General features: G+C 46.7%; 1 pseudogene; it reads left to right on the top strand.

The window, feature by feature from the left end:
* The first annotated feature begins 49,924 nt into the window (after positions 1–49,924).
* LOC147990330 (uncharacterized) lies at positions 49,925–130,084 on the top strand (annotated as a pseudogene).
* Positions 130,085–144,179: the final 14,095 nt, after the last annotated feature.

Genomic DNA, 144,179 nt, shown 5'->3' with positions numbered 1-144,179 from the left:
GGCGCAATCCTAATGACCCTCTGCGCCTCTCCCTGGCTCATAAAGGTCCTTCGGGACACCGCCCCAGCGTCGTCCGTAGCTTTGGGAGAGGTGGCTGTCGGCAGCGAATCGCTGTCCATAGCCTTTGGATCCAGCGAACCTCTCGATGAGGATCACTGGGAGCTGTCGTGGGCCAGACTGCAGCACGTGATTCAACACTTTAGAATTACGAAGTAAGAGAGTCAGGCATATAAGTGCGTCAGAGCCTTTGAATACTTACGATCCGGCCATGGGCTTCTCCCTGGGGCGCCACTCCGAGCTGCTGTCGGTGTCTGACGCGGTGTCGTCTGCAAGGGAGGTTTTCCCCCTCTTGGACGCTTCGGCATCCAGGCATGTGGAGGCCGCCCTTTTATTCCTTCCCCTCGCGGGGGAGGGGGAGTTGCTTTCTTCTTCTTCCTCCTCCTCGTCGTCGGAGGCGGGTGAGGACTGGGTCTCGACGTCTTCGGACATCATGTCCGAAGTGCCCTTGTGACGGAGGCCTCCTCTGGCCCCTTTGGCCTTCTTCTCCGGCGCATGGTAGGGCGCCGGAACCATCATCTTCGTCAGAAGAGGAATTGCAGGGTCTTCGCGCAGCGGAGCTGGACTCTTTATCAGCTCCACCTTCTTCGTCGATCTCTAATAATAATAATAACGGGGAAGCTTAGACATGTCCCTTGAATATGTGAGTACAGGATACACCTTGAAAACATGAGAAAACTTACCGGACTGGCGGGGTGGGTCAGGTTGTACCCACGGTCTTCGGTCTCCTTCGGCCATGTTTTGTCGGCCTTGAAGAGCACCTTCCAAATACCATCATGGGTAACGCCGAAGAAGTGTTGTAGGGTCTGGTGCCGGATCACAGGTTCAGCTTTGGCATGGAAGGATCCGGTGAAAGAGCATCACCTGGATCACATTGACAAGCTTGATGTTCTCGTCGACCATGCTCTTTATGCGCGTTTGCAGCACTGTCAGCTCGTCCGACGAGGCCCAGTCTAGGCCCTTCTCTAGCCAGGAGGTGAGCTGCATTGGGGCCTCAGACCTGAACTCGGGGGCTTCGGCCCAGGTGGTGTCGCGGGGCTGTGTGACATAGAACCACTGTTTTTGCCACCCTTTGATAGTATCCACGAAAGTGCCTTTGGGCCACACAACATTGGGCATCTTGCTCACCATGGCGCCTCTGCACTCGGTGTGTTGGCCGTCTACCACCTTCGGCTTCACATTGAAGATCTTCAGCCACAATCCAAAGTTGGGTGAGATGCGGAGGAAGGCCTCGCACACGACAATAAATGCCGAGATGTTGAGGAAGGAGTTGGGGGCCAGATCATGGAAATCCACCCCATAATACAACATAAGTCCACGGACGAATGGGTGGAGTGGAAACCCCAGCCCACGGACAAAGTGGGGGATGAAGACTACCCTCTCGTGGGGCTCCAGGGTAGGGACAATCTGTCCCTCAGTCGGAAGCCGATGGGCGACTTCCTTGGCCAAATATCCGGCCTCCCGGAGCTATGTGATGTCTTTCTCCTTGACAGAGGACACCATCCACTTGCCTTGCGCTCCAGATCTGGACATGACTGGAGTGCTGTTTGGAGGCGGGAAGGATGGGAGCTTGGGCGCTGGAGCTCGAGAACTTATGGTCAGAGAGAGAGAGAAGGCGTCGGTGAAAGGGGGTGAGTCCTTATCCCTTTATAAAGGCAGCGAATATCAAGCGCCTCCCCACTATCCTTAAAACTCTCCTGTTTCCCAATGGCCATGCAGGTGGCACGGTTGGATTAACCACGCCCGTATTGATGAGAATCCCGTAATAAGGGGACACGATCATGGCTTTGACAAGACGTGCCAATAAAACCGCATCTCGAAATATGAAGCGGCAGGCCGAAAAATGGTTCAAAATAATGACCGGGTGGTGATGTGGTGTCACGCTACAAAAAGATGTCAGCGGATTGAACTCGTGGAATATTATACTCTCTGCGGTTGTGTGTGGTACTTGTTTTGCAGAGTCGGACGCGTTCATTGTGTTCAAAAGCTGTTTTGAAGTATTCGGAGGAGGAACCCGCCTTGCAATGCCGAAGACAGTCTGCGTGCCGGACACCTCGTCATTGAAGCCTGGTTCAGGGGCTACTGACGGAGTCCTGGACTAAGGGGCCCTCAGGCGTCCGACCTGTTGGACATGGGCCGGACTGTTGGGCCGGGAAGATACGAGACTAAAGATTCTCTCACCCGTGTCTGGATGGGACTCTCCTTGGCGTGGATGGCAAGCTTGGCGTTCGGATATGAAGATTCCTTTGTCTGCAACCAACTTTGTACAACCCTAGTCCCCTCCGGTGTCTATATAAACCGGAGGGTTTAGTCCGTAGAGGTAATCACAATCATAATCATATAGGCTATACTTCTAGGATTTTAGCCATTACGATCTCGTGGTAGATCAACTCTCGTAACCCCCATACTCATCAATATTAATCAAGCAGGACGTATGGTATTACCTCCATCAAGAGGGCCTGAACCTAGGTAAAACTTCATGCCCCCTGTCTCCTGTTACCATCAACCTTAGAAGCACAGTTCGGGACCCCCTACCCGAGATCCGCCGGTTTTGACACCGACAGCCACCTATTGAAACCATGCTGAAAATGATCGTGTCTTCATTATGTTTGATCTTCCAACTCCACCCCTTACTTTCTGTACAATTGCATGATTTACTATTTTCCGCTGCTCTATCCTTGGATATGCATGTATAGAAAATATTGGTGTTATCTTAACTTGTGCCAAAATCTTCCTAAGTTTCAAGAAAACTGAAAACTACACCTTTGGTTGGCTATGTCTATTCATCCCCCTCTAGACGTATCTTCTCCCGATCCTACAATTGTGCGAGGGTGTGAGGATAATACAGTGGCCCTAGTGACTTCTTGGGGAGCATTTGATAACCCACAAGTATAGGGGATCAATTGTAGCCTCTTTCGATAAGTAAGAATGTCGAACCCAACGAGGAGCTAAAGGTAGAACAAATATTCCCTCAAGTTCTATCGACCACCGATACAAATCTACGCACGCTTAACGTTCGCTTTACCTAGAACAAGTATGAAACTAGAAGTACTTTGTAGTTGTTGTTGGATAGGTTTGCAAGATAATAAAGAGCGCGTAAATAAAAAGTAGGGGCTGTTTAGATGAAGACACAACTAAGTTAGTTTTAGTAGAGAGCTTTTTTTACGAGAAAGTTATTTGTCCCTAGGCAATCGATAACTAGACCGGTAATCATTATTGCAATTTTATTTCAGGTAGAGGCATAAGCTAACATACTTTCTCTTCTTGGATCATATGCACTTATGATTGGAACTCTAGCAAGCATCCGCAAATACTAAAGATCATTAAGGTAAACCCAAACATAGCATTATAAGGCATCAAGTCCTCTTTACTCCCATACGCAAACAACCTACTTACTTGGGTTTGTGCTTCTGTCACTCACACCACCCACCATAAGAAAATCATGAACATATTGCAAACCCTACAGCGGGGATCCCTCACGCTTGCGCGACACGGAGAGAACCATAGGAAAGCACCAATAATAAAACATGCAACTCAAACCAATCACGATCATCAATTAACCCATAGGACAAAACGGATCTACTCAAATATCATAGGATAGCCATACATCATTGGGAAATAATATATAGCGTTGAGCACCATGTTTAAGTAGAGATTACAGCGGGTAAAAGAGGGGTTACACCGCGGCATAGAGGGGGGGGGGTTGGTGATGAGGGCGGTGAAGTTGTTTGTGTAGATTGCGGCGATGATGATGGCCTCGGCGGCGTTCCGGTGCCACCGGGAGAGAGGGGGAGAGAGCCCCCCTTCTTATTCTTATCCCTTGACCTTCTCCCTAGATGGGAGAAGGGTTTCCCCTCTGGTCCATGGCCTCCATGGCGGCGGAGGGGCGAGAGCCCCTCCGAGATTGGATCTGTCTCTCTGTCTCTCTCTGTTTCTGCGTTCCCTTATTCTTCCCTTTCACCGTTTCTTAAATTCCCGGAGATCCGTAACTCCGATTATGCTGAATTTTGGATACGATTTTTATCCGGATATTAGCTTTCTTGTGGCGAAAGAAGGGCACCAACCGCCTTACGGGGTGGCCACGAGGGCCCAGGGCACGCCTGACCCCTGGGCGCGCCCCCTGCCTCGTGGCCCCCTCGGGCATCGTCTTGCGTTGATTCTTCTTCCCCAAAATCACATATATTCCAAAAAAAAAATCTCCGTCAGTTTTTATCCCGTTTGGACTCCGTTTGATATGGATTTTCTGCGAAACAAAAAACATGCCACAAACAGGAACTGGCATTGGGCACTGGATCAATATGTTAGTCCCAAAAATAGTATAAAAAGTTGCCAAAAGTATATGAAAGTTGTAGAATATTGGCATGGAACAATAAAAAATTATAGATATGGCGGAGACGTATCAACATTGTGCCTCTAGATCGCTCCAACGGAGATGCACCTCCCCCTAAGGGGAGGAAACTTCAGTAACACATCCGCACCTTCATCGACACCACTCGTTATTAATTCTAATCTTTGTTGGGAAACATTGCATGGAAAACAAAAAAAATTCTACGCACACACAAGATCTATCCATGGAGATGCATAGCTACGAGAGGGGGAAAGCATCTACACACCATTGTAGATCGCTAAGAGGAAGCGTTTATCAACACGGTTGATGTAGTCGTACACCTTCATGATCCATTCTGATCAAGCACCGAACGTACGCCACCTCCACGTTCAGCTCGATGACATCCTCGCCTTCTTGACCTAGCAAGAGGGACAAAGTAGTAGATGAGTTCCAGTAGCACGACGGCATGGTGACGGTGGTGGTGAAACTATTTTTGCAGGGCTTCACCAAGCACTACAGATTCAGGGCAGAGGAGGAACTAGAGGGAGAGGGGGCGCCGGCACACGTCTTGGGGACTCGTGGTGTGTTCTACTTCTTGAGCTTGCGTTGGTTTTCCCTTAAAGAGGAAAGGGTGATGCAGCAAAGTAGAGATAAGTATTTCTCTCAGTTTGAGAACCAAGGTATCAATCCAGTAGGAGAAGAATGCACAAATCACCTAATACCTGCACAAACAATCAAACACTTGCATACAACGCGATAAAGGGGTTGTCAATCCCTTCACGGTCACTTGCAAAGGTGAGACCTAATAGAGATAGATAAATAAAACTAAACAAAATACAAAATATTTTTGGGTTTTTTGTTGTATAGATCTGAAAGTAAAGATTGTAAAATAGTAGATCAGAAACTAATATGATGGAAAATAGAAGATCGGAAACTAGTATGATGGAAAATGGACCCGGGGGCCATAGGTTTCACTAGAGGCTTCTCTCTTGAAGGCAAATAATATGATGGGTGAACAAATTACTGTTGAGCAATTGATAGAAAAGCGCAAAGTTATGACAATATCCAAGGCAATGATTATGTAATAGAGGCATCACGTCCGTGTCAAGTAGACCGACTCTTGCCTGCATCTACTACTATTACTCCACACATCGACCGACTCCTGCCTGCATCTAGAGTACTAAGTTCATGAAGAAAAGATTAACACTTTAAGTAAGATGACATGATGTAGAGGAATAAACTCAAGCAATATGATGTAAACCCCATCTTTTTATCCTCAATGGCAACAATATAATACGTGCCTCGCTACCCCTACTGTCACTGGGTGAGGACACCGCAAGATTGAACCCAAAGCTAAGCACTTCTCCCATTGCAAGAAAAACCAATCTAGTTGGCCAAACTAAACCGATAGTTCGAACAGAATTACAAAGATATCAAATCATGCATATAAGAATTCAGTGAAGATACAAATAACATTCATAGATAAGCTGATCATAAATCCACAATTCATCATATCTCAACAAACACACCGCAAAAGAAGATTACATCAGATAGATCTCCAAGAACATCGAGGAGAACATGGTATTGAGAATCAAAGAGAGAGAAGAACCAATCTAGCTACTAGCTATGGTCCCGTAGGTCTGAGGTAAACTACTCACGCTTCATCGGAAGGGCAATGGAGTTGATGTAGATGCCCTCCATGATCGAAACCCCCTCCAACAGGATGCCGGAAAAGGCCCCAAGATGGGATCTCACGAGAATAGAAGATTGCGATGGTGGAAAAGTGTTTTCGTGGATGCTTCTGGAGGTTTAGGAATATATGTGAATATATAGGAGGCAGAACTAGGTCAGGGGGTTGACCAAGGGGCCCGCAAGGTAGGGGGCTCGTCCTCCACCCTTGTGTCTGCCTCGTGGCTCTTCTGACTTGATCACAAAGTATCCTGAGTGTCTCCTAGTCCATGAAAAATCATCGCGAAGGTTTTATTCCGTTTGGACTCCGTTTGGTATTCCTTCCGCGAAGCTAAAAAACAAGGAAAAAACATAAACTAGCACTGGGCTCTAGCTTAATAGGTTAGTCCCAAAAATAATATAAAATAGCATATTAACGCATATAAAACATCCAAAACAAATAATACAATAACATGGATCAATCAAAAATTATGGATACATTGGAGACATATCAAACTTCCCCACGCTTAATTCCTGGTCGTCCTCGAGTAGGTAAATGATAAAAATATAATTTTTGATGTGAAATTCTGATGTCTCCTACATAGCCTTCTTCTTGTAGATGTTGTTGGGCCTCCAAGTGTAGAGGTTTGTAGGACAGTAGCAAATTTCCCTCAAGTCGATGACCTAAGGTTTATCAATCCGTGGGAGGCGTAGGATGAAGATGGTATCTCTCAAACAACCCGGCAACCAAATAAGAAAGAGTCTCTTGTGTCCCCAACACACCCAATACAATGGTAAATTGTATAGGTGCACCAGTTCGGCGAAGAGATGGTGATACAAGTGCAATATGGATGGTAGATATAGGTTTTTGTAATCTGAAAATATAAAAACAGCAAGGTAACTAATGATAAAAGAGAGCGAAAACGGTATTGCAATGCTTGGAAAAAAGGCCTAGGGTTCATACTTTCACTAGTGCAAGTTCTCTCAACAATAATAGCATAATTGGATCATATAACTATCCCTCAACGTGCAACAAAGATTCACTCCAAAGTCACTAATAGCGGAGAACAAACGAAGATATTATTGTAGGGTACGAAACCACCTCAAAGTTATTCTTTCCGATCAATCTATTCAAGAGTCCGTAGTAAAATAACACGAAGTTATTCTTTCCGTTCGATCTATCCTAGAGTTCGTACTAGAATAACACCTTAAGACACAAATCAACCAAAACCCTAATGTCACCTAGATACTCCAATGTCACCTCAAGTATCCGTGGGTACGATTATACGACATGCATCACACAATCTCAGATTCATCTATTCAACCAACACAAAGAACTTCAAAGAGTGCCCCAAAGTTTCTACCGGAGAGTCAAGACGAAAACGTGTGCCAACCCCTGTGCATAAGTTCACGAGGTCACGGAACTCGCAAGTTGATCACCAAAACATACATCAAGTGGATCACGTGAATATCCCATTGTCACCTTAGATAAGCACATGCAAGACTTAAATTAAGTGTTCTCAAATCCTTAAAGACTCAATCCGATAAGATAACTTCAAAGGGAAAACTCAATCCATTACAAGAGAGTAGAGGGGGAGAAACATCATAAGATCCAACTATAATAGCAAAGCTCACGATACATCAAGATCGTGCCGAATCAAGAACACGAGAGAGAGAGATCAAACACATAGCTACTGGTACATACCCTCAGCCCCGAGGGAGAACTACTCCCTCCTTGTCATGGAGAGCGCCGGGATGATGACGATGGCCACCGGAGAGGGATCCCCCCTCCGGCAGGGTGCCGGAACGGGTCTAGATTGGTTTTGGGTGGCTACAAAGGCTTGCAGCGGCGAAACTCCTGATCTAGGTTATCTTCTGGAAGTTTGGGTATATATAAGAGGTTTTGGCGTCGGGAACAAGTCAGGAGGGTCCCTGAGGCGGCCACGAGATAGGGGGGCGCGCCCAGGGGGTAGGGCATGCCCCCACCCTCATGGCGGCCTCGAGACTCCTCTCGTCCACTCCGGTACTCAGTGGGCTTCTTTTGGTCCAAAAATTATCTCCGTGAATTTTCAGGTCAATTGGACTCCGTTTGGTTTTCCTTTTCTACAATACTCAAAAACAAGGAAAATCGGAAACTGGCACTGGGCTCTAGGTTAATAGGTTAGTCCCAAAAATCATATAAAATAGCATACAAATGCATATAAAACATCCTAGATGGATAATATAATAGCATGGAACAATCAAAAATTATAGATACGTTGGAGACGTATCAAGCATCCCCAAGCTTAATTCCTGCTCGTCCCCGAGTAGGTAAATGATAAAAACATAATTTTTGATGTGGAATGCTACCTAACATAATTTTCAATGTAATTTTCTTTATTGTGGCATGAATATTCAGATCCAAAAGTTTAATATTGACATTAAAATAATAATACTTCCAGCATACTAACAAAGTAATCATGTCTTCTCAAAATAACATGGCCAAAGAAAGCTATCCCTACAAAATCATATAGTCTGGCTATGCTCAATCTTCATCACACAAAATATTTAAATCATGCACAACCCCGATGACAAGCCAAGCAATTGTTTCATACTTTTGATGTTCTCAAACTTTTTCAATCTTCATGCAATACATGAGCGTGAGCCATGGACATAGCACTATAGGTGGAATAGAATGGTGTTTGTGGAGAAGACAAAAAGGAGAAGATAGTCTCAAATCAACTAGGCTTATCAACGGGCTATGGAGATGCCCATCAATAGATATCAATGTGAGTGAGTAGGGATTGCCATGCAACGGATGTACTAGAGCTATAAGTGTATGAAAGCTCCAAAAGAAACTAAGTGGGTGTGCATCCAACTCGCTTGCTCACGAAGACCTAGGGCATTTTGAGGAAGCCCATCATTGGAATATACAAGCCAAGTTCTATAATGAAAGATTCCCACTAGTATATGAAAGTGACAAAATAAGAAACTCTCTATCATGAAGATCATGGTGCTACTTTGAAGCACAAGTGTGGTAAAAGGATAGTAGCATTGCCCCTTCTCTCTTTTTCTCTCTTTTTTTGTTTTTTGGGCATTCTCTTTTTTTATGGCCTCTTTTTTTATTTTTTTATTTTTCGTCCGGAGTCTCATCCCTGACTTGTGGGGGAATCATAGTCTCCATCATCCTTTCCTCACATGGGACAATGCTCTAATAATGATGACCATGACACTTTTATTCACTTACAACTCAAGAATTACAACTCAATACTTAGAACAAAATATGACCCTATGTGAATGCCTCCGGCGGTGTACTGGGATATGTGATGAATCAAGAGTGACATGTGTGATCGGTGGCTTTTACACAAATAGATGTCAACTACATGATCATGCAAAGCAATATGGAAATGATGAAGCGTGTCATAATAAACGGAACAGTGGAAAGTTGCATGGCAATATATCTCGGAATGGCTATGGAAATGCCATAATAGGTAGGTATGGTGGCCGTTTTGAGGAAGGTATATGGTGGGTTTATGGTACCGGCGAAAGTTGCGCGGTACTAGAGAGGCTAGCAATGGTGGAAGGGTGAGAGTGCGTATAATCCATGGACTCAACATTAGTCATAAAGGACTCACAAACTTATTGCAAAAATCTATTAGTTATCGAAACAAAGTACTACACACATGCTCCTTGGGGGATAGATTGGTAGGTAAAGACCATCACTCGTCCCCGACCGCCACTCATAAGGAAGACAATCAATAAATAAACCATGCTCTGACTTCATCACATAACGGTTCACCATACGTGCATGCTATGGGAATCACAAACTTTAACACAAGTATCTCTCAAATTCACAACTAATCAACTAGCATTACTCTAATATCACCATCTTCATATCTCAAAACAATCATCAAGTATCAAAATTCTCATAGTATTCAATGCACTCTATATGAAAGTTTTTATTATACCAATCTTGAATGCCCATCATAGTAGGACTAATTTTATAACCCAAGGAAATTACCATGCTGTTCTAAAGACTCTCAAAATAATATAATTTAAGCATGAGAGTTCATCTATTTCTTCAAAATAAAACCACCACCGTGCTCTAAAAAGATGTACGTGAAGCACTAGAGCAAATGAAAAACTACTACAAAAGATATAAGTGAAGATCAATGAGTAGTTGAATAATTATGAAACTATGTGAAGAATCTCTAATGTTTAAGAATTTCAGATCTTGGTATTTTATTCAAATAGCAAGCAAATAAAATGACGCTCCAAGAAAAACACATATCATGTCGTGAATAAAAATATAGCTCCAAGTAAAGTTACCGATGAACGAAGACGAAAGAGGGGATGCCATCCGGGGCATCCCCAAGCTTAGGCTCTTCGTTGTCCTTGAATATTACCTTGTGGCACCTTGGGCATCCCCAATCTTAGGCTCTTGCCACTCCTTATTCCATAGTCCATCGAATCTTTACCCAAAACTTGAAAACTTCACAACACAAAACTCAACAGAAAACTCGTAAGCTCCGTTAGTATAAAAAAATAAATCACCACTTAGGTACTGTTGTGAACTCATTCTAAATTCATATTGGTGTAATATCTAATGTATTAAAACTTCTCTATGGTTCATATCCTCCGATACTACTCATAGATTCATCAAAATAAGCAAACAACACAATGAAAATAGAATATGTCAAAAACAGAACAGTCTGTAGTAATCTGTATCATTAGAATACTTATGTCACTCCAAAAATTCTGAAATAAATTGGTGGACCTGAGGAATTTGTCTATTAATCATATGAAAAAATAATCAACCTAAATGCATTCTCCAGTAAAAAATGACAGCTAATCTCGTGAGCGCAAAAGTTTCTGTTTTTTACAGCAAGATCGCAAAGACTTCACCCAAGTCTTCCCAAAGGTTCTACTTGGAACAAACACTAATTAAAACATAAAACCAGATCTAAATAGAGGCTAGATGAATTTTTTCTTACTAAACAGGAACAAAAATAAAATTGGGTTGCCTCCCAACAAGCGCTATCGTTTAACGCCCCTAGCTAGGCATGATGATTTCAATGATGCTCACATAAAAGATAAGAATTGAAACATAAAATGAGCATCATGAAGAATATGAATAGAAAATTTAAGTCTAACCCACTTCCTATGCATAGGGATTTTATGAGCAAACAATTTATGGGAACAATAATCAACTAGCATAGGAAAGCAAAACAAGCATAACTTTAAAACTTTAAGCACATAGAAAGGAAACTTGATATTATTGCAATTCCTACAAGCACATATCCCTCCCTCATAATAATTTTCAGTAGCATCATGAATGAATTCAACAATATAACCATCACATAAAGCATTCTTTTCATGATCTACAAGCATAGAATTTTATTACTCTCCACATAAGCAAATTTCTTCTCATGAATAGTAGTGGGAGCAAACTCAACAAAATAACTATCATGTGAGGCATAATCCAATTGAAAATTAAAATCAAGATGACAAGTTTCATGGTTATCATTGTTCTTTATAGCATACATGTCAACACAATAATCATCATAGATAGCAACTTTGTTTTCATAATCAATTGGAACCTCTGCCGAAATAGTGGATTCATCACTATATAAAGTCATGACCTCTCCAAATCCACTTTCATAATTATCACAATAAGATTCAACACCCTCCAAAATAGTGGGATCATTACTTCCTAAAGTTGACACTCTTCCAAACCCACTTTAATCAATATAATCATCATAAATAGGAGGCATGCTATCATCATAATAAATTTGCTCATCAAAACTTGGGGGACAAAAAATATCATCTTCGTCAAACAAAGAATCCCCAATCTTGTGGCTTTGCATATCATTAGCATCATCGACATTCAAATAATTCATACTAGCAACATTGCAATCACTCTCATCATCCAAAGATTTAGTGCCAAACATTTTAATGCATTCTTCTTCTAACACTTTGGCACAATTATCGGAATCCTTATTTTCACGAAAGACATTAAAAAGATGAAGCATATGAGGCAACCTTAATTCCATTTTTTGTAGTTTTCTTTTATAGACTAAACTATTGATAAAACAAGAAACTAAAAGATTCGATCGCAAGATCTAAAGATATACCATCAAGCTCTAACCTCCCCGGCAACGGCGCCAAAAAAGAGCTTGATGTCTACTACACAACCTTATTCTTGTAGATGTTGTTGGGCCTCCAAGTCCGGAGGTTTCTAGGACAGTAGAAAATTTCCCTAAAGTGGATGACCTAAGGTTTATCAGTCCGTGGGAGGCATAGTATGAAGATGGTCTCTCTCAAACAACCCGTCAACCAAATAGCAAAGAGTCTCTTGTGTCCCCAACACACCCAATACAATGGTAAATTGTATAATGCACTAGTTTGGCGATGAATCTGTGGATGATTATACACAAATTGTATACAGATTGAATTTTGCTTCTAGAAATCTTTTAGATTCGGCCGCGGGAGCCACTTTTATGGAAATCACTTTTGGAGAAGCTACTAAACTCCTAGATAATATTATGGTTAATTATTCTCAATGGCACACTGAAAGATCTACTAATAAGAAAGTGCATGCGATAGAAGAAATTAATGTTTTGAGTGGTAAGATGGATGAACTTATGAAATTATTTGCTAATAAAAGTGTTTCTTCTAATCCTAAGGTATGCCTTTATCTACTTTGATTGAGAATAATAATGAATCTATGGATGTGAATTTTGTTGGTAGGAATAATTTTGGTAACAACGCGTATAGAGGAAACTTTAATCCTAGGCCGTATCCTAGTAATTCCTCTAATAATTATGGTAATTCCTACAACAATTGTTATGGAAATTTTAATAAGATACCCTATGATTTTGAATCTAATATTAAAGAATTTATTACCTCGCAAAAGAATTTCAATGCTTTGATTGAAGAAAAATTGCTTAAGATTGATGAGTTGGCTAGGAACATTGATAGAATTTCTCTTGATGTTGATTCTTTGAAACTTATATCTATTCCTCCTAATCATGGTATCAATGAGTCTCTCAAAGCCATGAGAATTTCCATTGATGAGTGCAAATAAAGAACCGCTAGGATGCGTGCTAAGAAAGATTGCTTTAGTAAAGCGTGTTCTTCTAGTTTCCATGATAATAAAGATGAAGATCTAAAAGTTATTGATGAGTCCCCTATTAAATATTTGTTTTGCAATATGAATCTTGATAATTATGGGACTGAATATGATCCACCTTTACCTAGAACACGTTCAAAAATTCGGAGTCTTTAGATCTTGATGCCAAAATTGTTAAAAGTGGGATTGAAGAAGTCAAAACTTTAAATATTAATGAACCCACTATTTTGGATTTCATGGAATTTAATTATGATAATTGCACTTTGATAGATTGTATTTCCTTGTTGCAATCCGTGCTAAATTCCCCTCATGCTTATAGTCAAAATAGAGCCTTCACCAAACATATCGTTGATGCTTTGATGCAATCTTATGAAGAAAAACTTGAGTTGGAAGTTTCTATCCCTGGAAAACTTTATGATGAGTGGGAACCTAATATTAAAATTAAAATTAAAGATCATGAATGCTATGCTTTATGTGATTTGGCTGCTAGTGTTTCCACGATTCCAAAGACTTTGTGTGATTTGCTAGGTTTCCGTGATTTTGACGATTGCTCTTTAAACTTGCACTTTGCGGATTACACTATTAAGAAACATATGGGAAGAATTAATGATGTTCTTATTTTTGCAAATAGGAATTATGTGCCATAGATTTTATTGTTCTTGACATAGATTGCAATCCTTCATGTCCTATTATTCTTGGTAGACCTTTCCTTAGAACGATTGGTGCAATTATTGATATGAAGGAAGGGAATATTAGATTCCAATTTATGTTAAGGAAAGGCATGGAAAACTTCCCTAGAAATAAAATTAAATTACCATATGAATCTATTATGAGAGCCACTTATGGATTGCCTACCAAAGATGGCAATACCTAGATCTATCCTTGCTTTTATGCCTAGCTAGGGGCGTTAAACGATAGCGCTTGTTGGGAGGCAACCCAATTATATTTTTATTCATTGCTTTTTGCTCCTGTTTAGTAATTAATAATTTATCTAGCCTCTGTTTTGGTTGTGTTTTGTGTGTTTAATTAGTGTTTGTGCCAAGTAGAACCGTTGGGAAGACTTGGGGAAAGTCTTTTTAATCTTGCTGTAAAAAACAGAAACTTTAGCGCTCACGAGAACTGCTGCCATTTTTATGTGAAAAGTGAGATTTAGTCAATTATTTTTGCAGATGATTAAAGATAAATTACTCATGTCCAGCAATTTATTTTAGAATATTTGAGGTTCTAGAACTTGCGTTAGATGCAGATTACTAAAGACTGTTCTGTTTTTGACAGATTCTGTTTTCCGTGTGTTGTTTGCTTATTTTGATGAATCTATGGCTAGTAAAATAGTTTATAAACCATAGAGAAGTTGGAATGCAGTAGGTTTAACACCAATATAAATAAAGAATGATTTCATTACAGTACCTTGAAGTGGTGTTTTGTTTTCTTTCGCTAACGGAGCTCACGAGATTTTCTACTTTAAGTTTTGTGTTGTGAAGTTTTCAAGTTTTGGGTAAAGATTTGATGGATTATGGAACAAGGAATGGCCAGAGCCTAAGATTGGGGATGCCCATGGAACCCCAATATAATATAAGGACACCTAAAATCCAAAGCTTGGGGATGCCCCGGAAGGCATCCCCTCTTTCGTCTACTTCTATCGGTAACTTTACTTGGAGCTATATTTTTATTTACCACATGATATGTGTTTTGCTTGGAGCGTCTTCTATTATTTGAGTCTTTATTTGCTAGTTTTCCACAATCATCCTTGCTGCACACACCTTTTTGAGAGAGACACACTTGATTCGGAAATTGTTAGAATACTCTATGTGCTCTAGTGCTTCACTTATATCTTTTAGAGCACGATGGTAGATTTGTTTTATTGAAACTATTGTTCTCTCATGCTTCACTTAAATTATTTTGTGAGTCCTACAAAACAACATGGTAATTTGCTTTAATTATGATTAATAAAAGATTTTCTAATGAGTGTGTTGAATACTATGAGAAGTTTGATACTTGATAATTGCTTTGAGATATGGAGATGGTGATATTAGAGTCGTGCTAGTTGAGTAGTTGTGTATTTGAGAAATTCCTGTGTTGAAGTTTGTGATTCCCGTAGCATGCACATATGGTGAACCATTATGTTAAGAAGTCGGAGCATGATGTATTTATTGATTGTCCTCCTTATGAGTGGCGGCCGGGGACGAGCGATGGTCTTTTACTACCAATCTATCCCCCTAGGAGCATGCGCGTAGTACTTTGCTTCGATGACTAATAGATTTTTGCGATAAGTATGTGAGTTCTTCATGACTAATGTTGAGTCCATGGATTATACGCACTCTCACCCTTCCACCATTGCTAGCCCCTCTAATACCGCGCACCTTTCGCCGGTATCATACACCCACCATATACCTTCCTCAAAACAGCCACCATACCTACCTATCATGGCATTTCCAGAGCCATTCCGAGATATATTGCCATGCAACTTTCCACCGTTCCGCTTACTATGACACGCTCCATCATTGTCATATTACTTTGCATGATCATGTAGTTGACATTTTAGTTGTGGCAAAGCCACCATTCATAATTCTTTCATATAAATCACTCATGCATCATTGCTATCTCGGTATACCGCCGGAGGCTTTCATATAGAGTCATACTTTGTTCTAGTATCGAGTTGTAATCATTGAGTTGTAAATAAATAGAAGTGTGATGATCATCATTCATAGAGTATTGTCCCAAATTAAAAAAAGGAAAGGCCAAATAAAAAAAGGAAGGCAAAAAATATAAATAAAAAGGGACAATACTACTATCCTTTTTCCACACTTGTGCGTCAAAGTAGCACCATGATCTTCATGATAGAGAGTCTCCTATGTTATCACTTTCATATACTAGTGGGAATTTTTCATTATAGAACTTGGCTTGTATATTCCAATGATGGGCTTCAGCAAAATACCCTAGGTCTTCGTGAGCAAGCAAGTTGGATGCACACCCACTTAGTTTCTTTTGTTGAGCTTTCATATATTTATAGCTCTAGTGCATCCGTTGCATGGCAATCCCTACTCACTCACATTGATATCTACTAATGGGCATCTCCATAGCCCATTGATACGCCTAGTTGATGTGAGACTATCTTATCCTTTTTTGTCTCCTCCACAACCACCATTCTATTCCACATATAGTGTTATGTCCATGGCTCACGCTCATGTATTGCGTGAAGATTGAAAAAGTTTGAGAACACCAAAAGTATGAAAAAATTGCTTGGCTTGTCATTGGTGTTGCGCATGATTTAAGTATTTTGTGTGGTGAAGATGGAGCATAGCCAGACTATATGATTTTGTAGGGACAACTTTCTTTGGCCATGTTATTTTAAAGAGACATAATTGCTTAGTTAGTATGCTCGACATATTATTATTTCTATGTCAATATTGAACTTTGTCTTGAATCTTTTGGATCTAAATATTCATACCACAATTAAGAGAATTACATTGAAATTATGCCAAGTAGCATTCCACATCAAAAATTTTGTTTTTTATCATTTACCTACTCGAGGACGAGCATGAATTAAGCTTGGGGATGCTTGATACGTCTCCAATGTATGTATAATTTTTGATTGTTCCATGCTATATTATATCCTGTTTTGGACATTATTGGGCTTTATTATACACTTTTATATTATTTTTGGGACTAACCTATTAACCGGAGGCCCAGCCCAAAATTGCTGTTTTTTGCCTATTTCAGAGTTTCGTAGAAAATGAATATCAAACGGAGTCCAAACGGAATGAAACCTTCGGGAACGTGATTTTCGGAACAAACATGATCCGGAGGACTTGGACCCTACGTCAAGACATCAACCAGGAAGGCACGAGGTAGGGGGCGCGCCTACCCCCCCAGGCACGCCCTCCACCCTCGTGGGGCCCACGTTGCTCCACCGACGTACTCCTTCCTCCTATATATACATACGTACCCCCGAACTACCAGATACGGAGCCAAAACCCTAATTCCACCGCCGTAACTTTCTGTATCCATGAGATCCCATCTTGGGGCCTTTTTCGAAGCTCCGCCGGAGGGGGCATCGTTCACGGAGGGCTTCTACATCAACATCAGAGTCCCTCCGATGAAGTGTGAGTAGTTTACCTCAGATCTACGGGTTCATAGTTATTAGCTAGATGGCTTCTTCTCTCTTTTTGGATCTCAATACAAAGTTCCCCCCTCTCTTGTGGAGATCTATTCGATGTAATCTTCTTTTGCGGTGTGTTTGTTGAGATCGATGAATTGTGGGTTTATGATCAAGTTTATCTATGAAAAATATTTGAATCTTCTCTGAATTCTTTTATGTATGATTGGTTATCTTTGCAAGTCTCTTCGAATTATCAGTTTGGTTTGGCCTACTAGATTGATCTTTCTTGCAATGGGATAAGTGCTTAGCTTTGGGTTCCATCTTGCGGTGTCCTTTCCCAGTGACAGTAGGGGAAGCAAGGCACATATTGTATTGTTGCCATCGAGGATAACAAGATGGGGTTTATGTCATATTGCATAAGTTTATCCCTCTACATCATGTCATCTTGCTTAAAGCATTAATCTGTTCTCTTGAACTTAATACTCTAGATGCATGCTGGATAGCGGTCGATGTGTGGAGTAATATTAGTAGATGCAGGCAGGAGTCGGTTTACTTGTCTTGGACGTGATTCCTATATACATGATCATACCTAGATATTCTCATAACTATGCTCAATTTTGTCAATTGCTCAACAGTAGTTTGTTTACCCACCGTAATACTTATGCTCTCGAGAGAATCCTCTAGTGAAACCTATGGCCCCCGGGTCTATTTTCCATCATATTAATCTTCCATCAACAAGTTATTTCCTTTTCCATTTATTTTGCTTTCTTTACTTTGCATCTTTATCATAAAAATACCAAAAACATTATCTTATCATATCTATCATATATCACTTTCGTAAGTGACTGTGAAGGGATTGACAACCCCTTTATTGCGTTAGTTGCGAGGATTTTATTTCTTTGTGTAGGTGCGAGGGACTCGTGCGTGGTCTCCTATTGCGTTGATACCTTGGTTCTCAAAACTGAGGGAAATACTTACGCTACCTTGCTGCATCACCCTTTCCTCTTCAAGGGAAAACCAACGCAGTGCTCAAGAGGTAGCAAGAAGGATTTCTGGCGCCGTTGCCGGGGATTCTACGCAAAAGTCAACATACCAAGTACCCATCACAAACCCTTATCTCCTGCATTACATTATTTGCCATTTGCCTCTCGTTTTCCTCTCCCCCACTTCACCCTTGCCATTTTATTCGCCCTCTCTCTCTCCCTCTATCCTCCCTCTCTTTCTCTATTTGCCTCTTTTGCCCGTCTCTTGTTTGCTTGTGTGTTGGATTGCTTGCTTGTCACGATGGCTCAAGATAATACCAAATTGTGTGACTTTACCAATACCAACAACAATGATTTTATTAGCACTCCGATTGCTCCTCTTACCGCTGCTGAATATTGTGAAATTAATGCTGCTTTGCTGAATCTTGTCATGAAAGATCTGTTTTCCGGCCTTCCTAGTGAAGATGCCGCTACCCATCTAAACAACTTTGTTGATCTATGTGATATGAAAAGAAGAAAGATGTGAACAATGATATTGTTAAATTGAAGCTATTTCCTTTTTCACTTAGAGATCGTCCTAAAGCTTGGTTTTCGTCTTTCCCTAAAAATAGTATTGATTCATGGAATAAGTGCAGAGATGCTTTTATCTCTAAGTATTTTCCTCCCGCTAAGATCATCTCTGTTAGAAACGATATCATGAATTTTAAGCAACTTGATCATGAACATGTTGCACAAGCTTTGGAGAGGATGAAATTAATGATACGTAATTGCCCTACACATGGTTTGAATCTGTGGATGATTATACAAAAATTGTATACGGATTGAATTTTGCTTCTAGAAATCTTTTAGATTCGGCCGCGGGAGCCACTTTTATGGAAATCACTTTTGGAGAAGCTACTAAACTCCTAGATAATATTATGGTTAATTATTCTCAATGGCACACTGAAAGATCTACTAATAAGAAAGTGCATGCGATAGAAGAAATTAATGTTTTGAGTGGTAAGATGGATGAACTTATGAAATTATTTGCTAATAAAAGTGTTTCTTCTGATCCTAAGGTATGCCTTTGTCTACTTTGATTGAGAATAATAATGAATCTATGGATGTGAATTTTGTTGGTAGGAATAATTTTGGTAACAACGCGTATAGAGGAAACTTTAATCCTAGGCCGTATCCTAGTAATTCCTCTAATAATTATGGTAATTCCTACAACAATTATTATGGAAATTTTAATAAGATACCCTATGATTTTGAATCTAATATTAAAGAATTTATTACCTCGCAAAAGAATTTCAATGCTTTGATTGAAGAAAAATTGCTTAAGATTGATGAGTTGGCTAGGAACATTGATAGAATTTCTCTTGATGTTGATTCTTTGAAACTTATATCTATTCCTCCTAATCATGGTATCATTGAGTCTCTCAAAGCCATGAGAATTTCCATTGATGAGTGCAAAGAAAGAACCGCTAGGATGCGTGCTAAGAAAGATTGCTTTAGTAAAGCGTGTTCTTCTAGTTTCCATGATAATAAAGATGAAGATCTAAAAGTTATTGATGTGTCCCCTATTAAATATTTGTTTTGCAATATGAATCTTGATAATTATGGGACTGAATATGATCCACCTTTACCTAGAACACGTTCAAAAATTCGGAGTCTTTACATCTTGATGCCAAAATTGTTAAAAGTGGGATTGAAGAAGTCAAAACTTTAAATATTAATGAACCCACTATTTTGGATTTAATGGAATTTAATTATGATAATTGCACTTTGATAGATTGTATTTCCTTGTTGCAATCCGTGCTAAATTCCCCTCATTCTTATAGTCAAAATAGAGCCTTCACCAAACATATCGTTGATGCTTTGATGCAATCTTATGAAGAAAAACTTGAGTTGGAAGTTTCTATCCCTGGAAAACTTTATGATGAGTGGGAACCTAATATTAAAATTAAAATTAAAGATCATGAATGCTATGCTTTATGTGATTTGTCTGCTAGTGTTTCCACGATTCCAAAGACTTTGTGTGATTTGCTAGGTTTCCGTGATTTTGACGATTGCTCTCTAAACTTGCACTTTGCGGATTACACTATTAAGAAACCTATGGGAAGAATTAATGATGTTCTTATTTTTGCAAATAGGAATTATGTGCCGTAGATTTTATTGTTCTTGACATAGATTGCAATCCTTCATGTCCTATTATTCTTGGTAGACCTTTCCTTAGAACGATTGGTGCAATTATTGATATGAAGGAAGGGAATATTAGATTCCAATTTCTGTTAAGGAAAGGCATGGAAAACTTCCCTAGAAATAAAATTAAATTACCATATGAATCTATTATGAGAGCCACTTATGGATTGCCTACCAAAGATGGCAATACCTAGATCTATCCTTGCTTTTATGCCTAGCTAGGGGCGTTAAACGATAGCGCTTGTTGGGAGGCAACCCAATTATATTTTTATTCATTGCTTTTTGCTCCTGTTTAGTAATTAATAATTTATCTAGCCTCTGTTTTGGTTGTGTTTTGTGTGTTTAATTAGTGTTTGTGCCAAGTAGAACCGTTGGGAAGACTTGGGGAAAGTCTTTTTAATCTTGCTGTAAAAAACAGAAACTTTAGCGCTCACGAGAACTGCTGCCATTTTTATGTGAAAAGTGAGATTTAGTTAATTATTTTTGCAGATGATTAAAGATAAATTCCTCACGTCCAGCAATTTATTTTAGAATATTTGAGGTTCTAGAACTTGCGTTAGATGCAGATTACTACAGACTGTTCTGTTTTTGACAGATTCTGTTTTCCGTGTGTTGTTTGCTTATTTTGATGAATCTATGGCTAGTAAAATAGTTTATAAACCATAGAGAAGTTGGAATGCAGTAGGTTTAACACAAATATAAATAAAGAATGATTTCATTACAGTACCTTGAAGTGGTGTTTTGTTTTCTTTCGCTAACGGAGCTCACGAGATTTTCTACTTTAAGTTTTGTGTTGTGAAGTTTTCAAGTTTTGGGTAAAGATTTGATGGATTATGGAACAAGGAATGGCCAGAGCCTAAGATTGGGGATGCCCATGGAACCCCAATATAATATAAGGACACCTAAAATCCAAAGCTTGGCGATGCCCCGGAAGGCATCCCCTCTTTCGTCTACTTCTATCGGTAACTTTACTTGGAGCTATATTTTTATTTACCACATGATATGTGTTTTGCTTGGAGCGTCTTCTATTATTTGAGTCTTTATTTGCTAGTTTTCCACAATCATCCTTGCTGCACACACCTTTTTGAGAGAGACACACTTGATTCGGAAATTGTTAGAATACTCTATGTGCTCTAGTGCTTCACTTATATCTTTTAGAGCACGATGGTAGATTTGTTTTATTGAAACTATTGTTCTCTCATGCTTCACTTAAATTATTTTGTGAGTCCTACAAAACAACATGGTAATTTGCTTTAATTATGATTAATAAAAGATTTTCTAATGAGTGTGTTGAATACTATGAGAAGTTTGATACTTGATAATTGCTTTGAGATATGGAGATGGTGATATTAGAGTCGTGCTAGTTGAGTAGTTGTGTATTTGAGAAATTCCTGTGTTGAAGTTTGTGATTCCCGTAGCATGCACATATGGTGAACCATTATGTTAAGAAGTCGGAGCATGATGTATTTATCGATTGTCCTCCTTATGAGTGGCGGCCGGGGACGAGCGATGGTCTTTTACTACCAATCTATCCCCCTAGGAGCATGCGCGTAGTACTTTGCTTCGATGACTAATAGATTTTTGCAATAAGTATGTGAGTTCTTCATGACTAATGTTGAGTCCATGGATTATACGCACTCTCACCCTTCCACCATTGCTAGCCCCTCTAATACCGCGCACCTTTCGCCGGTATCATACACCCACCATATACCTTCCTCAAAACAGCCACCATACCTACCTATCATGGCATTTCCAGAGCCATTCCGAGATATATTGCCATGCAACTTTCCACCGTTCCGCTTACTATGACACGCTCCATCATTGTCATATTACTTTGCATGATCATGTAGTTGACATTTTAGTTGTGGCAAAGCCACCATTCATAATTCTTTCATATAAATCACTCATGCATCATTGCTATCTCGGTATACCGCCGGAGGCTTTCATATAGAGTCATACTTTGTTCTAGTATCGAGTTGTAATCATTGAGTTGTAAATAAATAGAAGTGTGATGATCATCATTCATAGAGTATTGTCCCAAATTAAAAAAAGGAAAGGCCAAATAAAAAAAGGAAGGCAAAAAATATAAATAAAAAGGGACAATACTACTATCCTTTTTCCACACTTGTGCGTCAAAGTAGCACCATGATCTTCATGATAGAGAGTCTCCTATGTTATCACTTTCATATACTAGTGGGAATTTTTCATTATAGAACTTGGCTTGTATATTCCAATGATGGGCTTCCTCAAAATACCCTAGGTCTTCGTGAGCAAGCAATTTGGATGCACACCCACTTAGTTTCTTTTGTTGAGCTTTCATATATTTATAGCTCTAGTGCATCCGTTGCATGGCAATCCCTACTCACTCACATTGATATCTACTAATGGGCATCTCCATAGCCCGTTGATACGCCTAGTTGATGTGAGACTATCTTCTCCTTTTTTGTCTCCTCCACAACCACCATTCTATTCCACATATAGTGTTATGTCCATGGCTCACGCTCATGTATTGCGTGAAGATTGAAAAAGTTTGAGAACACCAAAAGTATGAAAAAATTTCTTGGCTTGTCATCGGGGTTGCGCATGATTTAAGTATTTTGTGTGGTGAAGATGGAGCAAAGCCAGACTATATGATTTTGTAGGGACAACTTTCTTTGGCCATGTTATTTTAAAGAGACATAATTGCTTAGTTAGTATGCTCGACATGTTATTATTTCTATGTCAATATTGAACTTTGTCTTGAATCTTTTGGATCTAAATATTCATACCACAATTAAGAGAATTACATTGAAATTATGCCAAGTAGCATTCCACATCAAAAATTCTGTTTTTTATCATTTACCTACTCGAGGACGAGCATGAATTAAGCTTGGGGATGCTTGATACGTCTCCAACGTATCTATAATTTTTGATTGTTCCATGCTATATTATATCCTGTTTTGGACATTATTGGGCTTTATTATACACTTTTATATTATTTTTGGGACTAACCTATTAACCGGAGGCCCAGCCCAAAATTGCTGTTTTTTGCCTATTTCAGAGTTTCGTAGAAAATGAATATAAAACGGAGTCCAAACGGAATGAAACCTTCGGGAACGTGATTTTCGGAACAAACATGATCCGGAGGACTTGGACCCTACGTCAAGACATCAACCAGGAAGGCATGAGGTAGGGGGCGCGCCTACCCCCCCAGGCACGCCCTCCACCCTCGTGGGGCCCACGTTGCTCCACCGACGTACTCCTTCCTCCTATATATACATACGTACCCCCGAACTACCAGATACGGAGCCAAAACCCTAATTCCACCGCCGTAACTTTCTGTATCCATGAGATCCCATCTTGGGGCCTTTTTCGAAGCTCCGCCGGAGGGGGCATCGTTCACGGAGGGCTTCTACATCAACATCAGAGTCCCTCCGATGAAGTGTGAGTAGTTTACCTCAGACCTACGGGTCCATAGTTATTAGCTAGATGGCTTCTTCTCTCTTTTTGGATCTCAATACAAAGTTCCCCCCCTCTCTTGTGGAGATCTATTCGATGTAATCTTCTTTTGCGGTGTGTTTGTTGAGATCGATGAATTGTGGGTTTATGATCAAGTTTATCTATGAAAAATATTTGAATCTTCTCTGAATTCTTTTATGTATGATTGGTTATCTTTGCAAGTCTCTTCGAATTATCAGTTTGGTTTGGCCTACTAGATTGATCTTTCTTGCAATGGGATAAGTGCTTAGCTTTGGGTTCCATCTTGCGGTGTCCTTTCCCAGTGACAGTAGGGGAAGCAAGGCACATATTGTATTGTTGCCATCGAGGATAACAAGATGGGGTTTATGTCATATTGCATAAGTTTATCCCTCTACATCATGTCATCTTGCTTAAAGCATTACTCTGTTCTCTTGAACTTAATACTCTAGATGCATGCTGGATAGCGGTCGATGTGTGGAGTAATATTAGTAGATGCAGGCAGGAGTCGGTTTACTTGTCTTGGACGTGATTGCTATATACATGATCATACCTAGATATTCTCATAACTATGCTCAATTTTGTCAATTGCTCAACAGTAGTTTGTTTACCCACCGTAATACTTATGCTCTCGAGAGAATCCTCTAGTGAAACCTATGGCCCCCGGGTCTATTTTCCATCATATTAATCTTCCATGAACAAGTTATTTCCTTTTCCATTTATTTTGCTTTCTTTACGTTGCATCTTTATCATAAAAATACCAAAAACATTATCTTATCATATCTATCATATATCACTTTCGTAAGTGACTGTGAAGGGATTGACAACCCCTTTATTGCGTTAGTTGCGAGGATTTTATTTCTTTGTGTAGGTGCGAGGGACTCGTGCGTGGTCTCCTATTGCATTGATACCTTGGTTCTCAAAACTGAGGGAAATACTTACGCTACTTTGCTGCATCACCCTTTCCTCTTCAAGGGAAAACCAACGCAGTGCTCAAGAGGTAGCAAGAAGGATTTCTGGCGCCGTTGCCGGGGATTCTACGCAAAAGTCAACATACCAAGTACCCATCACAAACCCTTATCTCCTGCATTACATTATTTGCCATTTGCCTCTCGTTTTCCTCTCCCCCACTTCACCCTTGCCATTTTATTCGCCCTCTCTCTCTCTCCCTCTATCCTCCCTCTCTTTCTCTATTTGCCTCTTTTGCCCGTCTCTTGTTTGCTTGTGTGTTGGATTGCTTGCTTGTCACGATGGCTCAAGATAATACCAAATTGTGTGACTTTACCAATACCAACAACAATGATTTTATTAGCACTCCGATTGCTCCTCTTACCGCTGCTGAATATTGTGAAATTAATGCTGCTTTGCTGAATCTTGTCATGAAAGATCTGTTTTCCGGCCTTCCTAGTGAAGATGCCGCTACCCATCTAAACAACTTTGTTGATCTATGTGATATGCAAAAGAAGAAAGATGTGAACAATGATATTGTTAAATTGAAGCTATTTCCTTTTTCACTTAGAGATCGTCCTAAAGCTTGGTTTTCGTCTTTGCCTAAAAATAGTATTGATTCATGGAATAAGTGCAGAGATGCTTTTATCTCTAATTATTTTCCTCCCGCTAAGATCATCTCTCTTAGAAACGATATCATGAATTTTAAGCAACTTGATCATGAACATGTTGCACAAGCTTGGGAGAGGATGAAATTAATGATACGTAATTGCCCTACACATGGTTTGAATCTGTGGATGATTATACAAAAATTGTATACGGATTGAATTTTGCTTCTAGAAATCTTTTAGATTCGGCCGCGGGAGGCACTGTTATGGAAATCACTTTTGGAGAAGCTACTAAACTCCTAGATAATATTATGGTTAATTATTCTCAATGGCACACTGAAAGATCTACTAATAAGAAAGTGCATGCGACAGAAGAAATTAATGTTTTGAGTGGTAAGATGGATGAACTTATGAAATTATTTGCTAATAAATGTGTTTCTTCTGATCCTAAGGTATGCCTTTGTCTACTTTGATATAGAGTCATACTTTGTTCTAGTATCGAGTTGTAATCATTGAGTTGTAAATATATAGAAGTGTGATGATTATCATTCATAGAGTATTGTCCCCAATAAAAAAGGAAAGGCCAAATAAAAAAAGGAAGGAAAAAAATATAAATAAAAAGGGACAATACTACTATCCTTTTTCCACACTTGTGCGTCAAAGTAGCACCATGATCTTCATGATAGAGAGTCTCCTATGTTATCACTTTCATATACTGGTGGGAATTTTTCATTATAGAACTTGGCTTGTATATTCCAACGATGGGCTTCCTCAAAATGCCCTTGGTCTTCGTGAGCAAGAAAGTTGGATGCACACCCAATTAGTTTCTTTTGTTGAGCTTTCATATATTTATAGCTCTAGTGCATCCGTTGCATGGCAATCCCTACTCACTCACATTGATATCTATTAACGGGCATCTCCATAGCCCGTTGATACGCCTAGTTGATGTGAGACTATCTTCTCCTTTTTTGTCTCCTCCACAACCACCATTCTATTCCACATATAGTGCTATGTCCATGGCTCACGCTCATGTATTGCGTGAAGATTGAAAAAGTTTGAGAACACCAAAAGTATGAAACAATTTCTTGGCTTGTCATCGGGGTTGTGCATGATTTAAGTATTTTGTGTTGTGAAGATGGAGCATAGCGATACTATATGATTTTGTAGGGATAACTTTCTTTGGCCATGTTATTTTCAAGAGACATAATTGCTTAGTTAGTATGCTCGAAGTATTATTATTTCTATGTCAATATTGAAGTTTTGTCTTGAATCTTTCGGATCTGAATATTCATACCACAATTAAGATAATTACATTGAAATTATGCCAAGCATCATTCCACATCAAAAATTCTGTTTTTTATCATTTACCTACTCGAGGACGAGCAGGAATTAAGCTTGGGGATGCTTGATACGTCTCCAACGTATCTATAATTTTTTATTGTTCCATGCTATATTATATCCTGTTTTGGACATTATTGGGCTTTATTATACACTTTTATATTATTTTTGGGACTAACCTATTAACCGGAGGCCCAGCCCAGAATTGCTGTTTTTTTGCCTATTTCAGAGTTCCGCATAAAAAGAATATCAAATGAAGTCCAAATGGAATGAAACCTTCGGGAACGTGATTTTCGGAACAAACGTGATCCAGAGGACTTGGACCCTGCATCAAGACATCAACCAGGAAGGCATGAGGTAGGGGGCGCGCCTACCCCCCAGGCGCGCCTTCCACCCTTGTGGGGCCCACATTTCTCCACCGACGTACTCCTTCCTCCTATATATACATACGTACCCCCAAACTACCTGATACGAAGCCAAAACCCTAATTCCACTGCCGTAAATTTTTGTATCCACGAGATCCCATGATGGGGCCTTTTCCGGAGCTCCTCCGGAGGGGGCATCGATCACGGAGGGCTTCTACATCAACACCATAGCCCCTCCGATGAAGTGTGAGTAGTTTACCTCAGACCTACGGGTCCATAGTTACTAGCTAGATGGCTTCTTCTCGCTTTTTGGATCTCAATACAAAGTTCTCCCCCTCTCTTGTGCACATCTATTCGATGTAATCTTCTTTTGCGGTGTGTTTGTTGAGATCGATGAATTGTGGGTTTATGATCAAGTTTATCTATGAACAATATTTGAATCTTCTCTGAATTCTTTTATGTATAATTGGTTATCTTTGCAAGTCTCTTTGAATTATCAGTTTGGTTTGGCCTACTAGATTGATCTTTCTTGCAATGGGAGAAGTGCTTAGCTTTGGGTTCCATCTTGCGGTGTCCTTTCCCAGTGACAGTAGGGGCAGCAAGGAACGTATTGTATATATTTTGGTTGCAGTGTCCTTTCACGCAATACATGAGCACGAGCCATGGACATAGCACTATAGGTGGAATAGAATATAGTGGTTGTGGAGAAGACAAAAAGGAGATAGTCTCACATCAACTGGGCGTATCAACGGGCTATGGAGATGCCCATCAATAGATATCAATGTGAGTGAGTAGGGATTGCCATGCAACAGATGCACTAGAGCTATATGTGTATGAAAGCTCAAAAAAGAAACTAAGTGGGTGTGCATCCAACTCGTTTGCTCACGAAGACCTAGGGCAATTTGAGGAAGCCCATCATTGGAATATACAAGCCAAGTTCTATAATGAAAAATTCCCACTAGTATATGAAAGTGATAACATGGGAGACTCTCTATCATGAAGATCATGGTGCTACTTTGAAGCACAAGTGTGGAAAAGGGATAGTAGCATTGCCCCTTCTCTCTTTTTCTCCCCTTTTTTTCTGGGCTTCTTTGGCCTCTTTTATTTTTTGTAAAGTCCGGAGACTCATCCCGAGTGTGAGGGAATCATAGATTCCATCATCCTTTCCACACATGGGACAATGCTCTAGTAATGATGATCATCACACTTTTATTTAGTTACAACTCAAGAATTACAACTCGATACTTGGAACAAAATATGACTCTATATGAATGCCTCCGGTGGTGTACCGGGATGTGCAATGATTCAAGAGCGACATGTATGAAAAATGATGAATGGTGGATTTGCCACAAATACGATGTCAACTACATGATCATGCAAAGCAATATGACAATGATGAAGTGTGTCATAATAAACGGAACGGTGGAAAGTTGCATGGCAATATATCTCGGAATGGCTATGGAAATGCCACAATAGGTAGGTATGTAGGCTATTTTGAGGAAGGTATATGGTGTGTTTAATGCACCGGCGAAAGTTGCGCGGTACTAGAGAGGCTAGCAATGGTGGAAGGGTGAGAGTGTGTATAATCCATGGACTCAACATTAGTCATAAAGGACTCACAAACTTATTGCAAAAATCTATTAGTTATCGAAACAAAGTACTACACACATGCTCCTTGGGGGACAGATTGGTAGGTAAAGACCATTGCTCATCCCCGGCCGCTACTCATAAGGAAGACAATCAATAAATAAATCATGCTCCAACTTCATCACATAACGGTTCACCATACGTGCATGCTATGTGAATCACAAAATTTAACACAAGTATTTCTACAATCCACAATTACTCACTAGGATTACTCTAATATCACCATCTTCATATCTCAAAACAATCATAAAGAATCAAATTTCTCTTAGTATTCAATGCACTTTATATGAAAGTTTTTATTATATCCCTCTTGGATGTTTATCATATTAGGACTAAATTCAGGACCAAAGCAAATTACCATGTTGTTTAAAGAGACTCTCAAAATAATATAAGTGAAGCATGAGTGTTCAACAATTTCTATAAAATAAAACCACCACCGTGCTCTAAAAAGATATAAGTGAAGTACTAGAGCAAAATTGCCTAGCTCAAAAGATATAAGTGAAGCACATAGAGTATTCTAATAAATCACGATTCATGCGTGTCCCTCTCAAAAGGTGTGTACAACAAGGATGATTGTGGAAAACTAAAAGGCAAAGACTCATATCATACAAGACTCTCCAAGCAAAACACACACCATGTGTTGAATAAAAATATAGCCTCAAGTAAAGTTACCGATAGACAAAGACGAAAGAGGGGATGCCTTCCGGGGCATCCCCAAGCTTAGGATCTTGGTTATCCTTGAATATTACCTTGGGGTGCCTTGGGCATCCCCAAGCTTAGTTTCTTGCCACTCCTTATTCCATAGTCCATCAAATCCTTACCCAAAACTTGAAAATTTCACAACGCAAAACTCAACAGAAAATCTCATGAGATCCGTTAGTATAAGAAAATAAATCACCACTTATGGTAATGTTGTGAACTCATTATTTATTTATATTGGTGAAATATCTATTGTATTCCAACTTCTCTATGGTTCATACCCCCCGATACTACCCATAGATTCATCAAAATAAGCAAAACAATACAAAGAAAACAGAATCTATCAAAAACAGAACAATCTGTAGTAATCTGTAACTCTCGAATACTTTTGTAACTCCAAACATTCTTAAAGACTAGGACAACACAGGAAATTTGTATATTAATCTTCTGCAAAAAAATAATCAGTATTTTATCACGCGTCTGTTAAAAATGAGAATTATTTTCCTGAGCGCAAAAGTCTCTATTTCTTCAGCAAGATCGAATCAACTATCACCGTAAGCTATCCCAAAGGTCTTACTTGGCAAAAACACTAATTAAAACACCCAAACACAATTACTACAGAGGTAATAATGTGTAATTTATTCAAGAACAGTAGCAAAACAAAAAACACAAAAATAAAATCAGGTTGCCTCCCAACAAGCACTATTGTTTAACGCCCCTAGCTAGGCATAAAATATAGATCTAGGTATTGTCATCTTTGGTATGAAATTCTTTAATTGCACATTTATAATCCTTAGGAGATTCCTTGGTTTTATCAATAATCAAAATCCTAGGCAACAATTCCAGAAATTCACTTGTAGCAATTGGTTCCTCAATAATATCGAAAAGATTAGAGTGATCACTTATTTTGAGATCTTCGTTACCCTTACTAGAAGAATCACCCTTATTCTTAGGAACATAAACAAACTTTGTAGCTTTAGTAGGAGGAAAATCTTGATTGGTTTTAGTGGAGGAAAACGCGGAACCCAAGTTGGTAATAATATCTTCTAATTTGCCAATTCTAGTAGAATCTTGATCTATATTTTCATTAACTATGGGTTCCTTTTCTCTAAGATTCTTTGAAGTAACTCCTACCTTAGATCCATATTGAGAATCTGATTATGAATCTTTTTATCCAAATTTTCAATCAACTCTAGGGTAGCAATTTTATTCTCAATAATATCAAGCCTTTGCATCACATGTTCCATGGTTAAAATAGTTCCATTGACCATAAGAGATGGTGGGCCTAACAAATCTATCATGGCATTATAAGAATCAAAACTATGGCACCCCAAGAAATTTCTCCAGTAATGGTATCTAGAATGTATCTATTCCAAGGAGTAATGCCCACATAATAATTGCGAAGAAGAATGACAGTAGATTGCTTTTGAGTATATCTATTCCGAGCATTGCAAATTCTATACCAAGCATCTTTCAAATTTTCTCCCTCCCTTTGCTTAAAATTAAGGACCTCATTATCGGGAGTGCTAACAATGATGGGGGTACTAGCCATGAAAGCAAGACAAGCGATCTAACCCACGAGCAAACAAAAACGCAAACGAAAAGACGAACGGAAGACGGGGGAACAAAAGGGCAAATATTTTTGAAAATTGTTTTAGAAGTGGGGGAGAGGAAAACGAGAGGCAAATGGCGAATAATGTAATGCGATATATATGAGTTTATGATGGGTACTTGGTGGGCTTGACTTGGCGTTGATCTCCCCAGCAACGACGCAAGAAATTCTTCCTGCTACTTCTTGAGCTTGCGTTGGTTTTTCCCTTGAAGAGGAAAGGGTGATGCATCAAAGTAGAGATAAGTATTTCCCTCAATTTTAGAACCAAGGTATCAATCCAGTAGGAGAAGAATGCACAAATCACCTAATACCTGCACAAACAATCAAACACTTGCACCCGACGCGATAAAGGGGTTGTCAATCCCTTCACAGTCACTTGCAAAGGTGAGATCTGACGGAAATAGATAAATAAACTAAACAAAAGATAAAATATTTTTGGGTTTTTTGTTGTATACACTACAAAAAAGACACATCCGTGACATTTTGGGCCGAACAAAGTTTTTTCTGTCATACTTATGACACTTCTATGACGATAATTGTGACAAAACTCGGTATCATCATCGATGTGGTAAGGTCCTACTTCTATGAAAAAAATTCATGATAGAAAATGGGCTTTTCGTCCTGGGAGGGCCGGAAACGCAGCTGCATGACATTCTTTGGGGGCATCCATGACGGAAACAATCGTGGTAGAAGCGAGGGCAAGGAAAATATCCTGGAGTTCCTGGTTATGGTGGGTGGTCGGGGGCCGAGCGATGCGTGTTTCTCTCGTACGTACGCGCGTGTGTGCGAGGCGTTGCGCTCTAACTGAACCTGAGCGAGGCATTGGGCTCTAACTGAACCCGGGCGATTGCACTGCAGGCTACACGTTACTGAACCCGAGCGATAGATCGATCCCTTGCTGTTAACTGAACCCGAGTGATTCCTTCGCTACTGCTGCTAACTGAAGCTGATCGATACTGCCTCTGGATGAACAATGAGTGTTGTTGGGGGGTTTGGATGAACAATTCCCGGTGGGGGTTGGATGAACAAGACCCCGTGGTAGTAGAGGCCGTTGCCGCTGGATGAACAGTACCCCGATCGATCGGGCCAGTGGATGAACAGGACCCCGTGGAGGGCTGGATGAACATGACTCCGTGGAGGGCTGGACGAATAGTAGCCGGTGGAGGGCTGGTTGAACAGTAGTCGATGGAGGGCTGGATGAACAGTACCCATGGAGGGGTGGTTGAACAGGACCCCGTGGAGAGGGCTGGTTGAACAGTAGCCGGTGGAGGAGCGCGCGGTGGAGGCTGGATGAACAGTCACAGGTGGAGGCTATAGGAGGTCGACGGTGGATGAACAGTAGGCCGTGGAGGCAGTTGACGGTGGAGATGAATAGTATCCCGTGGGGTCGTGTTTTGCGGTACACCACACCCCTCCCGATGAACAGGACCCCCATTTCGACCGTAGCGCTCCAGCACAAGTCCGCTTCCTCTATTTTGCGGTACGCCACACCCCTCCCGATCAACAGGACCCCGTTTCCACCGTAGGAGGTCTATTTCCTCCGTTTTGCGGTATGCCAGACCCCTCTCGATGAACAGGATCCCCTTTCGACCGTGGCTGGTCGAACACAAGGCCGTTTCCTCCGTTCTGCTGTACGCAATGCCTTGTTTCCATCGGTTGTTCCATCCAAGCCGGTTGGCTCCCGATGAATACGACGACGCATTTCGTTCTGACCCAGCCGGTTGCCTCCCCATGAACACAACGATGGCGCAGCTTCTTCGTTCCGACCCAGCCATGTACACGAGCCCTGGCCGTACGTATGTGTGAGTAGGCGCTTGGGACCCTGCTGTATGTACGTATATGGCCGTATTTTCTTTCTTGCACCCTGGCCGTTGTACGTAAGTGTACATGCTATGTGTGCGCCTCTACTATGACACGTGCGCGCCTCTACTACGACACGTGCGCGCCTCTACATCGAGCAGTATGTACGTACACGTTCGCGACCAGAATGACAACGCTACGTATGCTTCGACCAGGTGGGTCCCGACTGTCATGCACTTCCTTGCATGCGAAGATGTAGCTGGTGGGTCCCAACGGTTTGGGGGGAACTTTTTTTACGAAATACGGTGGCCCGTCTGGTGGGTCCCTGCTGTCAGGTGGAGGAATCATTATTTTCTGCGTAGTAAGGAGGCACTTCCTTGCTGCGGGCATGGACCCAGCTGTCAGCCTCTCCACGTATAGTACTCTTTCGATGGAAGTCATTCCTTGACCATGTTGACCACGCCGCGCCGAGAGCACCAGGGCGGTGGATGACGGCGAGGCCTAGTAAGGGGACGACGCGGAGCCGGGGAAGACGCGCTAGTGGTTGCCCATGCGAAGAGGAGTACGAGGGTTCACTGGTTCGGTTGCGGTGTGAGGCTGCCGTCGCTGCCGAATAACAGGGGGTGTGCGTGAGTAGAAGGATGCATGGCAGGCCAGCAGTGGGAGTAGTAGGGGGTGGTGAGGCCTCCACGGCATCACAGCCGGCCACGGGAGGCAGGAGCATGCGGCACGACCGATGCTGGTTTGGGTGGCTGGAGCAAGAAGACCAGAGGTTGAAGAAGCACTAGGGCCATTGAATGGACATCGTACGGTCACTAGATTTAGAATCGTTCATATTGACAAAGTTGAAAAAGCCCTCCGTCCCCGTCAACTTGGTAGGCCCACAAGTCAGCCTCCCACTATGGTGGGTCCCAGCTAGCAGGGGTATTCGTTTTTTTGTGCGTAATAAGGAGGCACTTCCTTGCGTGCGAAGATATAACTGGTGGGTCCGACCTGTCAGCGAGGGGAACGTTTTTTTCGTGAAATACAAAGGCCCTTCCGGTGGGTCCCAGCTGTCAGGTGGAGGAATCATTATTTTGCACGTAATAAGAAGGCATTTCCTTGCGTACGGCCATGGACCTAGCTATCATCCTCTCCACGCACAGTCTACTTCCGTTGGATGTCGTTCGTTGACCACTCCGCGCCGAGCGCATCCAAGGTGGTGGATGAAGGCGAGGCCCCGGACAGCAACGAGCTGGAGATGGGAAGACGCGGGAGTAGAGTCGCAGACGGAGAGGTGTACGAGGGTTAACTGGTTCTGGTGCGGTGTGGTTCGGCAGTCAGTGGAGAAGAACAGGAGGTATGGAACGGTGGAGGGATGGCCTGGCCAACGGTGGGGGTAGCGCTTCACAGCGAAGCGTGCTAAGCAGAGCTGCTAACAACAGGAGGAGGGTGCAGGTGGTCTCGGTGGCACTAGAGGAAGAAGACGAGAGATTGAAGATGGATGTCGGTCGTTGGATGTAAATCCAACGGCTAACGATGTCAGAATCATTTGTTGACTAAGTTGGCAACAACTTGCGTTGGCTTCAACCTATTGGCCCACATTCCAGCCTCCAATAACGTGGCACGTATTCAACCCATTTTTTCAAAATTTACAGTCAATTTGATCTCTTTTATTAGAATTACAGTCCTTTGCTGGGCTGGGTGAACATATAATGTAGCGTCCATTGCAGCCCATTTATTTTTTCCTAAAAAATTACAGTTCATTTGCACTTTCTCGAAATACATGATTTTGCTGGGCTGATTCTAATTATAATGTTGGGTTGGGCGCAGCAATGTTATCAAAAAATAAATAGGGGCTGAGCATTTTGTTATAAATATATTTAACTAATAAGTGATTTATTATTACATTGGTCCTTAAATCTTACCAAGCTTTTGTACGCAATCACCAGGATTTTCGTTGCCAAAAAAATCCAGAATTTTATTGTTAAGAAATTATTTTTATAAGTTAATAAGATGTGGGATATTGTTTTCTTACATATGTAAGTATTTGTTAAATATATGATGACAATAACAATAATATATAATAACATATAAAATAATTTAAATATATATAATATAGTAGAAGGGAAACATAAGTTAGACCAGGCGTTCCTATTCTTATATAGAAAAATAGAATAGACCTCTACGTTTTCTTCAAAAGAATACATAAATTGGGCTGCCGATGTTTCAGGAAAATTAAAACCTCGGATGGGAGGTCCATAGGCCGGTCGATACATGACGGCCCTCAACAAAATACAAATCGGCATGTCGTGGGTTGCACATGTTAAAAAGGAAAGCCTAGACGGGGCAGCCCAAAACCAAGCTGAAACTTGCTGCCCCAGTGATAATAAATGATACCTGCCAGCTCCCCGGCTTCGTTGTGAATTTATCTCCTATAGTAACTACGTTGAAGCACCTAAAAATGTAACTATGTTGACAAACCCGTGGGCCCCAACGTTAGTATAGCATTAGGAGGAAGTATTTTTCGATGAGGCACTTGCTTGCGTATTGCCATAGACCTGGTGGGTCCCGACTGTCCGCCTCTCCACGTACAGTCCTCTCCCGATTCCTCTCGTTTGTTCACCATGTTCACAACGGCAAACAGCGGCGCCGCGGCGAGCACACAAAGGCACAGGAGGAGATCAGACCACCCGAGACAATTCCTTATTTGTAACGAAAGTACTGAACTAGCCCAGTGGCCAAGTGACACTACCCGACAGCTGTTCCGCCCGGGTTCGATTCCACCTGATGCAGGGAAAATATGTCCAATTTTTTTGCCTCTGCCATTATTGACAAGTGGGTCACCATTGTCATCTACGCACACCACGTCCAACACTTACCAAAACTTCGTCCCTCATTTTCTCTGTTTTTCGCACACTCCACATTGTGTGGGCATTTTCAAAATAGCATACCTTTTTGACTGTGCATCATATGAAGATGTGCTATGCATGAATGTTGATCAACATGATGTTAACTGGTTGGTAGTTCCATTTTCGACCATGGATAAAACTTCCAACATGATGTTAACCCTGTTTGAAAAGGCCGTGTTGATATAAATGCTCTGCCTCTGAAAGTTGCAGTTTCTTATCTGAAACTGAACTTGCAGTTTCTTATCTGAAACTGAAACTTGCAGTTTCTTCTCTAAGAATCACATTGTCTGCACTTTTATACTCCTATGAAACTACATTTTTAAGTGCTAAAATAGATCTCTAGAATTCATAAAATACTTCATATGCTCAATAGCGCAAATCAGAAATTCAAAAGACATTCATATCTAAAAGTACTCTCAAAATACACAACACAAAACAAAATTCACAACCTGCAAATACTGACAACCCTAAGCTCATCTCCCTCCTCTCCATTGCAAAACCACCTCCTCTCCTCTCCATCATCTCCATTCCAAAACCACCGCCTCGTCTCTCCCTCTTCCCCATTGTAAAAACACCTCCTCTCCTCCTCGGACGAGGATCCCCTAACGTAGCCCATCCTGGCATTGATACATTGACACATGGGTCCCAGCAAGCGCGGGGCCCACCTGTCAGCGACCGAAAGGCAGGGAAACCTCTCCTCTCCATCATCTCCATTCCAAAACTACTGTCTCGCCTCTCCTTCCGCCATTGCAAAACCACCCCCTCTTCTCTCCATCATCTCCATTCCAAAACCACCGTCTCGCCTCTCCCTCTTCTCTATTGCAAGACCACCGTCTCTCCTCCCATCTTCCAAAGCTAGCACCGGACCACTCAGAAGGACATCTATGGAGAGGATGCAGCAGCGAATCAGGCAGATCGTCATCGGTGACCAGGAAAAGTTAGCTAGGTTGAAGGAAATCCTTACTTGGTTTGACAATGAGTAGGAGATTTCGAGGATGTTGAGGGCCATGTGGCAATGTATGCAAAAGAGCGAGATGGCGGCGATGTAATCCTCGGCGGCAGTCACACCGAAGTCCTTTGAGTTCATTGAGTATCTCCTCTGCGTGATGGAGCAAACAGATTCACCCGAGGCGAAAGTCAGGCGTAGGTGGTGGGCGTACAGGTCAAAGGTCAAGCACCCAGAGGATAACGAATCGATCGAGTATGGTGTGTTGTTCGTGAGGGTGCAGAGCCAGCCGGAGCCGCATGAGTATTCGTTCTACCACCGCAAGAGGAGGCCGGATGGCGCGACGTCGCTTACCCGCCGTTCTCAACGGTTCCCTCGACGCTCGCCTCATTTCAATGGTCGATAGGGTTTAAGGTAAGCTTCGCACTAACCTAATCTTCCATCTGCTCATGCTTACAATCAGTGTGACAATTAATAAAAATCATGCTTACAATCAGTCTCCGAGTACTACGCCAATCACCCTAAAATAGCTCTGGACCTTTGGGTCAAATTTGTGACACTGTGTACAAATAAAGAAAAATAGATTGGTGCTTCTTTCAGAAAAGAGTACTCCCTAGAAAATTGCCAATATAAGCTACTAGTATTTTTTTTGAATTCTAAACTACTAGTATTTGGTTAGAGGATTTGCTGCCGAGAAAGACCCGTCCACAGTGAGCGCCACACATCCCACTGGTCGTGGTGGATGCCAATGCTTAGATGGAGCAGGGTTGGTGTCGGTAATTTTTACTTGGCACCTCGCACTCTGCATATATGCTGGTTCCATCCGTACAGTTGTGTAGTTCCACCAAAATGCAGCTAAATAACCCTGTTTGCACAGATAATGAAAAAGCGTGATTACATTATAGTGGAACTAGTTGATGAAACATACACTAATAAATAGAAGAAAATATTGCGATAGTATCATAGTATGCCATGCTGTGAGGGCGAGATGGGCCCTACGATGCCTCATACGGTACGCCTCATATTGGAAATCGACCCAAGTCTCCCCGATACACCTTCTGCTAGCGATGAACATCAGTGTACAACGGTAGTACAAGGAGGGGCCTTGAGACATTCCAATCTTTATTTTTGTGCAGATCAAATAAAATTAAGCACCCCAGTTTGCAAAAACGCTTAAACATTAACAATGGGACTACTTGATGAAACATATACTAACAAAGAGAAGCACTTTCTTTATCTACATTGGAAATTAAATGATAGAGAGGACACTCGCTCTATTTTAACTGTATTATTACTTCATTTTATCAGTGGCACTAGGGTCGAGTAGGTGGCAAATGAGGTGTACCGTGCGTCGCAAGGATGGAGGCCGGGAGTGCTTAGACTGGGATGCTGAAGCTGGCTCTATCTCCCCCCTGATGTTTTTGTGGTAGCATTTGGGTTGTAATCCAAACTTGGTCGAGCTGGTGCTTCGTCCCCCTACCTGCCTAGCTTATGTGGCGAACTTCTCTCCTGCTAGTACTCAGTCCGGTCTAGTAGTAGTTGCATAACTGCCCGTTTACACAGACGTGTTGTCGGATAATGGTTCTCTATGGTAGGGTTTCCTTAATGAAATCGGAGGAAACCCCCTCTTTCGATATATAAAAAAATCAGTGGCACTAGCGGTGCCAAAACATTGCCTCAAACTAATAGTGCCACTAGATTAAGGTGCAAAATAATAACATTACTGCCTTATCATGGCAGTGCCAAAACAGCAGCACAAGAGCAGACTCAACATGCAGGATCTTTGGCAAACGGTCAGACCAAAAATCCACATACCTCGTGATGGGAACCATATCTGCAGTCAACGCCATCGTAGAAGGGATGACACCAGTCACCAACATGGATGATTCAATTCATGGAACCTTTTGGTGCAGTTCACCTAAAATGAAGCAAAGTCCCATGAGCTAGCAGCTTCTTCATTTTTTAAGAAAAGGGCTTCAACCCCGATTCCATTTCCATGAGAAAAAGAAACCCACAGAGCTTCTTCTTCATTAGTTGCAATAAAATTGAGCAACATCAAGGTTGGTTGTTAAGCTCCTAGAATGTTCAACTATAATTTGGATATCATTCGTGCAGTTCAACTAAGATCAAGCGTGAAATGTATGTGTCTGTTTGCACAAAAAAGGTGGAAAGGAGGGTGAAAAACAAGTGATGAAACATACATCAAATGAAAAGAAGCATGTTCCTTATCTGAATGGCAATCCTACAAGGACAGTAGCAATTTCTAAAGCAGCAACGTTGCTAGATATTAGTGTGGGCATTTGGATTAACTATGACAGCCCTTAATACGACATTACTTTAATGGTGCCATTGCTTCATTTTACCAGCAACATTTCATTAACAGCTGCTACACAGTCGGTACTTGGGCACGGGAGAGTAGGTGGACCAGGATAGTTGCATTTCTAATGAAAAGAAGCAACTTATCTTAATGGGAAATTTAGCAGGACATGAAAAAAGTGCCATTGATTCATATTACTGGAGGCATTACATTGAAAACAACAATGGTTTAACGTGTCCTTACTTTTAATAGTGTGACTGCTACATTTTACCAGTGGCATTACATAAGAGTGTCTCGGGGCAACAAACATCAGAACATGGTATCTGGGTTGGTCCCATTTTTGTCAGGTATAGCCACCTTATACTGTGTGAGGCTAGCAAATCTAGTGCTGGACTTACTCTGTTGATTTGTCCCCCAATCCCCACTTTCTTTCCTTTTTCAACCAATAGATCGGGTTTATATTGAGTTTGTACTGCGTTTCCCTTTATTTCCCTATTAGACCAAGAGACCAGTTGGATAGCCAGTCTCTACTACTTTTCGGTCCCATTATTTCCTCTTTCGACCAAGTCCTAGATTCAGGTAAGAGATCTTCCCCCACCCCACCCCCTTTCTTCCTTGTTTGAACCAAGTAGTACTAGATTCGAGTGCATGAACTACTTTTCCCTCTTAACAGTTAAAATTTAGGTGGCTTTCGAACAGCCGATGGATCCTATCTATGAGGGGGCCTGGGAAATAGTAAAAGATACAAATGCAGCGACGTCAGGAGCTCGGTAAGTAGAGCAAGGCCGGTTTCGAAGGAAGTTATTCCTGAGGGTCGCCAGGATGTCGCTAGGTGGGCGGCGGGAGGCCGGATCTGCCCACACTACGGCAGCAAGGAAGAAGGGGTCGGAGGCCCTCCCTAGCCAGCGGTGCTTGGGAGAGAACGGCAAGGCACGCTAATCGGGACGCGTCGGCAGTGCGTAAGAGCCATCGCCGAGGACGACCGCGTGAACGTTGCACCTTCTCACCTTCCTCGGCGGAGAGGGTCCGGCTGGATCTGTGACCAACGATGTGCAGAGAGAGAGAGAGAGAGTGTGGCCACCGCTGTCATGTTTAGATCTGGAGAGGACGAGATAGTGTGAAGTGAGAAACACTAGCAAGGAAGCGTGGAGGCTCTTGCCTATATAGTGGAGTCCTAGTTTTCTTTTGTCTAGCGGAGCCGGCTTGACCTCGTCAATGACTGTCGAGAAGTCTTCATGTATGTGCCCCAGAGGCGCAGTTGTCATCATTTTGATCTGAAGCACCAGATTATAACATATAACACGAAAAAATGACACATGACAAGAAACCATAACCTCATTGCCCAAAGGAGACAACATGAATCCCGACAGACAAACTATACGAGGATCAAAGCTCAAATTAAAGATAAACTCGTAGAAAAGGGGTCCATCGATAGATGTCCTAATTAACATAGCCGGCTTGACCTAGATGGCAGCCGAGTAGTCTTCGTGCATGTGCCCCCAATGACCAATGCCTTGGAGTAACTCAGTTGTCGCTGTTTAACCCTGGCAGTGATCCGAAGCACATGACACCTAATATTGCGAAATGACAATAAACCTTTTTTTAGATTTCTCATCGGAACTACAGCCATGTACAACACAGCCTGCACGATATGTAGACAATAGAGAATCCAAGCGTGTCTGCTGCAGTCTGGTCACATGCATGGACGAACTGATCTTCCGTGTCATGCAGGGATCGTCCAGGCACCAACGTCTATACAACACTTCTCTAGTACTATCACTCGTCTCTCTCTTCTATTAACTCACCCGACTTGCGGGGCCGGGGAGTGTGCCTATGGTCGGTTCTCGGTTGCGGTCCCACATGTGTGTGCAAACGCAATATGACGCGTGTTCCATTCAGAGAGCGACGTGCCAGACCAATCGACCGTCTGGGGTGGACGCGAATGCGACGGATGTGATGTCTACTCCGTACATGTGTACCTTCGTTTTCTTGAGGCTTTGCTCCATGGCGCAATCCATGGATACAAAATTAGTATACTGTACTATTTAAAAGTCGAGGGCGGGGCAGTTCCGCCTAGTCGGTTCAACAGAGACGCGAGAAGATGAGGGACTAGGCTGCTGCAAACGTAGGGTTGTGTGATTTGACAGCGAGTTACTACTGGACAGGTGGGGCCCCGTGATTTGACTTGCCATTTATCATTTTAACTGCGGCGCTACGACCGGCATGAGTCTCCTGATTCCTGACCACCTCCATGGTATACAGGTACCTCTCCCAATGCTCCACCATGTAGAGGCTGGCTCTTGCATGAGAGCCCACTCCTCCACTTTTTCCTTGCCTCTTTCCTCCACATATGCAAAAATGCCATGTAAGCGGGCTTATAGCCCACTATTGTAATTGCTCGTACAGGTGCTAAGCCTGTCACATAGGCATAAAGTTTGATGTGGCAAGTTAATTACTCCCTCTGTCTAGGTGTGCAAGTCATCTTACGAAAACCAAATAATCCCAAAACACTTAGGCGGGTGCATACATCGTTTCTTGTTTCTTGACATATCAACCAATAAGAGATGTGGGTGTGCATGCTTTTAATGACTTGAGACTACCATTTCATTTGAAGAGGTCACTCCTTGGCAAATGCAACAAATACAAATACGAAGAAAGAGATAGAGAGAAGTAAAAAAATACTCTTATAGCCAACCTTATAGCTAACCTTGTTGTATGAGTGACTAAGTGATGACTATGTATGACATGCCAACATCAGATAGCCTAACGCGCCATGTTAAATCTCCAAGGGCGCGACCGCGCAAGCGAGGTGACGGTCGTGGTAGGCGCGACCATGATATGGGCTGCTGGCGGCCCTTGGATCTGAGATCGAACGGTCGCATGAAAATTTGCAGAATGACCCTCCAGGATAGGATATTCACCCATAGGTCTAGAATCACTCCATGCAACCATTCGATCTCAGATCTAAGGGCTCTCGGAAGACCGTATCATGGGAGAATGGAAAGCTTCGTATCACCTGTAATTTTCCCTACGCTTGACATGACATCGAAAGCCATTTAATTGGGCGTCGAGTAGACCTGACATCTAATTGGGCCCCCCACAGTACTGTGAATGAATCCATTTATCCACCAGGCAAGCCACTACCCTACCGTTCGCACGCCCCACTCAACATTTTTACAAAAACCGCTGGCAGTTCGCTCCTACTCGTCCCCGGATGTCCTTTAACATTACGGCAGTTCACTCCTAGTCATCCCATCCTTTCACATTACGACAGTTCCACTAATCCTAACCCTCCTCTCAAATCCATGGCGTCCCCAATCTCCATGATCGGCAGTGAGTACAAGGTTAGAACCATCACCGGCGATGAGTTCGATGTCATCTACACCCGTTCTTCTGCGACGGTGAAATGATGCCTTGCTTGCTTCAGATGCATGTCCGAAAACTCAAAGGGTGAGTGGATCGCTGGGCTAGGTGTTGAGTACACCACGGTCCTGCAAAGCGAGAAGAATCTAAAGGAGGCAGAGAAGAAGAAGCCCGTCGTGATCCAGGTTTGCGTGCATGACTTATGCTTGGTCTACCACATACGCCATGCTGACATTGAGTGCCAGGATTTTAAGAACTTCCTCAAGGACGACCGAGTCAACTTCGTTACTATAGACTTTAGGAATGACAAGGAAATCCTGGTTCGGATAGGCCTCATTGTAGGCAACCCCTTCGACCTCCAGAAGAAAGGGCTAGTGCCCTCCTGTGATCAGCCTTCAATGCTGACCCTGGCAGGAGCCATGGTTCATCCTTCGTACGGTACACTGAAGAAACCTCCGTTCAAGTTTCATCATGCATGGGAGTGGAATGTACTAGATATAGACCACATCCACTATGCTACAATGGATGGCTACCTCTGTTTCAATATCTACAAGGGTTGGATGAAGAGCAAGAGCCAGGTGTGCGGTTCATGTTGGGGATCGTAGCAGAAATTTAAAATTTTCTACACATCACCAAGATCAATCTATGGAGTAATCTAGAAACGAGGGGAAGGAGAGTGCATCTGCATACCCTTGTAGATCGCTAAGCGGAAGCGTTGCAAGAACGCGGATGAAGGAGTCGTACTCGCAGCGATTCAGATCGCGGTTGATTCTGATCTAGCGCCGAACGGACGGCGCCTTCGCGTTCAATGCACGTACAGCCCGGGGACGTCTTCTCCTTCTTGATCCAGCAAGGGGAGAGGAGAAGTTGAGGGAGAACTCCAGCAGCACGACGGCATGGTGGCAATGGAGTTCGTGGTTCTCCACCAGGGCTTCGCCAAGCACTATGGAGGAGGAGGAGGTGTAGGAGGAGGGAGGGCTGCGCCGGGGAAGAGGTCACGGCTGCCCTCCCACCCCTCCACTATATATAGGGGCAAGGGGAGAGGGGGAGGCACCCTAGGGTTTCCCCTAGGGGGCGGCGGCTAGGCAGATTGGATCTCCCTAGGGAAAATCCTAGGGAGACTTGCCCCCCAAGCCAAGTAGGTGGAGGCTTGCCTCCCAAGCCAGGTGGAGGCGCCCCAACCCCCCAAGTAAAGTGGGAAAGGGTGTGGGGGGCGCACCACCCCTTAGTGGGCTGGTTTGCCCCTTCCCCTTTGGCCCATGAGGCCCTACCACACTTGCCGGGGCTCCCGAAACACCTTTCGGTTATGCTGGCCATAGCCTGATACCCACGGAACACTTCTGGACTCCAATACCCTTCGTCCAATATACCGATCTTCACCTCCAGACCATTCCGGAGCTCCTCGTCATGTCCGGGATCTCATCCGGGACTCCGAACAACCTTCGGTAACCACATACTATTTCCCATAACAACTCTAGCGTCACCGAACCTTAAGTGTGTAGACCCTACGGGTTCGTGAACCATGCAGACATGACCGAGACAACTCTCCGGCCAATAACCAACAGCGGGATCTAGATACCCATGTTGGCTCCCACATGTTCCACGATGATCTCATCGGATGAACCACGATGTCAAGGATTCAATCAATCCCGTATACAATTCCCTTTGTCCAGCGGTATTGTACTTGCCCGAGATTCGGTCGTCGGTATCCCGATACCTTGTTCAATCTCGTTACCGCAAGTCTCTTTACTCGTTCCGTAACACATCATCCCATGATCAACTCCTTGGTCACATTGTGCACATTATGATGATGTCCTACCGAGTGGGCCCAGAGATACCTCTTCGTTTACACGGAGTGACAAATCCCAGTCTCGATTCGTGCCAACCCAACAGACACTTTCAGAGATACCTGTAGTGTACCTTTATAGCCACCCAGTTACGTTGTGACGTTTGGCACACCCAAAGCACTCCTACGGTATCCGGGAGTTGCACAATCTCATGGTCTAAGGAAATGATACTTGACATTATAAAAGCTTTAGCAAACGAACTACACGATCTTGTGCTAGGCTTAGGATTGGGTCTTGTCCATCACATCATTCTCCTAATGATGTGATCCTGGTATCAATGACATCCAATGTCCATGGTCAGGAAACAGTAACCATCTATTGATCAACGAGCTAGTCAACTAGAGGCTTACTAGGGACATGGTGTTGTCTATGTATCCACACATGTAACTGAGTTTCCTATCAATACAATTCTAGCATGGATAATAAACGATTATCATGAACAAGGAAATATAATAATAACCAATTTATTATTGCCTCTAGGGCATATTTCCAACAGTTCAAGCAAAGAAGTATCGGCCAAGAGGAAGAGGGACAAGGATGAAGTCGAGCATGTGGACGAGGAGTCCGAGTAAGGTGGCAGTGTCATTGCTCATGGTGGTTCTAATGCAGTGTCTATCGGATTAGTTGCTTAGTTTAATTTCAGGTGTGCTTAGTTTTATTTGAGGGGTGTGTTGTGCTGAGCCCCCAGCAAAACTATGTTATGTTCCTTCTCGTTACTTTAACTCTTCAGTACGTACATACTAGTATTTCTTACAGTTCATCTTTTAGTTGGTATAGTACTACCACTGGTTTTTCGCATTATATACGTACAATATATACGTCCAACATCATATAGCCAGCAGTTTAGTTGTCAAAGAATTTCAGGGTGCTTAGTTTTATTTGAGGGGTGTGTTGTGCTGGACACCATTATTGTGACTCAAATATCTTTGGCCATGTTATAATGACATAAATACCGATGACCAACATGCCAGCTCTCCCTCTATCTCACTACAGTAAAAATAAAGTGTGGGGCCTACTTGACCCCAACAGCGTTCTTATTTTCCTGTAAAATTATTCGCTTGATTACTCCTGACAAGCGGGGCCACACTTATCATTGTGAGAATCGGCTTATTTTTGTCATACGTATAACATGGTCAACGGGTTTGACGTGAAAATAACAATGTCTAATGGCATTTTTTAGCAAACATCTAACTTAACGATGGCATTTTTTAGATATCTAATTGCATTTTTGAGCAGGCATCTCATGGATCGATGGCACTTTTGAGTACTTGTAACTTCTAATGGCAAAACTGAGTAGTGATACACAACTAGTGGCATAAATAATAAGAACCCAAGAATTAAATAGGTATGTTAATTTCGTTAATATAATTTAGCACCCCATTTAAGCACGTACTAGCTTTTTTACTAGTACTATATGCATAATTTGGCGACAAGCGCTCTCTATGTATCACCTTTTTTCTTTAATTCCATCTTGTTAGTTTTGCTCCATGGCGCAATCCATCGATACTACTTGTGGGAGTCCTGGATTAGGGGGTCTCCGGACAGCCGGACTATCTCCATTGGCCGGACTGTTAGACTATGAAGATACAAGATTGAAGACTTCGTCTCGTGTCCGGATGGGACTCTACTTGGCGTGGAAGCAAGCTAGGCAATATGAATATGGATATATCCTCCTTTGTAACCGACCTTGTGTAACCCTAACCCTCTCCGGTGTCTATATAAACCGAAGGGTTTTAGTTCGTAGGACAACAATCACAACATACAATCATACCGTAGGCTAGCTTTTAGGGTTTAGCCTCTCTGATCTCGTGGTAGATCTACTCTTGTACTACCCATATCATCAATATTAATCAAGCAGGACGTAGGGTTTTACCTCCATCAAGAGGGCCCGAACCTGGGTAAAACTTCGTGTCCCCTGCCTCCTATTACCATCCGGCCTAGACGCATAGTTCGGGACCCCCTACCCGAGATCCACCAGTTTTGACACCGACATTGGTGCTTTCATTGAGAGTTCCTCTGTGTCGTTGCCGTTAGGCTTGATGGCTCTGCCGGGGTACTGATCCACGAACACCTATGGGACCGGCGGACCGGGTCCCTTTCGGTTAGGCGGGGACGGAGATCGTGTAAAGAGCAAATCGAGGCGATGCACGCGAGCGATTTACCCAGGTTCGGGCCGCACGGATGCGTAAAACCCTACTCCTGCTTTGTGGTTTGTATTGATTTCTTGCTCGGGAGCGCGAACTGCTATAGTACACTTCAGCAGCTAACGAGACCGAGCGTGAGTGTCTTTCGAACCCCCCTCTACGTTGCACACGGGCCTCCTTTTATATGCTCAAGGGGTCACCGACAGGTGGCAACGGAGGTAAAGGGTAAAAATGGAAAGGTGCTGCAGTAGGTACAGCTACCTGCTACAGTGTATCATACCTAACCCTGACGGCAGGGGACAAGGGCCTTAAATGCCCGTCTGTGTCGCCTAAACAGTGCAAAAAGGGACCGTCAGGGGCGCCACCGCTCGCCACGATGGCAAATTTGTCAGCCCCGCTTGCCACCGTGCACCGCAAGCTGCACAGCCTCTCGCCACGTACTCCTGGAAGGGTCCCAGAGCGACACGTTGGTGGATGTGCTGGAGCGCGGGCACAGTGGTGTCTTGCCGCGGCAAGCGCCTTGCCGCGGTTGTTGTCTTGTCACGTCCGGGAGCTTGTCGCTCACCGGGCCTTGCTAGGACGCGTGGTGCGCCGCGGCAAGTTCCTTGAAGTGCCTTGGTTGGCCTTCCCGGCAAGCTCCTCTTGCCGGGGTCTTGAGATGCCTTTGTTAGCCTTCCCGGCAAGCTCCTCTTGCCGGGGTCTTGTCTTCTTGACTTGGACACTTTGTTCTTGAATGGCTCCAAAGGAACCACGGAGGACCTTGGCGGTCACCCGGCAAGCCTTGCCGCGGGATGCTACGACTGCCCGTGCACAAGTTCGGGATACTAGGGTACCCCTACTCTAGTACACCGACAGGAGCCCCCGGGCCTGGGCCATACGCGGTGCCGAGCGCTGTTGGGCCAGGCCCAAAACAGGGCACGGGCACGCGCGGCCTAGGTTACGCCGTATCTCACTCCGTATCCACCGCGCCCTCCCCGAATGGCACGCGTTGAATGCGGCATCGTGGGAGAGGACGTGGGTGGTTTCTTTATTCAGAAATGCGGAACGTCCGCCCCCTCCCTCTTTATAAGCAGGGGAAACAGGGGCAGTTCGCCCACTTGCCCGTTGCTGTTCCAATCTCAGAAATCTCCGCCGCTCCCTCGCCTTCCCAAAGCTGAGAGAGAGAGAGCAGCGCTCCGCCCTCACATCGCCACCAGCACCACCAACGCCGTCGACCTCCTCCACTGCTTCCGCCATTGCTCCGAAAGCCGACAAGGGGAAGGCCGTGAAGTCGACCAAGGCGCAGCGGCTCGCGGTGCTGCGGAAGGAGCGGGTTGTCTTCCCCCCAAGCTTGGCGCGAAGGAGCTGAGGGAGAACTACTACCTTTTCTGGTCGGCGGAGACGCGCGCGCATCCGCACACAAAGGTACTCCCCGCCGCCGCTTGGAAGAAGGCTCCGAATGGATACCCCTTTTTTCCTCTGTTCTTCTACTGCGGACTCTGCCCGCCTTTCTCTGAGTTCTTCTGCGATATCATGAATACCTACGGATTCCACCTCCTTGACTTCACCCCCAATGCCGTTCTGACCATGTCAGTTTTCCAACATCTCTGCAAAAACTTTGTCGGAGTCCTTCCCAACGTAGCTCTCTTCCGCCACTTCTTCATACCCCTAGTAGAGAGAGGAGAATCTCTATCCGGTGGAATCGCCTGGATCTCAAGGGCCGGCAAGAAGGAAACGTATCTGGAGGGAGAATACCGCGGCAAGTGGGAGGAGTGGAGGGCAGATTGGTGCTGGATTGACGAGGAGAGCCCGCAGCCATTCACCACCTGGCGCCGAACCCCAGTAGCACGCGGCAGCGATTGGAGTGACGTGGCCCCGGAAGATGACAGGCTAAAGATTGCCGTCACCAGGATCCTGCGCCTCAGGCTTGCCGGGCTTACTGTTGGTGTTGTTGGCGCAGACTTCCTTCTCCACCGCATCGCCCCCTGCAGGAACGGGGGAGGCCCACTTGGGAGTTCAAGAATGCGGCAGATATCATGAGGCTGCGGCCGGGCCTCAATTACAACTTCACAGTTCTGGAGCTCAACGCGATGCTGCAGGAGCTCTTCAAGTATGACCCCCAACATCCCGAGGTTTTCAGGTTGCCGGGGGGCGTCGTTCCGCTGTGCAACAATTCCTCGCTCGACCGCATCCGTGCAATGATGCCGGAGTGCGACTCACATGGAATTGTGCCAACTTGGCAGGAGCCTGCAGACGACGTCGTGCAGCAGTTCTTCGACGACTTGGTAGAAGTGCCAATCTGCTCCGACGAGAAGGATGGCCTCACCCGCGACACCACCGACGCAAAGATGGCGCTCATCGCCACTAGGCTGGAGGAGGCAGCGGCAGCCGCAGCCGCGGGCGAGTTTGGGTTCACTGTGGAGGAGGCAGATGCAGCAGAGGCGGCAAGCCGTGCCGAGCGAGGGGAGCCCACCGGCAAGAAGGATCTTGCCGGGCGTGACGCTGAGCCGAGCGAGCCCGCCAAGGACACGAGCGGCTCGTTGGAAATCAACTCCTCTTCCACCTCGTCTTCAGACAGCCCACCACGAGCAGAGCCTCCATCCCCACCAAGAAGGCGTCTCCGCAAGGCCGGTGACGTGGCGGAGCGGCAAGCGGGTCAACAGTCACCACGCCGCGTGACGCGCTCCACCGCGGCAAACACCGTTGCCACGGGAGCGCCTCATGCTGCGACGATGACTGGAGCGGAGTCTAGCCGGACCACCGCTTCAGTTCCTGCCGCTGCTCACGCCGCGCCGGTAGCCGGGGCGGGGTCGTCTCAGACCGCCGCCACTGCTCCCGCCAAGCGGCCAAGGGAAGCTTCTCCTCCGCCTCCTCGCGCCGGGCGCGCGCCGGACTTCGACTTCTTCGCGTTCAGCTCCGACGAGGAAGAAGAAGAAGAGTAAGCTTCTCTTGCTGTTCTTGTAGTTCTTCAGTTCTTGCTGTTTGTCTTGTTCCCCACTTGCTTTCCTCTGAACTTGTTTCTCTTTAGGACTCTAGCCCAGAGAGTGGCAAAGAGAGCTAAGGTCCCGGTGATCGTCATCGAGGACGAGCCCACTCCAACAGCAGGTGGCGCGCCCGAGACAACCTTGCCGGACCTGGCGACTTTCCTCCAGGGCAGCCCCCAGCGTAAGTGTATAATTTACTTTCCGCTGCGAGGTGCGCATGGGTACTTGTCTTTGCTGATATCTGCTTGTTGACTTGTTCAGGAGCCGAGCAGCCCCACCAGGAGCCAAGGGAGAATCCCCCGACAAGGGAGAATTCTCCGGCAAGGGAGGGCTTCCTGGTAAGGGAGAAGTTTGCGGCAAGGGAGGGTTCTCCGGCAAGGGACAGCACCAGCGGCCCCCCGACGACGGAGACCACGACTGCAGAACCTGGTGCAGGTACTCCTCTTGCTTCGAAACTTCCCTTGGGTTCTTCTTCTTTGGTTTTCTTTTTGTTGGATTTTGCTTGACTCTTCTCCCCTTGCCGGCTGTCAGATCCATCTGCTGCGGAGCGAATGGAGACCGAGGTCGCCGCCGAGGACGTAGCCGGCGCTGGTGATGCCGCTGGCGCAGAGGCCGCCAAGGCTGGTGCCGCGGCGACTGGCGAGGGATCTGGCGATCGTACTGACGGCCCAGAGGCCGCAGGAGCGCCAGGCGCTACACCGACCGCCGACCCGTCCGCCGAAGCCGCAGCGCCAAGCACCGAGGAGCCCCAGCCGGGCGTCTACTTGAAGGCCGGCGAAGGCGTCTTCATCAACCTCCCCTGGGCGTCAAGCTCCAGGGTGCCGGTCGAGGGGGAGATCTTCGACGGAGAAGTGCTTGATTCCGCGGGGTTGACGCTGGTCGACGCGCCAAGCAGCAGCAGCAACGAGCCCGAAGAAGAGCGGCTGCTGTGGAAGTTGATGTCGCTCTACCGCGCGCGGCAAGCCAAGCTGGAATCCCGCAAGGCGCTTGTCGCGTAGGCGGGAGCAGACATTGAAAAGCGTGCGGAAGAGCTCGGGGGTTTCCACCGGGAAGCCGTCCGATCCCTGGCGGAGGAGCGGGAGCAGCTCGCTGAAGCGCAGAAGGCCTTCCTCCTCGAGAAGGCCGAAGTCGAAGAGCGGCAGCGACTTGCCGCTGTGAAGCTAGCCACGGAGGAGGGCGAGCTGGCGCAGCGGAAGGTCAATCTCGACGCCCACGAGGAGGAGCTTGCCGTGCGCGAGGAGAAACTTGGCGGAGCCCTCAAGCAAGAAGAGGACGCTGCCACCGCCGCCGAGGCCGCCAAGAAGTAGTTGGAGACGAAGGTGGCGCGGCTAGAAGCCGATCTTGCCGAGAAGGGCAAAGTGCTCAACGCCGCCAAGGTCTCCAACGTGGATCTTGAGTTGAAGCTAACCACTTTGACCAAGACTCTGGACAGCGCCAAGAAGCGGGAGGCGGCCTTGAAGGAGGAAATCAAGGCCAACAAGGCGCTGCTGGAGAGTGCTGCCGCCACCCAGAACGCTTTCAGGGAGACCGTGACGCACTGGATGGAGAGTCTTGTGAACGCCACCACAGATATCGACAAGGAGCTGGCGCAGCTGGGGATGGAGGATCTCGGGTATCCCTCCGAAGACAACCTCCAACCCAGCGCCAAGCTCGTCCTGTTCTACAAGGGCGTGGCGACGGCCCTTCAGCGGCTCCGGGAAAGGATCCCCAAGCAGCTGGCCGACGAGTCGCGCAAGATCTGCGCGGGAGCTCTTCAGAAAGTGTTGATGAAGGTGGCCTTCCGCAATCCGGGCCTCTGCCTCACCAACATCCTCAGGACCTTGCCGCCGGAAGCTGACCTGGAGGAGCTCAAGGCCCTTGTCGCACCCATTGTGGACAAGGTGAGCGGGATCAAGAGGGTCGAAGGCGATCGCGTAGATTAGGCCGCCCATTTCTTCTTTCCTTGTCGCTGTTTATCATGTCATGAGAACAATCTATTAGAGCTGCGAAAGCTGTTTTTGTAATATAGCTTTGTTCTATGGAATGATTGCAATGTTACTCCCTTTACTTGATCCCTCCCTTTGTATGTCTTTTTACCCTACGCTTTTAGGGAACTTGCCGGTGCAGGCACCTGAGCCGCGAGCGCTGAGTGCGGAACGTCAGCAGCCTGCTGGCGGTGCCGCTACCGGCAAGAAACCTTGTCTCAACTAGTTGCAGCTCACTTAAGTTGCTGAGCGGACTCGAAACAAAGTAAGGGCGCTAGCGGCTCACTTAAGTTGCTGAGCGGACTCGAAACAAAGTAAGGGCGCTAGCAGCTCACTTAAGTTGTTGAGCGGACTCGAAACAAAGTAAGGGCGCAACTAGCTACGAGTTGGTTCCTCCGCGCACAGGTTTTCCATACAAAGTGCGGTCGTTCAAGGGAGATAACTTAAAATTTAAAAAATCTGATTGCTCAAACTTTGGCAACTTAGCTTTTCTGTTGTTTGCTTCCCGGCAAGGTGAAACTTTCTTGAACGACGCCTGGTCCATACCATCGTCTTCTCCTTTCCCCCCCGGCAAACTTGTGGGCGAGGGGAACCTTGCTTTCAAAAGAAAGAAGAGACAATACAGATATGGGCCTTTAGGGCTCGTTATTCCTTACCGTGGGGTAGGTGCTGCACAAAGTGTCAGATCATATATGCCAAAAAATAAGAAGCATGAAATCGACAAAATGTGCAGAGCACATGAGCTTTACTTATGCACGGGGTCTGCGCCCGGCTTTGTACAAAGCATTACATGCAACAGCGGCAAGACTTGTACAAAAGGTGGTTGCCGGAACAGGTTCCGACAACCGCGCCTTACGGGTAAAACTTACGAAGATGCTCAATGTTCCAGGAGTTGCTCACCGGAATGCCATCTTCGGTCTCAAGGCGGACAGCGCCAGGCTTAGTGACTCGTTTCACCCGGTAAGGGCCTTCCCACTTCGGCGTCAACTTGTTGGAATTCTTGGCGGACTGAACTCGCCGAAGAACAAGGTCACCTTCCTCGAGACTTCTGGCGTTAACTTTGCGGCTATGGTAGCGGCGCAAAGCTTGCTGGTAGCAAGCAGCTCGCACAGCAGCCTAAAGACGATCTTCCTCAAGGAGCAGCGCGTCATCTTGTCGCAGCTGCTCTTGCTCAAGCTCATCATAAGCGAGCACTCGAGGTGACCCGTATACGAGTTCCGTGGGGATAACTGCCTCTGCTCCATAGACTAGAGCGAAAGGTGTCTGTCCAGTGGCTCGATTTGGCGTCGTTCTGATCGACCAAAGAACCACCGGCAGCTCCTCAATCCAGTTTCTTCCGCACTTGTGCATCCTGTCGAAAGTTCTGGTCTTGAGCCCGCGCAGCACTTCAGCATTTGCCCTCTCCGCTTGACCGTTGCTTCTCGGGTGAGCAACGGAAGCGAAGCAAACCTTGGCGCCAAGATCTTGGACGTACTGCATGAAGGTGCGGCTCGTGAATTGTGTACCATTGTCGGTGATTATCCTGTTAGGGATCCCGAAGCGGCAAACAATCGACCTGAAGAACTTGACTACTGACTGTGCTGTCACCTTCCTCACTGGTTCCACTTTCGGCCACTTTGTGAACTTGTCGATTGCAACGTACAAGTACTCAAAGCCCCCGACAGCTCAGGGAAAGGGGCCGAGAATGTCGAGCCCCCAGACCGAAAATGGCCAGGATAAAGGGATCGTCTGGAGAGCTTGAGCTGGTTGGTGTATCTGCTTGGAATGGAACTGGCACGCTTCACACTTGGTTACTTGTGCAGTTGCATCCTGGAGGGCTGTTGGCCAGAAGAAACCTTGCCGGAATGCTTTGCCGACAAGTGCTCTTGCGCCAATGTGGTGACCACATATGCCTCCATGTATCTCTGCCAACAGCTTTTGTCCGTCTTCCCGGTGAATACACTTCAATTTCACACCGTTGAGTCTTCTTCTGTACAGTGTCTTGTCGACAAACTGGTACATACTTGACTGCCGGGCTACTCTTTCCGCTTCTTCTTGCTCTTCGGGAAGTTCTCCTGTCTGAAGGAAACGGACAATCTGCTGCGCCCATGCTGGAGCTTGTGGCTCGACAACAAGGACTAAAGGAAAATCTGCGGCTGCGGGAACGTTCGCTTCTACGGCAAGAACCTGTGGGTCTGCCGGAGCGTGACGTTCCCCGGCAAGCTTGCCGGAGCAAAACTTGTCGGGAGCTTCTGCTTCAACGGAACAAACCCTGGGGTTTGCCGGAGCAGACTGCTCCTCAGCGCTCTTGGCGTTGATCTTGGGGACTGTTGCGGGAACATCCGCTTCTACGGCGAGAACCTGCGGTTCTGCCGGAGCGTGTCATTCCCCGGCAAGCTTGCCGGAGCAAAACTTGTCAGGATCTTTTGTTTCAACGGAACAAACCCTAGGGCTTGCCGGAGCAGATTGCTCCGCAGCGCTCTTGGCGTTGATCTTGGGGACCTTCTTGGCGCGGCTTCGGGAAGCTCTGCCGGCAAATAGTCACCAGAAACCAACTTCCTCTTCTTGCTCTGTCCAGTTGATGGCGTCACGGACGGTTGAGTCAGCTTGAGCACAAAGATCCCTGGTTCCACAGGTAACTTAAGTGCGGCGCACTTTGACAGGCCATCTGCAATGGCGTTCTGAGCTCTTGGAACATGTTCCATTTGTAGGCCGTCAAAGTGTTCTTCTAGCTTTCTCACTTCATCGACGTAAGCTTCCATCAACGGACTCTGATAGTTCTTGTTTACTTGACGGACGACAAGTTGCGAGTCACCCCTGACAATGAGCTTCTTGATCCCAAGGTCTGCCGCGATCCTGAGACCGGCAAGCAAGCCCTCATACTCTGCAGTATTGTTTGTTGCTTGCTCCTTGGGAAAGTGCATCTGGACTACGTACTTGAGGTGCTCTCTGATGGGTGCGACAAGCAGCACGCCAGTGCCGGCGCCTTGCAGCGAAAAGGCACCATCAAAGTACATCAGCCACTCTTTGCTTGCTTCCTTGACGGGGATGCTCATTTCTGGAATCTCTTCATCTGGTGTTGGCGTCCATTCCGCTATGAATTCTGCCAATGCTCTGCTCTGGATAGTTGAAGTACTTTCAAACTTGAGGCCAAAGCTTGACAGTTCTAGTGCCCACTCAACAATCCTGCCTGTCGCTTCTGGATTTTGCAGTATCCTTTTCAGCGGAAAGCGAGTGACAACTGTGATCTCATGTGCTTGGAAGTAATGGCGCATCTTTCTCGAGGCCATGAGAAGGCCGAAAAGCAACTTCTGCACGCCAGAGTACCTTGACCTAGCCCCCTGCAGAAGGGAACTGACAAAGTAAACTGGGCGCTGCACCATTTTCTTCTGTATCTCCTCGTGCATCTGTGCAGATTCATCTTTGTCGGGACCAGAGCTTGCCGGGGAAGCCTCCTGCTTGTCGCTGGATGTGCTTGCCGTGGTTGCTGGCTCATCATCTGCCTCCCTCTCTGCTACTAACGCAGCACTAACCACTTGATTGGTTGCCGCTATATACAGCAGCAACTTCTCTTGTGGCTTAGGTGCGACAAGTATTGGAGGGGAGGACAGGTATCTCTTCAAGTCTTGCAGCGCAGCCTCCGCTTCCGGAGTCCATTTCATTGGACCTGCCTTTTTCAATAATTTGAAAAACGGCAGGGCGCGCTCAACAGACCTAGAGATAAACCTGCTGAGAGCAGCCACGCAACCGGCAAGTCTTTGTACATCTTTGACGCGCTTGGGTGCTTCGATCTGCTCAATGGCCTTGATATTGTCGGGATTGGCTTCAATTCCCCGTTGAGATACGAAGAACCCGAGAAGCTTGCCGGAGGGGACTCCAAACACACACTTCTCTAGGTTGAGCTTGAGGCTGATCTTGCGCAGATTTGCAAAGGTCTCGTCTAAATCTTGAATCAGAGTCGCTCTGTCCTTGCTCTTGACCACTATGTCATCCATGTAGGCCTCCACATTTCTATGTATTTGCGGCTCAAGAGCGACATGGAGTACTCTTGCAAACGTTGAACCAGCATTTTTTAATCTGAAAGGCATCCGTATGAAACAGTACGTGCCACATGGAGTAATAAATGCGGTCTTCTCTTCATCCTCTTCTGCTATGAAGATCTGATGATATCCTGAGTATGCGTCAAGAAATGAAAGCAAATCACATCCGGCTATGGAGTCAACAATCTGGTCAATGGGCGGCAAAGGAAATGGGTCTTTGGGACAAGCTTTGTTAACATCGGTAAAATCGATACAAAGTCTCCATTTCCCGTTCGCCTTGCGCACGACTACAGGATTGGCCAGCCACGTAGGATGGAGCACTCCTCTGACAAGGCCTGCTGCTTCCAGTTTCTTGATTTCTTCTGCAATGAATTCTTGGCGCTCCACTGCCTGCTTCCTGACCTTCTGCTTGACGGGCCGCGCATGAGGACAAACGGCAAGGTGGTGCTCAATCACTTTCCTGGGAACGCCGGGGATGTCAGACGGCTGCCATGCAAACACGTCGACATTCGCCCGCAGGAAAGCAACGAGCGCGCTTTCCTATTTAGGGTCGAGAGTGGCACTGATGGTGAAGGTACCACCAGTGCCGTCCTCCTTGGCGGACCCCTTTTTCGTCTCTGGCGGAGCTGCCATCATCTTCTTACACTTGCCGGTGGAGCTCGATGGTGCGTCCTCGACGGCAGCGCAGCACTCCGAAGAGGTGCGCTTACCGGAGTGGGCATCAGAACTCTTGCTGGACTTGGTCTTCTTCCCCCCGGGAGCTTCAGCGGCAAGTGACTCGCGATCTTCTGCGGCTGCTGCTTCCCGGTAGATCTTGTCGGCACAGATAAGAGCATCCTTCTTGTCGCCGGGGACAGAGATGACGCTTATCGGGCCTGGCATCTTCAGCATGTTGTATGCATAGTGAGAGGCTGCCATGAACTTGGCGAGTGCTGGACGGCCAAGTATCCCATTGTAAGGCAATGGAATATCGGCAACGTCAAATGTGACCCTCAGTCCTGAAGTTCAGCTCGCTGCCAAATGTTACCGGCAGCGTGACCTTCCCCTTCGGCTTGCTCCTTCCCGGATTGATTCCTTGGAATGTGCCGGTCTCTTCGAGCTCGCTGTCGGGGATCTCGAGTTTCTAGAGTACAGCGGAGGAGATCAGGTTCAAGCCGGCCCCGCCGTCAACTAGCATCTTGGTGACCTTGAGGTTGCGGATAGTTGGTGAAACCAACATCGGCAAGCACCCGACCGCAGTTGTGCGATCAGGGTGGTCCTCAATGTCAAAGATGATAGGCGTGCTGGACCATTTCAGAAGTTTGCCCGATTCGACAGGTGGTTCTGCTGCGTTGACTTCCCGCACCCACTGCTTGAGTTGGCGGTGTGAAGTATGCAGAGAAGCACCGCCGTCAACGCACAAGACCTCTGTGGCTTTCTGAAACTCCTGCTCACTAGTCTCAACATCATCCATGTCTTCGTCGTCGTCGTCGTCTTCATCGTTGTCGCGGCCGCGGGGAGGTCTGTCTCCTTGCCGCTGCTTGGCCTTGCCGCGGCGTCCTCCCCGGCCGGCGCGCTTCTTGCCGGATTCTCCAGCACCTCCTTGGGCCCTCTCCTTGTCGCGTCGCTCGTACTCAGCCTTTTGCTGCTGAACAAGCTGCTCGACTTTCTTGCAACTCTGGAGGTCGTGGCCCTTGGTGCGGTGAATCTTGCAGTATTGCTTGTCGGAGCTGTCCTGCTTGTCGGCGACCGCCACAGCCTGGCAGTTGGCGCACGTGGCAGTCTCCTTGCCGGAGCTACCAACCTTGGCTTTGTTGGCGCCACCTTCGTTGCCGGACTACTCAACGATTAGCACCTCTTTGCCTTTCTTCTTCCTGTTCCGCCGCCGGTTCTTCTTTGCCGGGGCAGCATCTTCGCTGTCAGATCCTCCCGCTCCTGCATTCTCTCCGGGGAGTCTCCTCCCTTCCTTAGCACGTGCACACTTGTCGGCCAGGGCATATAGCTCACTGACGTCTCTGATCCTGCACATCGCCATCTCCTCCCGCATCCTGCGGTTACGCACATTCTGATGAAAAGCGCTGATGACCGCGGCGGGGTGGACATCTGGGATGTTGTACTGTACACGGCTAAACCTCTAAATGTACTTGCGCAGGGGCTCTCCTTCCTTCTGGACGAGCAGATGAAGATCACTCTCTTGGCCATGAGGTTTGTGGCCGCCTGTAAAGGCGCCGACAAACTGATGGCATAGGTCTACCCAGGAGGATATGGAGTTGTCCGGCAAGTGCATGAGCCAGGACCTGACATTGGGCTTGAGCACTAACGGGAAGTAGTTGGCAAGGATCTTGACGTCCGGCCCCCAGCAGCCTGCACCGCGATGGTGTAGATGCTGAGGAACTCCGACGGATGCGACTTGCCCTCGTACTTCTCTGGCACATCTGGTTTGAAATTCTTCGTGCTGGGCCACTGGACTTGCCGCAGCTCACGAGTGAACGCGGGGCAACCTACCGCGTACGGCAAGTCGCCTGGTTCCCCTGGCGCATGCATGTCGACAGAGGGCCCAGCGCGCTGGTCTGATTGACGCCACGCTTCTCTTCGGCATTTGATGCGAGTACGAGCGTCCTCTTGTTGTCGTTCTTGAACAACTTGGCGCTGATCGCGACGAGCTCGCGGATCTGATGACGCGGTGGAGTCGCTGTCAAGGTGGATCCGGCGAGTCGGCGATCTTGGCCTTCGGGGCGGAGAGTGCACAGAGGTTGCACCCCCACCGGTTTTGTCGCCACCTGCTCGTGCCTGGCAGACTTGCCGCGGCTGCGACGTGCTCGGCTGCCGTGGAGTGTCGCCGTTGGCAAAGCCGATGAGACTCTGGATGGTAGCCCTCCAGTCATCGATTTTGTCCGCCGTTGGAGGGTAATCTAGGAGCAGCTGAGCTCGCGCCAAAGCCTCTGCTGCAGTGGCGGGTGGCGGTGGCGAACGGTGCGAGGAGCGGGATATGCTCGGACTTCTAACCACGTTAGAAGGAGCGGTATCCCGTCCAGGCGACTGTGTCTCGCTCGCGCCAGCATGTTGGCGTGCATGGTGGTCCTGAGCGCTCCGAGATCCACCAGCTCGATCTTGATCTAGCAAACGCATGGTACCGTGAGTACCATGACGCTGCCGGTCCCGCGTCTCCTGAGACGGGCGCGGTGCATGTACGGACGCCGAGGTCTTGGAGTGCGCCCGGTCGTTGTGGGAGCCGGCTACGCCGCCGATGGGCAGCGCAGGATTGTCCTTGGACCTGGCAGCACCGTGAGCTCCCTCGTCGACGCCCGTTCTTCCACCGGCGCCCGCCCCATCAGCCATTTGCTCCGGTGATGGTGGGTTCGGCGCGGACGGAGCAGCCGCCTCCGAAACCTTCTTCTTCGGCGGCATGTTGATGAAGATGATGAAGATCTAGCTCGCGAGAACGCCGGATCTGGTTCACACAACCTCGACGCCCACCACCTGGCACGCCAAAGATGCCGGGGTACTGATCCACGAACACCTATGGGACCGGCGGACCGGGTCCCTTTCGGTTCGGTGGCGGCGGAGATCGTGTAAAGAGCAAATCGAGGCGATGCACGCGAGCGATTTACCCAGGTTCGGGCCGCACGGATGCGTAAAACCCTACTCCTGCTTTGTGGTTTGTATTGATTTCTTGCTCGGGAGCGCGAAGTGCTACAGTACACTTCAGCAGCAAACGAGACCGAGCGTGAGTGTCTTTCGAACCCCCCTCTACGTTGCACACGGGCCTCCTTTTATATGCTCAAGGGGTCACCGACAGGTGGCAATGGAGGTAAAGGGTAAAAATGGAAAGGTGCTGCGGTAGGTACAGCTACCTACTACAGTGTATCATACCTAACCCTGACGGCAGGGGACAAGGGCCTTAAATGCCCGTCTGTGTCGCCTAAACAGTGCAAAAAGGGACCGTCAGGGGCGCCACCGCTCGCCATGATGGAAAATTTGTCAGCGCCGCTTGCCACCGCGCACCGCAAGCTGCACAGCCTCTCGCCACGTACGCTTGGAAGGGTCCCAGAGCGACACGTTGGTGGATGTGCTGGAGCGCAGGCACAGTGGTGTCTTGCCAGGGCAAGCGCCTTGCCGCGGTTGTTGTCTTGTCGCGTCCGGGAGCTTGTCGCTCACCGGGCCTTGCTGGGACGCGTGGTGCGCCGCGGCAAGTTCCTTGAAGTGCCTTGGTTGGCCTTCCCGGCAAGCTCCTCTTGCCGGGGTCTTGAGATGCCTTTGTTAGCCTTCCCGGCAAGCTCCTCTTGCCGGGGTCTTGTCTTCTTGACTTGGACACTTTGTTCTTGAATGGCTCCAAAGGAACCACGGAGGACCTTGGAGGTCACCTGGCAAGCCTTGCCGCGGGATGCTGCGACTGCCCGTGCACAAGTTCGGGATACTAGGGTACCCCTACTCTAGTACACCGACAGGCTCCTACTATCATCGATAGCGATGCGGTCCAAGGTGAGACTTTTCTCCCCGGATAGATCTTCGTATTCGGCGGCTTAACACTGCGGGCCAATTCGCTTGGCCATCTGGAGCAGATTGAAAGCTACGCCCCTGGCCATCAGGTCAGATTTGGAAGTTTGAACTACACGACCGACATCCGCGGAGACTTGATCTTCGACGGATTCGAGCCATAGCCGGGCATGCCACACTTTCATGATGGGTATGACCTAGCTCTACCACCAAACAGAACCCAAGAGGCCGCGCCCGCATCTGCTCCGACCCTTAGCTCGGAGCCAACTGCGCCAATCAAGGACGGGTGGTTAGACACCGCCTCAGGGGCTGCAGTCTCAACGGCAATCGAGCCAAACACCAGCATAATCGTCTGCGCAGCCCGTGACACCAAGGTGCCGGACCCTTTTTCTGACTCCGAACCACCCGCGCCCCTGCCAATCGAATCCAATTGGGCGCCGATTATGGAATTCACCGCCGCAGATATCTTTCAGCACTCGCCCTTTGGCGACATTCTGAATTCACTAAGGTCTCTCTGTTTGTCAGGAGAACCCTGGCCGGATTATGGCCAACGGGATTGGGATGCGGACGACGAAGAAATTCGACGCCCACCCACCACCCACTATGTAGCCACTGTCGATGATTTAACCGACATGCTCGACTTCGACTCCGAAGACATCGACGGTATGGACGGCGATGTAGGAGACGAACATGAACCAGCACCTATAGGGCACTGGAAAGCCACCTCGTCATATGACATATACATGGTGGATACACCCAATGATGGCAATGGCGACGAGATAGCGGAGGATGACCCCTCCAAGAAGCAACCCAAGCGCCGACGTCAGTGGCGCCGCTCTAAGTCCCGCCAAAGCAAAAGTGGTGATACCGGCACAGGAGATAATAATACTCCGCACAGTGCCGAAGACAACAACAATCCCCTCTAGCAAGACTTAGAGCAGGAGGATGAAGGAGCCAGCTCTCCTGAGAGAGCCACAGATGGAGAGGAGGAGGATGACAATTACACCCCCCACCTCTGAAGACGAGGCAAGCCTCGGCGACGATGAATTCGCCGTCCCAGAGGATCCCGTCGAACAAGAGCGCTTCAAGCGCCGGCTTATGGCCACGGCAAATAGCCTGAAGAAAAAGCAGCGGCAGCTTCAAGCTGATCGAGATCTGCTAGCTGACAAATGGACTGAAGTCCTCGCGACCGAGGAATATAAACTCGAGCGCCCCTCCAAGAGTTACCCAAGGCGCAGGTTACTACCCCGACTGGAGGAAGAAGCATACGACACGACTGATCGGCCACCTCGTGGCCGCGATAGAGAGGCATTCCAGCCAAAAACTCAGCCTCCACCCCAACGCCATTCAAATAAAAAAGCATCGGGAGATACGCTAGACCTGCGAGACATGCTGGAGAACAAGGAAAAACATTCAAGATAGATCTACGGATCACGAGGGCGCACCACTCTACGAGACGACAAATGTCACGCCGGATACAGTAAAAGCAAACCCGGCCGGGCCAAAAACAGCGGGCAAGACCCATTCGAGCTGCGTCAAGATATAGCCCAATACAGAGGCGCCGCACACCCCTTATGCTTCACAGATGAAGTAATGGAACATCAATTCCCAGAAGGTTTCAAACCTGTAAACATTGAATCATACGACGGCACAACAGATCCTGCAGTATGGATAGAGGATTTCCTCCTCCACATCCACATGGCCCGCGGTGATGACTTACACGCCGTCAAATACCTCCCACTAAAGCTCAAAGGACCAGCGCGACACTGGCTTAATAGCTTGCCAGCGGACTCCATTAGCTGTTGGGAAGATCTGGAAGCCGCATTCCTCGACAACTTTTAGGGCACTTATGTGCGACCACCAGACGCCGATGATTTGAGCCACATAATTCAGCGGCTAGAAGAGTCGGCCAGGCAGTTCTGGACTCGGTTCCTTACAAAGAATAATCAAATCGTCGACTGTCCGGATGCGGAGGCCTTAGCGGCTTTCAAGCACAACAGCCGAGACGAGTAGCTAGCCCGGCGCCTTGGTTAGGAAAAGCCGAAATCTATGGCAGCTCTCACGACGCTCATGACCCGCTTTTGTGTGGGAGAAGACAGTTGGCTGGCTCGCAGTAATAACATATCAAAAAACCATGGTACCTTAGATACCAAGGACGACAACAGTAGGTCATGTTGCAACAAGCATAAGCGCCGCATTAACAGCGAAAATACTGAGGATACGGCAGTCAATGCCGGATTCAAAGGCTCTAAACCCGGTCAGCGGAAAAAGCCATTCAAACAAAGTACGCCGGGTCTATCCAGCTTGGACCGTATACTCGATCGCTCGTGTCAAATACACGGCACCCCAGACAAGCCAGCCAATCACACCAACAGGGATTGTTGGGTGTTCAAGCAGGCCGGCAAGTTAATTACCGAAAACAAGGACAAGGGGCTGCATAGCGATGATGAGGAGGAACCCCGGCAGCCACACACCGGAGGACAGAAGAGGTTTCCCCCGCAAGTGCGGACGGTGAACGTGATATACGCAACCCACATTCCCAAGAGGGAGCGGAAGCATGCGCTCAGGGACGTATATGCGTTGGAGCCAGTCGCCCCAAAGTTCAACCCTTGGTCCTCCTGCCCGATCACCTTCGATCGCAGGGACCACCCCACTAGTATCCGTCATGGTGGATTCGCCGCACTGGTCCTAGACCCAATCATCGACGGATTTCACCTCACTCGACTCCTTATGGACGGCAGCAGCAGCCTGAACCTGCTTTATCAGGACACAATGCGCAAAATGGGTATAGACCCCTCAAGGATCAAACCCACAAAAACGACCTTTAAGGGTGTTATTCCAGGCGTAGAGGCCCATTGCACAGGCTCAATTACACTGGAAGTGGTCTTCGGATCCCTGGATAACTTCCGAAGCGAAGAGTTAATCTTCGATATAGTCCCGTTCTGCAGTGGTTATCATGCATTACTCGGGCGAACCGCATTTGCTAGATTCAATGCGGTACCACATTATGCATACCTCAAGCTCAAGATGCCAGGACCCCGCGGAGTTATTACAGTCAATGGAAACACAGAGCGCTCCCTCCGAACATAGGAGCACACAGCGGCCCTCGCAGCAGAAGCGCAAAGCAGCCTCTCAAGGCAATCAACCAGTTTGGCATTTCAAAGCCCGCACACCTTCAAGCGCGCTCGAGGCAATCGGCAAATAGATCGCCTGGCGCGATCTGAGCTCGCGTAGCAATACGACGGTCACCCCAATCCCAGCCCAACGGCGATATTCGTGTCGCGCGTACATAATTACGCTTTAAAAATACCATGGGCACAGGTGGGGAGGGGGGCACAACTGCGGCACACCCCAAAACGTGGCCTAAACCACACTAGGGGCTTCCCGTTTGGTTATTTTTTCTTTTTTCAGGACCTTAATCTCTGGAAACACTGTCCGGCAGCACTATTGCCAAACACATGATGCAGCAACCAAGAAGGCAGACAGCTACGTTATACAACGGAATTCCCAGGTTGATCTCAGATCTCATATCATCCCTCAGCTCGCCCTTGGAAGGGACTTAGTCCTACCTTTTGCTTATCGCACTATCTGTATCACTCTGCTTTAACGCAACTTTTAAATAAACAATGCATTACATTACGGCCATTATTGCATTATATATATGTATATATATGTGTTCATTAACGACGCCTTGCAGCCATACACTTTGGTATGGCCAATACACCAGGGGCTCACGTACCCCACAATGCGGTGTGAAAAGTCCGAACACTTTCACAAGTGCGACACCCCGAACTTATAGCATTATATGCATCAGCTCCGAATCATGTCTTTGGTCAAATGTTGGGTTTGCCCGGCTCCTATGTTTTGGTACCTTACGTTCCGCTCTATCGGCTAAGGTAGTGCTAGGAGAACTACTGCGATTGTGCCCCGGTTCTGCCGGGCTGAGCACCTCAGTAGAGAAAGCTAAAACTGACTGTCATGATAAGGCGAGAGACTGGTTGCTGTTTGGCGAGGTTTTTCGAGTCCCTAAAGACTTATGCCGCTTAGGGCGAGGGGTCGGCCCTGTCCGGCTTAAAGGCGTGTATCGCGCCCCGAATTCGGCCTTCCAAATACCTGGGGCTTCGCCGAAATTTAAAATTATAGAATTCTATGGCTAAGTGAGCGTGATAAAGCAATATTAGCCCGGTTGCCTTGTTCGTTGTGCTGAGCACCTCCCTCGAAGGACCCAAATATGGGAACAAGAGTGCTCAGGTTTATCCCAAACACCCCAGCACTAGCGGCATGGGGGAAGAAGCCGAGGACTAGCCATCTCTCAGATTCGATAAACAGCCAAACAGAAGGTAATATTTTAAATTCAAACAAGTGTTGCATAGCGCATATGAAACAAGTTTTCATAAATACAGGATAAAACGAGCAAGTTTACTTAAATATTACATCTTTCGAACACTCATCCGCGATAAGACGGGCACCCGGCAGAACACCCTCGTAATACATCTATAGGTGGCGATGCTCCTTGCCCTCCGGCGGCCCCTCCTTGATCAGCTTCACGGTGTCTAGCTTGACCCACTGCATTTTTACACGGGCGAAAGCCCGGCGTGCACCTTCAATGCAGACGGATCGCTTGACAACCTCCAGCCATGGGCAGGCATCCACAAGCCGCCTCACCAGGCCGAAGAAGTTGTTCGGAAGGGCATCGCCAGGCCACAGCCGGACTATAAAGCCCTTCATGGCCTGATCGGCTGCCTTATGTAGCTTGACCATCTGCTTCAGCTGGTCGCTCATCGGCACCGGATGTTCGGCCTCAGCATACTGAGACCAAAATAGCTTCTCCGTCGAGCTTCCATCCTCGGCCTGGTAAAATTGTGCGGCACCGGACACACTGCGGGGCAAATTTGCGAATGCTCCTGAAGAGCTCCGGATATGGGTAAGTAATCGGTAATTTACTTTTACATGCTTGCTTTGCATATAGAAAGCCTTACCCGCCGCTATCTTCTTCATCGCGTCGATCTCCTGGAGGGCCTTCTGGGCCTCGGCCTTGGCACTCTTTGCACTCTCAAGGGCCGCGGCAAGCTCAGACTCCCGCGTCTTCGAGTCAAGCTCCAACGCCTCGTGCTTTGTCACAAGAGCCTGGAGCTCTTGTTGCACCTCGCCCACCCGAGCCTCATGCTTCTCTTGCTCGGTGCGCTGTATCTTCAGCCTTGGTTAGCGCTTGCTTCAGGGTCGCCACCTCGGTCGAGGCCCCTGGCAAACATACAACGATCCTGTCATTTTGCAATCGCGTCCTTTTTATAGATACATATCTATAGACGGAGTATTACTTACCCTTGTTCTCCTCGAGCTGCCTCTTAGCAAGGCCGAGCTCTTTCTTGGACCCCTCGAGGTCCTGCTGCAGTACGGCGACCTCCGCAGTTAGTGCGATGGACGCCAGCAGCGAAGCCTGCATATGCATATTGACATACTTATATTAGACTCCTGCGATATTATTTGATCCTATGTTCGGCTTTTCTTTGTGAACACCGAACAAAGCATCAAGGGCTACTGTCTATGCGGTAATATTTCTACTACATTTTAAACACACTTACCTCAAAGCCTGTTAGAAGGCTGGCACAGGCTTCAGTCAATCCGCTCTTGGCGGACTGATCCTTCTGGATCACCGCACTCATGATAGTGCGGTGCTCCTTGTCGATGGAAGCGCTGCGAAGCGCTTCCAGCAGATTGTCCGGTGCCTCTGGATGGATAGAGGTCACCGGCACAGGCGTTTTCCCCTCTTAGAAGGAGGCCACCTGCTCGAGTCCAGAATCGCTGGAGGGTCCGACACGGTGTTTGGCTGAGGGCCGAACTCGGAGCTCTCGGGGGCCCCGTCCCCACGGCTCCCGGAGTCCGGAAGGTCGCCTTGAGGCGCCTCCGGGACTGTCTCCCCTCGATTCGATGCCTCTTGAGACAACACCTCGGCGTCGTCGGCAAGATGAGGGGAGGTGGCGGTCGGGACTGGATCGCTATCCATGTCCGACGAGCCCATGGAGCCGTCCGATGATACCTCGATATTGGCTCGGGGCAGCCTGCATAATTGTGTTCGGCGTTAGGGAAAGTAGTGCGACAAAGGAATCCTATGGGTAACTTTGGTATCCGAATACTTACGATCTCCCCGGGGGCTTGGCCCTAGGCAACCACTCGTCTTCGCTTTCGTCGGCGGCGGTGGAGCTGTCCGGAAGGAGAGTCCTTCCCTTCTTGGACCCTCCGGCCTCCCCAGTTGGGGCGGCCTTCCTTTTCTTGTCTCCCCCAGTCAGTGGGGGAGCATCTTCTTCCTCTTCCTCGTCTTTAGGGGAAGAGTGCGCTGTAGAGTCATCGAACGGTGAGTCCGACGACGCCTAGCGTCGGGAACTCTTTTGAGTTCCCTTGGCCTTCTTGGTCTTCTCCGGCACCTTATAAGGGGCCGGAGTCAGCATCTTCACCAGAAGAGCGTCTGCGGGGCCTTCGGGCAAAGGAGCCGGACAGTCGATCTGTCCGGCCATCTTCTGCCAGTCCTGTCAAAGGTCCGGGAGTTTAGATCCCGCATAGAGCCAGTCTATATAAAAACTAAGTATCCTGTGAAAGGTAAAGCAGCTTACCGCACTAGCTTGGCGCTTCGCGCTGAATCTGCGATCCTCAGTGATAGAGGGAGGGACCTTGGCACTTTTAAACAGCACCCTCCAGGCGTCTTCATGAGTTGTGTCGAAGAGCCTGTTGAGAGTCCGGTGCTGCGCCGGATTGAACTCCCACAAGGTGAACTCCCGTTGTTGGCACGGGAGTATCCGGCGGATGAGCATAACCTGGACTCTGTCGACAAGCTTGAGCTTCTTGTCCACCATGTTTTGAATACATGTTTGGAGTCCGGTCAGCTCTTTCGAGCTACCCCAGGACATTCCCTTCTCTTTCCAGGAGGTGAACCGCATGGGGATGCCAGATCAGAACTCGGGGGCCGCTACCCATGCGGGGTCACGTGGCTCGGTGATATAGAACCACCCCGATTGCCACCCCTTTATGGTTTCCACAAAGGAGCCCTTGAGCCATGTTATGTTGGGCATCTTGCCCACCATGGCGCCTCCGCATTCTGCCTGGCGGCCACCCACCACCTTTGGCTTGACGTTGAAGGTCTTCAGCCATAAGCCGAAGTGGGGCTTGATGCGGAGGAAGGCCTCGCACACGACGATAAACACCGAGATGTTGAGGATGAAATTCGGGGCCAGATCGTGGAAATCCAGGACATAATAAAACATGAGCCCCCGGACGAAGGGATGGAGAGGGAATCCCATTCCGCAGAGGAAATGGGTGAGGAATACCACCCTCTCATGGGGCCTGGGGGTGGGGATGAGCTGCCCCTCATCTGGGAGCCGGTGCGCGATGTCGTCGGGCAGGTATCAGGCTCTCCTCGGTTTCTTGATGTCTCCCTCCATGATGGAGCAGACCATCCACTTGCCTCCCGCTCCGGTCATGGTTGGATAAGGTTGAGATGGAAGTGAGGACTTGGGCGCTAGAGCTCAAGTTTGCGGGAGCGGATAAGCAAAGGAGGAAGAAGGTGTGGATAGAAAGGTGAATCCTTATCCCTTTATATGGGCGGACAAAACTAAGCGTCCCCACTTGCCTGGTAAAACTCGCCTACCCCCCAAGCGCCGCAATTGATGGCGCGGTTGGGTTAGCCACGCCCATATTGATGAGAATCCCATAATAAGGGGACACGATCTCTGGTTTGACAAGACGTGTCGAAAAACTGCCTCGCGTTATGTGTGGGGCTGGTTAAAAGAAACGGTTCAAATAATCACCGGGCCATGACGTAATGTCATGTTGCCTAAACAAGCCAGCGAATTAGATCTGCGAAAATATTATTCTCTCTACGGTGGAATGTGGAACTTATTTTGCAGGGTCGGACACTATCCTCGTATTCAAATTCTTCTGTGATGTATTCGGAGAAGGAACCCGCCTTGCAATGCCGAAGACAATATTGCGGGCTGGACTCATCATCATTGAAGCCTGGTTCAGGGGCTACTGTGGGAGTCCTGGATTAGGGGGTCTCCGGACAGCCGGACTATCTCCATTGGCCGGACTGTTAGACTATGAAGATACATGATTGAAGACTTCGTCTCGTGTCCGGATGGGACTCTACTTGGCGTGGAAGGCAAGCTAGGCAATACGAATATGGATATCTCCTCCTTTGTAACCGACCTTGTGTAACCCTAACCCTCTCCGGTGTCTATATAAACCAAAGGGTTTTAGTCCGTAGGACAACAATCACAGCATACAATCATACCGTAGGGTAGCTTCTAGGGTTTAGCCTCTCTGATCTCGTGGTAGATCTACTCTTGTACTACCCATATCATCAATATTAATCAAGCAGGACGTAGGGTTTTACCTCCATCAAGAGGGCCCGAACCTGGGTAAAACTTCGTGTCCCCTGCCTCCCGGTACCATCCGGCCTAGATGCACAGTTCGGGACCCCCTACCCGAGATCCGCCGGTTTTGACACCGACACTACTACTGTACGAAAGTATACAATTTTTAAAAGGCTAGAGGGCAGGGCAGTCTAGCTTGGTTGGTTTCAAGAGAGGCGAGGGCCTTTGTTATTTGACGGCTCATTACTGCTGGAAGGCGGGGCCTTGTGATTTGACTGCTCGTATAAATGTGCGGACGACCTGAGGAGCAGCAAAGATCTGTGCGGTATACTCACGTTTTCCACTGGAGTAGTACGACGGAGGAGCACGAAACATGGCAGCCTAGTGCCATATGGCGATAAAAATGATCTAATTTGCTAGTCATCTCATTTTTAGCATTGTTCTATTCATGCCTCGCAGAGAACGTGACATGTGCGGCAAAACACCCGAAGCAAAAGAAGAAAGACAGGAGCAAAATAAGAAGGAAGATTATCACCCCCAAAAAAGAAGGAAGACGCACACACAAGTCTGGGGCGCTACTCTCTACTACATGAAGGGTTGCTGGCCGCGGAGTCATAACTGCTTCTTCATCGCCTCCATGGCCCCCATCTCCTTGCGCGTCTCCTCCGCCATCTTCGTCATTTTGTCCATGACGCGGGATTTCTCGATGCTAGCCTTCATCATCTATTCCACGGCCGCATTATGTACCTTGACAGCAGCCGGGTGCTTGATGCGGAGCTTCACCAACTCCTTCTGTTCTATGATGAGGGCCCGCAACATCTTCATCGAGGAACTACTATTCTCATCCAGCTTCTTCCAGCCGGCGTTCTCCTCCTTCAGCAGGCCGAGCTCGTGGCAGAGCTTCGCCTTGTCCTCCTGAAGTTGCAGGATTTCGCCGATCGCCTTCTTCTCTGAGGTAATGCTCTTCTTCAGTAGCATCACCAAGCCGGAGGTCAACTCCCCCTACTCATTGAGCTTAGCGGGCATGTCGTCGAGGCTCTCCTTCAGCAGCTCCACCAAGCCGTGGATGAACTCCTTCTGCTTATTGAGTTGCTTATTGAGCTGATCGGGCATGCCGGCATGTTCGCCTCTGTGGCGAGGGCGCTCCTGGGAGCCATCGCCTGCCTGTGAGAGATCTTTCGAGGTCTCTCCGAGGCGGCGAGCCCTCTCTTTTTTTCCGTGGCCTTGGTGGCCGCTCCCTTGTTATGAGTAGTTTGGATAGTTCTCAACCTAGAGCTCTGCACACCGGCCATGGCAAGGACGGATGAACCATAAAGACTTATGAGGAGGAAGAGGTAGAGTTATTTTAGGCTAGGTACTAGTTCCCCTTTTTATAACCCAGTACTAGCACTAGTACTAAAACATGCATAGTGGGAACACGTTCAGGTTTGACACGTACTAGGTGTGAGGAGGTTTGCACTTAATTATACTACTCCCTCCGTCTAAGTGAATAAGTCATCTGAGGTTGTGCGCCATGACCAAGAAGGAGGGGAGAACGAGAGAACTTAATGTTTATTTGCTAATTTATAGCATTGCATGCAATGAACTATCCACTGCATGTCGTGTTTGGTAGTCTTGAGTCATTGAAAACATGCACGCCCCACATCTCTTATTGGTTGATATGTTAAGAAACAAGAAACGAGGTAGAAGCATTTGTATGCACTTTTGGAATGTGATGGGAGCAAGCTAAAGATTAATTGATGGTTTTGGTTTCGAGGCCCGAAACGGCTCCTGATGAGTTTAGTAGAACATAAATTTCAAGTACTCCCTCCATCTCCAGTTTACAAGGCTTGCACGTGTATCTAGGTCATCAATGTAACTTATAAATAAATTGTTTAACATAAAAATACTCTGAATATTTGAAGTTTGTAATGATTTTTTGTAATGTACATATGTTATTAAGTTGGTCAAATTAACGACCTAGGTACACATGCAAGACTTGTAAACAGAGATAGAGGGAGTACTACACTGCTCAAATGCGGTCGCACAAGTCAGTGATGTAACTGGTCATACATGTCAGACCAAGCCGATGCGTGTACCTTCAGTGAGACGCGGGTCCAACCGATTGTCTGTTGGTGCGACCGACCGTAAAGTATTACGCGATGGAGACTTCTGGTTGTGGCTTCGGTTGATTGTCACGACCAAGCATTCTAAAACTAGTGATAAATCAATTACCATCTTTTTCCAAACGACCAAGTATTTTCACAGAAATACAATACATATAGATGGAGTGATTGTCAAGGTTGCAAACCGACATGGCGTTGCAAGTTCACTGCAGCAGCAACCGACTAAGTCACTGCAGCGCTGGCGGGAAAGGAGGGCATCTCACCTCGCTTACGATGCATGCCCAACGGCTCCGCCGAAACTGGTCCCGAGATTTGGCTTCTCCTACCGCCCATTTGAACAGTTTCACCGGCTGCTCATGCCATTGCGCAGGCATGCATGTTCTTTCCTCCGCAGACGACTCTGTGAATATGATCTCTGCCATTACCCCTAGCTCGAAATCAAGGCGACGATGCCAGATGCTGACATCCCTCGGCATCTCTCCCCTGAGATCAACTTGCGCCTCTGCCTTGTGCTACGCCAGGCGTAGCTCCTTGGAACTTCTCTCCAATCGATGCGACGCTTCCTCGATCCGATTTGCCCTTGCTGCCCACCACCTGAAATACAGCCCTGGCATGTCCTCCGACGCCACCGATCTGTGATTCCAGAGCAATGGATCCCCTCTAAAACACATGTGGGTTTCACTCAAAGGCGGCAGTGCTACGATCCGCAGCGAGAGGGCAGCCCGCGGGATCCTGGGATCTAAGGGATTATCCATGGCGGGATCCGGTGGGCGAGGCGGGTGTCGGTGTCAAAACCGGCGGATCTCGGGTAGGGGGTCCCGAACTGTGCGTCTAAGGCAGATGGTAATAGGAGGCGGGGGACACGATGTTTACCCAGTTTCGGGCCCTCTCGATGGAGGTAACATCCTACTTCCTGCTTGATTGATCTTGATGATATGAGTATTACAAGAGTTGATCTACCACGAGATCGAAGAGGCTAAACCCTAGAAGCTAGCCTATGGTTTGATTGTTGTTGTCCTATGGACTAAAAACCTCCGGTTTATATAGACACCGGAGGGGGCTAGGGTTACACAGAGTCGGTAACAAGGGAGGAGATCTACATATCTGAATTGCCAAGCTTGCCTTCCACGCAAAGGAGAGTCCCACCCGGGCACGGGACGAAGTCTTCAATCTTGTATCTTCATAGTCCAATAGTCTGGCCAAAGTATATAGTCCGGCTGTCCGAGGACCCCCTAATCCAGGACTCCCTCAGTAGCCCCTGAACCAGGCTTCAATGACGATGAGTCCGGTGCGCGGATTGTCTTCGGCATTGCAAGGCCGGTTCCTCCTCCGAATACTCCATAGAAGATTTTGAACACAAGGATCGTGTCCGCCTCTGCAAAACAAATTCCACATACCACCGTAGAGAGTATAACATTCCACAAATCTAATCTGCTAACAACCATAATGTGACATCCTGTCGTGGCCTTGTTCATTACGAACCGTTTTTCCCAGCCTGCCACCGCACGTGTTGCGAGGCGGTTTTATTGGTATGTCTTGTCGAAGCACAGATCGTGTTCCCCTTATTACGGGATTCTCATCAATACGGGTGTGGGTAACCCAACCGCGCCATCAATCACGACGCTTGGGGAATAAGCGAGTTTATCAAGCAAGTGGGGTGGCGCACAGTTTCTATCGTCCTTATAAAGGGATAAGGACTCCTCTTTTTTACCCACGCCTTCTTCTTCCCTGCCCATCCATTCTTGCGCACTCGAGCTCCAGCGCCCAAGTTCGCATCTTCTCCGCGAAACCACTCCAAACATGTCTGGAGTGGGAGGCAAGTGGATGGTCTCCTCTGTTATGGAGGAGGACATTACGAAGCTCCCGGAAGCCGGATACCTGGCCGCAGACATCGCGCATCGCCTCCCAGATGCGGGGCAGATCGTCCCTACTCCAGAACCCCATGAGAGGGTTGTATTCCTTCCCCACTTCGTCCGCAGACTGGGATTTCCCCTCCACCCATTTGTCTGTGGGCTCATGTTCTACTACGGGCTGGACTTCCACGATCTGGCCCCTAATTTCAAACTCAACATCTCGGCATGTATCTCGTGTGCGAGGCCTTCCTCCTCATCAAGCCGCACTTAGGCCTATGGCTGAAGACCTTCAACGTGAAACCGAAGGTGGTGGTCGGCCAGCAAGTGGAGTGTGGAGGCGCCATGGTGGGCAAAATTCCCAATGTCACCTAGCTCGAAGTCTCCTATGTGGAGACCGTGAAGGGGTGGCAATCGGGGTGGTTCTACATCACCGAGCCACGCGACACCAACTGGGCGGCGGCCCCCGAATTTCGATCCGGAATCCCCATGCGGCTCACCTCCTGGAAAGAGAAGGGCCTATCCTGGGGCTCATCGGTGCAGCTGACGGGACTCCAGAACTGTGTCAAAAACATGATGAGGAAGAAAATCAAGCTCGTCAACGTGGTCCAGGTCATGCTCTTCCGCCGGATCCTCCCGTGTCAAAGACGGGCATTCAATATGTGGGAGTTCAACCCGACCGAGCACCAGACGCTGCGAGAGCTCTTCGATACGACACACCAAGACGTCTGGAAGGTGTTGTTCAAGGCCGCCGAGGTACCTCCTCCTCTTACCGAGGATCGCAGACTCAGCGCAAAGCGCCCTGCTAATCCGGTAAGCTTCTTATAGCTCATAAGGTGTTTCTTTACCCAGTATAATTATGTGAGGGATCTGAGCCTCCATATCATTTACAGGACTGGGTCGCGACAGCGGAGCGGATTGACTATCCGGCCCCGCTCCCCGAAGATCCAGCAAGTACCCTCCTGACGGAGATGCTGGTTCCGACGCCCTACGAGGCGCCAGAGAAGAAGGCCAAGAAGAAGGCCGCGGGGACCAGGTAAGGTCTCCAGCGCATGGTTGTATCGGACTCTTCGTCCGATAACACCGATGTGCCCTCCTCCCATGAAGACGAGGAGGAGGAAGAGGAAAGATCTCCCCCCCAAGCAGGGGGAGACAAGAAAAGGAAGGTCGCCCCATCTGCGGAGGCCGAAGGGTCCAAGAAGGGAAGGACCCTCCTTCCGGACCGCTCCACCACGGCTGCTCTTAACGACGAGGAGTGGTTACCCAGGGACAAGCCCCTGGCGAAGTCGTAAATATCCGGATACCATAACAGTTATGGTGTATTTCGTTTTATTGCTTCTTATCATGCCAAACATGATCATGCAGTCCACCCAAAGACCATCTCGACGTATCCTCTTCGGATGGGTCTTTGGGCCTGTCGGAGATGAACAGTGACCCACTCCCGACCGCTTCCTCCCCCCGCCCTACCGACGACGTCGAGGTGTTGTCTCAAAGGGCACCAAACCAAGGGGAGGTAGTTCTGGAGGCGCCCCAAGGCGACCTCCCAAACGTTGGGCGCATGGGAGGCAAGACTCCCACGGGCTCTAAGGATGGGGGCAGCAAGTTTGGCCCCCAGCCGAATACTGCGCTAGAACCTCCAATGGTTCCGGACTCTGTCAGGCGACCCCTCACCAGGGGGGGCGAGCCGTCTATGCCAATGGCCTCTTTCCATCCAGAGGCATCGGATAACTTGTTGGAAGTGCTCCGCAGCGCTTCCATTGACGAAGAGCACCGCACTGTCATGAGTGTGGTGGTAAAGAAGGTTCAGTCCGCCAAAAGCGGACTGACTGAAGCCTATGCCAGCCTCCTAACAGGCTTTGAGGTAAGTAATCAAGTTATAAGAAAATATTATAGCATAGACAGTAGCCCCTGATGCTCTGTTTGGCATTCGCAAAGGAAGGCCGAACAGTGGTTCAAATAATAATCACAGGAGTCTAATCAAGATATGTCTTATGTGAATAAGCAGGCTTCGCTGCTGGCCGTTGCCACCTGCACTGCGGAGGTCTCCGGATTGAAGCGGGACCTTGAACGGTCCGAAGTAGAGCTTGGCCTTACCAAGAGGCAGATCGAAGAGAACAAAGGTAAGTAATACCCCGTCTGTATATTGGTAAAAGTAAAAAGGGAAGGTGGTTATTAGATCATAGGATCGTCATGAATTTTGCTAGGGGCCACGACCGAAGTGGCGGCCCTGAAGAAGGTGCTGTCTGACGCCGAAGACAGAGCAGCCAAGGAGCGGGCCGAGCGCGAGAAGAAAGAGGCCCGAGTCGGCGAGGTCCAGCAAGAGCTATAGGATTTCATCAAAAAATATGAGTCCTTGGAGTGTGACTCTGAGACGCAAGGGTCCGAGCTTGCGAAGGCCCTCGAGAACGTGCAAAATGCCAAGGCCGTAGCCCACAAGGCCCTCCAGGAGATTTAGGCGGTCGAGAAGATAGCGGCGGGTAAGGCATTCATTATGCAAAGCAAGCATGTGAAGGAAACTTTCCTTTTACTTACCCGAGTTCGGAGCTCTCTAGGAGCGTTCGCAGATCTTCCCCGCAGTGTGTCAGATGCCGCGGAATTTTACAGGGCCAAGGAAGGGAGCTCGACTGAGAAGTTTTTCTGGTCTCAGTATACTGGGACCGAACATCTGATGCCCTTGAGCGACCAGTTGAAGCAACTGGTTGAGCTTCACAAGGCGGCCGAACAGGCCATGAAGGGCCTCATAGTCCGGATGTGGCCTGGCGAGCCCCTGCCCGGTAGCTACTTCGGTCTGGTAAGGCGGCTTGTGAATGCCTGCCCACGGCTTGAAGTCATAAAGCGGTCCGTCTGCATTGAAGGTGCGTGCAGGGCCTTTGCCCGAGCGAAAGTGCACTGGGCGAAGATGGACGCCAAAAAGCTGGTGAAGAAGGGGCCGCCGGAAGGCAAGGAGCAGCGCCACCCCGAAAAGTATTATGACAGCGTCCTGAAGGGTGCTCGCCTTGTGGCAGAGGAATGTACTAAGGATGTAATATTTGAATGAATGTACTCATGTGATCCTATAATATGAAAACAAGTTCATGTGCGCTATATAACGCTTGTTGATTTAAAATATTACCTTCTGTGTGACTGTTTATAAAATCTGAGAGTTGGCTAGTCAGCTTCTTCCCCCATGTAACTAGTACTGAGGTGTTCGGGATAAACCTGATCACTCTTTATCCCAGTTTTGGGTCCTTCGAAGGAGGTGTTCAGCACAATGAACCAGGCAATCGGACTATAAAGCTTTATCACTCTCACTTAGCCATAGAAGTCCACAATTTTAAATTTTGGCGAAGCCCCTAGTATTCGGAAGGCCGAACTTGGGGCGCTATGAACGCCTAAATCGGACAAGGCCGACACCTCGCCCGAAGCGGAAAAAATCTTTAAGGATTTTAGACCTCTCGAACGGCGACCAGCTCTCGCCGCATCATGACAGTCAGTTTTCGGCTTTCTCTACTGAGGTGCTCGTCCAGAAGAACCGCGAAACAATCGCAGTAGTTCTCCCAGTGCTACCTTAGCCAATATAGCAGAACGTAAGGCACCAAAACGTGGGAGTCGGGCAAACCCAACTATTGACCCAAGACATGATTCGGAGCTGATGCATATAATGCTATAAGTTCGGGGTGCCGCACTGTCGAAAGTGTTCGGAATTTTCTTGCCATGTTATGGGGTACACTGAAGCCCCTGGCGCACTGAACGTACCGGAATGTACGGGTGCAACTTGTCGTGAATAAGCAAACAAGAAAAGAAAAAAGAAGAAGATGAAGAAATGCAATAATAAGCTGACGCTGTAAATTGTTATTTAGATAATACGTCAAAGCGTATGTGTATAAGTAGTGCAATAAGAAAAAATAGGACTATCTGACATGTTCGATCCAAGGGCGAGCTATGTGTGGGTATGAAAAACAGGTATAGCGATCGTTAAGAGAGACCACCTGGGGATTCCCTTGTACGTCAAAGCTTCTAGCTTCCTTGGTGCTTCCCTCCCATGATGGGTCCGATAATCAGGAAATTGGAAAGGGCCTCCAGAGAATAGGGTCCTGAAAGGAAGAAAATGATAGAGATATACTGGTCCAGAGGCGGTTGAACCGCATTGTGGGACATGCCATAGCCGTGCCTCCCCTTATACCCATGGTATCTTGAGTGCGTAGTTATGTACGCACGGCGCAAATTTCGCCGCTTGACTGGGACTAGGACGGAGGCCGAATTGCTAGGCGAGCTCTGAACGCGCCTGGTGATCCTGTTGCAGGTTACTCCGGACTCACTTGAAGGTGTGTGGGGACTTTTTCGCCGAATTTTCGGTTTGCCTCAAAATGCTGCTTTGCACTTCTGCTGCAAGGGCCGCAGTGTGCTCCTCCGTGCGGAGCGAGCGTTCTGTGTTTCCATTAACTGTTATAACCCCGCGAGGTCCTGGCATTTTGAGCGTGAGGTATGCATAATGTGGTACCGCACTGAATCTAGTGAATGTGGTTTGTCCGAGTAGTGCGTGATAGCCACTATGGAAGGGGCGATATCAAAGATTAATTCCTCGCTTCGGAAATTGTCCGGAGATCCGAAGACCACTTCTAGTGTGATTGAGCACGTGCAATAGGCATCTACACCTGGCATGACACCTTTGAAGGTGGTTTTTGTGGGTTTGATCCTCGAGGGGTCGATACCCATTTTTCGCACTGTATCCTGATAGAGCAGGTTCAGGCTGCTGCCACCGTCCATAAGGACTCGAGTGAGGTGAAATCCGTCAATGATAGGGACAAGGACCAATGCGGTAGAACCGCCATGATGGATACTGGTGGGGTGGTCCCTTCGATCGAAGGTGATCGGACAAGAAGACCATGGGTTGAACTTTGGGGCGACTGGCTCCATCGCGTAGACGTCCTTGAGTGCATGCTTCCGTTCCCGCTTGGGGATATGGGTTGCGTATATCATGTTCACCATTTTCACTTGGGGAGGAAATTTCTTCTGTCCTCCTATGTTCGGCGGCTGGGGCTCCTCCTCGTCATCGCTATGCAGCCCCTTTTCCTTGCTTTCGGCATTCAACTTGTCGGCCTATTTGAACACCCAGCATTCTCTGTTGGTGTGGTTGGTTGGCTTATCGGGGGTGCCGTGAATTTGACACGAGCGATCGAGTATGCGGTCCAAACTGAATGGGCCATGACTGTTTCTTTTGAATGGCTTTTTCTGCTGACCGGTTTTAGAGCCACTGAATCCGACATTGACTGCCGTGTCTTCGACATTATCACCATTGTTGCGGTGCTTGTATCTGTTGCGACATGGCTTGCCGTTGCTATCTTTGGCATCTGATGTGCCAGGGTTGCTTGCTGTGTTGTTGCTATGGGCCAACCAGCTATCCTCGCCCGCGCAGAAGCGGGTCATGAGTGTCGTGAGGGCTGCCATGGACTTTGGCTTCTCTTGGCCGAGATGTCGGGAAAGCCACTCGTCACGGATGTGATGTTTAAAGGCCGCTAGGGCTTCGGCATCCGGACAGTCCACGATTTGGTTCTTTTTGGTTAGGAACCGAGTCCAAAATTTCCTGGGTGACTCTCCGGGCAGTTGAGTTATGTGACTTAAATTATCAGCATCCGGTGGTCGCACATAAGTGCCCTGGAAGTTGTCCAGGAATGCGTCTGCCAGGTTCTCCCAACTTCCGATGGAGTTTGCTGGCAAGCTATTCAGCCAATGCCGTGCTGGTCCTTTGAGTTTTAACTGGAGATACTTGATGGCGTGTAGATCATCCCCGCGGGCCATGTGAATGTGGAGGAAGAAATCCTCTATCCATACTGCGGGGTCTGTAGTACCATCATATCATTCAATATTCACGAGTTTAAACCCTTCTGGGAATTCATGGTCCATTACTTCATCAATGAAGCATAGGGGGTGTGCGCGCCTCTGTGCTGGGCTATGTCGCGACGTAGTTCATACGAGTCTTGTCTGCTGTGTTCGGCCCGGCCGGATTTGCTTTCGGAATATCCGGCGTGACGGTCATCGTCACGTGTTGGGGCGCACCCTCGTGATCCATAGATCGATCTTTTCGGTCCTGCTTTGTTTTTCAATACGTCTCGCAGGTCCTGCGTGTTGCCCTGGGCCTTGGTGTTTGACTGGCGACAGGGTGCGGGCTGGACTTCGGGCTGATATGCCGCTTTGTCTCGGCCACGAGGTGGCCGATCAGCCGCATCATACGCTGGAAGTGTAGGCTTTAATGCTTCCTCCTCAAGTTGGGGTAGCAACATGTGCTTTGGGTAACTTTTGGTTGGGCGCTCGAGTTTGTATTCCTCGGCTGCCAGGACCTCAGGCCATCTATTGTTGCTTTTTCTTCAGGCTTTTTGTTGTGGCTATAAGCCGGCGCTTGAAGCGCTCCTGTTCGACGGGATGCTTAGGCACGATAAATTCTTCGTCATCGAGGCTCACCTCCTCTTCGGAGAGAGGCATGTAATTGTCATCCTCTGGTTCTCCGTCTGCTGCCTGTTCCTTAGGGCTAGCTTGCCCATCCTCGCGCTCGAAGCCTGGCTGGAGGGGATTGTCTTCGTCTTCGGCACTATCTACGGCGTTATTGTCTCTTGTGCCGGTATCGCTGCTTTTGCTATGGCGGGGCCTAGAGCGGCGCCGATGACGCTGGTTCTTGGATTGCTTCTCGGGGGGATTATCCTCTGTTGCCTTATTGCCATCGCTTTCTTTGGGGGTGTCCACCATGTATATATCATATGATGAGGTGGCAGTCCAGTGCCCTATGGGCGGTGGTTCCTGTTCGTCCCCTGCATCGTCGTCCATGCCATTGATGTCTTTGGAGCCGAAATCGAGCATGTCGGTTAAGTCATCGACAGTGGCTATTAAGTGGGTGGTGGGTGGGGAACGAACTTCTTCGTCGTCCGCTCCGCACTCAAGCTGAACATAGTTCGGCCACGGGTCTCCTAACAAGGAGAGAGACCGTAATGAATTTAGCACGTCACCAAGGGGCGAGTGCTGAAAGATATCCGCGGAGGTAAACTCCATGATCGGTGCCCAATCAGATCTGGTGGGCACGGACGCGAGCGGTTCCGAGTCTATGGCCGGGGACGAGTCCGAGTGTCCGGCAACACAGGTCTCGTAGGAGGTGAAGTCAGCATTCAGCTCTATTGCCGCTGAGTGTGCGGCCTCCGTGGAGGGGTCCATCCACCCGTCCTCGGACGGCGCGATCTGCTCTGGATTGAGGGCCGGAGTAGCTACAGGTGTGATGTCCTGAACACTGTCCGACGGCAGAGCTAAATCATGCTCATCGTGACTGTGCGGCGCACCTGACATGGGCTCGAATCCGTCGAAGATCAAGTCTCCGCGGATATCGGCAGTATAGTTCAAGCTTACGAACCTAACCTGATGGCCAGGGGCGTAGCTCTCGATCTGCTCCAGTTGGCCAAGCGAGTTGGCCCGCAGTACGAAGCCGTCGAATACGAAGATCTGTCCGGGGAGAAAAACCTCACCCTGGATCGCATCGTTGCCGATGATCGAAGGAGCCATCAAGCCTTTATCGTGACGGCACAGTGGAACTATCAATGAAAGCACCAATGTCGGTGTCAAAACCAGCGGCTCTCGGGTAGGGGGTCCCAAACTGTGCGTCTAAGGCGGATGGTAACAAGAGGCGGGGGACACAATGTTTACCCAGGTTCGGGCCCTCTCGATGGAGGTAACACCCTACTTCCTGCTTGATTGATCTTGATGATATGAGTATTACAAGAGTTGATCTACCACAAGATCGAACAGGCTAAACCCTAGAAGCTAGCCTATGGTATGATTGTTGTTGTCCTACAGATTAAAACCCTCCGGTTTATATAGACACCGAAGGGGGATAGGGTTACACAGAGTCGGTTACAAGGGAGGAGATCTACATATCCGAATTGCCAAGCTTGCCTTCCATGCAAAGGAGAGTCCCACCCGGGCACGGGACGAAGTCTTCAATCTTGTATCTTCATAGTCCAACAGTCCGGCCAAAGTATATAGTCCGGCTATCCGAGGACCCCCTAATCCAGGACTCCCTCAGCGGGGAGGCAAGCCTAGGCGCTGGGAGAGCCCTACGAGGCTAAGATAAAGATAGTACTACTCCACTCCATCCATATTTAACTACAAAGGCCACCAACAATAGCCCTGGCAAAAATAGATGATGATGCCTGCATCCTGGTTTATTGGCCCCCTTTTTTGTGCCACTTTTTATGACATGCATAAATATTATGTTACTTAAAAATATGGTCAAAATTGGCACAAAATATGAAGGAGACCAATGGAAGTAGCAACCCATGATTTACTACTCGCATGCATGCAGTGGAGTAGTAATGTCTTTCTTCCTCCCTCACATCCACTCAATTTGCATGCGCTATATTAATTGACCATCAATGAAGTGAAGGACCTTACACGCGTCAAAGTATCACGTGGGGTGGATCTTCGTACAAAAATGCGACCCCGTGTACCCGCGTGTGCGTGCGAGGGAATGAGTGCGTGCGTGGCATGCGTGCACATCTTCGCTTCGTGCATGTACCGCCAGTGTGCCTCAGAGAGGACGAGTACATTCTTCTGGAACCAGCAACACGTCACTGTGATCAATCCACACAAGGTGGTCGTGACAACGCTTCCACATGTGCCATGTGGCTTCATGAACTCTAAGAGAGACACTATGTAGCGTGCCATTGGAATTCTAATTTACGTGTTTTGCACATACTCGAAGTACTAGTAACGTACATGTGCATTGCACGCATTAGATTTGGCAACCAAATTATGAATAAATACCACACTGTAGCATGTAAGCTTTGAGTCATATATGCCTGATGTAGACGTTCGTTTAATTCTTATAGTTCAACTCATTCAAAATCAATTAGTTTTTATAAAAAAAGCTAGGGCCGCTTTGATTCGTAGGATTTCCAAAATGCGGGAATAGGAAAAACATGGGATTAGAGTGGAATGTCGTCTTGAATCCTATAGGATTGTACGATTGTTTGCTTGTGCATAGAAAAAACACAGGATTCTTTCAAACAAGTTTGATTGGATGGGATGTTTCCTATGAAATCTAGTGCAAATGAATCCTATGGAAAAATTCCTATGGTTTACAATCCTTCGAATCAAACAACCCAGATAGGAAAAATTCCTAAGAATTAGAATCCTCCACAATTCCTTTGAGAATCCTTTGAATCAAAGAAGCCCTTAATCTATTTTATGATTCATGGAGTTGTGCATTGTAAAGCATAAAGTAAAAAAATAATGGCAATTCAACTAGAAAAAAAAGTTTGGGCAGTTATGATACGGAAGATTCTAGAACAAAGGAGAAGCACTTGTGTTTTGAGATTTGTGCATTATGCTTAAGTTCAACCATGGAGTCCGCTAGATTGTACATGTGGCAAAATCCGGTGGGGGGCTAGAAGATGGTGCGAGGGTCATGGTGGAGGGAGACGATGAAGGAGTGCACATGTGTGAGATCGATATTTAAAGAGAGGGGCGAGAACATGCGCTGTTGCACGCAGTGGCGGAGTCATGAAAAATAAATGAGCTAGGGGGCCAAGCATTGCTAATCCTTTACGAGGAGGGCCAATTCATCAACTTAAACCATTTAGAGGAACATCGATCGTTGTGCATGCATGTGAGAGATAAAGAATGCCCGATATGATGGAGAGGGGGAGGTGTGTGTCTGTGTGAATGCATGGGAGACCGACCTGAAGAAAAAGATTGCATGTGTGCGATGGATAATGCCGGCTGGTAGTGTGTGTGCATGCATGCACGGGAGAAAGTTAGTAGTACAATTATAAAGAGAAGATGACTGTGTGGTTGTAAAAGACTAGGTAAGGTCATAATCAATGTAAAGTTGAATTAAAATATTTGAATAAGAGAACATGATGTTTGAAACCCATGCATGCATGAATATAACTAAGATATGTGCGGTGTGGTTTGGAAATGAGCATGATGTACTGTATACACATTGAGTAAGGTCAAACTGATTTGAATTTGAGATACCGATGGCAGACATCGTTTGGCCACATTGCATCCGTGCATGGACACACTATTCTAACTAGAGATGATGGTTGGCTTTCACATCACATATCTATATCTATACCCCTACATTTTATATTTTATATTTTTATATAGTGTGCGGATAACTTTAAGTTTGAAAGATGGTTGTTGGATGAAGCCAATCCGATGGTGCAAAGATGGCAAATTTGAGCACTACTTGTCATTGGATATCATCTAGATTCCACTAGATTTTGCCACATGTGCAATCTAGAAGACTCCATGGTTGAACTTAAGCATAATGGACAAACCTCAAAACACAAGCACTTCTTCTTTGTTCTAGAATCTTCTGTACCAGAATTGCCCAAATGTTTTTGTACATGATTTGCCATTATTTGTTTTTACTTTATGCTTTACAACGCATAATTCCATGAATCTTAAAATAGATTAGCTTTCTTATAAAAACTAGATGATTTTGATTGAAATGAACTATAAGAATTAAACGAACATCTACATCATGCATATATGACTCAAAGCATACATGCTATAATGTGGTATTTATTCATAATTTGGTTGTCAAATCTCATGCGTGAAATGCACATGTACCTTACCATTATAAATGGTGTTTGTGTGTGTGCGTTGTGCGTGTTAAACACATTGTACGCGCTATCATACATGGTTTAGATTCCGAACATCTAGCTAGAGCATACATGTACTATGATTTGAATTCAACATAAAATGGATACATATATTTGAATTTGAGATCGTATGTACATGTAGCTCGTATTTATATAGGAATTTACTTCTCCTATATTCATGTCATGTGTTGTGAACATAATATTTAGATGGTTGTATAACTAACCCGAGTATAATCCCATTCAAACAGGGAAAATGTACTCAAATTTAATTAGCCCATATCCTAGACAACACACATTGTTTTTTTATTGTTGAGGGAAGTGCAAATTGTTTTGGTATTGTACACGTTATGTTTTTTGTCCCGATTCTTTTAGTTTTTGTTGTTGTATTTGAATGCATTTCTAGTAATATAGTAAAACGGGACATGGCTCTCTCTAGTGATGAGGTGCGAATTGTTTTTTTGGTACACGTTAAGCTTGTTCTCCCGAAATTTCAAGTCGCGTCTTGTTATGCCGAAATTTCAAGCTAGCATCTCTGTCTATCGTGCTGCGAAACTCCCGCCTCTTCAACCCGCGCCTTGTTACCCCGAAATATTTAAGATATATCTTTGTCTCATTGTGGTCCGAAAACTCCCTCCATCTCAACCCGCGCCTTGCTATCCCAAAATTACAATGCGCGCGAAAACTCACACCTCCTGCGAAATCCCGACAAGCGAAATGTCCGTGATACCCCTGAACTGAAAGAACCGCCTAGCTCAAATCGGTGGGGGTACATTTGTAACTTACCACACATTTCGGACAAGTGCGTCCCTAAGCCATGGTTCCCCCCTCCTATCGCCTCCTTTTCGCCATTCAAAATCCCAGGCCGCCATAACCTCTCCGCTCCAGCCGCGAAACCCCACCATCCTCTATCCGCCACCTCACCACTGCCTAGCTGGAGCCTTTTCCCCGACGACATCGTCCACAGCAACACCTCGACGTCCCTCATCCACCGTACCAGATAAGGATCCATCGTCGATCTCGTCGTCCCGCCGGTTCAGCCACCCCGTCCTGCACCTCCAAGGAGCTGCCCCGATGTTCCCCTTGTCTTTTGCGCCACCTCCATTCCCACACCATCGTCTTCACCTGCACCACCGGAAGAGCATCATCATCACCGTTTCCTCGGATGAAGTTGAGGCCTAATCGGCGCCACCAAAGAGGTTGTACACTAATCGCCGCATTTTCTTCTTGATTCGATCTCACGGTGCTGCCAGCGCTCGGTCCCGAACCGACATGGTGCGGCACCATCCACAGTGGCGTCGCTGGCCACTTCTTCCACGGCGTCGCTCCCTCAGCGGCGATGTCCACATCAGTAGGAGCTACTGCTACTTTAGCTCTCGCTTGTGCTGTTTCTCTGCTCTTGCTCTCAGTCCCCTGCCTGGTCTGCTCTTGCTATTGCTCTTGCTCGCGCTGCTGCTCTCGCTCTTGCTCTTGCTTGCGATGCTGCTCCCATTTGGCTACACTTCAGTCGACTGAATCGAATTTTGGGTCAGTCGATTTTTAGGGGCGGGGGCTCGCCGAAGTTAAGGAAGAACCAGCCGCAGCAAGGAGGAGGGCTCGCCGGAGAGGTACCCCACTATCTATCTTAGGGTTCAGGGTGGGGGTTGTGGTCGCCGGCGGTGGTGGGGCGGTGGCGTTGGGATCTCCGGAGAAAAAGCTCAGCACGGGTGGGCCTAGAGGGATGGCCGGGGCGGCGGCGGACCGGTGGTGGGGAGTTGTTTCGGGGAGGGCGGGGCGGCGCACCACCGGCCACTGGCGGCGGGGGGCGGCGGTTTGACCGGTGATGGCTGGCGGCTCAGGGGGTGGAGGTTGAAGATGACCTGCTACACAACCAGCTACCCCGGCTCTCGCACGCGCTGTTGTTACTGCTTTTCTGCTACTAGTGCGTTCAGTTTTGACAGCAAAATTCAGTTTTGACAACAAAATTCAGTTTCGACAGTTAAGTTCAGTTTCAACAGTTAAATTTAGTTTCGACAGTTAAGTTCAGAGATGAGCGGCTGATGTATTTTACATCTAGCACTTTGATGTATTTTACATCATCTATTGGAGATGCTATTAGAATTCCACTCAGGTTAACGTTGTCTCTCTTGTCCTGCTTCAGCCTCGGCGTCGTACAACTCACCGGAGCTGCTCCAATGACAAAACCCTCCATCACAGCGGAGCAGTACCCCGGGCTCCATGTCTAGACGCCTAAGATCTTATTCCCCTCCTTCGACAGCCAAGTCAGCCAGAGCATCCTCACCGACCAACCCAATCATGCTGAGATTGACATGGCTTCGCCAAAGAGGTTGTACGCTTGTTGCATCTGTTTTTTACTCTACATGTTATATATATTGTCCATTGAGCACACGTAGTAACCTAAAATACGATTATTTTATCCTACTCTATGACAAGCAGTGAGGTACCAGGCAACTTAGCTATCCGTGATGGACTCTCTTGAACGCCATCATTATTTATCTCTGCGCGTTTGAGTTGTGCATTTGTCGATGGGCCTGGGAGTTGAGCTGGTAGGGCAGTGGCCTGGGTCCAAAGTAGTAGAAGTAGCACAAAAACAGTTTTTGAGTGTAGGCTTTTCCTTTCTCAAGCCTGCCTACTAGAATCGCCAGTGCTGGAAAGGAAAAGTGAAGGAAAAACATAGGAATTGGAAAGTTTCCTATGGTACTACTATTCATGCATTTGGTTCAAAGGAATGGAGCAAAGGAAAATTGTAGGATTTGTTCCTTTAGTGTCTCCTTGAAAGAAAAATCGTAGGAATTTTAATTTCCACTTGTCCTCCTTTTTAAATTCCTATTCATGAAGCACAAGACTAAGAGATAGTAGCATAATAGCATTACAACCGTACATTTTCTTGTGGTTTGAGTTAATCTCACCATGCTTCTTTGCATCATGTGATCTTCCAATTCTTGTCAACCAAACATCCAGATTGGCATAAATCATGTGTTTTTAAATTCTCTGTTTTGCACGTGCATTCCTATCCTATTCCTGTCTATTTCCCGATCCCTGCATTGTTAGAATCCTCAAATTCAAACAAGCCCTTACACAATTACTTCTGTTACAGATATGTGTCAAATAAAACCTTGTGTGGTTTGTCCTGCTCCTGCTGCGCTGTGTTCCACCCCAGCTCACCTGGTCCAACAACGGAAGGGTTCACCACACCAGGGATCCGCTCTCCAGACTGTCTTTCGCTGTCTCAGATCTTCTTTCCCGCTGCCGGCAGCCACAACAACTGCATTACCATCATCAACTGAGCAGATGACCTTGAGGAATACACGGGTCCGCAAGAGAGGTCGCACTCTTCCGTGTCTTCTTACGTTATGCATCACTTAATATGATGACATGCTACTTTATAGTCGTGTTCACCTATTAGACTCTGAGTCAGGTCCAAACTACTGCAGAAACTTGAGTTTTTAAATGGTTGTGGGGTACATATTGGGGAAGTAATCAGTACCATCTGTCTACTATCTGGTTATTCTCAGGTGTCTACTATGAGTTTCATGTTGGGTGCAAACAAACATTAAAGGAGCCATTATCTGTATTTTTTAACTAAAGCTATTATCTGCTAGCTATCATTGGTTTTGGGTCTATCCACAGTTTACTACCAGCACTCTGGATTTGTGCATGCACTCCTTAAATAATCTCACTATGTTTTATTCCTATGCATGTTAGTTATTGTACACAATGGAACTGGACATGTAGAGCAAAAGAGACCAGCCTTGCATGGCAATAAAATTTCATGCAGACGTCGCTCCAATGGGCGAGACGCGCCTATGATATGTTGACACGTGGACTGGCCCATCATGTTTAAATGGGTCGGCCCAACTGAATGCCCACAAGATTTTGTAGACCATAATGGGCTGGCCCAGCTAAAGGCCCACGAGATTTTGTGAACCATAATGGGTTGGCCCAGCTAAAGGCCCACAAGATTTTGCGGGCCATAATGGGCCAGCCCAGGTAAAGGCCCACAAGATTTTTGTGTGCCATAATGGGCCGGCCCAGGTAAAGGCCCACAAGATTCTTGCGGATCATAATGGGCCGGCCCAGCTAAAGGCCCACGAGATTTTGCCGACATTAATGGGCCGGCCTAGCTATAGGCCCATAAGATTTTAAGGACCCTAGTAGGCCGGCCCATTAACTGGCTGCCATGTTTTGGGCCAAATGTCGGCCCATATTTGATCCGGTCCATTAATGGCCTGCCACGCTCCGGGCCGAATAGTGGCCCATATGAGATCCGTCCCGTTAAAAGCCTACCACGTTCTAGGCCAAATTACGGCCCAGATCAGGTCTGGCCCTTTAAGAGGCTTTGGGCTCAATTATGGCCCATATCAGATTCGGCCTGTCAATTGGACACTATGCTTTTGGGCCCACTTGCTAAAGGCCCACTTAGTAATTCGGCCTCATATTAGTTTTGTCCTGTTAAGGGCCCGTTTAACATTTCGGCCCTATACTAATTTCGGCCTGTTAAAAGCCCGTCATATAGTTGGGCCTAACTACGGCCCGGTTTGCATCCGGCCTGCTCGCAGCTGATATCTGATTGGGCCAAACAAGGACCGAGACAATTTTGGCCTGTTAAAAGCCCGTGATTTGATTCGCACAATCATGGGTCGAGGTTCATTTCGGGCTGCTGCCGGTCCGTGAGCTGTTCAGCACGTTTCAGGCCCAACCTACATCGTGATTGCATGACGGCCCGATTATGTACCATAATTTTACGGTTTGGCCGGTTTACTGCGAAGACAGGATATATATATAGTAAAATAACTGCAGCATCGTGAATAAGGAAAAACCTAGACTATACAATAAAGAAATTACGGCATATTACATCCACTGGGCATCAAAGTTCACCACTATGATAATAAAGCACAAGCAAACATCAGATTACATACACTGGGCATCAAAGATCGCCACCAGTGCAAATAAACACGCCAACAAAATAATATACAAAACCGACAGCACTTCAATAGAGTTCAAGAAAGGTTAGCCCTGCTGGGGAGCTGTAGTGCAAGCAGCTGAGCAAGATGATGAGACTGCGCTTGTTCAACACTTATATCTTCCTCACTCTAAAAGATAAACAAGCAGACAGATGACAGGTTTTGCACATAAAAGTATCAATGCTGACAATTCATCACATTTCTTACTGACGAATAAAGTGATACAGTTTAAAATTGCATTAACACAATATGTTATTGTTCAGGTCAAGACATGGCAGGAAATGACATTGTGAAGGAGTTGGCAGCTTCACGACACCACTGGATTACAGATCAAGAACTCATAAGTATCAATGGTTAGTGTGCTGTCAATTTATACCATTTCAGATTGGCAAATAAAGAGACGGTTTAAATAATAGTAGAATGATATGACATTGTTCATAGTTAAGACATTGTAGAATATGACATTGTGCTGTAGTGGGTAGGTTCACCACACCACTGGATTACGGATGAAGAACAGAAGCATACATGCAGTGCAAAAGAAGATCACTTGCTCTGCATAGTTTAATTTACATGGTATGAAGAAGGAACTTGGTTGTACAACTGAAAACTTAAATTGAGAAAGGACAAACTTTTGTTTATGAACTACATAATAAACATTAAACAAGCAATTTGATGCAAACACCAAAAAAAAACAGCTATTGCAGTCATGCCTAACCAAATATATACAAAAAAGTTTGAAGGCTTGAGATGGACAAACTTACATTATTGGTGAAGACAGGCTCTATAAAGACCTTGTACATGCTGATGTGGGGCAATTCAAGAAGTTTACCACAGAATCTTCTTCAAAAGCATTGCCTTTATTCTACATTTTGGTAAGAGTAAATATAGATGTGATAATGTACGAAAAAATGGATAATATTTAAGATAAGATGAAGAGTGATGCTACATAACCAAGTAGCTATAAATGTAAGTGCAGCGATACAGGCAAAAGGTATAGCCAAGAGCAATGCACAGCTAAACTTCTTCAGTACCAACCTTATGGTAAGAGTAAATATAGATCTGATGTGTAGAAAATGGAGGGCAAAGGAAAATAAGCTGCAGATTGATGGTACATGAACAACCACCTATCATTATAAGTACACTGATAAAGGACAGCATGTACTTACAAGAACAATGCAGAGCTAAAAAAACATTGGCATAGGATATATTCTACACTAATGTAACCATTCATATAGATCAGATAATTTGGAGCGAACAATTGATAAGCAAGCTATCATGCATACTCCTGTCACATAATGAACCAGGTATGTATGCAAGTACAGTGATACAAGACAATAGGTACTAACAAGAGCAAAGCAACGAGCAGCATATTTGCGATATCCGGTCGTTCTTGTCAAACCGGAATTCTTCTTCGAGCAGATTTCCTACAAAAAAGATCCGTAAGGCACATGCGGAAAAGTAGAAGTTCAAATTGTCATGTGATTTCATAGACAGTACCTCATCCTGGGAACGAGACTAGTGCATAACAAGGTTTTTCCATCCAATGTCTTCTAAATTTAGCACAGGAGACTTCACTGGAAATTCGTTTATAGACTTGCCATCAAAGTGTGATTTCCTCAGGTAACACCGATACTGCTGCAATTGCTTCCTTGAAAAGCACAAGCAAGCCTTGCTCGTCATGACTATCCAGATTGACCCTCGCCTAGTTACAACAATGTAATGTAAATCATTGATGTGTTCAATCAGCAGAAAACAGGAAAATAATAACCATGAATAATAGCACTTACACGTAAGTTGGACAGGAAGATGTGAAAATGGTGTTTGTCTTCACAATAATCTTCCCATGATGGGAATATATGCACGTAGTCCCTAACAACATTGAAAGCATTGTCTTTTAAACTAGGAATAAATGGAATGGGGTTCCAATCTGCAGGAATTGGCCGTCTCTGCAGTTGGGATAGGTCTTCGGCCGGTGGACTTGCTGTACTTTTTGCTGGAGTGGGATTTTTCTGTGGTACAGCTGGTGCTATGGCAAATGAAAACGGTATACCTTTTGCTGGAGTGCAGGTCCTGTGTGGTGGGGCTAGTGGTGTGGCCAGTGAAGTATGGGTACAGTCTGCTGGAGTCGGTCCTACGTTTTGTGTCACTAGTTGTACAACCAATATAAGTGGGGTATTGTCTGATTTCTCCGGCACCACCACGTTTTTCAAGGACTTTGCTGGTGCTCCTTCAGGTTCGGCAATCACCCTCTTCCTTTTTGATGTCTTATGCACAAGAACAACATTTGAGTGGAAAAACATGGTATGATGACAGATGGAATATGTATTGATAATGGATGGGCATGGCATCTCGACATATATGGTGAGTAAACTAAGTAGATGGAGGTGCAACAAAGTAGAAGAAATACAAGACAACATATGCAAGATACCCGCAATCAATAAAACATTGCCAAATTAGAACGGGCACCTTGATGGGTGAACAGGACAGGCCATCTGCCTTTGACTCCTCGAGATTAGAATAGTCATTAGGATCATATTCTGAACAAGAATCAACAGGTGGGGAGCGTATGAGTTTAATTGCATCCAGAATGGCACTCAATGCCTTGGTGCCAATTTTGTAAGTCATTGCAGTCTTTAGCTTCAAGAGTGGACTGCTGCTAGTGCGACACAAAGCAGCTACACAGATCATAGTGTAGATATAACGGGAAAACCTTAAGCATCAGAGTAAAATCAGCAAAGTGGAACTTGCTGGAATATATGTGCTAGTATTGCCGGTACAGCTAGAAAGGCTTCGAACACCCGCTCTCTTCAAGTGAAGGTGCGGTACTGTTAATATCAGTGTAACTCTCAAAGGCAACACAGCTCCCCGCATTTCCTTGCTATTCTTATAGGATTCAAGTGGGCAGGCCACTACAAATCCTATTCCTATGTTTACAAGATCCTACGAATCAAAGAGGCTCAAAGTGTCCATCACAACCGACCATATAGACCTCTACACTGCAAATGTCCCTGCTCATCTTCAGTACAAGGAACATATTGTACGACTATCATACTCCCTCCGTTCCAAAATATAAGTCTTGGTAGAGATTTCCACTATGGATTACATACAGATGTATCCAGATACATTTTAGAGTGTAGATTCACTCATTTTGCTCCATATGTAGTCCATGGTGGAATCTATACAAAGACTTGTATTTAGGAACGGAGAGAGTACATATTAAAGAAGAACAGAAGAGGAACATGGTAAAGAAGAGCAAGCAAATTTTGGATAATAAAATGTTGGTTGCGCAGTGCCCACACATGATGAACCAGAGCGCATTAAGAATGCAACTCCCAGCTGTCTCTCGACCATTTCAGGCGGTTGGATGAAGATCCTACGTCTCCTAACCCTTCTTCTTCCTCGTCTCTGATTCTTCCCATACAGAACACCGCACGGGCCGCCGGCCGGACTACCGGCCCCCACCGCATGTGTTCCTCCGCCACCCCCACCCCCACCTGCTTCGAGTTTTCTTCGTTCGGCGAGGCCCCACAACCACCCGAGCCCGTTCGATCGCATCGGCGAACTCCGGCGAGCTCTGAAAAATCGACTGACCCAATTTTGAAATTTAGTCTACTGTGATTTAACTAGTGTGGAATATAAAAGGGGAAAACCATAAGGATTGGGAGTATAGTGTTGAGTATGCCATGGCGGATCTGAAGGTGCAAACCGGACAAAGGCAACTTCGCAACCAAGACAAGAAATCAGAGTAAAGCAGTGGCGCTCTATTTTCTTGCTGCGATAAATAAGTTGAGCAGATACGAAAGAGTACCGCCTCTGGTGCGGCGCCGTGTATGCATCTGCTGAGAATTTGATGGTGCTGCGGTAGAGATGGCTGTCGGCGGCGTGGAAGCAGATCTATGAGGGTAGACGGTGACGGCGGGGCGCGGTGGACGAGACGATCATAGGAGCGGCGCCGGCAAGGTGGACGACGATGGGGATGAAGTGAGAGGACAGGATGCAAGGATCCCAGTCCGAAGCCGTGGATGATAGAGGTCAATCTCTTGTAATGGACGGCGGCATCGGGGTATCAGCTCCGGCATGGTGGAGGAGGACGGTGGTGGATGGGGTGGCGGACGGCGGCGGACGGAGGAGGGTTGGGTGGAGAGGGTGTTTTGGCGCCCACGGAGTACGAATGGGGAAAGGGAGGTAGAGAGGAAGGGGGGACCATGTATTCAGGGCGCGCTTGTCTCAAATGCGAGGAAATTTACAAACTTAGCCCCCGTTTCAAATTTCTACTACATCACAGCAACATTAGTCGGTTGGGGATAGGACAGTAATCTCGCATACACCGAATATTTGCCGACGAGAGTTTATTTTTGTCGCCCACCGTGTATGAATATGAATCGGGGAGGGAGTCGATTTCGGCCGAGGACACACTGTGTTTTGGCACCCACCGTGTATGAATCCGGGTGAGAGGTGGTTACGTCATGTTTGGGTGAAATTACAAACCTACCCCTATCGAAACCTATAGAAATCCAGCAGATAGGCTTTGCGTGGCAGGGATAGGCAGTAGTGATTTCCATCTCGCAGATTTTGGTTTCGGGCGGTTACTGCGACTTTCCCCGCTTCGTTCAAATTTTGCAGAGTGCACGTTTACTGTGCCAACTCAATTAGAATCCCATTTGTATTCTATTTTTTTCGGGCGGGGTCCATTTTCAATTGGAATTACATTCTATATACAGCATTTTTATATATACTTTCAAAAGCACAACACCATTTATACATAAATATGGTTTACAAATGGCATGATCTCAGATTCATAAGGTTGTATCCATCAATTTGGATTTTCAAATATTTGAAACCACTTTATGTTGAAATCCAATGTATGCATTCCTCGCTAACTGTCTCCAATTAATGTGTGTTTCATGCGGGTTTTTTTTACTTCTCAAACATGTATAATGTGTTTCACACACGCAACATATAGTGTAATCCCGTTTAGACATTAATTGCATATAAACCATGCATTGTTTGTAATTGAAGAATCTATGGATCACCAATATTGATAAACTATATAACATTACACGTGTGCCCAAATTCAAATGAATATGCATGTTTGATACACCAATTTGCGTTATGATATTATCGATGTCGTGATCTCCAGTTTAAATATTTGAATCCCCTTTAATCCAGATATTCGTCTCATATAGCTATCACTCATGGTTATATAGGACTATCTCTCTGGACCGATACATGTTCATCGTCTCTAAGGTATCTCTCGGGCTACTTGTATGTCGACAATGATCTTTTATCTTCGTAACACACTGACGGTACTCTCTCCCTCGACCTTCATCACTCTATCTCTCTCTAAGTATATCTTGCTCCCTGCTATGTGTCTCTAACTATGATTCTCCATGTGGAATCTCTTTCTCTCACACAAACACAAAACTTTGTATCCCGGGGTCTCATTTCTCTCTACTATTCCCATGTGTGCCACTCGCACACCCCTCATACAGAGATGTCTTTCGCTCCTTAGATATAAGAACCTACGACTCTTCCTCTTCAATATCTCTTGCTCACACACAAACACAAACTCTGTCTCCCAGGGTCTCATATTTCTCCATTGTTCTCTTGTATGTCGCTCACACACACCCTCTCTCCCTAGAGATATCTTGCGTTCCCTCGTATGTCTCTCTAGCTATCACTCTCGTTGTGAATATCTTTCTCTCTCGCAGACACAAAACTCCATCTCTCTGGATCTCATTTCTCTCTGATATCTATTTGTATGTGACTCACATGCACCCTCTCTCCATCTCTCTCACACCCACACACATAACCCAGCCTTCTGATCTACTCGACTCCTATCTCTAACGCACACTAGCTAGCATCTTTATCTTTCTATTTATCTGTTTCTCCATCAACCTTCTTTCTCGCCCTCACTCTTGATTCCTATCACGCACACTACATATGTTTCTCTCTAAATGCAGTCAAGTGCCCTCTCACACACATATATAACTTCACCCTTTGAACCACCCGACGGTCATCTCCAACACCCAAACTAGCGGATGTCCCTCTAGCTAGCATCTCCATCTCTGTATCTATCTGTAGTTTCTCCGTCAACATTTCTTTCTCGCACGGAGTCTTGCTTCCTATCACCCACACTATATATGTCTCTCCATACATATGCATTTATAGGTTGGTCTCTTTTGCACAATCGTTGCGCCTCACTCCCTCTGCTCGCCATAGATGCATGCTCCAGCCCATGCCACTATCTTTTAAAAACAAAAACACATTCTCAATTGTCGGGCCTTCTTCCATGCATTCTCACATGCATGCATATTGTCATACTGATCCGTCTCTCCCATGTCATTGATCTTATGACTTATGTCTTCTTTCTTTTATCTCGATCATGCGCGCGCGCGCACACACACACACACACACCCCACATATACATGTATACCTCTCACACATGCACGTTCAAGGTCTATATGTCTCCATACGTAGTTAATTACCCTCAATCCTAACGACACATCGTATCGTTCTCCTCTTTTGTGCACATAACTTCCGCCTATATGGGTAAAACACACGCTCACACTTAACAATCTCCTTCTAGCTACACCCCCCCCCCCCCCCCCCCGCCTGTCACTCTTCCCCTATATCCCCGAAACCAATAAGACCATCCCTTTGTTTAATTCTCGCCTACATGCACCATCGATATATAGTAGTGTAACACCCCGGATGTAACTTTCCCAATTTGTACTCCAACTCTTGCCATTTCCGGCGTTAAGTTATTTTTATTTCCTCGGGTTCGGGTTTTGTCTCCGTGTGTTGTTATCGTTGTCATGCATCTCATATCATGTCATCATGTGCATTGCCTTCGCATACGTCTTCGTCTCATGCATTCGAGCATTTTCCCCGTTGTCCGTTTTGCATTCCGGCGCTTCGTTCTCCTCCGGTGGTCATTTCTAGCTTTCTTTCGTGTGTGGGGATTAAACATTTCCGGATTGGACCGAGACTTGCCAAGCGGCCTTGGTTTACTACCGGTAGACCGCCTGTCAAGTTTCGTGCCATTTGGACTTCGTTTGATACTCCAACGGTTAACCGAGGGACCGAAAAGGCCTCGTGTGTGTTGCAGCCCAACACCCCTCCATTTTGGCCCAAAACCCACCAAACTCTGCTCCATGTCCTAGAGCGTTCGATCACGGTCGCGTGGCCGAAAACCGCACCTCATTTGGACCCTCCTAGCTCCCTCTATGCCTATATATACACCCCCCATTCCAAATTCGCGGATCCTCTCCCCCCTAACCCTAAAAAATCCCAGATCCGCCGCCGCCGGACGTGTCCGGAGCGGGCCGGATAACGTCCGCCGCCGCCCGCGCCCTCTCAGCACGCGCCACGTGGGCGCCGCCACCTACCGCCGCCGCGGCCCGCTCGGCCCACGGGGAGCCCGCCCCGGGCCGGATCGGGCCCGAGCCGCCCCGCGCCGCGCACCATTGCCGGCCCCGCCGCACCGGCCGGCGACCGCCACCTCGCCACTCGCCGCCCCGCCGCCAAGCTCGTCGCCGGCTGCCTCGCGCCCCGCGGCCGCCGCCCCGCCTCCGTGAAGCTCCGCCGCCCCGCCTCCTCGTCGTCGGCGGCCTCTCCGGCGAGAGATCCAGCCGCCGCGGCTCTTTTATTTCTGGCGGTCCTCGAGCTGCTATAGTGCCCCGGCCACGCCTCGGTTTCCCTGCAAACCCTAGATCTGTCCCGGAGAGGTTGATTTTTTTCACCAAGTCCCGGATATTTTCAGTTCAAGTGCTCCTGTTCGTGGCTCCGTAACTTTGCATCCATAGCTCCGATTTGGGCATATAGCATATAAAAATGTTCATCTCGGAGAGTACATCATTTCATTCCATTGCATCATTTTCATTTGAGCTCATCTTGATGCCCAAAATGCTGTTAGAAGAGGGCTACTTGAGTTAATTGTCAGATCTGTTACTCCGTTTAGCACTTTTGTCATTTTTGCCATGATTATTGTGTGCATGCTATGCCCATGAGTTCTTCATATGTTTTGTTAAGGGTTTTGTCATCTTTCCTAAGGTGCAACCCATGTATTTTTAGGATGTGTGTTGTGACTTGTGCAAGCTTGCAAAGTGGTGCACTTGCTAATTCTGTTTTCAGGGACTTAGTAATTTCACAGTCCTGGGATTGTTTATCTCATGATGCCATATGTTCTTGTTGTTTCCTAGTGATCCGTGCCTCTTTTGAGGATGATCAATAAGGGAGTTCTGTTAATATTGTAGTGCTCTATCCATCCATGTCTTTGTTTGCAATTATGGAGCACCCTAGCTTGAGTCAATCGAGCCCTACTTTTGCTTCGTTGCGAATCTGGGCAGATCGTCAACTTGTTTGCGATTTTGCCGATGTTATTGTAGTTGATCCGTGCATGCTATGTCATTGTTATTGCCATGTCTAGCTTGTATTTTGTGCCTTCTTAAGGGATGTATGCTTGTCTTGCCATGATTTGCACCGTAGTGAGTGCATCGAGCTCGTAAACATGCCTTCGTGAGTTATGTTTCAGCATGTCCCAGTTTTCACCAAGTCTGAAAACTGATTATGTTTTTGCTATGTTCGTGTGCTTGTTAGTATATTTTGTGATCCCTTTTGGCTCAAGGTCACTAAGGGACTTTTGTTAAGCTCTTTGAGTAGCTCCATGCCATGTCTTTCTTTGTCATGTTCAGGTCCTGTAGCATGTTGTTTCGTTGCTCCGAAGAGGGCTATATGATCTGTTTGTCATTTGCATTTTTGCCATGCTTGTTTGAACCTGTTAATGGATGATTTGGCCGTAGCTCAGTGCTAGACTTTTGTTAAGAATCTTGAATGCTTCCCTTCCATGTATTTTGTTGTCATGTTTGGTGGCTGTAGCATGTTCATCTCATTGCATTTAGATGCCTACTTGCTATAAATTGCAGACCGGTGTCATATTTGAATCACTCGCCATTTCCAAACCGTAACTCCGATTCCGGCGTTCTTTATATCGCTTTCAAGAGATTTCATCTCATCTTTCCAGTGGCACCCTTGGAATTTCAAGTTGAGGCCAGGTTCATGCATTTCCTGTCATATCTTGCATTTTGCATCCCGCATCGCATCCCGCATAGCATATCATTTTCGCATCGTGTTGTTTGAGTTTGCACGTGGTTGATTGTATCCTTGTTGCTTGTTTGTCTTGTTTGGGTAGAGCCGGGAGACGAGTTCGCTAACGAGGAGCCCGTTGAGTTTGCTTTTGAGGATCCAGTCAACTCTGACAACTGTGCAGGCAAGATGATCATACCCTCGAAATCACTACTATCTTTGCTATGCTAGTTTGCTCGCTCTTTTGCATGCCATTGCTACGATGCCTACCACTTGCTTGCAAGCCTCCCAAATTGCCATGTCAAACCTCTAACCCACCATTGTCCTAGCAAACCATTGATTGGCTATGTTACCGCTTTGCTCAGCCCCTCTTATAGTGTTGCTAGTTGCAGGTCAAGTTTGGAGGCCGTTCCTTGTTGGAACATCTTTTATTTACTTGTTGGGATATCATTATATTATTTTGCTATCTTAATGAATCTATATACTTGGTAAAGGGTGGAAGGCTCGGCCTCTCGCCTAGTGTTTTGTTCCACTCTTGCCGCCCTAGTTTCCGTCATATCGGTGTTATGTTCCCGGATTTTGCGTTCCTTACGCGGTTGGGTTATAATGGGAACCCCTTGATAGTTCGCCTTGATTAAAGCTTTTCCAGCAATGCCCAACCTTGGTCTTACCATTTGCCACCCAGCCTCTTTTTCCCTCGGGTTTCCGGAGCCCGCGGGTCATCTTATTTTAAACCCCCCGGGCCAGTGCTCCTCTGAGTGTTGGTCCAAACTAGAGTCATGTGCAGCGCCCCCTCGGGGAAACTCGAGGTTTGGTTTTAATTGTATGGAGCGCTCATCTGAGTGTGCCCTGAGAAAGAGATATGTGCAGCTCCTATCGGGATTTGTCGGCACATTCGGGCGGTGTTGCTGGTCTTGTTTTAACTTGTCGAAGTGTCTTGAATTACCGAGATACCGAGTCTGATCGGAACGTCTTGGGAGGAGGTCTATTCCTTCGTTGACCGTGAGAGCTTGTCATGGGCTAAGTTGGGACTCCCCTGCAGGGATTGAACTTTCGAAAGCCGTGCCCGCGGTTATGGGCAGATGGGAATTTGTTAATGTCCGGTTGTAGATAACTTGAACCTTAATTAATTAAAATGAATCAACTGAGTGTGTTACCGTGATGGCCTCTTGTCGGCGGAGTCCGGGAAGTGGACACGGTGTTGGAGTAATGTTTGCGCAGGTTGCTCTCTAGTTTCTCGCTCGCGCTTTGCCTCCTCTTCTCGCTCTCTTTTGCGAATAAATTAGCCACCATACTTGCTAGTCGCTTGCTGCAGCTCCATATATTTACCTTGCCATACCTATAAGCTTAAATAGTCTTGATAGCGAGGGTGCGAGATTGCTGAGTCCCTGTGGCTCACAGATTACTATTACACCAGATGCAGGGCCCGATGATTCTGCTCCAGGAGACGCGTATGAGCTCAAGTGGGAGTTCGACGAAGACTCTCAACGATACTATGTTTCCTTTCCCGATGATCAGTAGTGGAGCCCAGTTGGGGGTGATTGGGACCATTGTCGCATGTTGGGTTCTCTTTTATTTTGGCGCCGTAGTCGGGCCATGAGTGTTTGGATGATGTAATGTTATTTATGTACTTGATTGACGTGGCGAGTGTAAGCCAACTATGTTATCTCCCCTTTATTATTCATATTACATGGGATGTTGTGAAGATTGCCTAACTTGCGACATATGCCTTCAATGCGATTATGTCTCTAAGTCGTGCCTCGACACGTGGGAGCTATAGTCGCATCGAGGGTGTTACAAGTAGTCTTCCTCGGTGTCTCCCGAACAAACACGTTCTCTCGATGTCGACTCCTCTCACGCGCACACACATTCTCTTCCCTCTCTACGGGCATTTTCTCTCTCGCACCCCATTGTTGGTGGCCTCTGCCATACACATCACCTCTCTATGATGAAGCCATGCACACTTAAATTACATCCGCCATAGAGGACCCCGCGACACACACGCGCACGCACCCCCCCCACACACACACATACACACACTAAGACTCCATCTCTCTCTCTCACACACACAAACACACACACACACACACGCACGCATGCACGCACCCCCACACACACACACTAAGACTCCATCTCTCTCTCACACACACACAAACTAAGACTCCATCTCTCTCTCCTCTCTCTCTCTCTCACACACACACACACTAAGACTCCATCTCACACACACATGCTCTAGGCGGAGCATTTGTTCCTACCACCCTTCATCCAACCTTACCCGTATGATAAACAATCACCTTTATTTACTTGCATAACATGGACAAATTCCACTTTACTTCAGTAGTCAGCAAACTTATCATCTGTACCCTTATAAAAAAACGAGTTGGCGGTGATGGTGTGCCTGCCATCTTGTAATACATACCGTATGATCTATATCTGAGGATAGAAAGCAAACTATGATAATTTTACAAAAGATACCCGCACCTCTCTCCACATCATTATCTCCCGCAACCTCATTGCTCAGCAACTAAAAAAGGAATAAGTCTATGGAACAATCTAGCATACATGGTGGCCGCTGCCGCCTGCCGGCGCCGTCCATCCCCATGTCTCCGCCCATTCTGACCACCAGTCACCACCACGCTCCAATCCTCCTCACCTTATCTCTCATCTTTCATTTTTTCCGATGACATTCTCGAGATACAGTTTTCTGATAAAATTCTCGAGATATCATTAGTTTTTACACATGGGATTACTCCTACATGGGTCAATCACAACATGTGTTTTGTAAAAAATGCATATTGATGTTCCCTGCAATGCACGAGAATCTTGCTTGTAATTATATAACGCAAATCACGAGCAGGAAGTGACATTTTTTTGACACAACCACGTTAACATGGCCACGTAAATCACTAGCTAAAGTAAATACCATTATACTTATATCCTGATGCAAAAGGTTGAGTCCATGTCCGAAGAGTAGAGTCGCACAAACGCACTCTGTCTCTCAGAATCTCTCTCACACACACACCAGTTACGTGACGCCCACTTAAGCAGACACGTATGTTACAATTTGTGCACCCGCGAGTACACGTGATGCTGCGCATTTATTTAAGCCGGAAGGCGAACCCAAACAGTAGCTGCATTCATTCCCCTCCCGCCACCTCTTCTCTGGTCACCGTCGCCCGGTAGCCATGGGCCGGCCGAAGGTAACAACATACGCCATACTCCTGCCGGAGCGGCGCTTTAATATGGAAAATTTAGTGGTCATGCATGCATCTTTTTGTGCTAGCACTCCTATATAAGGGTTGACCGGTCGCTTCCCGCGGACGTGCGCGGGCGGTGGAAGAGGAAGGAGAAGGGAAGCGGGCTGTGGAGTAACGTTTTTTACCACAATTTCTTAGGAAACTGAGTGCAATAATTGAGTAGTTTTGCAAACTACCAGTACTACACCTGAAATGGTTCAAAACCTATACTCCCTTGCCAGCGCGTGCTTCCCGCGTGAAATGATCAGCGTCGCCCTGGAGCGTCAGTGCCGCATTAATGCCCGGCCAGAGCGGAGGCGACCTCTCACTGGCGCCAGCTTTGAAGTGGCGCGACGGCCGAGAGAGCGCCGCTTCCCGGTGCACGCGACTACTCCGCGTCGAGACTGGCCATAGGCCCTGTTTGGATCCATGGGTTAGAGTTAGTTTGAGCTAGTTGGGGCTCAAATAGCCCTAAAGTATCCAAGCATGAGGGTTTAAATTGGAGCAAGTTGCACCGAACCCACCAAAGAAAACTATCCCACCCAACAGGTGCTAACTGGAGATAGTTCTCATTGGGACCATTGAAAAATCACTTTTCTCTCTCCATGAAGTGAATTTATTGTCAATCTAACCCTGTCAGCCAAACACCTCTTTGGCTACAGTTAGTTCAAGGTTAGTCATGAGTTAGTCTAACCTCTAGCTAAGTTAGAGTATCAAACAGGAGCAGTATAGGACATGCAAGTTGCTCAAAGCATACAGGCAAATTCGTACGTGAAAGGATTTTTTTTCTTTTTGAAAATGGAACATGAAAGGAATTTTTTTTAGAATGCTCTTGGCATGTCGCTAACATCTGATAGTTAACCGACCTCAATAGACGGCAGAAACGCCAGCCCACCGCACTTTGATAGAGACGAGGAGGGAGAAGCGATACGGGCTGCTGGATTACTAGAGATAGGTGTCGCACAGAAGCCAAGAAATATGATGATAGCGTGGGTTAGCCATGTACTAGTATGATGTAACTACACTGGGCTGCCGTGTTTCGAACTCTTCTAGTCCAGTGTGGAGATGATTGGTTAATTTTATATCGCTGAATAATATTAAATATTATGAGTGTAGACGCTCCACCACGAGGTTCCTTGCTCCTTCTCGGTCGTCCGAAATCTATGTTCTTCCACTCTATTTTTTTACGTGAGCTTTGTTCATCCTTTTGCCAACACGCGAGACATCTAGCATCAAGGTGCACGTGTTATGCAAGGATCGTTCCATCTATGTGAAGAACATGTGGGACTGGAACTACGAGACGAACATGTACCTAGGAGTGGACGTACGAACCTGAGTAATGTAGCGCAGTAAGTGAAGTAGAAAGGCACAAATGGTATGAACATGCGTGGCATATAGGGTGTGTTTGGTTGTGTTCTCGTCTCAGCATAGTTGTTCCCTCTTCATGCATGCTCAACTCAACACGCCTCTTCATGCATGCTCTCGTCATGCATGCTTCTAGTGTATTTGTGCTAAACTAGTGTAGACTCATGCACCCTCCATACACTCTACCAAACACCCAAAAGTAGGTCGAGAAGGGAACTCTTGGGCGGCATTTGTCTCTTACTACGTACTACCACTAAATGTTGTACGTGCAATGCACGGTGATGTTATGGAGTACGTGCCTAAGTACTCTACTACTACTATATTAGTTGGAGGCACATATTAACTTTTATATTTGTTTACGTGTATGCCCCGAGACCTTCCAACTAGACGTGTATTTCTCTCCAGGTCGCACTTTGTATCGTTCATACCACTAAGTACTACTATGTGTGGTCTCCGACCAAGAAGTGGAAGAAGTGGAGACGCTCTACCACGCTGGGCTCTACCACGCTGTTCATGCCCCACTCCTTTCGCTGACGTGTGGGACATCCAGCACGTGCCGTGTTTGGCACCCTTCGTCGTAAGAGTTGAAACGCTAGCATTCATCAGAAATAAAAAATAATTATAAATCGGCAGTGATACTATTTTTTTGCGAACCAATCAATAGTGATACTATACCACGCGGTTTCCTTGCTCCTCGATATCGGAAAGAATACTTCCATTTGCCAACATGTGGGACGTCGACCATCCTGGTCCACTTGCCATGCACGCAGAACTCCAAGGGAGAGTCACCCAGGTCATCGCACCGCAGTAACAATGACTAATGAGCCGTCAAATCACAGGCCCACTTCCCACTTTGAAGTTGCTCGGATGAAGGAACCATCATGACTTCGTTGAATTCCGCTTCTTGAAGAAAACTACTGTACCAGCAGTACTGCTAGCTACAGTAGTTACTCCAACAGAGGCCTCCTTTGGTTCATAGGATAGGAATATGAAAATCATAGGAAGTGAGATGACATGCATCTCAATTCCTATAGAGAAAGAGATGCCATTTGATGCTTAGGATAGGAATTTTTCCATTTAGTCTAGGCTAATGTACTGGTAATTTGCTCTAAAAACTACAGTAGTAACTAGTAGTATTGGTACATGCTCGTACTCAGACACAGACACACACACACAAACTACTAGTACTACTACTTCTCACATGCTGGCCAAACACCGTCGTTCTCCTTCCCGGCTTTGTCGGCAACACCCCACCATGCTTGGATCTCCGCCGACCTCTCCGCAGTAGCGCGTGCATCCTTTTCTTTCTTGCGGCGGCGGGCCTCTCTTTTCTTGAGTGCTTTCTGACTTTTCCGCTCCCTCTGTGCGGCTTTGGCCGCCTCTTGCTCTACCGCCCATTCGGCGTTGGCATCTTCAAATTCCTCCCACATAGTTGTGAGGTCGCGAGCGGCGATGAACTCGGCACGGCGGGATGCCATCGCTTCCCTACCATTTTGTGTGCGGTCGTGGGCGGTGAGGAACTCGGCGCGGCGGGATGCCATTGCTGCCTTACCGGTTAGTGTGTGGCGCGGTGGCATGAACGACGCTTGGTGGGAGCTCTAGGGTGGAGTGGTCGGACAATCATATAGTGCATTGGTTTGTTAAGAGCTCAAGGATAGAAGACGAAGCAAATTTGGATTCCCCTTCAATCCTGGTCATTTATTACCGAGTAAAATGCATTGGCGGTCATCGAACTTGTCGTGATAGCTCACTTTGATCATTGTATACGAGATATGGTGATTATATGGTCACTGGCTCAGCGTATAGCTCCGTATTTGTCTGGTTGACCAGTCAAATAGTCCGCATGCGCCTCATCAGCTTGTGTTCTTTATCTATCTACGTGGGCCTACCTGTCAATGGAGAAAGAAATACTGTAAAAACCAAAATTATGCGTATGTGGGGAATCAAACAACGGACTCGTCACTGCAATGCACCCTCATCAGCCAAATGAAAATGAAATACTTCACGTCAGACACTCACGCTCACGCTGTCAAAGCATGCTAATGCATGCACGTCGCCCTCTAAATCAAAGTCCTACTCATGGCGCAACGCAAACGGCGAGCCCATCACAGGCGCGCCCCGGCGGTGCCTGGCATTACTGTTTAGACGTTTGATGGAGGCCTATGCGAACGCCGAGCATGTATTCACCTGGCTCAACACCAACGGTCATACTCGGACCGCCTTGCTCATGTATATCGTCCATCACAACGACAATCTATAAAACAGCCTAAGCTAGAGAGGGTACTATGGTAGTATGGTACAGAGTATGTACTATCGTGAGCGGCCGATCTTAGTGCCACTGCACACCGAAACCCCTTGCATCGCTAGCGTGCGCTTCCCGCCTGAAACGGTCACCGTCTCTCCAAAATGTCAATGCCGCATTCACCGGACTTAACTGCAGGTGCAATTGGTGTGTCACTGACATGCGGGCCAGATGCTCGTTGGGCCCACGTGTCAGTAACCCAAATGCATCTGCAGTTAAGTCACTGAAGCAGCGTCCGCATTCACGCCCAACGAACCTACTCCGGCACCAGTTGTCCATCCGTCTGCCGCGGCTCATTGCCATTCACCCGCTATATTAACTTGAGCCCCAGCTCCCAGCCATAGCCAAAGACCCACACTTATTCTCCTCCGGTCCCTTCCTTCTGTCGGCACCACTTCAACCATGGCCTCCTGGCGCTCCGAAGCTCTCTTAGACGTACTGTCGTAGGAGCAGATGAGGGACATCGGCGGCTCCGCTCCGGGCGCGCTCCAAAGCTCTCTTCGGCATACGGTCGCAGGAGAAAACAAAGGAGAACGCCGCCACCCCCCCCCCCCCCCCGCCGCCCTCCGCCACCACGACCACGAAGCCGGCGCGCGTGCGCAGCCGGCAGCGAGGAAGACTAGTACACGGTAGGTCACCGCCGCTCTGGTCCCGGGAAGGCCACCGCTACTCCCCTCAGTCGACGCCAAGCTTGGTGGGGTAAACATCGGCGGCCGATTAGCCGCTTGACGGCGGCATGGAGGCGGAAATCTTCATAACCTTGTGCTCCGGAGGAGGAGGTTCTCGAGGAGGATGAGGAGGAGGCAAAGGCAATGGCCGGCTTTCTCGGGTTCATGGCCGGACATGGTGGTCAGGCGCCAGCGATCGTTTAGATTAGGTTTACAGTAGGTTTTAGTACGGTTTGTGCGAAATATGTAATGAATATCATCCAGTTTGTAGGAAAAGTTTTCGAAATGTAATGAATTTTATCCGGTTAATTTGAAATTTGCTTTGTTTGCACGAATTTCGTCCGGTTAGTTCATATAGTTGTCGAAAGGTATGCGGGCAGCATCGGATGGCATCCATCAGTGTCCTCGGATAGATGTCGGTGTAAATTTGTGGGCCAGCGCTGGAGATTCCCTAACTATCATGCCATCATTGCTAACAATCCTCCATTATTTGGCAGGGAACAGTTTCCCTCGATCAAAATCAGATCCGAGGTGTTTCGCACTCCTCCCGCGTAAGAGTGTAAACTCTTGCTTACATAAAAATGGAGCAAGTGGACGACACTGTAGCACGTCATATCACTCGAAGTAGCCCGCCTAACGAGTGGGAAAGCACCGCCCTCGTAATTTTGTTCTAGATTTCTATCAATCGATCGCACGAAAATGTTACGCTTCGCAAGTTCTAAATGAAAAGGTGGCACACTTACGACTCGTACGCGTCGCAACCCCGATAGTCCGGCTCGCACGCCGCTCACCAGAGGGGACACGCGTTGTCTTGCAATTTCACTGACATGTGGGACCGTAATTGAATAAACCGTTGGTAGCCGAAATCTAATCGCTCGGCGGGCGTCGGCTGAGAAGAGAGAAACGGGGGAGGGAGAAGAGATCGCCCGCCCGCTGCACACGGACTCCAAGAAATATATGGTGATAATGTGAGGTGGGCCATTGTAGGATCGAAAGTATGTCTAGAGGGGGGTGATTAGACTACTTGACCAAATAAAAATCTAGCCTTTTCCCAATTTTAGTTCTTGGCAGATTTTAGCTATCTTAGCACAAGTCAAGGAATCTCCACACAATTCAAGCAAGCATGCAAAAGAGTATATGAGCAGCGGAAAGTAAAGCATGCAACTTGCAAGAATGTAAAGGGAAGGGTTTGGAGGATTCAAACGCAATTGGAGACACAGATGTTTTTGTCGTGGTTCCGATAGGTGGTGCTATCGTACATCCACGTTGATGGAGACTTCAACCCACGGAGGGTAATGGTTGCGCGAGTCCACGGAGGGCTCCACCCACGAAGGGTCCACGAAGAAGCAACCTTGTCTATTCCATCACGGCCATCACCCACGAAGGACTTGCCTCACTAACGGTAGATCTTCACGAAGTAGGCGATCTCATTGCCCTTACAAACTCCTTGGTTCAACTCCACAATCTTGTCGGAGGCTCCCAAGTGACACCTAGCCAATCTAGGAGACACCACTCTCCAAGAAGTAATAAATGGTGTGTTGATGATGAACTCTTTGCTCTTGTGCTTCAAATGATAGTCTCCCCAACACTCAACTCTCTCTCACATGATTTGGATTTGGTGGAAAGAAGATTTGAGTGGAAAGCAACTTGGGGAAGGCTAGAGATCAAGATTCATAAGGTTGGAATGGAATATCTTGACCTCAACACAAGTGTAGGTGGTTATTTCTCAGAAAATGTGTATTGGAAGTGTAGGTATGTTCTGATGGCTCTCTCCATGAATGAAGAGTCGGTGGAGGGGTATATATAGCCTCCACACAAAATCTAACCGTTACACACAATTTTCCAAACTCGGTCGGACCGATTCAGCAAACCTAGTGACCATTAGGATTTTCGGTGGGACTGAGATGCAACTCGGTAGGACTGATATGGTTAGGGTTAGGGCATAACGTAATCTCGATGTGACCGATTACACAAACTCGGTGGGACTGATTTTGGTAATAAGCTAACCACAGAGTTGGTCAGGTAAAATCGATGGGACCGATTCGCTCATCTCGGTGAGACCGAAGTGTTACAAAAGGGAAACAGAGAGTTTACATTGCAATCTCAGTGGGGCCGATCGCTCATCTCGGTAAGACCAAAACGTTACGAAGGGAAACAGAGAGATTACAATCCCATCTCGGTGAGACCGAGATCCCTATCGGTGAGACTGATTTTCCTAGGGTTTGTGGCAGTGGCTATGACATTTGAAACTCGATGGCGCCGGATAGAAGGAATCGGTGGGGCCGAGTTTGACTTTTGGTTTAGGTCATATGTGGATGTGGGAAGGTAGTTGAGGATTTTGGAGCATATCACTAAGCATTTTGAGCAAGCAAGCCATTAAGCAACACCTCATCCCTCCTTGATAGTATTGGCTTTTCCTATAGACTCAATGTGATCTTGGATCACTAAAATATAAAATGTAGAGTCTTGAGCTTCAAGCTTGAGCCAAACTTTTTGTCCTTAGAATTTTGAGGGATCCACTTTGCTCATCCATGCCATGCCATTCATTGAGCTTTTACTGAAATTTTAATCTTGGAATAATGTTAGCTCAATGAGCTATATGTTGTTAGGAATTACCAAAACCACCCAGGGATAGTTGCACTTTCAGCTATGCTGGAGTCCGGACCGCTTCCGGAGCCCGTTCTCAACCCCCTGGCCCCTCAAGACGCTAGTTGCCCGCCGCATGCATGCATAGCAAGTAGTACTCCTTATGTGGAGGAGAGAGAGGCATTGACAAAGTCAAGGAGTGGGCTCTGCAAGAGCCTGTCACACCCTAGCTAGTTCATGCATTAGAGTGTTGCATCATGTCTACTTTTCCAGAAAATTGAAATGGGGATGACAGAACCCCCAACACCCCCCTGGAAACAACTAGAGTTTACAAAAATCTTTTTCAATGAATCTGAAATGCCCTTCTAAAAAGTCCACCCTTTTTGTCTTGGGTTAGAACCTCTGACAAAATGGATTCACATTTTTCTAGGACACATAAGATCATTGGATTAAATTTTTATCTATTTGCATTTGGGCATTTAAATGCTATAAGATAATTTAAATGCCCAAATAATTCTGGAAATAAGTGTGGGCTGTTGGAAATAATCTAAACAGAGCCCCTGATTATTTTCAGGATTTTCGAAGATGCCTAAGTATTTTTAATAAAGCCACACAGTTACAGAAAAAATAGGAAACAAAAATTAAAAGAGAGGGAGGGAACTTACCTGGCCGCAGCCCACCTGGCGGCCCAGCGCTGTGCTGGCCCATGCCATCCAGCTGCTTCGTCCCCGCCAGGCAGGCAGAGAGGTGATGTCGGCGAGCATGAGCTCGCCACGGCGGTACCTGCTTGCCGCCCACGCCCCTAGACACCTGGGCAAGCCCCACGTCGCCGCCCCGACCCCGCGGACACCTCACTCGCTCCCCTGCCTCTCTCCCTCGCTCTCCCGCACCATGGCCGACGCTGCCGCGCCCGCGCCACCGTGAAACTCGTGTCCGCCGTCGTCCCCGTGCCGCGCTGCCGTGTCCAACAGCTTCGCCGTCGTCTCTCCGTCGAGCAGCCCGAGCCCCGAGCGCTCGCACGCCCTGCTTTGTCCTCTTCGAGCTCGACTTCACCGAGCACCGCCGCAGATCCCCTTCGACGTCACCGCCGCAGCAGTTCGTCCCCGACCGTGCCGTCTGCTCCTACGTGATCGCCGTGAGCTCCTGCACCCCCATCCTCTCCGTTCTCTCTCTCAAGCACCGTAGCGACTGCACGAGGCATCACCGCACGCGCCGCCGCCGAGCTCGTCGCCGACGTGACTCCGGCCACCCACCGGCCACACCACCGTGTCCAACACTATCACCGCATCGCGAGGAGTCCGTAGCACCACTCCACGCGCCTTGCCGTGCCCCGTAGCCTCGGGTTCGACTTCACCCGACTCCGGCGACCGCCGAGGTCGTCACCGGCGACGTTCCCGGCTACCCCGAGCTCCACCACTGCCACCAAACTATGCGGCTCGCTCCCCGCGTCCCGTAGATGCCCTCTGCCGCCCATTTGGTCGCCGGAGCACGAAACCGCACTCCCACCGCCGTGTCTGGCCTCGCCGGTGGCTAAACGCCGGCGGGTTTGACCCCGTTGACCACCATTGACTGGGTGGGCCCAGGTTGACTCCCCCCCTGAGTCCATGACAGGTGGGGCCCATCTGCTAATTAAGTTAGGTTTAGTGCTAACTAAAAATTAGTTAGGTTAGTTACACTGACACGGGGGTCCCACTGGTCAGGTTTGACCTGGACCAGCTACGTTGACCGCTGACATCACCCTGACGCAACGCTGACCCATTAATTCAATTACTGGAATTATTCTTATACAGGAAATTCCAGAAAATAGTACAAACTTCAAAAATTCATAACTTTTAATCTGTAACTCCAAATGCAAAGATTTATATATGAAATTTGATTAGAAAAATTCAATCTTTCCATCTGTAATGGTTTCATGCATGACGGAACACTTTAACCTTTCTGTTTAGGTGAAACAAGCTAATGCGCTCATATGACTTAATAACATGAGCTTCCATTTGAACCTTTGATTCAAATAGACTCAAACCAACATGTTTTACAATGCATTAGCCAGGACACATCATATTGCCATGTCATAGCATGCATCATATTGTTGCATATTGCCATGTGATGATTATGTTCTGTGGTGTCTTTCGTGGTAGGTTCTGCCTCCGAGGATACCTTCGATTATCCGACTGAAGGGCAGTACCCTACTACTACTCCATCAGGCAAGCAGCCCCATTAATCATATCGATACAATCCCATGTTCTCGCTCCTGCTCTCATTTACTACATTAAGACTACAACGTTTCAAACTGCTGTGTGCTGCGGTAATTGAACCCTTATCCTCTGCATGACCTCTCATTGCCACAGTAACTAGATGAAACCCACTAGCATGTGTTGGAGTTGATTGAGCCATGTATGTGTTTCCTACCTTGCTATGCCTGCTATGCTTAGAGTTGTGTCGGGTCTGGTTCATCTGGGTGATGGGCTAGAGTGAAATGATTACGTCGGTAATGTGAGGGTTGTGTTGAACATGATTTGGTAAAGGTATCGATGAGAGGACATGTAGGAGTACATGGTGGGTTGTTTCATTGAGGCCGTCCTTAAGAACTGAGATCTATATGCGTGATTTAAGATTCAGCTACTACCACACATTGGGCCCTGAAATATGACCCCGCTCGACTTACTGACCCCTCTCGTCCTCTGTCCAGGAGTTGCAAGTAGTTTCTGGTGTTTGTAGTTGCTGGAGGCCGTGCGCAGCGCTGACCTTAGGGGTGGGCGGTGATGCGGTAGGCTTGTGGCCCGGTGTAGCGAGTCACCCGTTTGGTGTCTCGGGAACCCTGCACACATCGTTTGGGGCCGTTGAGGACACCCCGACCGAATTTACATGCGGACGGAACCCGAATAGGCGATAAACCTGGACTAGAGACTTATGTGGTTAGTCAGGTCATGGTCTACACCCACGTCGGCTTTCGCTTGAAGTCTGCCGAGCACATGTCGTGTGCAGACGCTAAGTGGTGGAAACATGTGTGATGAAGTACACCCCGACAGGGTATAAAACTATTCGAATAGACGCGTCCACGATAAAGGACTACTTGGTCGCTTATACAGTTCATAGACAAGTTAATGGTTACTACTAAAAGACTCAAGATAAGTGTGAGTACCGAGGATGGCCCTCTCGTAGGATGACGAGGGAGGATCCACGGTGGAGTATTGTGTTGGTGATTAGTGGACTCGTGTGCGAAAACTATTTTACAAGTGGTGTCTCGTAGGATAGCTTAGCCAAGAGTCAAAGCTGGCTTGCTGCAATAACTCCACCACCTTCTTGAGAATGAGCATGTATAGTAGGATCTGTTGTAAGTCCTGCTGAGTACCTTTGTACTCATGTTTCTTTAATTACTGTTTTCAGACGACAACACCGCCCCCTCCGACGGGTTTTACATAGACCTCGACGTCGATGAGTGACTTGCCACCCAGGTGGTGATTCCGAGCCATGGAGGGCCCTATGTAGATAGACAGGCTTCGTCAAGCCTTCTTTCTTTCTAGTGTGTGTACTCATACTAGTTTGCTTCCGCATGTGCTTGTAAGCTTGTATGACTTGAGTGTCGGGTCATGTGACCCCTACCTATATGAACATGTTATGTATGGCTCTCCGGAGCCTTTAAATAAAGTACTTGAGTTGTAGAGTTTTGTTGTGATGCCATGTTGTATTTACACATATCGAGCATATTGTGTGTATGATTGAAATGCTTGGTATGTGTGGGATCCGACAATCTAGTTGTTTATCCTTGGCAACCTCTCTTATGGGGAAATGTAGTCTAGTGCTTCCATGAGCCATAGTAGTCCGCTACAGCCCAGTTCACCGGAGTCCTGCTAGCCCAGCACTACTGCTCCAGAACACTTGACTAGCCGGCATGTGTTTCACTTCGTTCCTGTGTCTGTCCCTTTGGGGAAATGTCATGCGGTGACATCTGGAGTCCTGCCTAGCCTGCTACAGCCCAGTTCACCGGAGTCCTAGCCCACTGCTATAGCCCGGATTCTCTCGCTGTTGACCGACATGCTCGATGTTGATTCATGTATGCATGTCCCCATAAGTTTGTGCCGCTTTGGGTTCACGACTAGCCATGTCAGCCCGAGTTCTCTGTCATATGGATGCTAGCGACACTGTCATATATGTGAGCCAAAAGGCACAAACGGTCTTGGGCCATGGTAAGGCGACACCCGTGGGGATACCGTGCGTGAGGCCGCAAAGTGATATGAGGTGTTACAGGCTAGATCAATGTGACTTGGGATCGGGGTCCTGACAGCGTTGGCATCAGAGTCGGACTGCCTGTAGGTTCGTTGATCCAAACTTGTCGATGTCGAGTCTAGAAATGCTTTAGCTATATGTAGGGGAATTGATTGTGGGAGGGAACGTAAGGCTCTTTTACTCCTTTACCTTATGCCCTTTGATCTGAGTCATTCTCTTCTCATTCTACGTGGGTTAAGGACTAGGCTCTCTTTTCTCTATCAGGTTCACGTGTTACTAATCCGTAGTAACTTATAGGATTGTTGGTTACCAGCATCAGTTTAGTTTCTACTACTTTTAGTATGTTGTCAGTTGAACCAGAACCTTGATATGATGTTGTTGAGTGGTTTTGCCAACTGTTGTGAATGTCTCAAATCTTTTTCTGAGCATTTACAGCCGTTATGCTGTCCGATTCCTCCTAGAAAATAATAATGCTTTTGCATTATTTCGTGCTTTCAGATGGCCACCCGTTCACAGAATCAAGTGGTTCGTCTGACTCAGTGCTTCGATGTACCTGGTCACACGGCCATGCTAGACCGAGTGATGGTCGAGACAGGCTATCGATGGTATCCTGAGTATACCGTCGACGAGCAGTTCCGAGACTTCAATCAGAGCCAATACCTTTGTACCGTCAGGATATACCCCTCTTATCCTGGAGCTACTGAACCCCTCCACTGCTCTTATGGACTTGGGGTTACTATCGAGATGTCCGTGCAGGACGCAGCTTACTCAATGATGACTATCATTCGAGCCAGAACTGCCTTGCTTCGGAACACCGATTTCCGCTACATGCCAGCCTCACTCCCTGGGGCACAGGGGTACTATCAGGCTTTGTACTATGACTCTACACATGAGGATTCACTACTCCGCACCACTGCCGACATGCTCGAGGACAAGGACCACGAAAATTGTGCCTTGCAAATGGAGCTCTTCAACTCTTGTTCTGACCACTGGGCCACATTGATACGGTTTGCACCTGCCGTGTAGGCTGGATACATGGACATGAGGGACCTGTACCCCGTGCGGTCTGGGTTGCCAGATTGTATGGAATGGCGTGATGTAGGAGGCATCACCCCTCCCCGTGGACCCCATCTGCCACCGTTTGTTGGACCAAGGCCACATCCGAGTCCCTATGGACCTCAAGCTCCACAGGACCAACTGTTTCCAGATGATCATGTTCAGCTCCTAGGACATGGTGGTGATCCCTATGAAGATTACTACGGAAACGTCTGAGTTGGTAGTAGCTTCACTAGTATTGTAATAGTTGTATCCTCCACAGTCCTGTGTGACCCGTGGAATACGACTTGGTGTGTATCACGTTCCGGAGGTGTAGAAAATAATGTATAGGAGCTTGGAATGCCTCCGATGAGATGTAACGTCTTTCACCGTAGTTGTACTCTAGCCTGGGCTTGTACTAAACTATGTACGGTGTGTATGACCGATGGTATATATATGGCAGTTTCTATATTACCATGTCGTGCAAATAAACATCTCAGCATTCCATGTTATCCATTACATTCCGCACTTCCTTGCCAAGATTGTGCCATCATTGTCTAAACCATTTTCTTGTTTTTCCTAGGATGGTCAACACCCGCAGCAACCCTGCTGCCCCGGAGCAGGGTGAAGCCAGTGCAGCTAGGGATGAGAATCTGCCTCACCCGCCTTCTCTGGTTGAAGTTATGCTAGAGGCAGAAAGAAACAAGCATGAGACTAACCGCTTGCTGGAGCGGATTGAGCAGAACACTGCACGTCATCAAAGGAACGACTTGGTGTCAATCAATGACTTTATCAAGTTGTACCTACCAAAGTTTAATCATTCCGTCGAGCCCCTCGATGCGGATGATTGGCTTAGCAGCATCACCCATAAGCTACGTTCTGCCAACATAGACGAAGCTGATAAGGTTACCTACGCTGCCTATCACCTCGAAGGCCCTGCTAGCCTTTGGTGGGAAAACTTTGAGGCTATGCGCCCGGCTGGCCAAATCACTACTTGGGCCGAATTCAGTGAGGCTTTCTGTGAGCATCACATTCCGGAGGGTCTCATGGATCGTAAGCAGGAAGAATTCTGTAATTTCACCCAAAACAGACTGACCGTGGATGCATACAGTCGTGAGTTTGGAAATCTGGCATGTTATGCTCCTGAAGAGGTATCCACCGACGCCAAGAAGCGGGCAAGGTTCCGTAAGGGACTTAACCCCGAGCTTTGCCACGATCTTCGTCTGCACGATTGCACCTCCTTTCAGAAGCTAGTCAATAAGGCCATCAGTGCTAAGACAAGTCAGACTGACTATGACGCCTCACGCAAGCACTCCCATGACTTTGGTTCTTCATCCGGCTCTGGATCTCAGAAGCGCCGGGTGTGGATTCCAAACACGGTGCTGCCACCCAGATTCACTCCGAGGCCATCCTTTGAGGCGCCACGCCCCAACCAACAGTTTGCACCGCCTAAGACCCATGGTGGCCCGGCTGCTAATGCTGCTCCATGCCCCAATGTTGTGACATGCTTCAAGTGTGGAGAGACGGGTCACTATCTGCGCGAGTGCCCCTAGAACAACCCCAATCAGCCTGGAAAGTCTGTTGGCCATGGTAAACCAGCGGGAAAGACTTTCTACGCCAAGCCAGCCACCACTGCACGTGGCCATGTCAACTATGTCTCAGCTGAGGAGAATCATGATGATCCTAACGTCGTCCTTGGTACACTCCTTGTTAATTGCCATCCGGCATCTGTTCTTTTCGATACTGGATCATCTCATTCATTCATATCTGAGAGCTATGCTAGATTGCATAACACGACATTCTGTGACATGTCCACTTCCATGGAAATTCAAACCCCTGGCTCTAGATGGCAAACTTCTAGAGTAAGCCATGGGAATGAAATTCTTGTCGATAGACTTGTCTTCCTTGCATCACTCATAGCTCTCAAGTCCTCAGACATAAACATGATCTTGGGTATGGACTAGATGCCAGCCCATTATGCTAAGATTGATTGCTCTACTAGAACTGTTCAACTTACCACCCATCGGGCAGGACAGTCAATGTCTTAACTCGAGTGGACAAGCGCCAGCTTTACTCCCTAAATGACAACCCCCTTCTAGACCTTGAAGATATTCCAGTAGTCCGAGACTTCCCGGATGTCTTTCCAGAAGAACTGCCAGGTGTTCCACCTGACAGGGATGTCGAGTTCGTGATAGACCTTGTTCCAGGAACCGTCCCAATCTCTAGAAGACCCTATAAGATGGCACCCCTAGAACGATGAGTCCTTGAAAAAGGGTTTCATCCGTCCTAGTTCTTCTCCAAGGGCTTGCCCCATCCCCTTCGTTAAGAAGAAGGATGGAATGGATCGGGTGGTTGTAGATTACCGACCTATCAACTTGGTCACTATCAAGAACAAGTATCCGCTTCCCCGGATCAACGATCTGTATGATCAGCTCGCTGGATCCTCAGTCTTTTCCAAAATGGATTTGAGGTTGGGCTACCATCAAATCAAAATCAAGAATGGGAACATTCCTAAAACGGCTTTTTTTACTCGTTATGGCCAATACAAGTACACCGTTATGTCCTTCGATTTAACCAATGCCCCAGCCACCTTCTCTCGGTTAATGAACTCGATATTCATGGAGTATTTGGATAAATTCGTCATGGTATACCTCAATGATATACACATCTACTCCAAGAATGAGGAAGAACACACCGAACATCTAAGGCTGGTATTGACGAAACTTCGAGAGCATCGCCTCTATGCCAAATTCTCCAAATGTGAATTTAGGTTGCCAGAAGTGACCTACCTAGGCCATGTAATCTCTGGTAGGGGTATTGTTGTCAATCCCGAGCAAGTTCAAGTCGTCCTTGATTGGACTCCACCTAAAACGGTCAAGCAAGTTTGGAGCTTCCTTGGCTTAGCGAGCTATTGTTGCCGCTTCGTCGAGAATTTCTCCAAGGTTACTAAACCTCTAACTGAACTCCTCAAGAAAGATAAAAAGTTCGAGTGGACCCCACGGTGCGAGTTCAGCTTTCAGGAACTGAAAAGACGCCTGACATCTACCCCCGTACTGGTAACACCAGATTTCTCCAAGGACTTCATTATCTATTGCGACGCCTCGCGACAAGGACTAGGTTGCATACTCATGCAAGATCGTCGGGTAATTGCCTATGCTTCACGTCAATTACAACCACACGAGGAAAACTATCCCACACATGATCTGGAGCTTGCAGCTGTAGTCCATGCACTTAAAACTTGGCGACATTACCTTCTCGGTAATCGTTGCGAGATCTTCACCGATCACCAAAGTCTGAAATACATCTTCACCCAACCGGATTTGAATCTCAGGCAAAGACGTTGGGTCGAGTTGATTATGGATTACGACTTAGGAAAAACTTACACCCCGGGCAAAGCCAATGTCATGGCTGATGCGCTAAGTCGTAAATCTTATTGTAACAACCTGATGTTACAACAAAGTCAACCATTTCTCCACGAGGAATTTCGTAAGCTTAACCTTCACATAGTTCCTCGAGGATTCCTATCCACCCTGGTGGCGAAGCCTAACCTTACAGATCAAATCATAGCTGCCCAGAAGCGTGATAAGGGCATATCCCGGATTAAGGAAAACATCACTAGCGGAGTTGCTAAATGTTTTTCCATGGATGAGCGAGGTGTTGTCTTCTTCGAGAACCGCTTGGTGGTTCCCAAGAAACAACATCTACGTCAGTTGATTCTTAAGGAAGCTCATGAATCCCCTTTCACCATTCATCCCGGTAGTACTAAAATGTATCAAGACCTACGCCAGAGGTTTTGGTGGACTAGGATGAAGAGAGAAATTGCTCAATACATTGCTAGTTGCTACGTCTGTCGTCGTGTTAAAGCAGAGCATCAATGGCCTGCTGGCACCCTTCAACCTTTGGCTATTCCTGAATGGAAATGGGATAAAATCGGTATGGATTTCATTACCGGGTTTCCCAGGACCAAGAGAGGGAATAATGCTATTTTCGTCGTTATCGATCGTCTTTCCAAAGTAGCCCACTTCCTACCTGTTCGTGAGAGTATAACCGCTAGCCAGCTAGCTGACTTGTACATCTCCCGAATAGTGTCTCTTCATGGTGTTCGATTGGAGATTAACTCAGACTGTGGAAGTCTCTTCACCTCTCGATTTTGGGAAAGTTTCCAAAATGCCATGGGAACTCATCTCTCCTTTAGCACCGCCTTCCACCCCCAATCAAGTGGTCAAGTAGAACAAGTTAATCAAATTCTGGAGGATATGCTCCGAGCTTCGGTCATCTCTTTCGGTATGGACTGGGCGAAATGCCTTCCATTCGCGGAGTTCGCTTATAACAATAGTTATCAAGGTAGCTTGGGCAAAGCTCCTTTCGAAGTTCTCTATGGACGAAAATGTCGAACGCCTCTTAACTGGTCAGAAACAGGAGAAAGACAACTCTTTGGCCCGAATATGATTCAGGAAGCAGAAGAGCAGGTTCGCGTTATCCGTGAGAAATTGAAAACAGCCCAATCTCGTCAAAAGAGCCAATATGACCGCAGACATAAGCTCATGACTTATGAAGTTGGCGAGAAGGCTTACCTTAGGGTTACTCCTTTGAAGGGAACCCATCATTTCGGTATCAAAGGCAAATTGGCTCCTCGTTACATTGGACCCTTTCGCATTCTTGCCAAACAAGGAGAAGTTGCCTACCAATTGGAACTACCTCCACATCTTTCTAGAGTTCACAATGTCTTCCACGTTTCTCAACTCAGGCGTTGCTTCACGGATCCTATCCGTGGAGTGGACCACGAAACAATTGATCTACAAGATAATCTCACATATCGGGAATATCCCATTCGTATCCTTGATCAAGCCGAGCGTAACACTCGACGCCATAACATCAAGTTTCTCAAGGTTCAATGGTCACACCATTCCGAGAAAGAAGCCACTTGGGAAAGGGAGGATCATCTTCGACTTGAGTACCCCACCTTCTTTCTAACGGATCCTAAATCTCGGGACGAGATTCTTTTGAGTGGGGGTGAGTTGTCACACCCTAGCTAGTTCATGCATTAGAGTGTTGCATCATGTCTACTTTTCCAGAAAATTGAAATGCGGATGACAGAACCCCCAGCACCCCCTGGAAACAACTAAGGTCTACAAAAATCTTTTTCAATGAATCTGAAATGCCCTTCTAAAAAGTCCACCCTTTTTTTCTTGGGTTAGAACCTCTGACAAAATGGGTTCACATTTTTCTAGGACACATAAGATCATTGGATTAAATATTTATCTATTTGCATTTGGGCACTTAAATGCTATAAAATAATTTAAATGCCCAAATAATTCTGGAAATAAGTGTGGGCTATTGGAAATAATCTAAACAGAGCCCCTGATTATTTTCAGGATTTTTGAAGATGCCTAAGTATTTTTAATAAAGCCACGCAGTTACAGAAAAAAATAGAAAACAGAAACTAAAAGAGAGGGAGGGAACTTACCTGGCCGCAGCCCACCAGCCGGCCCACCTGGCGGCCCAGCGCTATGCTGGCCCATGCCAGCCAGCTGCTTCGTCCCCGCCAGGCAGGCAGAGAGGTGACGCCGGTGAGCATGAGCTCGCCACGGCGCCACCTGCTTGCCGCCCGCGCCCCTGGACACCTGGGCGAGCCCCACGTCGCCGCCCCGACCCCGCGGACACCTCACTCGCTCCCCTGCCTCTCTCCCTCGCTCTCCCGCACCATGGCCGACGCTGTCGCGCCTGCGCCACCGTGAAACTCGGGGCCGTCGTCGTCCCCGTACCGCGCTGCTGTGTCCAACAGCTTCGCCGTCATCGTCTCTGTCGAGCAGCCCGAGCCCCGAGCGCTCACGCGCCCTGCTTCATCCTCTTCGAGCTCGACTTCACCGAGCACCGCCGCAGATCCCCTTCGACGTCACCGCCACAACAGTTCCTCCCCGTCCGCGCCGTCTTCTCCTACGTGATCGCCGTGAGCTCCTGCACCTCACCATGATAACCCACAAGTATAGGGTATCGCAACAGCTTTCGAGGGTAGAGTATTCAACCCAAATTTATTGATTCAACACAAGGGGAGCCAAAAAATATTCTCAAGTATTGGCAGCTGAGTTGTCAATTCAACCACACCTGGAAACTTAGTATCTGCAGCAAAGTGTTTAGTAGCAAAGTAATATGATAGTAGTGGTAGCGGCAACAAAAGTAAAGACACCAAAAGTAATGTTTTTGGTATTTGATTGTAACAGTAGCAACGGAAAAGTAAATAAGCGAGAACCAGTATATGGAAAACTCGTAGGCACCGGATCAGTGATGTATAATTATGCCGGATGCGGTTCATCATGTAACAGTCATAACATAGGGTGACACAGAACTAGCTCCAATTCATCAATGTAATGTAGGCATGTATTCGGTATATAGTCATACGTGCTTATGGAAAAGAACTTGCATGACATCTTTTGTCCTACCCTCCCATGGCAGCGGGGTCCTATTGGAAACTAAGGGATATTAAGGCCTCCTTTTAATAGAGAACCGGAACAAAGCATTAGCACATAGTGAACACATGAACTCCTCAAACTGTGGTCATCACCGGGAGTGGTCCCGATTATTGTCACTTCGGGGTTGCCGGATCATAACACATAGTAGGTGACTATAGACTTGCAAGATAGGATCAAGAACTCACATATATTCATGAAAACATAATAGGTTCAGATCTGAAATCATGTCACTCGGGCCCTAGTGACAAGCATTAAGCATAGCAAAGTCATAGGAACATCAATCTCAGAACATAATGGATACTAGGGATCAAACCCTAACAAAACTAACTCGATTACATGATAAATCTCATCCAGCCCATCACCGTCCAGCAAGACTACGATGGAATTACTCACGCACGGCGGTGAGCATCATGAAATTGGTGATGGAGGATGGTTGATAATGACGACGGCGACGAATCCCCCTCTCCGGAGCCCCGAACGGACTCCAGATCAGCCCTCCCGAGAGGTTTTAGGGCTTAGCGGCGGCTCCGTATCGTAAAACGCGATGATTTCTTCTCTCTGATTTTTTCTCTCCGAAAGCAAATATATAGAGTTGGAGTTGGCGTCGGAGGGTTTCCAGGGTGCCCATGAGGTAGGGGCGCGCCCTAGGGGGGCGCCCCCCACCCTCATGAGAAGGGTGTGGGCCCCCTGGTCTTCATCTTTGACAAGGATTTTTTATTGTTTTTTCTAAGATGTTCTCTGGAGTTTCAGGTCATTCCGAGAATATTTGTTTTCTGCACATAAAACAACACCATGGTAATTCTGCTGAAAATAGCGTGAGTCCGAGTTAGTTCCATTCAAATCATACAAGTTAGAGTCCAAAACAAGGGCAAAAGTGTTTGGAAAAGTAGATACGACGGAGACGTATCAACTCCCCCAAGCTTAAACCCTTGCTTGTCCTCAAGCAATTCAGTTGACAAGCTGAAAGAAAGAAAAACTTTTACAAACTCTGTTTGCTCTTGTTGTTGTAACTATGTCAAGCCAGCATTCAAGTTTTCAGCATAAATCATAACTAACCACATTTGCAATAATTCTCAGGTCTCACAATTACTCATATCAATAGCATAATCAACTAGCAAATCATAATAATAAATTTCGGATGACAACACTTTCTCAAAACAATCATAATATGATATAACAAGATGGTATCTCGCTAGCCCTTTCTGAGACTGCAAAACATAAATGTAGAGCACCTTTAAAGATCAAGGACTGGCTAGACATTGTAATTCATGGTAAAAGAGATCCAATCATAGTCATACCCAACATAAATTAACAGTGATCAATGCAACTGACAGTTGTGCTCTCCAGCTAGTGCTTTTTAATAAGAGGGTGATGACTCAACATAAAAGTAAATGGATAAGCCCTTCGCAGAGGGAAGCAGGGATTTGTAGAGGTGCCAGAGCTCGGTTTTGAAATAGAGATAAATTGTATTTTAAGCTATATACTTTCATTGTCAACATAACAACTAAGAGATGGTGATATCTTCCATGCTAAACACATTATAGGTGGTTCCCAAACAGAATGGTAAAGTTTATACTCCCCCTCCACCAACAAGCATCAATCCATGGCTTGCTCGAAACAACGAGTGCCTCCAACATACATCAGGTCCCAGGGGGATTTTTCTTTGCAATTAATTTTGATTTAGTTTGCATAAAGCATGGGACTGGGCATCCCGGCGACCAGCCATTTTCTCGTGAGTGAGGAGCGGAGTCCACTCCTCTTGAGAATAACCCACCTGACACGGAAGATAAGGACAGCCTTTGTTGATACATGAGCTATTCGAGCATACAAAACAGAATGTTTATTTGAAGGTTTAGAGTTTGGCACATACAAATTTACTTGGAACGGCAGGTAGATACCGCATATAGGAAGGTATAGTGGACTCATCTGGAATAACTTTGGGGTTTAAGGGTTTGGATGCACAATCAGTATTCCCGCTTAGTACAAGTGAAGGCTAGCAAAAGACTGGGAAGCAACCAACTAGAGAGCGACAACATCCATGTACATGCATTAAAATTAATAAAAATTGGATGCAAGCATGAGTAGAATATAATCCACCATGAACATAAATATCGTGAAGGCTATGTTGATTTTGTTTCAACTACATGCGTGAACATGTGCCAAGTCAAGTCACTTAAATCATTCAAAGGAGGATACCACCCCATCATACCACATCATAATCATCTAAATAGCATGTTGGCATACAAGGTAAATCATTATAACTCATAGCTAATCAAGCATGGCACAAGCAACTATGATCTCTAATTGTCATTGCAAACATGTTTATTCATAATAAGCTGAATCAAGAACGAGGGACTCATCATATTTACAAAAACAAAAGAGGTCGAGTTCATACCAGCTTTTCTCATCTCAGTCAGTCCATCATATATCATCATAATTGCCTTTCACTTGCACGACCGAACGGTGTGAATAATAATAAGAGTGCACGTGCATTGGACTAAGCTGGAATCTGCGAGAATTCAATAAACATGAGAAGACAAGGCAATATGGGCTCTTTGGTTAATTCAACAATAATGCATATAAGAGCCACTTCAACAATTTAATCATGGTCTTCTCCTACTGACCCCCAAATAAAAGAAAAGAAATAAAACTATTTACACGGGAAAGCTCCCAACAAGCAAAAGAAGAACGGGAAATATTTTTGGGTTTTCTTTTTAATTACTACTACAACAGAAAAATAAACTACTACTAATTTTTTTGTTTTTCTTAAGGTTTATTAAACACACAAGAAGAAAGCAGGAAAAGGAAAATAAACTAGCACGGATATTACAATGAAAAAGTATGAGCACCGACATCTAGCAATGAGTGTGTGTGAACATAAATGTAATGTCGGTGAGAAATATGTACTCCCCAAGCTTAGGCTTTTGGCCTAAGTTGGTATATGGCCACGGCTGGCCTGGCGGATATCCATAATAATAGTTGTTGGGGTCGTACTGTCATGAAGAGGAATAGTTGGGATCATACTGTTGTGCAGCGGTTATCGCCTGCTAAGCTGCAGCGTGGAGTCGAGCTGCCTCCGCTCTCCTCTCATACTCTTCTGCCTCCTCTCTGGTAATAACATATCTTCCTTTTGTCTGTGAATCAAAGAAGGCAGGAGCAGGGAGAGTAATACGGAAAACACGTCGTTTATCAAAAATTAAACGATATAAGAGAGGTGATTCAGGCCTCTCGACAAACTGATGTGAAGCCATAGAGTCATAATCTAAATATGCAGGGGCAACTCCATATCACCCTCACGAATGTCTATTTCAAGAAAATGAGCTAAGCGGGTTGCATATATTCCTCCAAAGAAATCTCCATTATGTCTATTATGATGCAACCTACGAGCTACAATGGCTCCCATATGATAAGATTGGTCTCCTAACACAGCACTCCTAAGAATGCTAAGATCAGGGACACACATGTGACATGCTTCATCCTTAGCATTTATGCATCTACCAATGAAAAGAGCAAAATAATGTATAGTAGGAAAGTGAATGCTCCCTATGGTAGCCTACGTTATATCTCTAGATTCCCCCACAGTTATACTAGCAAGAAAGTTTCTAAATTCAGATTTAGGGGGATCCCTAACACTACCCCATGATGGAAGTTCGCAAGCAGAAGTGAAATCCTCTAAGTCCATGGTATAAGATTTGTCATAGAGATCAAACATGACTGAAGGAGAATTATGCGAAGATGAATACTCAAACTTCCTCACAAATGAACTTGTGAGATCATGATACTGGGGGCATTTGTTAGCCTCAAAATCCTCAAGACCGGCATTGCGCAAATATGATTTGAATTCTTCTTTAATTCCCGCATGGTCCATAAAATTTTCCGACGGCCATTCACAAGGCCGTACCGGAGCGTCTCTTGGTGGATCCTTGTCAGCATCGCGCATAGCAATCCTGGGTCCTTGCTTCTTAGAGGAACCACCTTGGAACATCTTCCTAAACATATTGTTTTTCTCTGAAAAATTCTGAAATTTTTAGTAACTTCAAAATAAAAGTAAACCAAACTCAATAAAACTGATAGTAACTACTCCTACAAATGCCTAGAGCCTATATCAAGCAGTAGAACTACTTGGAACCATATAAATTTGACATGCAAGCTCAAGAACATGGTCACCTATGCAGCACAAATTTGCAAAGAATAAAGCACTAGAACAAAAACTAATTGGACCAATGGAGGAGTCACATACCAAGGAGTAATCTCCCCAAGCAGTTTTGCGAGAGGTGCTTTGAGCAAGGAGATCGAAAATCACAGTAAAAGTGGCTGGAACTAGTGCTTGAGTTGGTTTTTCGGGTTTGTGTGAGACAGAGGAAGAAGATGAGTGCTGGGATAAGTGGAGGAGGGCCACCGTGGGCCCACGAGGCAGGGGGGCGCGCCCTATAGGGGGGCGCGCCCACCACCCTCGTGGCCAGGTGGCAGCTCCTCCCGCGGTAATTTTTGCACAGTAAATCCTCAAATATTCCCGAAAAAATCATGTTAAATTGGCATGGCATTCTGAGGACTTTTATTTTCGGGATATTTTTATATTGCACGGATAAGTCAGGAAATAGACAGGAAAATACTATTTTTACTTTATTTAATATAAATAACAGAAAATATAAAGAGGGTACAGAAGGTTGTGCTTCTAGTTTCATCCATCTCATGCTCATCAAAACGAATCCACTAACAAGGTTGATCAAGTCTTGTTAACAAACTCATTCCGATAATCATGAAACCGGAGAAATTTCAAATAACACTAAGTTACCTCAACGGGGATATGCACATCCCCTATAATAAGAATATCATATTTATTTTTGACAGTAGGAAGAGGAAATTCAAAACCTCCAAATATAATCGATGGAATTTTTCCAATAGAGTTGATACTATGAACTTGAGGTTGTTTCCTCGGAAAGTGTACCATATGCTCATTACCATTAAAATGAAAAGTGACATTGCCTTTGTTGCAATCAATAACAGCCCCTACAGTATTAAGAAAAGGTCTTCCAAGAATAATAGACATACTATCGTCCTCGGGAATATCAAGTATAACAAAGTCCGTTAAAATAGTAACGTTTGCAACCACAACAGGCACATCCTCACAAATACCGACAGGTATAGCAGTTGATTTATCAGCCATTTGCAAGGATATTTCAGTAGGTGTCAGCTTATTCAAGTCAAGTCTACGATATAAAGAGAGAGGCATAACACTAACACCGGCTCCAAGATCACATAAAGGAGTTTTAATATAATTTCTTTTAATGGAGCAAGGTATAGTAGGTACTCCGGGGTCTCCAAGTTTCTTTGGTATTCCACCCTTAAAAGTATAATTAGTAAGCATGGTGGAAATCTCAGCTTCCGGTATCTTTCTTTTATTAGTAATGATATCTTTCATATATTTAGCATAAGGATTTGTTTTGAGCACATCAGTTAATCTCATACGCAAAAAGATAGGCCTAATCATTTCAGCAAAGCGCTCAAAATCCTCATCATCCTTTTTCTTGGATGGTTTCGGAGGAAAAGGCATGGGTTTCTGAACCCAAGGTTCCCTTTCTTTACCATGTTTCCTAGCAACAAAGTCTCTTTTATCATAACGTTGATTCTTTGATTGTGGGTTATCAAGATCAACAGCAGGTTCAATTTCTACATCATTGTCATTACTAGGTTGAGCATCATCATTAACATTTTTACTAGGTTCATGTTCATTACCAGATTGTGTTTCAGCATTAGACATAGATATATCATTTGGATTATCAGGTGGTTCAGCAATAGGCTCACTAGAAGTTTGCACGGTTCTATCATTTTTCTTCTTCTTTTTTTTAGAAGAACTAGGAACATCAATATTATTTCTCTGAGAATCTTGCTCGATTCTCTTAGGGTGGCCTTCAGGATACAAAGGTTCCTGAGTCATTCTACCAGTTCTAGTAGCCACTCTAACAGCATAATCATTTTTCTTACTATTCATTTCATCAAGCACTTCTTTTTGAGATTTAAGTACTTGTTCTACTTGAGTGGTAACCATAGAAGCATGTTTGCTAACAAGTTTAAGTTCACCTTTAATATCAGCCATATAATCACCCAAGCGTCTAATCATATAAGCATTTTCTTTTAATTGTCTACCAAAATAAGCATTGAAGTCGTCTTGCTTAAACATAAAGTTATCAAACTTATCCAAGCACTGACTAGCAATTTTAGTAGGAGGGACTTTAGTTTTATCATATCTATAGAGAGAATTTACCTTTACTACCTGTGTCGGGATATCGGGATCAGGAGGTTCTTCAATGAATAAATAATTGAGATCATATGTTTCTTCAACAGGCGGTATATTAAGACCATGTATTTCTTCAATAGGAGGTAAATTCTTAACGTCTTTAGCTTTAATACCTTTCTCTTTCATAGATTTCTTTGCCTCTTGCATATCTTCGGGACTGAGAAATAGAATACCTCTCTTCTTCGGAGTTGGTTTAGGAATAGGCTCAGTAATTGGAGCAAGAGTTGGCTCAGGAGGTGCCCAATTATTTTCCTTTGTCAACATATTATTCAATAGAATTTCAGCTTCATCCTGTGTTCTTTCCCTGAAAAGAGAACCAGCACAACTATCCAGGTAATCTCTGGAAGCATCAGTTAGTCCATTATAAAAGATATCAAGTATTTCAGGTTTCTTAAGAGGGTGATCAGGCAAAGCATTAAGTAACTTGAGAAGCCTCCCCCAAGCTTATGGGAGACTCTCTTCTTTAATTTGCACAAAGTTGTATATTTCCTTCAAAGCAGCTTGTTTCTTATGAGCAGGGAAATATTCAGCAAAGATGTAATAAATCATATCATGGGGACTACACACACAACCATGATCAAGAGAATTTAACCATATCTTAGCATCACCCTTTAATGAGAACGGAAATAATTTGAGTAAATAGAGGTAACATGATCTCTCATCATTGGTGAACAGGGCAGCTATATCATTTAACTTAGTAAGATGTGCCACAACAGTTTCAGATTCATAGCCATAAAACGGATCAGGTTCAACCAAAGTAATTATATCAGGATCAACAGAGAATTCATAATCTTTATCAGGAACACATATAGGTGAAGTAGAAAAAGCAGGGTCAGGTTTCATTCTATCTCTAAGTGATTCTTTGTTCCATTTAATTAATAACCTCTTAAGCTCATATCTATCTTTGCAAGCAAAAATAGCGGCAGAAGATTCCGTGTCAAAAAGGTAACCCTCAGGAATAACAAGCATGATTTCATCATCACTATCATCATCGTATTCAGATTCAATAATTTCTTTTTCTCTAGCCCTAGCAATTTGTTCATCAAGAAATTTGCTAAGGGGCACAGTAGTATCAGACATAGAAGCAGTTTCATCATAAGTATCATGCATAGCAGAAGTGGCATCATCAATAACATGCGACATATCAAAACAAATAGAAGAAGCAGGTGTAGGTGTCGCAAACTTACTCATAACAAAAGGTGAATCAAGTGCAGAGCTAGATGGCAGTTCCTTACCTCCCCTCGTAGTTGAGGGACAGATCTTGGTTTTTGGATCTCTCAAGTTCTTCATAGTGTCTAGCAGATATAAATCCCAAGTGACTCAAAGAATAGAGCTATGCTCGCCGGCAACGGCGCCAGAAAAAGGTCTTGATAACCCACAAGTATAGGGGATCGCAACAGCTTTCGAGGGTAGAGTATTCAACCCAAATTTATTGATTCGACACAAGGGGAGCCGAAGAATATTCTCAAGTATTAGCAGCTGAGTTTTCAATTCAACCACACCTAGAAACTTAGTATCTGCAGCAAAGTGTTTAGTAGCAAAGTAATATGATAGTAGTGGTAGCGGCAACCAAAGTAAAGACAGCAAAAGTAATGTTTTTGGTATTTTGTAGTGATTGTAATAGTAGCAACGGAAAAGTAAATAAGCGAGAACCAGTATATGGAAAACTCGTAGGCACCGGTTCAGTGATGGATAATTATGCCGGATGTGGTTCATCATGTAACAGTCATAACATAGGGTGACACAGAACTAGCTCCAATTCATCAATGTAATGTAGGCATGTATTCGGTATATAGTCATACGTGCTTATGGAAAAGAACTTGCATGACATCTTTTGTCCTACCCTCCCATGGCAGCGGGGTCCTATTGGAAACTAAGGGATATTAAGGCCTCCTTTTAATAGAGAACCGGAACAAAGCATTAGCACATAGTGAACACATGAACTCCTCAAACTGTGGTCATCACCGGGAGTGGTCCCGATTATTGTCACTTCGGGGTTGCCGGATCATAACACATAGTAGGTGACTATAGACTTGCAAGATAGGATCAAGAACTCACATATATTCATGAAAACATAATAGGTTCAGATCTGAAATCATGTCACTCGGGCCCTAGTGACAAGCATTAAGCATAGCAAAGTCATAGGAACATCAATCTCAGAACATAATGGATACTAGGGATCAAACCCTAACAAAACTAACTCGATTACATGATAAATCTCATCCAGCCCATCACCGTCCAGCAAGACTACGATGGAATTACTCACGCACGGCGGTGAGCATCATGAAATTGGTGATGGAGGATGGTTGATAATGACGACGGCGACGAATCCCCCTCTCCGGAGCCCCGAACGGACTCCAGATCAGCCCTCCCAAGAGGTTTTAGGGCTTGGCGGCGGCTCCGTATCGTAAAACGCGATGATTTCTTCTCTCTGATTTTTTCTCTCCGAAAGCAAATATATAGAGTTGGAGTTGGTGTCGGAGGGTTTCCAGGGGGCCCACGAGGTAGGGGCGCGCCCTAGGGGGGGGGCACCCTCGTGAGAAGGGTGTGGGCCCCCTGGTCTTCATCTTTGGCGAGTATTTTTATTGTTTTTTCTAAGATGTTCCGTGGAGTTTCAGGTCATTCCGAGAATATTTGTTTTCTGCACATAAAACAACACCATGGTAATTCTGCTGACAACAGCGTCAGTCCGAGTTAGTTCCATTCAAATCATACAAGTTAGAGTCCAAAACAAGGGCAAAAGTGTTTGGAAAAGTAGATACGATGGAGACGTATCACCCCATCCTCTCCGTTCTCTCTCTCTCGAGCACCGTAACGACTGCACGAGGCATCGCCGCATGCGCCGCTGCTGAGCTCGTCACCGACGTGACTCCGGCCACCCACCGGCCACACCACCGTGTCCAACACTCTCACCGCATCGCGAGGAGTCCGTAGCACCACTCCACGCGCCTCGCCGTGCCCCGTAGCCTCGGGTTCGACTTCACCCGACTCCGGCGACCGCCCAGGTCACCGCCGGCGACGTTCCCGGCCACCCCGAGCTCCACCACTGCCACCAAACGATGCGGCTCGCTCCCCGCGTCCCGTAGATGCCCTCCGCCGCCCATTTGGTCGCCGGAGCACGAAACCGCACACCCACCGCCGCGTCTGGCCTCGCCGGCGGCTAAACGCTGGCGGGTTTGACCCCGTTGACCATTGACTGGGTGGGCCCAGGTTGACTCCCCCCTAAGTACATGACAGGTGGGGCCCGTCTGCTAATTAAGTTAGGTTTAGTGCTAACTAAAAATTAGTTAGGTTAGTTACACTGACACGGGGGTCCCACTGGTCAGGTTTGACCTGGACCAGCTCCGTTGACCACTAACGTCACCATGACGCAATGTGGACGCATTAATTCAATTACTGGAATTATTCTTATACAGGAAATTCCAGAAAATTGTACAAACTTCGAAAATTCATAACTTTTAATCTATAACTCCAAATGCAAAGATTTATATATGAAATTTGATCAGAAAAATTCAATCTTTCCATCTGTAATCATTTCATGCATGACAGAACACTTTAACCTTGCTGTTTAGGTGAAACAAGCTAATGCACTCATATGACTTAATAACATGAGCTTCCATTTGAACCTTTGATTCAAATAGACTCAAACCAACATGTTTTACAATGCATTAGCCAGGACACATCATATTGCCATGTCATAGCATGCATCATATTGTTGCATATTGCCATGTGATGATTGTGTTCTGTGGTGTCTTTCGTGGTAGGTTCTGCCTCCGAGGATACCTTCGATTATCCGACTGAAGGGCAGTACCCTACTACTACTCCATCAGGCAAGCAGCCCCATTGATCATATCGATACAATCCCATGTTCTCGCTCCTGCTCTCATTTACTACATTAAGACTACAACGTTTCAAACTGCTGTGTGCTGCGGTAATTGAACCCTTATCCTTTGCATGACCTCTCATTGCCACAGTAACTAGATGAAACCCACTAGCATGTGTAGGAGTTGATTGAGCCATGTATGTGTTTCCTACCTTGCTATGCCTGCTATGCTTAGAGTTGTGTCGGGTCTGGTTCATCTGGGTGATGGGCTAGAGTGAAATGATTACGTCGGTAATGTGAGGGTTGTGTTGAACATGATTTGGTAAAGGTATCGATGAGAGGCCATGTAGGAGTACATGGTGGGTTGTTTCATTGAGGTCGTCCTTAAGAACTGAGATCTGTATGCATGATTTAAGATTCAGCTACTACCACACATTGGGCCCTAAAATATGACCCCGCTCGACTTACTGACCCCTCTTGTCCTATGTCCAGGAGTTGCAAGTAGTTTCTGGTGTTTGTAGTTGCTGGAGGCCATGCGCAGCACTGACCTTAGGGGTGGGCTGTGATGCGGTAGGCTCGTGGCCTGGTGTACCGAGTCGCCCGTTTGGTGTCTCGGGAACCCTGCACACATCGTTTGGGGCCGTTGAGGACACCCCGGCCGTATTTCCTTGCGGATGGAACCCGAATAGGCGATAAACCTGGACTAGAGACTTGTGTGGTTAGTCAGGTCATGGTCTACACCCATGTCGGCTTTCGCTTGAAGTCTGCCGAGCACATGTCGTGTGCAGACGCTAAGTGGTGGAAACATGTGTGATGAAGTACACCCCTGTAGGGTATAAAACTATTCGAATAGCCGCGTCCGCGGTAAAGGACTACTTAGTCGCTTATATAGTTCATAGACAAGTTAATGGTTACTACTAAAAGACTCAAGATAAGTGTGAGTACCGAGGATGGCCCTCTCGTAGGATGACGAGGGAGGATCCACGATGGAGTATTGTGTTGGTGATTAGTGGACTTGTGTGCGAAAACTATTTTACAAGTGGTGTCTTGTAGGATAGCTTAGCCAAGAGTCAAAGCTGGCTTGCTGCAATAACTCCACCACCTTCTGAGAATGAGCATGTATAGTAGGATCTGTTGTAAGTCTTGCTGAGTACCTTTGTACTCATGTTGCTTTAATTACTGTTTTCAGAGGACAACACCGCCCCCTCCGACGGGTTTTACGTAGGCTTCGACGTCGATGAGTGACTTGCCACCCAGGTGGTGATTCCGAGCCATGGAGGGCCCTATGTAGATAGACAGGCTTCGTCAAGCCTTCTTTCTTTCTAGTGTCTGTACTCAGACTAGTTTGCTTCCGCATGTGCTTGTATGCTTGTATGACTTGAGTGTTGGGTCATGTGACCCCTACCTGTATGAACATGTTATGTATGGCTCTCCGGAGCCTTTAAATAAAGTACTTGAGTTGTAGAGTTTTGTTGTGATGCCATGTTGTATTTACACATATCGAGCATATTGTGTGTATGATTGAAATGCTTGGTATGGGTGGGATCCGACAATCTAGTTGTTTATCCTTGGCAGCCTCTCTTATGGGGAAATGTAGTCTAGTGCTTCCATGAGCCATAGTAGTCCGCTACAGCCCGGTTCACCGGAGTCCTGCTAGCCCAGCACTACTGCTCCGGAACACTTGACTGGCCGACATGTGTTTCACTTCGTTCCTGTGTCTGTCCCTTCGGGGAAATGTCATGCGGTGACATCCGGAGTCCTGCCTAGCCTGCTACAGCCCGGTTCACCGGAGTCCTATTAGCCAAGTGCTACAGCCCGGATTCACTCGCTGTTGACCGACATGCTCAATGTTGATTCATGTATGCATGTCCCCGTAAGTTTGTGCCACTTTGGGTTCATGACTAGTCATGTGGGCCCGGGTTCTCTGTCATATGGATGCTAGCGACATTATCATATACGTGAGCCAAAAGGCGCAAACGGTCCCGGGCCATGGTAAGGTGACACCTGTGGGGATACTGTGCGTGAGGCCGCAAAGTGATATGAGGTGTTACAGGCTAGATCAGTGTGACTTGGGATCGGGGTCCTGACAGAGCCCGTCTCTACACGTGCTCCTAGGTATAAAAAATAATTCTAAAAAAGGCATAAAAAACCATTGTGTCTTAAAAAAGAAAGGTAAAAACATTTGAGAGGAAATAGATAGAGAGAAAGTGAGACAAAGTTGTAACCTGGGCATTACATGAGGAAGGAGGGAGTGGTGCACATGCCAAGTTCACTGGGCTGCCGTGTTTCACACTCCTCCATCGTAACAGTGGAGATAATAGCTTTCATCAAAAATAAACAATGAATACTCGTTGCTCGTCCTCTATATCAGAAAGAATACATTCATTCGCCGACATGTGGGACGTCGACCATCCTGGTCCACCTGTCATGCACAAAATTATCCTGGTCTACCCCGGTCGTATCGCAGGCCCAACATTTCCCACTGTAAGTTGTTGGGATGAAGGAACCATCATGACTTCGTTGAATTCCTCTTCTTCAAGAAAACTTACTGTACCCGCAATACTGCTACCACACACGAAGACTAGACGGCACTGTACCACGTCATATCACTGAAACCCACTAGGCCAAACTAGCCCGCCTAGGTCATCTATTTTGGAACAGAGGGAGTACGTCTCTGCACTTCTATGACTTTGTGTTGCACGTTCTCTGTACTTTTGCTACAATTTTCCTACCCTATGAACCAAATGAGGCCTGAATGTATGTCGACTATTGTCTGATCGATCGCTAAGCCTACAATTTAGGAGCTGGGGCTATTGGTCGATCGACGAGGGATAAGTATAAGCGTACCATGAGCTCATCAGCCCCAATGTTTCTCTTTGGTGAGTGTTTTGCAAGTACTATAGCTCGCACAGTAGCTAGCCTACTAACACCAAGAATCATCAAACAAGCCCTGCTGACATGATAAATAGTTCAAACTTACATCTAAGCATGCCATATATTACATCAAAAGCTGGTGAGGATACATCTGTTTCCATAACTCGGAGAGGGTTCGCATGATTCACTATCAAACAAAAGTAGCAAGATCCGCCCACACAAGACAGTGCACTAGCCCTAAGATGGTTTGATAACACACATCGTTCTGGTAATTAAACATAGGGCAATGCAAACTACCCTGAAGGATTAGCGCGACCAACTATTTCTTATCATCGATCTCTCGGGCAATGACCACAGCACGGACAGCGGCATGGGAATCGATTTTTGGGGCGATGTCCATAGGACTGACCGCGACATCAGAATCGATCTCTGGGGTGATGTCCACAGGATGGACGGCGGCATCGGAATCGATCTCCGGGGCGATGCCAACAGGACGGGCCACGACATCGGAATCATTAAGGACGTCCACTGGCACCTGCACAACCCTAACATATTAGCAAGAACATTGCAAATAATCAAAAACCACAACTATGGTGATAAGCCATTATTTTTTACCTTGTGCAGCTCACCGGGGGATCTCATCCCTCCCGGGGCCATCTCCTCGTCCTCGATGGGGGCCATCACCTTGCTAGGGGAATACTGCTTCTCAACGGTGACTACCTCCTCAAACTCGGTCTTGAGCCTCACATAGGTAGCAATCAGAGTTCCTGGGGTAGGCACGGTGGAGCCCTTGTTGTTCTTCCAACTTCCTTTGAGGAGTTCGTCCGCCAACGTCCTCAACTCTTTGGCCAGTGCTTGTTTCTTGGAGTTCTTCGTCTCCATGGGTTGGCCCGCCAACATGGTCAACTCGTTGGTCGGTGCTCACTTCCTGGAGATCGCTATCTCCAGTGGGTTGTCCGCCGGCAACTCTTTGCCTAGTGCTCCAGGATCCATCAATGAACTGACAAACAAAAAGCAATCGAAAGTAAACCACAATCGCAATGAAAACGGGAAAAGAATAGGATGTGAGAATCGGTCGGTGCTTCGCAAAAAGAAGATTCTTGGAATGAAAATGTAGCAGCATAACTAATTCGCCCACCTTTCCTTCGTCGGTACAGAAGAAAAATGGCAGAAGTGAGTAGCCTGAAGTGAGGTTTTCTTCAAGAAAGGGAAGAAAGGGCTTGAATGAGCGTTCTAGTGAAATGATGGTTGCTTCGTCCAGTCCAACTTGGAGGCCACCTTACCACTGCTGGTAAAGGTGTGGGTTTTGTGATATAACGGGTCATGACGGCCACACCGGGGTGACAGGTGAGTCTCGACTGTAGCACCTCGCTGTGATTTGGTGGATGGCACGCGGGCCTGGATGCTTTGAAATGTCCCGCATGTAGATAGAGTGGCTAGTTATATAGGAGTGCTCAATATTGTGCACCGCAACCAAGGTGGAGGGGAAAACGAGAGAACTACGTAATTAATGCATGAGTTTAATTAGGGTAGTTTTGTAAAGTACGAGATACATTCCTCCAATCGCAAAATGCCTTGGTTCATGAGATTTGAGATTTGAGCCCTATAAACCGGAAGGGAGGGAGTACTGCACACGGTGTGGTCTAGTCACTTGTTGAAATCTCTAGAAAGGCAAATACTCCTTTCTGGTTTACAGGGCTATACTACTCCCTCCGTCTAGGTGTGTAAGTCATCTTACGAAAACTAAATAGTCCCAAAACACTTAGGCGCAGTGCATTAACTTCTACCTTGTTTCTTGTTTCTTGACATATCAACCAATAAGAGATGAGAGGTGTGCATGCTTTTAATGACTTGCAATGGCTAGTTCATTGCATGCAATGCTATTAATTAGCAAATAAACATTGGTGACCCCAGGAGGAAACGGTGCTAAGCGCGTGGACCTATGCAGAATGAGTATCAACCAATGGATAATGGAGTTTAATTTTTAAACAATAGCAATTTTGTCTCATGTAAGAGCCTGGCTAGTACTCCAAGGAACCGCACCACGCGAGCGTTCGCAACTGCCACGTTCGGGTTGCGCTTGGCTCTTCGCCTCTTCGAGAAGACGAACAATGATGTTACTCCTACTTATACAGTATCGAATCCACTGCTGCATGTCCGTCCACCTCATGTGGGAGGGATAGCGTGTAGCGAAAGCTTCTACTTACTGCTCCTGCCTTTGCGTCTATGACAGGTGGGTCCAACAGGTGGTTGGCCCTCCTGTCATGCAGCCAAAGGCAGGTGCAGTTAAGGCACCGGAGCTCAGTCCGCGAGGGAGAGGGCGTTGTAGTAATCAAATTTCTCGGTCTTGTACGAGTTGACGCGACACATCAAAGCACTGCACTCGATATAAGTCTTTTTACACATTTCAAATGGGCTACTTCGTATGTAGGAGTAGACATATTCTGCTTCGTATGTAGTCACTTGTTGCAATCTCTAAAAAGACTTATATTTGGAAACGGAGGGAGTACAACGCATGCATGCATGCCGTGACTTTCCTTTTGATACTTGCATGTGTTGATTTGATGCACCTTGCCAAATTTTGACTATAAATTTAACTAACCAAATTTTCATGCATGTCACAAAAAATTACAGGGCTGTTTGGATTGTGACTATGTTTGTGTTATGTTGCCACATTGTTTTTCCCACACTTGCCGCACTTGCCTAACCTGAGTTGCTCAAATTGTTAGACACACTTTGGCTTGCCTAAGGGAATCTTGCCACAATTTTTGTGTCTATGACATGTGGGGTTCACTGCTAATAAAAAAATTCTTGTCTTAAGTGTGGCTAATAAAAAAGACTTATATTTAGGAACGGTGGGAGTAGAAAAAATAAATAATAATGCATGTTGGGGCAACCCACGTTTCCGCTAAGTTTAGCCGTGGGCTTGTTCATAATTTTTACGAGGGGGTGGTTGTTCATTTAATGGAGGGACTTGTAGTACCAGACTTGAACGATACAAAGTGCGACCCGGCACACCGTAACACCACTTGGAACAAGCGGGTAGCTATCTCAAAAAACAATCAACAACTAAAAAAACCACGACCTGGCATGTAGTAGTACACAATTTTAAACGATTGTTTTGATGGAGTGAAAAAGGAAAACTACCCCACTACGTATATATAGGCCGGAGCCTCCGCGCTTGCTTTCTAGGGTTGCTCTATTCACACACTCTCATCCTCTCCAGATCTAAACAAGATAGGGGTAGTAACACTATCTTTCTCCCTTCAAAAAACACCGGCTTTCTATCCTCACCGATGGTTACAGATCCGGACGTATCCCCCTCCGCCGGTGAAGGGGAGGAGGGGCAGCGTTTAGGCCGTCGTCGACAATGAGGGAGGAGACCCACTGTCGGCCGCACCGTTATCTCTGTCCGAGCGCCGGCACGGGAGGTCCTCCGATCCCTTCGTCGTTGCCTGTGGGCAGATCCGGCCTCCCACCGCCCACCTATCCACATCCCGACGACCGTCAGGTGTATCTTCGTTCGAAACCGCCTTAGCTCTACTTCCCCAGCTCGCTACGTTGCTGCATGTGCATCATTTTCTACCTCTCAGCCCCTCTCGATCGGATGGTCCAACGTCACATTTTTTCTATTGTTAGAGGTAAAGCTACTTCATGGAGTCGAATCTTCTACTCCCTCCATCCGAAAATACTTGTCATTGAAATGGATGTATCTAGATGTATTTTAGTTCTAGACACATCCATTTTGATGACAAGTAATTCTGGACGGAGGGTGTACTTGGTTCAAACAAGAAATAAAGTGGGGGTGGGGGAATTTAGTATGTACATCGGACTTGCTACAAACAGGAAGGAAAGGGGGTGAAAGTAGTACAGATTGGTCATCCAACCGGTCTCTTGGTCAAAAAGGGAAATACAGGGGTAACGTTGTACACAGTGGTATGACCAGGACTAGATTTGCTATCCACACATAGGAGTAGGTGGCTAGAGTGAACAAAAATGGGACCAACCCAGATATGTTTCTTAGATGTTTGTTTCTCGGGGCAACAAACTATGAATCACCACTTTATGCCCCTGTTTACGTACATGGTGCTGGACTGCTGGTGCACCCACTGTTCTTAATCTAATGTCCCTGGTAAAAATGAAGTCATGCCACTATTATAAGCCATGACCAGTTTAGCCAAATGTTTTTACCTGTAATTGTTTGAGACTCTGACTGTTTCCTCTATGCCTTTTTGTGCAAACAGGGATATCCAATTCACCTGGTTGCTGTTGTGACCTTTTGGTGCACTACACAAAACTCTTCTTAAAAGAAGTGACTTTTTTGTTGTTTAACTGGAATGTCAAAACGGAACAGTTGGTTCATTTTGGTGGAAATGCACAAAGGGAGATCTGTGTTCCAATCCTCATCATCCATATTTGCGCCATAACCTTCCTTTAGGTAAGAATGATATTTAATGCATGTGTTCATCTCTATTTTTCGACTGCCATGAGAAAATAATGCTATTTTTTTACTAGTAAACTTGTACTCCCTCACTGACAAAACCAATTCTGAATTAGAAGGTCAATCATGTACTTGGTTTCACCAACTGGTCAGGAGAAAGAGAAACAGAGCATGAAGAGGAAGAAGAAGAAGAAGAATAAACAGTGCCAAGGCGATCTTGCTGAAGCCAGAGGCCTCAGTCGAGGCCATTCAAGGGCTCCGGTAACGACTACCTTACATGTGAGACGATCCTCTAGGGAGCTCTTCCACTTCTGTTGTCTCACTTAATTAATTAGGAGTACTTAAGTACCACTAATTTATTACTCCCTAATTTTCCTGTTGGAGTTAAACAAATCTTTAGTAGGTCCCTATGCTGAATCATGTACGTGTGTATGTTTGTCTATGGAGGTGAATCATGTGGTGGAGCAGGGAGGGAATATTATTAGCGTCATGACATAATAGTGCTATTGTTTTGCATGTCAATTTATTGCCATTGGTTCAATGAGGCAATGTTTTGCGTATTGTCCATCATGAATTTGATGCTACTGTTTGAGTAATATGCTAATGTCTTCCTATCCTTTCTCACTAAGCTAATGAAGGTTTCACCTTGTTCCTACTTGTGCAAACAGGGATCATGTTGTGCCAATCATACATTTTAGTGGAACTACACAAGACAATACAATGAACTGTATCCCAACCAGTGCTTTAACTCTGCTGGAAGTTCTTGATAATCTTTCGATATAATCTCAGCACTGGTAAACAAGAGTGATTTCAACCATACATTTGAAGTGCACAAAAATATATACTATTGTGTGATTCCAGTGAGTGCTTTATCATCTCTTATGGGACTACATGAATAAGCTTTTTTTCTCAGGTTGGTACGGGCCTAAGGCCTTCATCCATATTAGTTTGATTTGTATCGTGCTACTGTCATGGGAAACTCCTTTATATTTGCACGTTAAAGTTTTGCAAAGTATGATAAATGGCAATGCTTTGAGTGTTGAGTTGAGCTAATTGGCACTGATTAAATAAACTAATACCTCTCTTTAAGCAAGACTACTATGTTGCTAACTTTACCCATTAAGATAATGAGGGTTCTTCTATTTGTTAGTGTATGTTTCATCAACTAGTCCCACTATTACAGTAATCTCACTCTCTCAATATATGTGCCAACAGGGATGCTCGATTTTGGTTGAACTGCACAAAAACTTTGGGTGCTTCATTGCCTCGACAGCTTCTGTCCAGTCGCTAATCTCCGCTTGCTTTCTTCCTTTGCTATCAGTCGCTTGGCTTATCTCGGCTTCCAGCCAAAGGAAATAGTAATTGATATGCTACCTCACACAGGTTGGTACTGGTCTTTATCCTAATTATTGTGCCTGTCATATGTATTGGTAATTTGGTATTGTGCTACTGTTTGTCGATTTCATAAAGGAGTAATTTGGAGCCTGAACTCGCAGGCAAATCATTACATCGGGTGATTTCAGTAGAACTGCACAAAATGATCAGATGGACAGGTACTTATGTTGCTGCTATGCACTCCAAAGTTCACTCAGACAAGCATCGATGTTGACAAGAAGTGCCTATATTCATTCGAGTATCAACCGGCATCAACCAATTGTCAAACTCCAAGTATTAGGAGAGTGAACGCCAAAAATATTGCTTGGTGCATAGCCCAGAAAAACGCAATCCAGTCTTTGGTCCCAACTTGTGCCTTTTGGTTATCGGCATATATGGTAGCGAACTATATGGCATGGAGTCTAAAGATTCCAGACAAGTTGGTTGACGCGTATATTCATCTGGAACTTAATCAGTCTGCCCGCCAAGGATGCTCCATTTTAGTTGAACCGCACAAAAAATTTGGGTGGTTCATTTTCTCAACCGCCTCCTTTCTCGTCTGCAATGTAGAATTTTGGCGAGATACAGGACCAAGATGAGCCAGTAAACTAGTTGGATGAAAGTAGTGGCCAAGTTGCTCAAACCTCCCTCGGCACGAGGCCACTATTTGAGGATAAACCTACAAGCAAAGTTCGGATTGTCTGTGCTGCCTCTTATGTACTCGAAAGTTTACTCGTACAAGAACTAATTTTAGCAAGAAGTACCTCCGATTGAACACCATTTACCAGTCTGTACCCTAGGTAATTAAAGTTCGTCCATGGATCATATTGGCTGTGATCTCAATCATTTGGATGCATAAACATACTGAGCATGTGTATATCTGAATCTTTTTGTGAATTATGTATGAATATTGTCGTGTGATCTATCAATTATTTGGATGCATAGATATGTTGAGCTTGTGTATATATGAATCTTTTGAGTTGTTGATAGTGAATGTTGGCTATGAATATGAACGTGTCTTGTGAACCTGAGTTTGATATGAATGTTTACCTTTTCTGTTGTATTTGTGTGTAAACTGGTTAGTATGCCTACTGTGGGGTATAAAACACAGGTCTCTTATAAAAGTAATGTTGTGTCCAATTTATGTTTTCCCTTCTAACCACATTATATATACTAGCAAAAGGGCCCGTGCGTTGCAACGGGAAAAAAATATGGCACACACTTACGTTCTATTCTTCTTTACCGGGTCTGTCATTACATGTGCTCCGGTGTAATAACATCGTAAATTACCAAACTGCCTTAGGAGTTTTTGTCTCAGGCACCACAGTGAGAATGATTGACAATATGAGCATCACCAGCCTGAAGAAAGTTGTTGTTGTTATGACCGGCATGGCCAAGAGGATATATGATGCGCACTGACATCCAACAACAACATTTCTCATGGTTTCGTTTTTTTCTGAACCAGTGCTATATTTGATTATTTGGCACAAAAAAGTTGTAATTCTTTCACTCCAACTATGGCCAACATGGCTCGTCATTCTTCCAAAAGATGTCCCTTATGATATTTTTTTATAAAAAAGGAGTGCATTATCTCCTTGTTGTCGTCTAACTGAAGGAAACTGAATGTGAAATGTTAAGTGTATATAGACTGACCCACTCGGAGTGCATTCAAAAATATTTTTATCCAAGTCGTCAGTGCCAACACTGTACCTTCAATGTCCATTTGCATCTACACGGCTAGGTCTAATCTTAAGCAAGAATGAAACTACCAAGCAAACTGAGATAACAGCATGTAGCCGACCCCGGGCAGCAGGTGATCAGGGATCATCAGCAGAGAAACACGAAGTCGAGTGACGACCGTCGAGCATGGCCAGACCCATCTCACTATCGTGGCTGCCGTGGTGGCTCCCGGGCCTCTCCGTGGCTCCTCCACTCCGAGTCCACAGCCCGACCTCGGCATTCCGCCTCCATCCTCCTCCGCCCTCTGTCCCACGTGCTCCTCCACACCTCCCTCTCCAAGCCGACGGATCCGACCTTCCCCTCGCTGGACCCGGTCCACCACGAGCCTCAAGCCACCCTGATGCCGCTCTTGTGTCCATGTCGTGTGTGGTGTAGAGGGGCCAGTGTGTGGAACAGGCTGCGTCGCAGGCATCTGCGTGCTGCGCCTCCGCTTCCTCACCCCGGCGAGCGCCAGACTGAACAGCTTCGTGCCGGACTGCCATTTTGTTGTACAATTTCCCTTGGTTCTCATTCTGTGTTTGTTGATTCAAGAGGCTTGTTGTTGATATGCAATTTTCCTAGGTATATAAACTGGTAGACTTTCATGTAAGCAATCAAGGTGGGATTACTCCGAGTACATGTGTGAAAATCAGGTAAGGTACAGATACAGAAGCGTGCATGCAGGCCGAAACATGCGTGCAGGCCCAATAAGAGAATGTGGACATGGACCAATTGGATGGACAAAGTTTTAGTATCGCCTCGCAGCAATTGGACGGACTGTCGATCAAAACTAACGGAAAAAACTGAAAGCGTAAATTCACGGAAAGAAGCGTATTGTGACGGTGAACCCAAAGAGTCAATCCGTGCTTTATTATTAGGGAAAGATTTATATTATTACTATTATCGTATATTTTATAGAGACTTATATTTACATTATAAAAACATCCCACGTGTTATTAACTTATAAAAGTAAATGTTTAACGGAAGTTGGCAAGGAAAATCCTGGTTGTTTTTGACTCACAGGCAAGGAAAATCCTGGTGATTGCGTACAAAAGCTTGCGAAGATTTTAAGGGCCAATTTAATGATAACGCACTCATTTTTATTTTGAGCAATAACTCGCTAATTTCTTAATTATATATATATAATGTGCCTCTCCGGTTTATTCTTTGATATTAATTGCTCCTTCTAACATAACATTATATATATAACGAGCCCACCTAATACGTGTATTTCAAGGAAGTGCAAATGGGCTGGGATTTCTTAGAAAATATAAACAGGCCTGATTGACGCGAAATTATTTGTTCACCCAGCCCAGCAAATGGACTGTACATTCTAGAAAACATGGGTTAAATATATGCCACATTCTTGCAGGCTGACATGTGGGCTAATAGGTCGAAGCCTACGCAGGGCGTTGTCAACTTGGTCAACAAATGATTGTGTCATCCACAGCCATTGGATTTATATCCAATGGCCGGCATGCACCTTCAATCTCTCGTCTTCTTCCTCCAGCGTCGCCGGGACCGCCTGGTCCGGCCTCCGGCGGCTAGCGGCTCTGCTTAGCACGCATCGCTGCGAAGCGCTACCCCACCGCCGGCCAGGCTATCCCTCCACCCCTCGACACCTCCTGTTCTTCTCCACAAACTACAGCCCCATGCTGCAACAGAACCAGTTATAACCCTTCTCCTCCTCTCAATCTGCGACTCCACTGCCGCGTTTTCCCATCTCCGAGCCGTTCCCGTCCGGGGCCTCGCCGTCCTCCACCGCCTCATTGCGTTCGGTGCGGCGTGGTCAACAAACGAGAGTCATCGGAAGTATACTGTACGTGGGGACGCACCACGCCCATGGACGCATGCATGCAATGGAACGCGGCGAGGTCAACGTGGTCAAGGAACAACTTCCATCGGAAGTATACTGTACGTGGAGAGTCTCAGCTGGATCCATGGCCGCAGAAAGTAAGTGCCTCATTATTACGCGGAAAATAATGATTCCTCCAATTGACGGCAGGGACCCACTGGACAGGCCACCGTATTTTGCGAAAAAAAACGTTCGCCCCCTGACTGCTGGGACCCACCAGACGGGCCACCATATTTCGCAAAAAAATGTTCCCCCCGCTGTCAGCTCGGACCCACTGGAAGTGCCTCCTTATTACGCACAAAAAAATGAATACTCCCCCGGCTAGCTGGGACCCATCTTGGTGGGAGGCTGACTTGTGGGTCTACTAAGTTGACAGGGACGAAGGGCTTTGTCAACTTAGTCAATATGAACGATTCTAGCTCTAGTGACCGTACGATGTCCATCCAACGGCCGTAGTGCTTCTTCAACCTCTGGTCTTCTTGCTCCAACCGCCCAAAGCAGCGCCGGTCGTGCCGCATGCTCCTGCCTCCCGTGGCCAGCTGTGCTGCCGCGGAGGCCTCACCGCCCCCTACTATTCCCACCGCTGGCCAGGCCCCACAGCGATGGCAGCCTCACACTGCAGCCGAACCAGTGAACCCTCGTACTCCTCTCCGCGCGAGCTTCCACTGCCGCGTCTTCCCCAGCTCCACGTCGTCCCCTTCCTAGGCCTCGCCGTCGTCCACTGTCGTGGTGCTCTCCGCGCGGCGTGGTCAACGTGGTTAAGGAACGACTTCCATCGGAAGAGTACTGTACGTGGAGAGGCTGACAGCTGGGTCCACGGCCACAGCCCAGTTTTTTTGTGATTTCCCAAGTAAGTCGCTTTGTTAGGCCTGTTGGGCTGCAAATCTTTCAAGACGAGGAGAGCTTTCATTCAGCTGGCCGAGAAAATGGCCCATCAGTAATGAGAAATGGGTTGTACATTTTTAAAACACATCAAACCGGCAATTAGTTTCAAATATCTTTTTTTCATTTCGAGATTTTAAATTACATTCATTTTTATGCGTGGAGAATTTGTTGGATTTTATATTGATATACATTTATTTTTAAAATCAGTTTGAATGTGAGTCGAAATTTCGGGATTAAAAACAGTTCGGACCGCACCGAAATATGCAAAATTTCGTATAATTTTTTAACCGTGGCCACAATATGGGCTGTAATGCTAAGAAAAAGAATATGGGCTCCAAAAAAACTTTAAGAATTAGCAAATGGGCTGTAAATTATTAGAAATAATGGCAGATGGGTCGTATGCTGTTTTCCATAGATTTGAGGCTTTCCTAAAAAAAAGTTGACGCACAAGCAGTGAATGTTGGATGTCTATCGAACGGCCGTCGTGCTTCTTCAATCTCTGCTCTTCCTGCTCCAGCCGCTCAAACAAGCGCCGGCGGGACTGCCTGCTCCCTCCTCCCCGCGGCCGACTGTGCTGCCGTGTAGGCCTCACCGCCCCACCGTACTCCCATCGCTGGCCTAGCCATCCCTCTACTCACCCACACCTGTTGTTATTCTCTAGCGATGGCAGACGAACCAGTAAACCCTCGTACAGTCGTACTCCCCTCCGCGTGGGAAACAACTGCCGAGTCTTCCCTGCCTCCGTGTCGTTCCCTTCCTAGGCCTCGCCGTCGTCCACCGCCCTGGTGCTCTCGGCGCGGCCTGGTCAACGTGGTCAACGACCGACACCCCCTGTTATTCTGCGGCGACGGCAGCCTCACACCGTAGAGAACCACTGAACCCTCGTACTCCTCTACGCGTGGGCATCCACTGCCGCGTCTTCCCCGGCTACGCGTCGTCCCCTTCCTAGGCCTCGTCGTCGTCCACCGCCCTGGTGCTCTCAGCGCGGCGTGGTCAACGTGGTCAAGGAACGGCTTCCATCGGATGTGGACTGTACGTGGAGAGGCTGACAACTGGGTCCACGGCCGCAGCAAGGAAGTGCCTCCTTATTATGTGCAAAATAATTATTCCTCCACCTGACAGCGGGGACCCACCGGACGGGCCACCGTATTTCACGAAAAAAATGTTTGCCCCTGACTGCTGGGACCCACCAGCTACATCTTCGCACGCAAGGAAGTGCCTCCAGGCAAAATAAACGATTTGCCCCCCTGACTGCTGGGACCCACCAGCTACATCTTCACAGGCAAGGAAGTGATTGACAGTCGGGACCCACCTGGTCGAAGCGTACGTAGCGTTGTCATTCTGGTCGCGAACGTGTATGTACATATATACTGGTGGATGTAGAGGCGCACATGTGTCGTAGTAGAGGCGCGTACGTGTCGTAGTAGAGGCGCGCACGTAGCATGTACACGTACTTACAGCGGCCAGGGTGCAAGAAAGAAAATACGGCCACATATGTGTACATACGGCCGGGGTCTCGAACGCCTACTTGCGCATACGTACGGCCAGGGCTCATGTACATGGCTGGGTCGGAACGGAGAAACAGCGTCGTCGTCGTGTTCATGTGGAGGCAACGGAATGCGTCGTGTTCATGGGGAGGCAACGGAATGCGTCGTGTTCATGGGGAGGCAACGGAACGCGTGGGAGCCAACCGGCTGGGTCGAAACGAAATGCGTGGTCGTGTTCATCGGGAGGGCTTGGACGGAACAGGCGATGGAAACGAGGCCTGAACGGGGTCCTGTTGATCGGGAGGGGTCTGGCGTACCGCAAAACGGAGGAAACGGACCTCCTACGGTCGAAACGGGGGTCCTGTTGATCGGGAGGGGTGTGGTGTACCGCAGAACGGACGAAACGGACCTCCTACGGTCAAAACAGGGGTCATGTTCATCGGGAGGGGTGTGGCGTACCGCAAAACGGACAAAACGGACTTGTGTTGGAGCACTACGGTCGAAACGGGGGTCTTGTTCATCGGGAGGGGTGTGGCGTACCGCAAAACGGGACTCCACGGGATACTGTTCATCTCCACCGTCGACCTCCTCCAGCCTCCACGGGCTACAGTCGACCTCCTCCAGCCTCCACGGGCTCTTGTTCATCCAGCCTCCACCGCGCGCTACTCCACCGGCTACTGTTCAACCACCCCTCCACGGGCACCC

The sequence above is a fragment of the Triticum urartu genome, chromosome 1A (genome assembly GCF_056163025.1).
Source record: "Triticum urartu cultivar PI428250 chromosome 1A, HENAU_Tu73, whole genome shotgun sequence".
NCBI classification, from domain to species: Eukaryota; Viridiplantae; Streptophyta; class Magnoliopsida; order Poales; family Poaceae; genus Triticum; species Triticum urartu.
The sequence above is the reverse complement of the archived record's forward strand: the minus strand, read 5'-3'. Positions and strand labels throughout refer to the sequence as shown.